Source organism: Microcebus murinus, chromosome 16 (assembly GCF_040939455.1).
Source record: "Microcebus murinus isolate Inina chromosome 16, M.murinus_Inina_mat1.0, whole genome shotgun sequence".
Classification (NCBI taxonomy): Eukaryota; Metazoa; Chordata; class Mammalia; order Primates; family Cheirogaleidae; genus Microcebus; species Microcebus murinus.
Window position 1 is genome coordinate 35574194 of NC_134119.1, and position 144179 is coordinate 35718372.

A 144179-nucleotide genomic window follows, 5' to 3' on the forward strand; every position below is an offset into this window, starting at 1 on the left:
GTGCGTGACAGCCCTGGGTGATGGCCTGCAGTTTTCTTTTTTTTCTTTCTTCTTCTTTTTTTGAGATAGACTCTCACTCTGTTGCCTGGGCTAGAGTGCCGTGGCGTCAGCCTAGCTCACAGCAACCTCAAACTCCTGGGCTCAAGCAGGATCTGAGTAGCTGGGACTACAGGCATGCACCACCATGCCCAGCTAATATTTTCTATATATTTTTAGTTGGCCAATCAATTTCTTTCTATTTATAGTAGAGACGGGGGTCTCGCTCTCGCTTAGGCTGGTTTCGAACTCCTGACCTTGGGCGATCCACCCGCCTTGGCCTCCCAGAGTGCTAGGATTACAAGCGTGAGCCACCGTGCGCTGCCCTGGCCTGCAGTTTTCAAGCGCTTACCGCGTGCAGGCACCGTGCTAAGAACGGTGCATGCATTATCTTATTCAACCCTCCCAACTGCATGACACAGGAAGCATTAACTCCGAGTGCGGCAGAGAAGGCAACTGAGGCTTTGGGAGGGTCTGCACGCTGTTGGAGGCCACACAGGTCTTAGGTGCTGCATTTGAACCTAGGCAGTCTGTCTCCGAGTCCAAGCTCTTAGCCATGAAGTTAGAAGTAGGGCCTGGGGCAGGTGAGAGGATGGGGCAGACGACCTCTCAGGAGCTCCGGGTTGGCAGGTGGGCAGGGGGATGGGAGAGCAGAAGAGGAGGCTGTCAGTGCCCTGTCCCTGTGTCCTCCCCGGATGGAGTCTTACTCTCTGTCCAGGGAGGCTGCCTCTCGGGCATGTGTTGGGCACGCAACATGTGCTGAGGTTTGTGTCTTGGGGAGGAGCCTTTGTCTGGAGAAGATGGGAGTGGGTGGATAAATACCCCAGCTCCCCAGCCTCCGTGCCCCTCTAGTGGGGCAGCTCCGAGGCGTGTTCTTCCTCATCTCCTAGAGGTTCCCAGTTGCCCACAGGGTCACCGGCCCACGAAGGGACCTGTGTTGGCTGTCTTCCCTCCCTGTCTCACTGTCCCACTCCTGGTGCCTTGCCTGGAACCACCTACCACATAATCCACTTGTTCTCAGGTCCTGGTCTCAGGGTTTTGCTTCTGGACGGGAGATCCTGGCCTAAGATGGGGTCCTATGGCCATCCTGCCCAAGCCCATGGTCAGCCTCACCTGCCCAGAAGACGGAAGCTAGAGGAGCTTAAGGAGAAAAGGGAGCACCGGAGAAAGTCTCCACACCTGCAGCCGTGCAGTCTGGCTCAGAGCAGTCCGTTTCAGCAGAGGTTCCCAGGCAAGGGCAGCACTTCTGGGAGGAATATGTGTCAGTGCATGTGTGTGCAAGCTGTATACACATATGTGTGTACACACACATACCCGCATCTGTGTGCACATGTGTGTTGTGTGTGCATGCAAGTTTGTGCGGGTGTATACACTATGCATGGACACTATGAACACACCGCACACCACGCACAGTTTCTGGGCACCAAGTAGGAATCAGTCTCACTTAGCCTTATGGCCCTGTGAACTCTTGATTCCTAAACATGACACTAAGAGGCCTCCTTGGGGACAAGGCTGTGCAGAAGGCAGGAGCGTTGGGGTGACTAAGGACACCATATGCGTGTGGTGTGTGCAGAGCAGTGCATTAGGATAAGCCCACGTGTGTTTGAATCCCAGCTCTGCCTCTGAGCGCTGTGTGACCCTGGGGAAGGTACTGCTCCTCTCTGGGCCTCGCCTGCCTCCGAGACTCTGCCCCTTTCAGTTCTACATCTTCCCTTACACGTGACTTCCTTGCCATGAACATCAGAAAGTTAGTCCCTTTGTTGGCATCCTCCACAAGGTCTGCAGACCAAGAATTGAGGAGATGGGTCCCTTTGACCCAAGTTTTGGGATGCTAGGAAGAGGGTCACATTCCTCAGCCTTGGTGCAAACATCAGCTTCCCTCTTTCCCTTCCTCAGGTCTCAGTTCCCCTAAATTCCTCTCCCTTGAGTAGAACAAGCAGTTTGGTGCCCACAGGTGTCACCAGCCCCATCACAGAGCTTAGCAGACCAAAGCTGGGCAAGGCTGTCCCCTGAGCCAGCTTCCTTAGAAACCTGCTGGGATAAATCCACTGGGCTTTCCAGTAACCTTTTATATAAACAGAGTGTTTAGTGTCTACAAAAGATGGAAAAACCCCTTGAGTAAAATAAACTCTCAGTTCTGTAGAGAGAGAGGTAGCTTTGCAAAGTGCTCTTCCGTTTGAATAGCTTGTTGAAAAGCAGGTTTCTCTGGTCCCCACAGAAATCTGGTAATACGAGTATGATTATTATAATTGTCCCATTAGCTAAGTCACCATTGAAAAATGAATAATGTGCCCATTTTACAGCTGAGAAACAGAGTCACAGGGATGTTATGTGTTTTGTCTTGTGAGTCAGAATGCTTTTTGTTATAAGTAACAAAAAAATTAAAATTGTCCTAACGAGGATAATTAGTTAGCTGGGACATTGAGAAGTCAGGGGGTCCTGGGCTTGGATGATTCAGAAGCCCAACTTCTTTTTTTTTTTAATTTCAGCATATTATGGGGGTACAAATGTTAAGGTTACGTATATTGCCCATGCCCCCACTACACACGCCCGACACTCGATAAATGTTATTCCTATATGTCCACTTTAGTGTTGATCCCTTAATACCAATTTGATGGTGAGTACATGTGGTGCTTGTTTTTCCATTCTTGAGATACTTCATTTCGTGGAATGGGTTCCAGCTCTATCCAGGAATATACAAGAGGTGCTATATCACCATTGTCTCTTAAAGCTGAATAGTACTCCATGGTATACAAATACCACATTTTATTAATCCACTCATGTATTGATGGGCACCTGGGTTGTTTCCACACCTTTGCAATTGTGAACTGTTCTGCTACAAACATTTGAGTGCAGGTGTCCCATTTGTAGAGTGTCATTTGATCTTTTGGGTAAATGCCCAGTAGTGGAATTGCTGGATCAAATGGTAGCTCTACTTGTATCTACCATTGTATCGCTTTAAGGTATCTCCATATTGCTTTCCACAGAGGCTGAACCAGTTTGCACTCCCACCTGCAGTGTAGGAGTGTTCCTCTCTCTCCGCATCCCCGCCAGCATTTATCATCTGGGGACTTCTCAGTGACTCAGGGTCCTTCTATCTTTCTTCAGGCCCTTCCCATGCCGAAAAGCTGTTTGCAGGTAGGGTTGATACTGTTTGTCGTTCGCGTGTCAGACCTTGTGCCAAAGCACTTTCACGTACCCACTTTATGGAGGGGGAGCTGAGACCCAGGGCAGTGACCCCTGGTGTCCCCGGCATGTGTGTTGGGTCTCCTCATCTGAATGCCAGGCCTCCTTCCCCTCCTCCGTGCAGCCCGGTGGAGTCAGAAGATGTCCCCTTGGGAAAAGTCACGCCACGGTTCTGAGCTGGTTCCCGGAAGATACTCTGTGGCTCTCTCCCTCTCTGTCCCCTTGTGCAGGGGTGGGACCACCTCGGTTCCAGCTACAAGAGGGGAGAGCGGGTAGGGCAGGGCCGGGGGGCATTTTAGGGCTGACGCACAGTGACTCTGCGAGCAAGGCCTGACTGAGCAGGGGTCTGGGAAGGGCACGGAGCCTCCTTGCCCTTCGCCCCCAATGGCGCCTATTCATAGGCTGCTTCAGGGAGTCAGGGAATCTTCCTAAGGGGCAGCAGGGGAAGCCTGGGGGTGAGCAGGCGGGCCTGCTGTGCTAGTTGAGGTGATGCTGGCTGCTGTAACATGGAAACCCTGACGCCTCAGGGACTCAGCATGATAAAGTTTAAGTCTTGCTCACGGAAAGCCCACTTGGTGGAGGGGTTGGGGTGGAGGAGTCCTGCTCCACAGAGCCATTCAGGGATCCAGGCTGAGGGAGACTCTGCCTTTAACATGTGTCTTCCAAGGTCATTCTGGATTTTGTGAGCCGGATTGGAGAGGACAGAGCGTGGGAGGGTTGGTGTGGGCCATGCTTGGGAGTGGTGCCCATCACCTCGCTCGTTCCACTGGCTGAAACTCACCTACCTGGAACCTCAAAGGGGAGTGGGGAGCCGTGTGCCCAGGAAGAAGAGGACTTGGATTGGGAGAGTCACAGCAGTCTCTGCCACACTCGACTTTGAATCTGGACCCTGCCACACACTACTTGGTGGGACTTTAACTTCCCCAACATGTCTGAGCCTCAGTTTCCTTGTTAAAGGAGAGAATGGTGATAATCTACCAGTTGGCAAGGTGGGGAGGGTGTCTTTTCTTTTTTCTTTTTTTTTTTTTTTTGAGACAGAGTCTTGCTTTGTTGCCTAGGCTAGAGTGAGTGCCGTGGCGTCAGCCTAGCTCACAGCAACCTCAAACTCCTGGGCTCAAGCGATCCTTCTGTCTCAGCCTCCCAAGTAGCTGGGACTACAGGCATGAGCCACCATGCCCGGCTAATTTTTTCTATATATATTAGTTGGCCAATTAGTTTCTTTCTATTTATAGTAGAGACGGGGTCTCGCTCTTGCTCAGGCTGGTTTCGAACTCCCGACCTCGAGCGATCCGCCCGCCTCGGCCTCCCAGAGAGCTAGGATTACAGGCGTGAGCCACCGCGCCCGGCCTCTTTTTTTTTTTTTTTAAGTCAGAGTCTCATTCTGTTGCCTGGGCTAGAGTGCCTTGGCATCAGCCTAGCTCACAGCAACCTCAAACTCCTGGGCTCAAGCGATCCTCCTGCCTCAGCCTCCTGAGTAGCTGGGACTACAGACATGTGCCACCATGCCCGGCTAACTTTTTCTATATATTTTTAGTTGGACAATTAATTTCTTTCTGTTTCTTTTAGTAGAGATGAGGTCTCACTCTTGCTCAGGCTGGTTTTGAACTCCTGACCTTGAACGATTTGCCTACCTCGGCCTCCTGGAGTGCTAGGATTACAGGCGTGAGCCACCGCGCCTGGCCTGGGGAGGGTGTTTTGAAGCTTCTCTTCAACACTGCCATGGAGTCGTGGTCCTCACCTGCAGTGTGCTCGCCTCTACTTACAATTGTCCATGTACGTGGCCAGATCTTTGATAATGACTCCTTCCCTGGAGTGTAGACTCCACCAGAACAAGGGCCATGCTACTGCGAATCAGGCTGCAACCTGAACAACTGGCCTGGAGCCTGGCGCTTAGTAGGCATTTAATAAATACATGTTGAGGGATGAATGTATGGATGAATTAAGATGAATGTATACATGCTAGGATTTATTCCTTTAAAAATTCTTCCTCCATAAATATTCCCACCTCTATGTTCCACCGTGGTGTGGAGAGGGGGAGGGCAGGGAGAGGGGAGAGAGGGTGAGGAGGAGGAGGAGCTCCTTCCTCCCAACCCTACTGGAGCTCTAACTATAAATAGCTCCGGCTGGAACCTGACTGCAGACTCCTGCAGCAAAGTCAGCATCTCCAGGACCTCTCATCCTAGATGGGGACCGGGAGCGCTTCCTCATTAATCACGGCTCTTTAATTAACAGCTCAGAGCCTGGAACAAAAGGTGCTTACTGGGAGAACGCCAGCGGGCCCTGAACTCTGGCCGCCTGTTTTTATTTGGAGGACCCGGCGCCTTGGGGAGCAGGCCTGGCCTGGCTCAGTGCTGAGCCCGGCAGGGGAAGGGGCGGGAGGGCGAGCAGCTGGCAGGCCGGCCGCCTGTCTCCGCCTCGGCCATCACCCCGCAGAGCTGACTCGACTCCGAGCAGGTTGCTGGCAGCTCTGTCCCCCTTGGCCGATGCTGATGGAATGGGTCTGGGATGGGGCCGGGCAGTGGAGTTGTCAGGTTCCCCAGGTGACCCTAATGTGCAGCACAGTTTGAAAACCACTGCTCTGGGGATGGCGAGCTTGGTGGAGGGCACTGAGATGAGACAAGAGCCTGGCTGTGTGACCCAGAGATGGACACTTACCCAGGGGATGGCTCAGGCCCGGCAGATCAAAGGCCCTGCTGCCTCCTCTCCTGCGGGTTGGTGGATGCAGCCAGAAGGGGACCTGCAGTTTCCTTCTCACCCAACACTCCTGAAGCTGCTCAGGGCAGTGATGCACCACAGAAGTGGGGCCTCGGGGCAGGGGCTGGGGTGGTGCCTGGAATGAAGGAGGAAGTACAGCCTGGCTGGGAGATGGTGGCTCTAGTGTTATCTCTTTGCCCCAAGTGCAGTAATTCTCCCTAATGGATCTCTAAGCTGCTTTTAAAACTTGTCTCGCCATTTCTGCTCCCGTACTCTGAGCACTGGGTCCCTACAACAGACCTGGGTCATTACAGAGTCCTGTTAGCATGGTGCTCTCTGAACGGCAGTGCCTTCTTCTATAACTGGGGACATCACACTTGACAAATTCCCAGAGTGTTTGCACGTGTGGGTATTCAGAAAATCCTTGCCTAAACCCTAAAGTCCAAATCAAGGATGCCAAAGAGTTTCCATTCCACATGCCAGCCCTCAGTCGATTGGCAGCAGCCACCTGAAAAGGAATTTGAGGCCAAACTGGGGCTCAGTAGAAAGGATGCTGGAGTTGATTAGTAATGCCTGTCAGGGGTGCAGGAGTGGGAAGTCATGGCATGAATGTCATGAATTTGCCATCCTTGGTCTAGATGTAAACTTTATGAAGTTAAAGACTGTGTCTTTCAAAAGTTTGCTTTTGTGTCCTCAGAGTTTAGTAGGGAGTCTTGTATGTATTAAGCACTCAAATGTTTGTGGAGGGAAGAAATTTGTCTGTTCATTTTTTTCTACTTACAATTCCCTGGACTTTTCCTAGTCCATCTTTTGCTGCATCTTTTCTTCCCCTGAGAAATTCTTTTCATGGAGTTTGGATTCTCATCTCCTTTCCTCAAGTGATGGTGTCAAAGTCCCTCAATTCTGGAAGGGGGCTGGTGTGCTTGCGTGAGTGTTGGTCAAGTGATCAGTCAATTACTCCAGTTTTCTAGCTGCTTTCCAATCTGGCCGCATGCACTCTGGCCATATGCTCTTCTTCTCCAAAACCAAAGAGGGCATCCAGGACTGTGGCCACCTGGCTGTGAGCCCTGCCTGGGGGCTGACTTTCTCCAAACTCTCAAGCAGGGGTTTGAGTACTAAGAGGTGATCCCTGGGAACAACCTAGGTATTTAGTACTTTTTCCAAAACAGTGTTTTCCCCAATCTACTTGAGAGCTTATTAAGTGTGCAGGTTCCCCGACCTCACCTAAGACTTAAAGAATCAGGTCCTCTGGGAGTGGAGAATGGGAACCTGTGAGTCCCAAATACCCAAGTGATTCCGATTCACTCTTTTCTTTTGAAAATTTCAAAATATTAAGGGGGTACCAATGGTTTTTGTTATGTGGAGCACTTTTGTAATGCTTGAGTCAGGGCTGTAAGTGTGCCTGTCACCCAAATAATGTTCATTGTGCCTGTTAGGTGGGTTTTTGCCCATCCCCTCCTCCCCCCTACCCCTTGCTTGATTTCCAATGACTTTTACTTCCTTCTGTGCACACGTGCGCTCATCGGTCAGTTCCAATTCATCAGAGAGTGCATGTAGTGTTAGGTTTTCCATTCTTGAGATACTTCGCTTAAGATCTTGAATCAACCTAATTCACTTTTGAGTTTGAATGTTCCTTAAGGTAGAACCTCATTTCAACCTCACTGCGCTGAACTTGCCTTTATCACCCTTGCCACAATTGGTGTCCTATTTGCTGCCTGTTTATCACGTGTCTTTCCCTCCAGACCGTAAAGTCCCCTAGTAGCAGGGGCCAAGCCTGTTTTATCCACACGATCAGGAAGGGTCCTGACAAGCAAGTGATGCCACACTTGAATTCCATTGTTTGAGTTTTGTAAAGGGATGACTTACAAGGGTATAGGCAGGTTTAGGGGAATCCACAAGGGAGGGTGCAGTACCCAGGGCTGGCAACGTCAGGAGCTGTGACTAACCCAGTGACTGAGGGCAGGAAGGGCGTGGTGCTGGAGCTGAGGCCTTTGGTAGCACCCACTGGCAGCCACTTGGAGGATAGCACGGATGACCCCACTATCCACCTGCCTTCTAATCTCCTTTTGGCTGAGCCCAGCTGGGAGTGAGAGGGGAGGGGAGCCCATTGATACATTTCATCAAGCCGTCCTCTTGGGGTGCAGAGCAGGGTGGGGAGGGTGCAAGTGGATCTAGGGGTGCTGACAGAGACCCCCACATTCACTGCTGCCTGCACAGAGCCTGGCATAGTGTCTGGCACATGGCCGGTGCTTGCGAAATGTTTGTTGAACTAGTGAATTTTGATTCTCTTTTGAAGACAGTGCCATCTGCTCCCAGTTCATTCTATTAACTTTCACATATTGCATTTTTGTGACCCCTCTCCACGGTTGCCTTTTGCTAAGTGTACTCAGAATAGTTTTGTCCCTGTAGAGTGTGTTATCTAGGTGTGGTGACTGACACAGAGCAGCAGGACTCTCCCCCTGTAATCTCTCCTAATACAGCCTGAGATCCCAGTAGATTTTTTTGGGAAAATGTCATGATGTCTTCTTGTTGTCAGGTGAAAGCCTTACATACTTGCATGAGCTGCTGGGTCTGTGAATTGAATTCTAGGATATAGATCTGCTTTGCACATTGTCTCACTGTTGATTATAGGATTTGACCTAAACCTAGATCAAAAATGGCAAATACCAAGCCTGCATACTATTATGCCAGTCATTATTCATCAATCAGGGCCACTCTTTTCTGTTGTACCTCTGAATCCTTCTCAACACAGTGCTTTAGGCAGTCACTATCAATCTGCTGGAGGTAGCATATGAAATAAAACCTATTGACCATTCTTGTTCTAGGTGTTCTTTGGATTTGAGAAATGAAGAATGCAAGTAGAAACACAACTATTTCAATGGGGAAAAAGTGTTTGTATTGTGTGCTAGCCACTGAGTACCTATCTAGTAGGGTCTTTGTGAGTGAACTACAGAGCACAGTGCCAGGCTCATGGTAAGTCCTCAAACTACTGTAGTTTAAAAGGATAACTGCACCTCCAACAAATAGAACTGCTCAAGCTCTTTGGCAGGAAAGGTAAGCCACGCCTGCGGGTCTTGCTGTACAGAACTGAACATTTCCAGGTGAGAGGAAGCCTGTAGCTCTCAGGGCAGCTGGACGCTCAGGATGCTGGAGCTAGAATGTAGATGGAAACTGAGGCAGAGCCCTCAGATGGGACCTGGAGTGAGTTGTGCAGCCAGAGACTAGGATCCTGAGGACGGCTCCAGGTACCAGCTTACTCCCTGAGTTCCAGCCTGCTCCGGACACCTGATATGCTTGCACAAGCTGCCAGAGGGGCTTCTGCCTCAGTTTCCCTGCCTGCATCCCAGCTTATTTGGGCTTTTTTGACTTTGCTTAGTAGGGTGGATTTTATTATTAAACCTTCCCTTGCTGGTCTGCATTCCATCCCTCCTCACTCGCCAAATTCCTACTTGTCATCTAGGCCAGCACTGACCAGTAGATGTGATGCCAGCCACAAATGTGAGTCACCTATGAATTTTAGAATGTTCTAGTAGTCATGTTTTAAAAAGTAAAAGAAACAGGTGGTATTAATTTACATAATACATTTTAGTTAATACAATATATTAAAAATCTTATTTCAACATGTATCAATATAAAAATTACTAAGGAGATATTTTGCATTCTTTTTTTTTATATTAAGGCTTTGAAATTAGTTAGGTATTTTACACATGCAGCTCATTTGACTTTGCATGAGCCACACTTCAGGTGCTCAATGGCCACATGTGGCTAGTGGCCACCAATTGGATAGCACAGGTTTATGTCTTAGGCACATTCTACGTTCTCAGGGCTGTCCCCAAGCCTGGACATATTTTCTCCCACCTTGGGATCATCTTATCAGAACAGTTATCATATTTTATTACTATTGATAGTTTACTATTTCTCTTCCCCTCTAGATAATAAGTTTCTTAAAAGGGCAAGGGGCAAACATGCTTCTTCTGTGCACTCCCTACCTGGCTTGCCTGGCACGTAGAGGGGCTCAGTAAGAACGTGTTGAATAAATCAATGGCCAGACCCCTCTGTGCTCCAGGGACTCCCACTACCTTTTTATTCTATGTTTCCACCCATCCCTGCCTCGGTTTCTCGGATCCCAGCACACCTCATGGCCTCCCCAGCCCCTCTGCTTGCTGTGTCCTGAGGCCCCTGACCGCCGGGACTGAGAGGGGGCGGCCCGGGGGGCCTGATGGACTCGGGCAGGGCCCTGGGGAGCCAGCGCAGGGCAGGGGCCGGCAGCGCTGCCCAGAGTGAGGGATGGCCTCGCCTGCGGGCCCGGGAGGCGCCACGCACACGCTTCCCGCCGATCGGTGCCAGCAAGCGTTCCAGGGACACTGCTAAATGCCGGCTGTAAATCTCGCTTAAAGGGCCATCAAGAGCGGCTTTTGGCTGCGAGCATCTTTGCCATTATTCTTTACTAGCCCTTTTAACGTAACTGGGAGCAGGGCAATATTTTGTTCATCTGTAGCTATTGGAAGGCAGCTCAGTGCAGTTTATCGGCTGAGATCTGGGCGGCAGGCTTGCTGTGGGAGATCGGGGGCCAGCTGCGGCAGCTCGGGGGCCTTTTGGGATGGGGTAGGGTAGGGTGGGGTCCAGGGTGGTTCTTTGCTGGGTCCCAGGGGCCGGGCCCTGCAGCCTGTGAGGATGAAGGCTGATTTCACCTCCTCCCCAGGGCCGGCCTCCGTGCTCCTAATTGGGGTGAGAGGCTGGATGCTTCCAGGGCTCCTGCTGACCCCTGGATCTCCGAGCAACCAGGGGCTGAGAGCAAGAGGCTCATGGCGGCGGCATGCTGGGCAGGCAGGCTCTGCCTTGAATCACTTGCTCTTTAAGCCTCAGCGGGAACAGCTTCTTCTCAGTCCCCATAGCTGGTCACAGTCCCTGATCCACTTCTTCCAGGGACCCTCCAGCCCTGGCCCCATCCTCAAACTGGCTATTGGATTGGAAAGCCCCCATCACGCTGCTTCCAGAGAAGCAGAGGCTCACAGCCCCTGTCTTGGGGGAGGCACCTTGTCCATCCTATCTGAACTAGTGGAGGTGCAGCCAAGGGTCCACGTGGTCACCCATGTGCCAGTGACTCTTCCTCACACATATGGGGCTTCTTAGTGACCCTTAGGCAGGGCTGACACATTGCCCACCTTGGGGGGAGGAACTATTCGCACCAACTTCTATGTGAACGGCACCTCCTGGATTTGTGCAGTGCACAGCTTGGGCAACCACGTGCAGCAGCTCTGCTCCCAGCCTCCAGCAGGTCTCCACTTTGGCATGATGCTGGATGTGGGGGTGAGGGGCCTGGCTGCGTGAGTCCCATAAGAGGGACACTCTGATACTCAGTCCACTGCTGTCCAATCCTGGACCAAGGCTTGGCAGACTACAGTTTTACTGGACTGCAGCCATGCCCATGTGTCAGTCATCTACTGTGTGTGACTGCCCTCAGACAGCAGAGCTGAGTAAAAAAGCCACCATTGACCATATAGCCTTCAAAGCCAGCATTATTTACTCTCTGACCTTTTAGGAAAAAGTTTGCCAATCCATGTTCTAGACAGTGGAGGGAGGAAAGGACGCGGCTTCTAAATGTGTACTTTCCTTGACATCTTTGGAGCCCTAGAGGGCTTCACGGATTGCTTTAATTAGGCAGGCCTGGGCATAGCTGCCTCTTTTCTTGCTGTCACTCACTTAGTGGAAGTTGGAGTGTCCACATGTCTCTGTTGCGTACCGCAGCTGACATCTGATCCAAGGACGTGTGGCCCCAGGCCCGATCCTGGGTGTGAGAGCCGTCATTGGAGAACTCCCCCTGCAAAGGTTTGTGCTGCCTGCTGAGTGTCAGGAACCAGGTGCTGTGGTTACAGGGACAAATAGGACAAAGGCCCACGGGCCTTGACCCGGAGGGTGTCAGGGGCTAGTAAGGGGGAGATATCTGTACACAGACAACGGGGAACCGGTGGGAAAAGTGTTACAAAACAGAGGTCTTAAGATGAACTCTTCCACGGAGGCTGGTTAGGGAGGAGGGGGACAAATGAATTGGGTCTTAAAGTAGGAATAGAAGTTTTCCAGGTATATGCGAGAGGATGGGCATGTTCCAAGCACGAGGTCTCAGTCCTGATGTGGTTTCAGTCCCTCTGAGGCTGAGTGTGGGAGCCTGGAAGACATCTAGGGAAGGTATTGCCCTGGGTCTCACGTCTCCTGTCCTTCACAGTCTCACAGATGTCGCTGCCCTGGACCTATGTACGATCACCTTTATCTCCATTTCTCTGTCCAGGAGCAGTCGTTATGTGGGTAGCAATTACACAGGCACACGTGTGCAGAGGTGTGCTGGAACACGCTCCCAGTGGCTTTGTTTCCCCACACATGCCCCGAAGGCTGGTTATTCACTTATCACATGGCCTTGCATCTGAGCACGGTTTCTGCCATTGGCTCTAGCAGCTCCTTCCTGGAAGTCAGGTCACCAGGAAACTTGTAATCTACCTAGGGAAGGAGTAGATGAACATGCGGCCATGAACATGCGGCCAGACAGATGGAGATGATAGATTTTAGGGCTGTTTCACTTATCCAGGGATCTAAATATGACCTTCTTTTCTACCTCGGTACATGAAAGCCTCAGGCATTTGGCTGGTGGTCCCATAATGGATAGAGTGATTATGCCCATAGAGTCTATTTATTGCATGTACTTCCTTAGTGTAGATTTTATTATGGGCAAATTTCTTGATATTTTCCATTATCATATAATAAATACAAAGAAAATTGTAATTTTATAATTATAATGATTATATTACAATATAATAACATATTATAATATAATAATATACATAGATATTTGTAATATGTAGTATAATAATATACATAGATATATGTAATATAATAAATACATAGAAAATTGACATAATAAACTGGGCATAGTAGGAAGAATACATGAAGACTTTGTACATGGCAAAGGAACAGTATACCTAATATATAAAAAGCTCCTGTAAATTAGTAAGAAAAAGATATATAGAAAAATTGCAAAGGATAAGGAGAGGTAATTTACAAAATAAATGTGAATGTCCTATACACATCAAAACATACTAAACTTCACAGATAACCCCCCAAAATGCAAATAAAAATAGATCATTTGTTACCCAGAGGATGGGTAGCGATTAAAAATTAAAGAGAATTGATTAACTTCAGGTTGTAGAGAAGTCGTGTCATGCACCATGGGGGTCAATGTAAATTCGTACATCTTTTCCGCAGGCACAGTGTGAGAAAGTTTATTTAAAATTTAAGGGTACACACTATTTAGGCTGGTGCTTCTATCTCCAGCCATTTATCCTAGGGTAACAATTAGACAAATGAGCAAAAGTACCATAGTCCCCCTTACCTGCAGGGGATATAGTCCAAGACCCCCAGTGGATGCTTAAAATTGTGGGTAGTACTGAACCTTGAGTGTACTATGACGTACTAACATACCTACGACAAAGTTTAATTTATAAATTAGGCAAAGTAAGAGGTTAACCACAATAATACAAAATAGGACAATTATAACAATATACTGTAACGAAAGTCATGTGAATGTGACCTCTTTCTTTCTCAAAATGTCTTATACTGTGTTCGCCCTTCTTCCTGTGATGACGTGAGATGACAAAATGCCGACGTGGTGAGATGAAGTGAGGTGAATGCCGCAGGCATCGTGACATAGCGTTAGGCTGCTACCGACCTTCTGATGATACGTCAGAGGAGGATCATGTGCTTTGGGTGGTCCTGGATCATTGAGCCGTGACAATTTTCCAGACTGTGGTTGACCACGAATAGCTAAAACCGAAAAGCAAACCCGTGGGTAACGGGGGGTCACTACACACTGTAATTCATCACAGCATCGTGGATAAGACAAAAAAATAGGAAATAACTTACATGTCCATTTATATGTGAATAGCTAAATAAATTCTGACAAAATGGTTGAAAAGGATGGTGGAGACATATGCTCAGCGGCACAGAAAGAGCACTTGGTACTGAGTGCAAGAACAAAGACAGGTGGTGCAATAGCATGATCTATCTGCAAAGTAATAGGTACTTCTGTGAGCGGGTGCACGTAATGAAAGGTCTGTGTGTTGATGGGTGGTTGTCTCTGAGTGATGGGACACTGAAGGGTTTTTGGTGTCTTTGCACCTTTCTGAAGGTATACAGTTTTCTACAACAGGCATGCATTATCTTTGTCAACTTAAAAATGAAAATTGCAGTGCCACGACACACTCTTGTTTGGTGTTGCTGGTTTGCCCATGATGAAATCAATGATAAGGAAGTACCTGAGTTAAAGAGAATCTGTGGACATACCCAGTCTGTCCCAGGGACCATTCAGCTGGTGGGACCACCAGCTGAATGCCCAAGGCTTCCATGTACCAAGATGGAGAAGGAAACCGTTTTCAGATCCCTAGGTGAATGAGACAGCAACCCACCTTTTTAAGAGAGGAACTTCTGTTCATCTCCGAGAAGAGATTGTATCCAGGCCTTTGAATGCACTGGGCTCAACTGTAACGGTCTATAACCGAGTAACCAGAGTGGAGCTTCTCCATCAGTGGGGTGTTTTGGCAGGAATTAAAGAGCTGGGCAAAGCAGTCCTGGCTGGAAGGTAGATCCTTAGGCAGACCACGATATTATCTTGGACATCATCGCTTAGATTAGACCAAAGGGGAGGCAGAGTTCACCTGTGACCCAGGGAGGCCTGAAACGAGGGACCGGGGGCTTGAGGACCCTGGGCTGTGACCACAGGAGAGGATTGATGGGCTGGACATCTTAACCCCTCTATGTCCTACTTGATCTTTTCCCTAACCAAAAAGGTAATAGTATCGATTAGAATGATGACGTTCTTCAGGTACAGAAACCATAGGTCCCTAATATTTCTAGGACTGCCCCATTTTCAAACATCATATCCCATTATCAGGCAGGTGTCCTGATTTTTGCTTCGGGAAATACAGCCCTTGCACCTTTAAATGTTTAATCTCCTCCAGCCGTGCTGAGAGAAAGGGAGGGGAAGAAAGTTGTTATTTAGGGGTGAGTGCGAGCGAGTGGTTGTGCAAAGGGCGGGAGGGTGGGGTGGATGCTGGGGGACCCCGAGATATTTTCTTTCTTGTCTGTTTTTTCCACCCTATTTCTTTTTCCTCCATGTCAACACCAAACAAGACAGGACTAAAATTAATGGGGAAAGCAGCAATTAGCAAATTAGGTTAGCGGCGTGTTGCCGAGAGGCCCGGCTGCCAGGTGCGGGGTCTCTGGCAGGATATTTATTAGGGCCTGTCAGAGAAGTGACACTTTGATAAATGGAGTTGGGTAATCAGCCCCTTACGACAGCAAGCATTGTGAGGCCTCAGCGTGTGCAACCGCCGAAGCCAACCTTTGTTATGATTTTTAAAAAATTTAACACGCATAAAAGTAACACAACAGCAATGCCCACGACCGCAGAGAGTAGCCTCGAACCCAAATCCTGATGTCTAGGGGAAATCGTGGGTCTTGAGTTTTGCCTTTGGAATGGGCAACTGGGAAAACACGGTCCAAAGCAACTGATGTGGAAAAGTCTCTCTGGGTTGTGAAGATGCCCTAGAGTTGGGATAAAAAGATAAAGGTGGGTTTTAAAGAGCAAGCAGCGAGAGCATCCTGTTTTCACAGGGCTAGTCTGCAGAGGGGACCATAGCGCAGCTGGAGTTGGGTGGGGGCAGAAGCTGGGAGCCCATGGAGGGTGGAGAGCCCTGTGCGACCTGCGCCTCCCAGGATGACTTGCCCAGGCTTGCTGCTGCGGGAATTCCTCCCCTTGGCACACAGAGGCAAGCCGGCTCTTCCTCTGCAATGACCGGTTTCCTCTGTTTACTAATCAGGCAGAGAGGAGTGCACACACCCTAGTGATGGGCTTTGGAGGAGGAGAGCCAGGTCCTCGGGCTGAGACGGGTCCCTGCCATTTCCACAAGCCCCGCCATGCCTGGCAGATCCCACTGCGGTCTTGGCTCTGTGTGGATAGGGCCAGCTGGAGAGCCACCGCCTCTGTTCCCTGGCTTCAGCTTGCTGCTTCAATGCCTGGGATCGCCTAACGTGCACCAAGTCATAGTCTCTCTCGTCTACACAGCGGCAGCCTGATTTCTCCGGCTCTGCTCATGCGGCAGTACTTAGACTCATCATCTGACTGACCCAGCTTCCTCCTCTTCATCATCCCCCTCCTGCAGAGGCTCAGTGAGCTGCAAACCCGACCCATCCCAGGCACGGCTCTGTGTGGGTGCCTGGGTCTCCGATAACCTCCAGCAGGTGTGTCCCCAAAGGCTGACTCAGGTCTCACCTTTCCCTAACAAAGTGGCCCTGAGCGAAAGTGGCAGTATGCGTGGTGCTAGGTCAGGATGGCAGTTTGGGTTGTGACTGGTTGTTCTAGGTATTGGCCACCAGTGTCTCCTGCCTGTCGCCTTGTCGTCCTGAGTCTCTGGACCTTCCTTGGAGCTGGATGCAGAGGCTGATCATGGAGTCAAGCCCCTTCCTGGTCTTCCCTGGGGCTCACTGTACCCCATCTCTGCAGAAGGACACAGGCTTTGGTGAAGCGTGTTGGATGACTGGGCTCTCATGCCGAGGGGAGGTAGTGAAGCCTGGTGCTCACATCCTTGCATCCCCAGATTTGGGATGATGGGCAGTGTAAACCACGTCCACACTTGCTTCCTAGCGCTTTGCTAATGTTCTGCCACACGTGGTTCCCGTCGCCATTGGTTTAGACGGGGTCAAGCCAGGGCAGACCTCGGGGCTGGACACGGGGCTCTGGGTGTGCTCTGCATAGCACAGAGGACTCTGGAGGATCCCTTCTCCCAACCCACGTTCCTATTTCTGGCAAAACAATCCTCTATTTTACAAGAAGGTCCACAATCCCAGAGCCTGTGCTCATGCAATGTATGCCTTGAACCTCAAACTGTGGCACTAGACTTACCCCTGTTGAATTTCTTCTGTTGGTCTGGTCCTCACCTTCCAGGCTGTTGAGCTAACATTTTGATTCTGCCAGATCAGTTATTTCTTAACCTTTGGAAGAGAAGAGCCCAGCTTCTAAGTCTCTCGGGTTATAAGGGAACGTGGCAGGAATGGGGACTGCCACCACCTCCAGAGACTTCTCCCATTCTCGAGCCCTCCCTACGTGAGGCTTTATCAGCAGCAATGAACATCAGTATCGTGAGAGTCATTTTCTAACAGACTCTTGTGTGCACTTTTCATTTGACCCTCCCAGTGCCTCTGGGTAGCCTCAGTGGGTTTCATTTAGGGCCTCCTTTTCAAAGACAAGAAAACTGGGACTATGAGATTTGCCCAGTGTCACTGCCGTAATAAGTAACAGAACTTGAACGATCCTAGGTCTTTTTTTTTTCCTTCAGTCATGCTATTATATCGGTTTTGTCTAAACTAAACTACCTTTTTTAATTCGTAATTTTTTGAAGAGCAGCACACAAATAGGGAAGGACACAGATCATACGTGTGCAGCTTGATGAGTTTGCATAAACCGAACACTCTGTGTTGCCAGCACCCAGATCAAGGAGCAGACCCGACAGCCCCTTTTGTGTCCCCTCCCTGTTTCTGCCCCCCACTAAGGCCCCCGCTGGTCTTGCCCCGTTTTGAACTTTATACAAATGGCGTCGCACAGCGCACACTCGTGCTCCTGGCTTCTTTCATTCATCATTACGTTTGCGAGGTTCACACGTGTCGTCGCAGGAAGTTGCACATCGTTGGTTCTCTTAGCTCTGTGGTGTTCCTCGGTGTGAGAACATCACAGCTTATTCTTCTGCGCATGGGCACTTGGGCAATTGTGCATACTGCTGCTGTGGACATTCCAGAACACGCCTTTGGGTGACCCTAGTGAATTTTTCTGCTGGGTATGTACCTAAGAGTGGAATTGCTGGGTTGTAGGGGTTGTGTATTGGACTTAGATCTTTGATTTTAAATGTTTTTTTTTTTAATTATATCCTCCCATTCACTTACTCATTAACATTTTCGGTTAACATTTAAAGGGCACATGCTCCTGTGTTGCTTGACTCTGAGCTGCTGCAGTAAGGTAGACCCCAGCTCCACACCTTATGTACAAGGCCCCACTCGCTTGGTGCTTCCTTCCTCTCACCTACATCTTCCCCCTTCCCACGCTCTCTGTGCTTCGGCCGCACGGGCCTGCTGTCCCTGTGCAGCCCTGCACGCGCACACCTTGGCCCTCAGCACCTGCCACTTCCTCTGCCTGGGAGGCTACGGCCCCAGGAATCCGCATGCCTCACTTCCCTGCCTTCTTCAGTCTTAGCCAACATGCTCCCCTCTCAGGCCTTCCCTGACCACCCTATTTAACGCTCTGACTTCCCTACTGGTCAGTCTAGCCTCTTGCCTCGGTTTCCCCCCCTGCACTCATTGCCAGGATCATGCTGTGTGCGTTACTGGGTCGTGTGCTGTCTGTCTGTGCCCCACGCCTCCTGCAGCCACCCGAGGACGTGGTTCTGCCTGCCGGTTTTATTTATGCTTCATCCTCGGTGCGAGCACAGAGCCTGCCCTTGGTGAGCGCTCAGTAAACACACGTCGAATGAATACTTGTCTAAAATACAGATATTATCGGTCGCAGGCATGGGCACCTCATCAAAAAAGAAATTGGAATAATTTCACCTGACATTCTCTGGGGATGGACAACAGATCTTGGTAATTGCTTCATTCCTTTTATATTAGTTGCCAACTGACCAGTTAATAAGAAGGGCTAGAATTCTTCTTGGGATGGAATCTGGCTGCTTCCTTTCCTCGGAAAGTCAATACGTTATTCATCTTCTGGCCTCTCTAACGTTCTCCTTGATTTCTCAGCTGTCCTTCGTGCGGGTCTGAGATGACATCATCGAGATCCTGAGGTCCCCTCCCGCCTCGTCTGCAGTATTGTTTCGGGCAGGGTTTTTGCACCATCATCAGCCTTTCCTGCGCACCTGCCAGGTGCAGAGCACTGTGCTGGCCCTTGAGGACACGCGGGCAGAAAGGACACTTTCTTTGCTTTGGAGCTTTCTCAGGAGTCACTGTGAGGAGAGAGATGTGTGGCTAAAGGGACAGTGGCTTGGTGAAGCTGTTTGTGGTGGGACCATGAGATTGGGTGGCCAGTGACACCAGTGGGCTGAGGCCGTGCCGGCAGGGGCATAGGCAGCTTGCACACCCCGCTGGGAGGTTTTCTTGCTGTGGATCATGCATTCAACAAATATTGAGTGAGCTTCTACATGTGCCGGGCACTGTGCTGTGCACCAGGGACACCGTGGCGATTTGGGCAGGCACAGACCCTATCCTCGTGGAGCTCATGGTCTAGTAGGGGTGTTAAACAAACAAGTAAACAAATGCATTAAAAGAATATTTTACTTGTTGTCAGTGGAAATACTCATGGTGATGAGATTCAAGGTGAGGTGAGAAGAATCATTTAGATTCAATGTCCTCATTTGTCAGAGAAGGCATCTCCAGAAGCCTCCAGGGAGCCAGCCATGGAGAACAAAGAAAGGTTATTCCAGGTACTGGCAGAAGCCCCAAGGTGGGAAGGGCTTGATGAGTTCTAGAAACTGAGAGGACACCGGTGTGCTGGGGTGGAGTGAGTGGGAAAGGGGGACAGGGGTCCCAGGGGAGGTGGGTGGGAAGGCAGTGCTCAGACCATGCAAGGCCTTGGTAGGGGATCAGAGGGCATCAGGCTTTCCGTGAAGAGTAATGGGAAGCATTTTGGGGCAATAGCATGGTTTTATTTCCATTTTACAAAGATCCTTTCAGATGGCTGCAAGAGGGAGGACAGATTGGAGAAAAGCTAGAGGAAAAGCAGGGAAGCTGATGAGGAGGCCACTGCAGTTGTCCTGGGAGGGATGGTGCTGCCTGGGGCATGGTGGAGGTGGATGAGGCCGAGAGCAGTGGCTGGATCTCAGGTGTGTTTGGGAGTTTGAGTCACCAGAACTTGTTGATGGATTGAGTGAAGTTAGGGAGGAAGCAGGAATGATTTCTAGTTTCCAGGTTGAGCAGAAGAAGGATTGTCATGCCATTTACAGGAAGAAGATGCTTATTCCAGGTGCACTTAGAAGTGAATAATGAGTTATCAACCTTCCAAATTATTACAGGTGTGACTGCATCCTCCCTATCTCCAGACTCCCGATAAGAGGGCTGTGCACCTCTATTCTGCAGCCCCAGAGCACCTAGGGCCTGCCAGGCCCTGTGTTGAGTGAACCTCTATCATTCCCAGGCTTTGCACAGATGCTGGGGTTTCAGAAATGAATCAAACAACCCTGCTTTTAAGAAGCCTATAGTCTTAAGATTTTCTGTATTTAAGATTGTGTCATCTGCAAACAGGTATAATTTTACTTCTTCCTTTCTAATTTGGATCTTTCATTTCTTTTTCTTGCCCAATTGCTCTGGCTAGGACTTCTAGTACTATGTTGAATAGAAGTGGTAAGAGGGGGCATCCTTGTCTTTCTCCTGATCTTAGAGGGAAAAAAACTTTCAATTTCTCACTGTTGTATAAGGTTAGTTGTGGGCTTGTTTTATATGGTCTTTATTATATTGAAGTAAATTACTTCTATACCTAGTTTGTTGAGAGTTTTTATCATGAAAGGGTATGAGTTTTGTCAAATGCTTTTTCTGCCTCTATTGAAACGACCATGTCATTTTAATGTGATATATCAAATTAATTGATTTACTTATGTTGAACCATCCCAGGGATAAATCCTACTTGGTTATGGTGTATGATCTTGCTAATGTGTTATTAAATTCAGTTTGCTAGTGGTTTGCTAAGCATTTTTGCATCTATATTGATCAGGGATATTGGACTATAGTTTTCTTTTCTTGTAGTATTCTCATCTGCTTTTGGTGTCAGGATAATGTTCTTATAAAATGAGTGTGTAGTTTTCAGTGTACAAGTCTCTCATGTCCTTGGTTAAGTTTATTCCTTAGTATTTTGTTCTTGTTGATACTATTGTAAATGGGTTCATTTTCTTAATTTCCTTTTCAGCTAGTTCATGGTTAGTGTATAGAATGTAACAGATTTTTGTATGTTGATTTTTTACCCTGCAACTTTAATTGAATTTGCTTTTGTTCTAACAGGTTTTTTTTTTTTTTGGAACTTTTAGAGTTTTCTACACATAAGTTCACGTCATCCATAAACAGAGATGATTTTATTTCACAGATGATGTGATCATATATGTGGAAAACTAAAATTTCCACAAAAAACCCTGTTAGAACCAATAAATGAATTCAACAAAGTTGCAGGGTACAAAATCAACATGCAAAAATCAGTGGCATTTCTATACACTAACAATGAACTATCTGAAGAGGAAATTAAAACAATCATATTTAGAACAGCATCAACAAATTTAAACAAGGAGGCGAAAGACTTGTACACTGAAAACTACAAAATATTGATAAAAAAATTAAGCAAGACATAAATAAATGGAAAGACTTCCCATGTTCACAAATTGGAAGACTTACTATTGTTAAAATGTCCATACTATTCAAGGTGATCTACAGATTCGATGCTATCCTCATCAAAGTCTCAATGGCATTTTTTTTTCAGATAGAAAAAAAAACAACAACACTATGTCCTCAACATAGGTTTCTCTGATATACGGTTGATAAGCTTTCTTCTGTAGGGGGCAGTGTGATGTAGTAGGCAGAACACATTGACTCTGGCTGGAGTCAGCTAGATCTACATTTGTATGCCTTGGCCACAACTTATTCACTATATAGCACCAAGCAAGTTTTATCACCTGTCTGAGCCTCAGTTTCTTCATCTGAGAATGATGAAATCACTGGCTTACATAGTCATGAGATTACATGAAATTGTGTCTGGCACATAACAGGCCCTCAATAAACATAGGTTGTGAATTATTATGGAAACTCTAGAGCTACAACTCAAAGCCACAAACATTAGGAAAAGCTTTATCCAGACTCTAGCAAGTCCTGGGCATGAGCATCATCCAGACCAGGGGTCTATACCTGGTCTACACCAGGGTGAGGAAGGAAGCTTTGAACCTTCTACAGCTAAAGGGGCCTTTTGGAGCACAGTTTTGGGGTTGCATATGGCAGGGAGGAGGTTAACATTGGGCAGGGTTCAGTGAGAACTTGGGTTATTAAAATATTATTACTATTATTATTATTATGGTACATGGGCTACATGGAGTGGGCAGATGATTTTGTCCCAGAAAACCATGGGATTTGGGCAGGTAGGATGCGTATTTCAGGCTTCAGCTATGACAGTTATCTCAAATCACAATAGAAACAAAGAGTTAAACTCTGCAGATTGGATTAAATTTTTACAACTTCCCACCCCCTATCACTACCATGACCACAACTGACATCCCTGTGACAGCAGCAACAACCTCTCCCTCTCTAAATAGAAGTTTTGTTCATTGCAAAATCATTGTTCATTGTTCATTGCAAAATGTTCATTGCATAATGTTTTGTTCATTGCAAAATCACCAATGCCTAGAGCAGGGCCTGGGATAAATATTAACTCTTTGTAATTAATATTACCATTGTCAGAAATATAAATAGTAGAAGCTAACATTTAAAAAATGCTTATGTGCATCATCTCATTTAATTTTCACAGCAATCTTATGATTTAGGGCAAGGGTTGACAAATTACAGCCCTCAGGCCAAATACAGCCTGTGGCTTATTTTCTAAGGTCTGCAAACTAACAATATTTTCTTCACATTTTTAAAGAGTTGTAAACAAAGCAAAACGATGAAGAAAATGACACAGAGAACATCTGCCCCACAATCCTAGAATGTTCATTATCTGACTCGTTGCTGAACACTGATGTAGAGTATTTGTCAGGGTAGGCGAGGTTTTGCTGCAGTAACAAACAACCCTCAACCTCAGTGGTTCAGCCTAACCAAGGTTCATCTCTTGCTGACTCAATGGCAGCTGTGGGTCTGTGCAACCCTCCAGGGCACTGATCTTCCAGGTGATCAGCCATCAGGCTATTTTCTTCTGCAGCTCTGCTATATTATAATAATACAAGGCCTCTCGGTTGTCGTGGCAGGGGAAGAGAGAGGTTGGAGATTCTCGTGAGGGTTTTATTGCCTCATCCATATGCGACACTTGTTACTTGCATGTGTATTTCATTAACCAGAACTGTCCCAGGGCCTCTGCCTAACTGCTTGGGGCTGAGAAACGTGATGGAGCAACTGGCATGAGATGAGGAATTGGGCTTCTGAGAGGTGAATGCCTGGCTTGAGCTTATACCACAAGGAAAAGGCAGGACAGAGACACCCATCCAGCAAGTACAATTTCCAAAGCCTGTGATCTTATCTATTATGTTCTCCCTTTCTTTTAAGCTCCTTGTCTGGGCAACAAGCCCCATTAAACATCTCGCTGCTTTGGAGTGGTTCAGACAGAATGTTCCCAGGGTTGCTGGCACATCTCCCAGAGAAGGGCTCCTAGCCCTGCACTGCCTCGCCCAGCCTCTGTCCTCCTGGCTCTGGCCCCGGTGGGGGTGAGAGATGCCTGAGTAAGTCACGACTCCATCGGCTCCTTGCAGTGATGAATGACACCCATCCATCCTGGGCCCTGCTGCTGGCCCAGCTCGTCCATCATGGCCGGGTGTTCTCAGGTGATGTATTAGTGCCTGAAGAATGGATTGCTTAACGCCCGATCTACTTGGAAAGGAAACTGAGCCAAAGAGTGGATTCAATCTAATTACCTGCTCACCCTGGCCAGGCCTGAGAGGTACTTTGGCAGCCCCTCCTGGGCTCCCTGCAGAAATATGACTTGCATTTCTCCAGCCACTAGGTCATTCCCAACTCATTGGTGATGAGCAGGGATTTATTTCAGGAGGGAAAGCTAGGCAGGTCAGGTGAATCTTCTGGGGACGAGTAAGGGGTGAACCAAACAATATTTGGGGTGAGTAATAACTGAGATGAATCAGACGTGTTGGGTCAGTCGACAGGTCAGTGGTCAACACAGTGAGCCCTATAGCCACGTAGACTTGGCTTTGTGTCTTATTTCTGTTGCTTACCCCTCTGTGTAACCTTGGGCGAGTCATTTAACTTCTCTGAACCTCAGTTTCATTTTCTATACAATGAAAATAATTGTTGTGAGAATTAAATGGGATAATAGATATAAAGTGTTGAGCATAGCAAGTTAGGTACATAGTAAATGATAATAATGATTATTATTATGAAAACTCTCAAAGACTTTTCTCTCTGATCTCTATCACTTAGGGGTTGCAATATTGCCAGAGAGATAGCAATGGATAATGATGGTTGCAAATTATTTGTTATTTCCCCACTAAGAGTTGGAATGACCAGCCTCATGTTTGCTTCAACCAAAAGAATATGGAAGAAATGGTGCTGTGCCCGTACTTCAAATAGAGTTCCTTCTACTTCCTTTCTGTTGGGAACACTTGCACTGGGGGAAGCCAGATAACACACAAGAAGTTCAATTACCCCGAGACTGCCATGCTGTGAGGAAGCCCAAGCTAGCTGCCTGGAGAGGCTGTGTGGGGAGAGATGCTCAGCCAGTCCTGTCTGTTCCAGCCATTCCCACTGAGGTTCCAGACCCATGAGGGAAGAGGTCATCTTGGATGTCCGGCTCAGTCGAGCCTTCAGATGAATGCAGTCCCAGCTGCCATGTGACTGCAACTGTGTGAGAGACCCCAAGTGAGACCTGCCCAGCTGAGCCCAGTCAACACACCAACACAGGAGAGACAATTATTATTACTTTAGGCTACTCAGTTTTGAGGTGGTTTATTATGCAGCAATATTAATAGATATCTGGAACAGGAGCCGGTCTGGAGAGTGAGTTTATTCAAATCAGTGATTTCTTTTCTTTTTAAATAAATGCTTAGTTTTTATCCTTACTTGTTTGTTTTTCCATCTGTAAATGACATTCTGTCAGTACAAACCAATGATTTCTGAATACCCACCGAATGTCAGGAACTATGCCAGGAAAATAAGCTGGGGGATTTTGGTCTTGAGGCCTAACATTGCTCTTTTCAAAGCTTAGGGCTCCCAGAGAAGGCCGCAGGAGAATGCTTTTAATAAAGTGGTGTGCTCTGTCGGCCTCAGAGAGGAATACACTGATTCTTCTGGATTATGGAACTTGAAATTTTTCTCCTTTTACCCAATTCTATTCCCTTACTTACTCTTAAGTAACCCATTCTTTTTTTTTTTTTTTTTTTACGGAGAACTTGCTGAGGAAAGTAACCCATTCTTATTTTATTTTTGTATCGAACATGTCATAGAACAAGAATTTTGTAAACAGTGTTTCTCAAACCATCTATGTAAGAGGATCTGTGTGTGTGTGTGTTTAAACCTGTTGCAGGCTGATACTTTCATAAAATACAATAAAAATGAGTTATTGGAAAAATGAAATGAAAAGACATATAAAATATAGGACTACTTTTTATTATTAGATTCAACGGACATAGTTAAATCTGTCAAATTGTTATTAAGATTTCTAAACATTTGCTCTCCATTTCGGTTCTCAGCTGTGACAGGTTCAGTAACCAGCTTGTGGACAGCAGCTGTCTGTGGACCACACTGTGAGTAGTGTTGCTATAGAACACACCTCACGTACCTCAGGAAATGCTACTATAGAGAAAAGGAAATGTAGAATTGGGGAAAGATGATTTTTTTTTTTTTTGAGGATGGAGACAGTTGAGTCTATTTTATACCTTGAGAGAGAGGAACCAGTGTTGTGGGAGAGGCTGCAGCTGCTGGGAGGTGGGTGGGCTGATGGAATGATGCTTTGGAAACATCACTGTAGATGGAATTCCAGGGACAGGAATGATGCTGGCCTCAACCAGGAGAAAGGACAAGGAGGTAAAAGCCATTCAGGAGAGCAAGGCCCCTCCCAGGAGGTCACTAAAACTGTCCACCTGCTCACTCCCTACCCCCGGCCTCTGCTTTCTTTTCTCCCTGCCCTATTCCAATGAGGACTTGCCATAGCGGCTTCCAATCCCCTTGGTCTGGTGACATGCAAGGACTCTCTTTTCTGGCTTTTGAAGCACCTTTTCCTACCAGCTTCTCAGCAATATATCCTCCTCCAACCACGGTGCCCCTGAAGCTTCAGTGAGAGTCGCTGTCTCCAGCAGCTCAAGCCCTGCAAAGCTTCTGCTGGCTGAGCAGCTACCGAAAGGAGGAATATGTGTGCATGTTCAGTGGGTGAGCCTAGAATTAGCCTCATTGTCACATAAACCCAGTTATGGATGTCTATTTTCTTTTTGTCTGTCCAGCTTCCATTGTTTTAAGAACCACCTATCCCTTTGTCTGTAAATATCTTGATCAGCCTATACGGCTTTTGGGAAGCTGACACCATTCCCACCCAGGGGTGGGCACATGACCCAGGCCAGGCCAATCAGAGTCTTTGCTGGGACTTTTTTTTTTTTTTTTTTTTTTTGAGACAGAGTCTCACTTTGTTGCCCAGGCTAGAGTGAGTGCCATGGCGTCAGCCTGGCTCACAGCAACCTCAATCTCCTGGGCTCAGCGATCCTACTGCCTCAGCCTCCCGAGTAGCTGGGACTACAGGCATGCGCCACCATGCCCGGCTAATTTTTTGTATATATATTTTTAGTTGGTCAATTAATTTCTTTCTATTTTTGGTAGAGACGGGGTCTCGCTCAGGCTGGTTTCGAACTCCTGACCTTGAGTGATCCGCCCGCCTCGGCCTCCCAAAGTGCTAGGATTACAGGCGTGAGCCACCGCGCCCGGCCTGCTGGGACTTTTGCTTGCTGTATCATGAAAGATGATATTGACTTTTTGGAAGATAGCTGTAAGGAGAGAACAGGTCTGGACAGGGCTGGGGCTGCCATTGGCCATCTCGGACACCTCTAGGAGAGGGCAGCCTGCCTGTAGACACAATCAAGAAGAGACAAGAAAAGTCAAGAGACTGAGAGGGAGGGATAAGAGGGATAAAGTTCTGACAACAGCATCACCTGGATTCTGCTGTGTGTCAGACCCGTTATACGCTTAGACTTTCCAGCTACATGAGCCAAAATGTTCCTTTCTTTTTTGTTTTTGCTTAAGCTGTTTTGAATTGTGTTTCTGTCACTCACAACCACAAGAGTTTGGATGAATCCACTCATAGTCCAGGGGTGGTAAATCCATGATATGTATTCCACCAGTTCCTGCCTCCTGTGCCCATGATGGGCATGCTAATGAATTACAACACTCTTTCTCACTGAGTCTAAACTTGACTTCAGAATTCTCAGCATAGGATTTCAGGCAGCTTCTCCCAACCACTCAGAGCATGCACGCGAGACGGAGGATACTTGTCATCCTCAGGGGAGCATTGGATGACTTAGGTTTCCGCCTTAGCTTCCTGATCTGATACCTGTTTATTACCTCTGTTCTTATCAGTAACTCTTTCCCCAGGACCCAGCTCCCAAGATCCAGGAGTTTCATTTCCACCCGGTTCTTAGATCCTGCTCCAAATATACTCAAGTTTTGGAGTCATGACTCTGCTGCCTATTTGATGGACCTAAAGTCACTTCTACCCATACACTCCTAACCCGGACCTCCATTCCCCAGGTAGTTTTGGACACAGCCTTTCTATGCATCTCTATATACTGGGGAAGCCGCTCTGCCAGTGAATCAATCTCATCCTGGGACTGTTTGGTCATGTTTCTTCCCTCTGCCCAGTCTGTGCCAGTGAATTTTTAACCATGGCTACTAGCAGCATCACATAGCGTAGACATACCACCAGGTGTTCCAACCTAAGGCTGACACTGTCTTTTTTCAATCTATTCTCTGCACTTAAGCCAGGGTGGTCTTTCCAAATGCAAACATGACCACATTACTCTCTGCTTGTAACTCTGCAAGGGCCTTGCATTGCACGTAGCTTATGTTCCATAAACACTGACTTCTTGCCACTGCTTTCAAGGAACTGCACAGTCTGGTGCAGCCCCGGTCAGCCCCTCCAGTCTCACGCTGGACAGACATCTCCTCACTGTTTGCAACAACACCATGTGAGCCTTTACTAGTTGCTGGAATGGCCCATGTTTTCTTCTGCCACAGGGCCTTTGCACATGCTGTTCCTATTGTCCTCTCCCCTTCATCTCTTTAATTTCTACTCATCCTCATGTATCAACTCAGCTGCCACTTTTGTGTAGAAGCCCTTAATTCATCTATGTTAATTTCTTCTATGTGGAACAATCTAACTATAATAAAAGAGCTAACAATATATAGCCTTTACTTTGCATCAAGCCCCGTTATAAGCACTTACGCAAATTGTTTCATTGAATCCTCACATCGATCCTATGAAGTCAGTACTATTATTGTCCCATTTCACAGATGAAGATCCCGAGGTGCGTGTTACATTACCACGTAGCTCTCCTTCATATCACTTCTTAGAGCTGGAATTTTATATTTATTTGTAATTTAAGAAAAAGTTTTCCCCCTGCCACTGAATGTGAGAACCGGGCAAAGAGACTGTATCTGTTTCAGCTCATCATCTTATCCTTGGTGCCTAGTGCAGGGCCTGACGCAGAGTTAGAGCTTAATAAACATTTTCACCCATACCTTTGGCAGCGCTGAGCCCCAGAGGTCTTCTCTGTCTTTGAAGGTCACCCTCCTAACCTCCAGGCCCCAGTAGCTGCCACTCGATTGTGTGGAGTTTTAGGGTGGGGCTGGAGTGTCTAAGACAGAGAGCGAAGCGCCATGATTTCTAGGCAGCCTTTTTGCTGGTGGCCAGGAAGCCACGCAAGATGACGAGGGCAACATGGACAGAGGTGCTGGGGTTAAAGACAAGGCTAAGTGGATGGCTGGGGCGGGGACAGACACTGAGCACAGCTGCTGGGTGAAGTCAGGGCCACCGCCGCCAAGCCCCAGTGACTGATGTCTCGGATGGCTAGAGCTGAGCTTTAATAGCAGCCTTGGTGGTGACAGTGATTGAACTCTCTGCCATGGAGCCCGCGCCTGGGCCAGGCAATAGGTGGGGGATGAGCAGCAAGTTGTAAGCATGACAGTGCACGTGTCCATGCTGTGTGTGTGTGCATGTTGTGAGTATGGGCCGAGTGCGTGTGTGTGGTTGTGTGTACATGCGTGAAACAGCTGTGATTTTATAAAGTTGTGTGTGGATTAGTTTGAGCCAAATGAAATTGCCCATAAAATAGCAATTTCATATGGTTCCACAAAACATGCTCACATATGAATGGCTGATACATCATGTGACTGGGTTACATATATGTGGATGTTGCATGAGTCACTGCATGTGGCACAAACCCAGTATGTGTGCAAGTGGGCATGAGCTATCTAAGGTGACTGTGCCTGTATGCACATGCGTGTGCATGTGGTGTGTGTGCACGTGGTGTGCGTGCATGTGGTGCGTGTGGATGTGATGTGTGCATGTGGTGCATGTGGTGTGTGTGCATGTGGTGTGCGTGCTGAGTGAGTGGACATGTGTCTTACAAGAATTGAATAAGGGGACACATACTCTCTAATGATTAAATGACCTTCATTTTAGCCCAGGGATCAAGTGTGTCCCTCAGAATATACTGGAAATCTCCATACCCCTGTCTTGTGAACGCAGGAGACAGGTCACTCCTGGGCTTCTCCACGCACCATCTTTGGCCAGACCTTGGACAATACATGCTGCCCCATCTCACAAAGCCCTTGTGTCCGCCCTTGCAGGGACAGTCCATCACTCCTATGGAAAGAACCCCACATAGTGAATATTATTTGCTTCTGGAAGATGAGGAGGAAACAGGCTGGCAGAAGTGAAGTAACTCTGGAATAGCACAAACAGGCATGGACACAATGAATAGGGTATAATTTGTGGAAATCCTGGCTCTAGCCTGCACTAGCTGTGTGGCTTTGGAAAACATTACTTAAATGATTTCCCACTGTGACTTTTACCTAGCACAATGCCTGACACAGCGTAGGCCTCTCTGCCATGGAGGTGGGTTTGTTGTAAGTATTTCCTTTTGTGCCAAAAACACTTATAAATGCCCGCTCTGGGAGTTATTTTTGCTCTTTGCCAATGTGTCTGGTTTTTAGTCTCTTAGACACAAGATGGGATTGAATTTCCCTGTCCCTTTGAGTTCAGGTGTGGCCATGTGGCTTCTTTTGGCCAATGAGATGAGAGCAAAGTGACTCGGACCATTCCCAGACGGAAGCTTTAAGAGCTAGTGCATGTTAGGCGCCATGTTTTCTCTCCCCTGCTTTGGCAAAGGGAATGATGGGGGTAGAGTCTCCCTCCGCCTGGGTCCTTGACTGAGGACCATGTGGAGTAGAGGACCATGTGGACCCCATAGGTCCCCAGGGGACCTATGATGGATGTGTTGTGTAGTAAGAGATGAAACTTTGTTGTTCCAACCCAGAGGATTTGGGGCTGTTTGTCACTGCGGCACAACCTGGCTCATCCTGCCAGATACATTTCACATGTGCTGGGTTCTTCCACCAATTTTGTCTTTAGATGTACCTGCGTGGTAAATACTTGTACTCATTTCAAAAAGGAAAAAAACCCGCCTGGGGCATGCTGGGTTTATTTTCAGTCAGGAAACAAGATCAGCCTTTTCAGTTGAAAAAATGGGACTTTTGGGACCTTTGCTGCAAAGTGGCCTGAGTGTTCCAGAAGGGTGACCCAGACTCAGAGACATTTCTGGAGAGTATTGGATGTGGGCAGAGAGAAGCCACACAGACTCTCCTACGTGGAGAAGAATCTGCACAGTATTTTATGACCCGATTCGGATAGCAAAGGAAGCCCCAAATAGGGGAGGGTGATAACAGAGATTTCAACTAGCTCCTGGTGGGAAATTCACCCAGCAACATGCAAAATGTGGAATAAGGTACCTTTCATTTTTTAGAATTATACAAGTTGATCATTGTGTAAAATTTTGAGAATTCAGAGATAAGAAAGATTAAAAAATTAAGATCATCTAATGTTTTGCTACCTAGAGATAGCGATCATTTGTATTCAACCTTTTAGACTTTCTTCATATATACTTTATTTTATTTTTTAATTTTTTAAGTTTTTTGAGACAGAGTCTCGCTTTGTTGCCCAGGCTAGAGTGTCATGGCGTCAGCCTAGCTCACGGCAACCTCAAACTCCTGGGCTCAAGCAGGATCTGAGTAGCTGGGACTACAGGCATGCACCACCATGCCCGGCTAATTTTTTCTATATATATTAGTTGGCCAATTAATTTCTTTCTATTTATAGTAGAGATGGGGTCTTGCTCTTGCTCAGGCTGGGTTTGAACTCCTGACCTTGAACAATCCACCCACCTCGGCCTCCCAGAGTGCTAGGATTACAGGTGTGAGCCACCACGCCCGGCCCATATATACTTTAAAACTGGTGATTACACTATATATATATTACTTTGTCTTTTATCCCATTTGCACATTGCAAATATCCTTCTGTTTTAAATGAATAGGGGTCCACATCATTATTCTAAATAGCTGCATAGTATTCCATCATATGGTGCCTTAATTTGTTTATTAGTATTTCTTAATAAGTCCAATACTTTTGGACTTTTAGGCTGTTTGTACTCTCTTGCTGTTATAAATAATACAGCGATGAAACTTCTTGGAAGATACATCTTCTGGCACTTGCCTAATTATTTCCTTAGAATAATTCTTTGAAGTAGGATTGCTCGTCAAAAGAAATGTACTTTTCAAGGGCTTTTGTTACATATTGCCAAATTGCTGTCCAGAAACACTGTATTAATTTGCAGTCCTACCTGTAATGCACAGGAATGTTCTTTTCTTGATTTCCACGTCAATACAGGGTATTGTCAATCTCTTAAATCTTTGCCAATTCTAGCAGTGAAAAATTGCACTTCATTGTTTCAATTTACATTTCTTTGATTCCTAGTGAGTTTAGACTATTTTTTTAAAGGTACATTGTTAGAATATCTTCTTGGTGATCCTGTTAGAATCCCAGGAAGCAGAGGAGGCAATTTGTTCACTCATTCATTCATTCATTCATTCATTCATTCAACAAATGTTTATTTGTACCCACTATGTGACAGACATAGTTTTAGGTGCTGAAGTGACAGCAGAGAATAAGACAGACACAGTCTATGTTCCAGAGACCACAGACAGCAGTGTGTATGTGTTTGTTTGTGGGGACTTGGAGCTTAACCCCAGGGACATTGAGTTGCTGAGGTCCCAGTGAAGTAAGGATAGAAAGCATGACTCAGCCATAGTCAGCACTAGCCAAGACATATTGGAGCCCGAGGCAAAAGGAAAAATCACTAGTACTAACCATATCTTTATTTGATCTTTATTTGATCAAATTTTGATCTTTTGTTCATTATGGATTTTTTGCATTACAATTTTAAAAAATAATGCATGATAATATTATTTATACTGATAGCAGAATTTTCTTGGTGTACCTTTAAATTCTATGCTTGAGATGAGTGCCTCACTCATCTTGCCCTAATCCTGGCCCTTCTGATATATTTCTAATTTCTAAAATTTCCATACACACACAGGGGAGATCCTGCAAGCTGAACTCCAGACTTACAAATAAATGCTGTTCTGACTACACAACCAGAAAGATTTCAAGTCAGTACAATAACTATTGTTTTGAGAAACTGCTCAGTGCCAGGCCCTCTGACAGGCCCTGGAGACATAAAGACACACACTCAGTCCCTGTTCTTGCGGGGATATTTAGAGGCACAAGTACGAAAATACCCTGTAATTGTCCATCAGCCACCTTTGCCCTTAGAAGCTCGGGGGCGGGGTAGTGATGCCAGCTTGTGCCCCCCTTGGTCTTTGGTGGAATGATTACCACATTCTCAAAGGTCTTGGAAAACTAAGTATTAATAATGTTAATCTAAACATAATTATAATAACTACGGACTGTTTAAGTCCCCCCTATATGCCAAGCATGGCACTAGGCACTGGTAACAGTAAAGTCCAACAGGGAAAACAGAAACCACTTTAAATATTTAAAGCAGAGGGGATTTAATTAGGGAGTTGATTACGCAGGTGATGGAAAAGCTGAGAAGCTAAACAGGAGAGGGTGAGGTGACCCAGAGTTTGTGCAATAGTGGGAAAAGCCACCACAATCCCCAGGGCTGGAGAGACAAAGGCAAAAGCGGGGGGTGGGGGTGTTATCAGAGTCTGGGGGCAGAAGTTGGAACCTTAATGTCCTGTTCCAGAGAAGCCTAAACCCCAGAGGAGATTCTGCTCTTGCTGGAGATGTTGCCTCAAGAGGGAAGAAGAAGGTGATGGGAAAATACCCACATTTTCCCTTATTCCTGCCTGTGAATTCCCACCAAGACCTCCCATGGCCCAGCCCTGCTGGAGACCAGCTGACCTTGCTACCAAGTCAAAGGTTGACTCTCTACGCTGGAGAGCAGAGCCCAGGAAGAGGGAGGGACAGATCAATAGCTAACGTGTCACAGAATAGCCCCCTGTGGCATGTAAACTGTCTTTTAAAATTCTCATTACCATCCTGAAGGCAAGCACTCTTGATTCCATTTTAAACATGACACGAGAAACCCAGAGGAGCTAAGAGATTTGCTACAAGGATACACACTGAGTGATCGGTGGAATTGGATTTGAGGCCAGGTTTGCTTGGGGCCCAGGTGACACCCTTCCCATACCATGTGCTTTCTGCCCACCCTGAATCCCATGGTCTCTAGTGTTATGTGGGTCTCCCAGTGCCCTTGCTTCACAGCTGCATGGCCACTTCATCTCCAATGACCTACATTTGCTCTTGTTCAGCCACCAGGGCCACCCTATTGCATGACTTTGTTGAATTTTACAGGAATGGTATTCCTGGAATTATGCAATGCAATGGGCCTGTTGAAAGCTACCAAAGCCCATAGACTGGACCTAGTCCTTACATCTTAACTCTTGGCCTCTGACAGCTTAGGTGCTAAGAGCTCATTCTTTGTTCTCCTTCTTCCTCTTTTCCATCTGTGTCATTGACTTGCCTTCCTGACCTTTCTCTGATCCCATTAATATTTACATTCCTATGCTTCTCAGTCTGCTAGCCCTTCCTGAATCTGCTCCCCTCCATGCCCAATTTAGGCTTCATGGTCCCACACCACTCCCGTGACCTTCATGCGACAACCCCTTGCCAGCCCTGCTCAACCTTTACTGTTCTTTGCTGGAGAAAACCCCACAACTGTGGGGGTTGAGCTCAGTACACATTCTTGATTTCTGCACCTGTTTAATGCTTTTGCATGGTCCCCTCTGCTCAGCTGTCAGATGAGAACTTCCTTGTCTCAACAGTAGCTACCTCTAACCTCATGGTCTCCCCTTGGATCCCAGGTTGCCGTTTTCTGGTAAGGGTCCTGGTGTCTACACTGATCTAAGCCAGTTGGGATGCCAGTGGGGTCTCCAGGAAGTAGTTAGACATGCAGAGGTGAGAGGACAGGGAAGAGCACAAGGCTTTGGGGTGTCTTCACACAGGTGATAGGGGTGGTGTGATTTCTTGAGGGGAAATGTCAGAGACATAGGCAGAAGGACTGAGACCAGAGTTGGCCATTTCCTTCTAGCACGTGTGAAATGTTCCATCTTCTTGAGGTTTCCATTTCTGAGCTCAATGGCTTCATAAGGGTTAACAAAAGCTCTCTCAGTCCTATGGCTCTGCCATTAATTACTCCAGTGACTGCAGACACTGCACAGAGCTGGGTCCTGGATGTTCCAGCTTCAGAGTGGGTTTCTTGCCAACCATGCATTATGAAGGGCTAATTGTGAGCCCCTTGCACCTGCTGGTTCCCCTTGTGGCTGAGACTCAGGAAGGGGAAGGGTTATTAATGAGTTTGTTGCTCATTATAATACAACAAAGGGGAAGTTGGCAAAGGGGTTGGTGGGCCAGGTGTGGTATCTGAGCAGGCTGGTTGGCATTTCTGGAAACATGACTTTACAGTCTCATCACCTGCCTTCTTCTTGGCTCGTGCTGTGACATCCAGTGATGAAAGAACTGTCATCCTGAGGGACACACGGAGTCCTTGTGAGCTCATGACCAGGGAAGCCACCTGGTTGGAGGGGTCGCTGAGCCAGCACTCTGTCCTGGCTGGGATGGGCTGAGCACTGGGTGTGCTGGGGACTTCAGCCCCAGGGTGGAGGCATGGCCCTTGCTGGGCCCTGGGTTACCTGGGCTTAATAGATACAGCTGAGAGATGGAGAGATGAAAGCCAGTGGAAGGCCACCAGAATGACAACCTCTTTCACCTTGAAGAAGTCTAGGTAATGTCCTATTTCTAGTACAGGTGCAGGGGTGGACTAGGGTAAGGCAAGCAAGGTGCCCAGGATGCGGGATCTAAGTAGGCCCTCATTCCCAGGCTTGTGCAAGTTCAGGATCAGCATGAAGAGTGAGTGCCTCCTTAAAGTTTGTGCCCTGAATGTCTTATCCTAGGCCAGGCCCTGCATGGGGGGGGGGGGTGTAGCTGTACCCTAAGGGCCTGATGGCAACTCCTCCTTGACATCCACCCTTAGGGTTTGGGGAAGGTCAGTGGGCATCTCCTCCTGGTTCTGGGCTCTCCAGGGGCTGGCCTGGGGGCTCTTCTGGAAGTCCATAGATACACGTGGAAGGGAGGTAAGAGAAGCCCTCTCGTGTGGTGGTGGAGAGTGCAGGCTCCTGGGTTAGAGCTTCTGCCTTCAAGTCTCAACTTGAATTTACCAGTATAGAGATCTTAGGCAGGATGCTTAATACCCTGGCATCTTAGTTTCCTGATCTGCAAGTAGCTTCTTCTGTTTCCTGAATATATCAATTTGTTTTCACCCGGAAAGCTGTCCTAGATTTTTGTACAATGCTTGCTTCCTATCATTCAAGTCTCAGGTCAATGTCAATTCCTTCAAAAGGCCTCCCCAGGCAACCCCACCAAAAGGAGCTGCTTAGCACTCCATGTCTTCATATTGTTCTATTAAATTATTGACTTCATAGCCATTATCACTCTCTGCAGTTATCTTTGTTTCCCTGATATCTGTCTTCACCATTAGAAAGTAATTTCCACAAAAGCAGAGATTTTGCCTGTCTGGTTTATTGCTGTATCTAGGGTGCTGAAACTGGGCCTGGAATAGGTAGTTTCTGAAAGAGCATAAATGAAGGAATGATTTAAAAATGGCACTTAACTCGCTGTGTTATTGGGAGGGGAGGATCCAACAGGAAATCAATCCCTGGAAAGAGTTTGGCACATACTAAGTTCTCATCCCCACGGAGGGTAAATGGCTCACCTACATTCACCAGCTAGCAAGTGGCAGCCCCATAACCTGAGGCCCAAAGACCATGTTATTACCTTCTATACATTATGACCTTCCAGGTGCTTTTCTGTTGAATCAGGAAAAGAAGCTGAGCCAAAAACTATAGCTTCTCTGGAAAAGAAGGTGTCCTAGGGAGAGGAGAGCAGGGACTTGTGCATCTAGGACCATCCTACAACTGTTGGTTAGAATGATTGGGTTGTTATAAATGGGAGAAATACTAAAAGTATTTAACAACTGACCGTCATGGGCTCATACTGGCTCCAGTCCATATCCCAATCCCAGAACCTGTGTGAACATTACCTTTCTGGGAAAAAAAAAGTCTTTGCAGATTTGATTAAGTTAAGGATCTTGAGATGAGATAATCCTGGGTTATCTTGGTAAGCCCTCGGGAAAGAAGGACAATCTGTAGGAAAGAAAGTCTCGGGCACTATTTTAAAATATCAAAGTGCTCATTTCGTTGAGCCTTCGCTCTTGGGTGGTGGAGACCCTTCCACCTTCCAGTGCTTGATTGGCAGTTCCCCAAATTGGGCAAGATCAGCCAGAGTCATGGAAGGAAACATGCCGTCCAGTTTGATTCCAGATTTGTTTCTGGCCACTGGGTGCTCCAGGGCAGAAAACCCTGCTGTCTAAAGCTCAGGATTGTGCCTGGCTTCAGTGGGTGAGTAGATAAATTGCCCGCTTAATGCTGAAAGACTATTCAGCGATGAAAATGAATGAGTTATTGATACAGGCAATAATTTGAATGAATCTCGAAAGCATCATGCTGAATGAAAGAAATCAGTCCCCAAAGTCTACATATTGCACTATTCCATTTATATGACATTCTCCCAAAGACAAAACATATCAGCATTTGCCAGGGGTTAGGGGGAAAAGGGGTTTGATTATACAAGGGAGTTTTTGGGGTGATGGAACTGTTCTTTATTCTGATTGTTATAAACATGAATCTATAAATGTGTTAAAATTCATAATATTGTACACCAAAAAAGAGTCAATATTGTTGTAAGATAAAAAATGATATTAAATGATGGTAAACATTCTGAAATTGATGTGGGTGCAAACTTAGGATGTTTGTTTTTTCTCTTTTTGTATGGAGTCTCCTTTCCCCATCCCATCTTTTAGTGACATCTTAGGCATATCTCAAGCTTTGTGTTTATTCCTTGTTATAAAAAAGCCCTGAATATTTTTTTTACAGAAATAGAAAAAACAATCCTAAAATTCATCTGGAACCAAACAAGAACTTGAATAGCCAAAGCAATCTTGAGTAAAAAGAACAAAGCTGGAGGCATCACACTGCCTGATTTCAAAATCTACTATAAAGTTATAGTAATCAAAACAGTATACTACTGCCAAAAACCAGATATGCAGACTAGTGGAACAGAGTAGAGAGCCCAGAAAAAATCCATGCATATACAGGTGAATGATCTTTGACAAGGGCACCAAGAATACACAATGGGGAAAAGATAATTTCTTCAATAGATAACATTGTGAAAAATGGATGTCCACATGTAAAAAAATGAAATTAGGTCCTTATCTTACACCATACACAATAACTAACTCAAAATGAATTAAAGACTTAGGCACAATACCTGAATCTATAAAACTTCTAGAAGAATATATAAGGAAAAATTTCCTTCACACAACAGTCTTGGCAATGATTTTTTTTTTGGATATGGCACTAAAAACACAGGCAACAAAGGAAAAAATAAACAGGTGGGACTACATTAAACTGAAAAGTTTCTGCCCAGCAAAGCAACAATCAACAAAATGAAAAGGCAACCTATGGAATGGGGGAAAATATTTACAAACCATATGTCTTTGCTTGTGTTGCTATAAAGGAATACTCGAGGCTGGCTAGTTTATAAAGAAAAGAGGTTTATGTGGCTCACCATTCCTCAGGCTGTACAAGAAGCATGGCATCAGCATCTACTTCTGGGGACAGCCTTTGGCTGTTCCCACTCATGGAGGAAGGTGAAGGGGAGCTGGTGTGTGCAGAGATCACATGGCAAAAGAGGAAGCAAGAGAGAGTGAAAGGAGAGGTGCCAGGCTCTTTGTAGCCCTCAGTTCTAGCAGGAACTTATAGAATGATCATCTTATACTATTAGCCTTTCTTCCAGTAGGATCCTTGGGTCCTGGGGTCTCACAATTCTATTTCCTTATAAACTGTGGTGACACATACTCTTGACAGCCATGAAGCTTGCCTGCTTTTGCTGCCACTTGGTGGCCTTGGTCACTAGCCCCTGCACCCTGGCTTGCTCAGCTTAGGCTGTTCTTAAATGCAGGACTATTTAAGAGGCTGAGCCTTCTATTATCAGTGCTCTTGGCTAGCAATGGCTATTTTCTCATAGTGATTACAACGCTCAGTAAGACAAATATGCCTTTGAACTCAGAATCAGTTCCTTTCTAATTTGGGACATGGCTGATATGGAATGGGTGGAGGTTTGGGGTTTCCATCCCAGAACCAAGATTCCAACCTTCTATCTTAAAGCATTTTCCATGAATGGAAACCATTGGTTGACTTTCTCTGGTAGCACAGATTTCTCAAAGTGAATTTGAGGATTAGGTACTTCTTCATTGTTCTGGCCACAATAATCAGGCAGTAGATTAAATGGGAATCACTTTACAACTAAAGCAAAATTAAGATCCAGAACACAAATCTCAAAGCTAGTTAAGAACTTCCTCCTAACTGGGAGAGAATAGATCAATTGCAAAACCACCCTATAGGTCATGACAGATTGTTCCCTGCCTATGACTGTATGCCATTTCAATAATCATTTAGTAATCATTTAGACTTTAGTAGGGAAGCCTTGAATGGAAGCATCATTCTGCATTAATGCCAAGGGGGATGAACCATGCAGAGGAGAAACATTATGTATTGCTATAAGTTTTCAGTAAAATGATTATCCTGGCCTTTCCTCACTGCCTTTCCCAACATATCTTTTGGGTGTAGATTTTTTTTTTTTTTTTTTGGTTTGAAACCTGCAATGCAATGGAGGCAGAATATTAATTATTTTTAATGATGATGGTTATGATTAAAGCAAACATTTGTGATATTACTACATGCCAATAACTTTAGATTGTATCACCTAATTGAATCATCACAACAACTCTGTTGTTACTATCACCATTACATGAAGAGATCAAGATTTGGAGCAGGTAAGTAAATTGTCCCAAGGTCACAAGGGTACATAAGGTAGCAAGTGGTGTGAACCTGGCTGGTTGGATTCCAGACTCCTGTTCTAGCCTCAGAAGGCTGTGCAGTGGCCTTGACTCCTCAGATTGCAGAGGCTAGCCTGTGGCCAATATCCATAACCTGAAGTTTCCCAACACCCTGGGTATTCTGGGTCTGCAGCTACTCTGGGGCCATGAACACAGAGCTGTATTTCAGGTGATAACATATTCAAAGGAAAGGTATCTCTTTACATCTCAGCTCATTATTTGAGGGTGTGAGGTCAAGCAGGTATGTACACAGTTAAGAGCCAGACAGGGTGTTGGTAAGACGACTTTGCTCAAGACAGATCAGCTGTTGTTGAAAGTGTTGGAGAAATCAGAATCTTTAACCATGGATCTGGCTATCATCTTGGTCAAGGAAGATAAATTTTCAGATTATAAAGGGTAAAGTTAACATTGATGAGACAGCTCCCAAAGGTAGAAGTTTATAGTTAGCTTAAAACTAGTTGACATATTTTTAGCAAGACGAGTGATCTCTGGGAAGCTGCAGACCCTTGAATTAAGGATTCCAATCTTCTGAATTCCTAGAGGAGGAGAGAGGTGTGGAAAGCCTAGAAACTGGCAAAAGATAACCATTTTTTTTTCCTTAAAGGGGAGGAAGGTGGATCAATCCTGGGAAGGAATCGTGTATGATTTATCAAGGGAAAGATTTGCAAACATCCTGAAGAGCACCAGGAACCAATATATTGACTCATTAAGAATAAGTTATAAGAGGATAGTCTCATTTCCTTTTTTAAGAGTATCACTAGGCTCTCAGAATAGGATAGTGATGTATCTGTTAGGAATTGCATTTGGCTCTGAATAACAGAAACCAAAAGAAGAGTGGTCTAAACAGTTGGATTTCTCTTTTCTCATGCAGTGAGTGGTCAAGGAGCAGGTGGGCTCTAGCGTTGGCTTCCGAGATGCACGGCTGTCAGTGGTAAGGTGTCTGTGATTGTCTCAACTTTTCCCTCATGGTTGCAAAACGGCTGCTCCAACTGCCACATCAAGTCATACTGCAGGCAGGAAGAGCAAAGAACAAAGGACCTGTGTCATCTGAGTTGGCCTCTTTTAATTGACTTTCCTGGAAGGGCCACCCAATTACTTCCATCTCATTGGAAGAGCTATTTCACATGGTCACTGCTATTTGCAAGGGAGGCTGAGAAATACAGTCAGTACCTTGGTGAATTTTCTCCCGATAGAGTCAGGGAGAATGGATGTGGGGTGGTAAACTCTGTCCCATGAAGCACATAATTGATCTGGGTTTCAACAAAATGTACAAAAAAAAAAAAAAATCTTCAGATATCCTTAGGCAGCAAACTGAGAATATAAACTGGGTTTTAGAGGATCCCAGTAGATTAATAACCAGTTTACCCACTGAGAGCAGATTAATGGGTGGATATCATTTTGCAGGGAGGTCTTTATTGGAATGCCTAAGGGCTCTATTTTAGCCCTGATCCTATTTAGCATTTTAAATTAATGATTTGGATAAAGAGATAGAAAAGCTACTGATGTGATTTGCTGATAAAATAAAGGTGAAGGAAAAAAATGTGTGAAGAGGCTGGCTGAGAGAATCAGCATCTAAAAAGATCTTGGCTGCCTGATTGGGGCTGAATTTTATAAGATGAATCAGCAGAATAGTGGAGGGTCTTGCAATGGGATGTGGAAGCAGTGGCCGAGTGCGGGATGGGGGTGGGGGCTCCGGTGCAGCGTGGCGGGTCTATGAGGTCTTGGGGCTTTTAGCTGACTCTTGACTTTGTATAACAATCAGGATGATGTGGACCTACAAGTCCATTTACCCGCAGGCCATGTTAATAGACACATCGAAAGAGCTGAGATTCAGGGTTGAAGATGAGAATTCAGTGGAAGGAGAGTGCTGGACCCAGAGACACCCCCGGGTGAAACATAAGCCTCCTGACTGCTCTCAAAACTCCGCAGATTTTTGGGAAGGGCGTTTGGTTTCTCATTTTATGAAGGAAGGAGGCCTGAGGAGATTAGAACCACACTGATCTATGGAAAACTGTAGGATGTGGAGACATCTGAGAGGCTGACAAAGGATGGAATAAGATGTCCTTGGAAGTGGTGAGTTGCCTGTCATTGGAAGTATTCAAGCTGGGGAGGGAAGCTATAGAAATGGTTTAAGCACTGGGTGGGCAAACGGACTAGTTGCACCATTATATAATTCTCTTTAGTTCATGAGGTTCTTTTCGATGACCCTTGGGGCCACATAGATCAGCGGAGGTACCGTCGTGGAGGTAGAGCAATCAAACAGATCCTTACAGGCAGAGGGTGCTGACAGTCGTAGCAGGTGTGAGCAAGCCCCTTTCATCACCCATGCCCGGAGCGGGGCATCAGGGGAGTCTGCCCGCAGGTGGCTGTAAGCGGGCAGTGCTTTGGATGGGTAGGAGCACAGGCGGGGCTTTGCAGGTGAGGGAGAGTGCACGCACCATCCTGGCATCTGCTGGGAACAGCAGGCTTCTCTGGGGGGCTGGAAGAGCGAGGCTAATGGTGAGGGCTGAGGCTCAGCAAATTTGGAGCTGCTACCAAATGCCACGCTGAGGCATTTTGACTTTGCTCTGTTGGCATCCAGGAACCACTGGAGGCTTACAAATAAAACAGGGACACAATCAGATATCGCTTCTAAAGATCCCCCCCTTGGGGTGCGGGGTTTGTGGACAGGACGGGGGTGAGGCTGGGGAGGGGGGCAGGAGACCAGCAGGACACGTGGGCTACTTCCTCTTTCTTTGCCACCATCAGGCTCTTCCCAGATTGGACGATCAGTGAAAAGATATTTGCTTCCCCATCTTTTTCCCTTTACCTTCAGGACCTCATTGGCTGGGGAGAGGAGCTCCGTACCTGCTTAGTAACCAGATGTGGGGTTCTCTTGGAGAGCCCAGGGTGGGGGTCAGCAGCTGAAGGCAGGGCTGGGAAATCACTCTTTGCTGCGTGTCAGCCGTGCGCCAGGCACCTTACACGAGGCATTCCCTTTGCATCTCCCCACAGCTCTGGGTGGTTACAGCTGTGCGTCCCAGTGTGGAAAATGAAGCTCAGACCAAGCCTACAGTCTCCCAGCTTGTAAGTGGCAGCGCTGGGATTCGTACCTGCATCTACCGACTCTCAGTCCAGTGCTCTCTGCTGTCCACTGGAGTCCCTGCGTTTGTGTCCCCACAGGGCTGCTGGGGAAGGCAGGCTGGAGTACCTAGAGCGGGGCAGACCGCATGTCTGGAGGGTCCAGCCCACCCCTGGTGAAGGCAGACAGGGCAGGGCCTGTCAGCTCGCTGGCAGTGCCCCTCTCCTGTCTTGGGCCTGTCTCCTGCACAGATTAACTGCTGCATGCCCGAGGTGTGATGCTTCCCCTTTCCCTCTTCCAGCGCCTGGGAGTGGGGGGCGGCGGGGAGAGCGGGAGAAGGGGGGGCGGTGCAGCCGTGCTCATCGGGAGCCCGCACCGGCACAGCTGGCAGCCTGCGCAGCGCCCTCATTGGAAAGCAATCCATCAGCGGCAGCGGCACTGCCATCCAGCCCAGCTGCCGAGCTGGCACCTTGGGGCCTGCTCAGGTGTGACAGGCCTCCCACTCGGGCCTCGGGGTGGGACCTGCATGTCCGCCTCCTGAAGGACTTGCAGCGGGTAGAGGGAGCCCTGCCTGACGGAGTCCTTCACTCCTGGGGAGCCTTGCGAAGAACCCCCGGCTGAGGTGTGGGTGCTGGAGGGGAAGGGAGACCTTTTGAACATAGCCCCTGTTTTCCCCACTGTCAGCTCCCAAGAGGAGCAAGGATCCCCAAGCCATGACCCTGCTCAGCATCCCCCAGTAGTTCCCCAGTGACTGGAGTGTCCCCCACATATTCCCAGCTGAGAAGAGGCTGGGAGGACCAGGCAGGGCTGGGGTGTGAATCTGTGTGGAAGGCGAGACTTAAGGGGGGCTGCTCACATTCAAAGGGCTCTCATTGTTCCTGCTCCCCAGATTTAGGTGGGATTAACTTGAACTTCTAGGTTTAGATCACTGTTTCTCGAACTTGGCCATGTGTTGAATTACCTATAGGTCTTTTAAAAATGCAGATTGCTGGCCCCAGTCTAAGGTCTTTTGATTCACTGGGCCTAGGTTGGAGTCCCAGCATCTGCATTACTAACATGTTCCCAGGGATGTCAATGCCACTGGTCCAGGGACCACACTTTGAGAGCCACTGGTTTAGAGAAAGGCCAATGCCCTCCTTAGACTCCTCAGGAATTTACAGAAACTTAAGCTTTCCTGGTTTCTTTAGGTTGTTAGTTCCTGCCTCATTTTCTGATTGTATCCCCAGGCTGCCTGGGTTCTTCTAGATGTAATATCAAGGACAAAGGCCAGTCCCTTCTGGGGTCTGTCCAGCCAACTTTGGTGAAGGCTGGAGTTGCAGGAGTGGGGTCTCCATGAGAGCAATACAGATGGCTGTGATTCCATTCAGACACCTGCTGCTTTAATTGTCCTTTGGCTACAAGTCCTTTGAGAGTATGACCTGAGATGACACATACAAAAGATCTGGCTTACAGAGGGTGCGTCTTCAAGGCTAGTTTTCCCCCGTCCTTCTCTGACTTATCAGTAGAGACAGGTTTGTCTGCAATTAAGCCCCAGGAGAAGCTGTGCAGAGAGGAGAGTCTTGGGAATAACCCGGCAGCTTTCCCCTCCTCTTACAGCCCACCACTGGCTGAGGATAAAAGAGACTTTCTCTCCTGGGTCCTTAACCCCACATGCCCCCAGAGGCAGAGCTGTCTTTGGCTGGATTTTGCTCCTTTCCTATTTTGTCAGTGCCAGGAGGTGGGCCACGGTGGGTCCCAGCTTGTCGACCTTCATAAAGACTGTAGGCTTCTCACACCGCTTTCTTTAGGCAAGATCCTCAACTTACCTTTCCCTCTTACTCCACCTCCTGGGGTTCATCACTCTGTCCAGAGCTGTCTACCAGCTGCTGGGTATCTTGCAATGGTGAAGAGATCCCCCGATTCTTCAGAGCCTTGAGAGGGAGGCAAGGACCTCAGATACCTCCTGGGGACCCAACTCACTGGAGGATGGGTGGATTTGGTTGGAAGCTTCACACTGAGTCCCAGTGATCTGTATAACCATACCCAGCAGATAGTGTTCCACCCTCTGTATCCCGCCTGTGATCACTCGCAAGCCTGTTTCCAGTACCACACACAGGCACTCATTCAAGCTTAGCTTTTGCCTTTCTGAACTCCTTAGATGAATCATTTACTCCTTTCCTTTACCCGAGCAGGTTGAATTCTGCAATTAGGGAAACAGCTCCGATTTCCTCCCGAGCAAACATAAGAAGGTACTTGAGCAGAAGGGACAATGATGTATTTTTTCCTAGAGTGTCTCTTCTTCTGTGCACTGTAGTCCCCCCTTATCTGTAGAGGACACATTTGAAGTCCCCCCCGTTGGACTTGAAACCTTGGAGAGTACTGAGCCCTTTATCCCTTTGGATTTGGATGTCGAGTGTGACTCGACACGGCTAGCATCGGTAGCAGCTCGTATGTCGAGCCACACTCGACACGTAGTTTCACCTCGGGGGGAAGGGGGATTTTTGTCTATTTTTCCAGTATATTTTCTTGTTTTTATTAGCATGAAAGGACAAGTAAAATGTAAGTGCAGAGACGGTACACTAACTTCCAGGGGTAGATTATTATCCACTAACTTAGAGCAACGTTTAGATGGAAAGCTCCATATAACCACACCTCACCCTAACAAAAAACGCAAAGATTGTGTTATTTGTTCTAACAGAAAAATCAAAGGAGGAAGAAGAGAGACGATTTATATTTGCAAAACATGTGAATGTAAACCAGGTCTTCATGTGGGGCAATGTTTCAAAAAATATCACATCATGAAAAATTATAGAGATTAAAATTACTCTTTGAATGTCAACTCAATAATTTGAATCAATAATTTGAAATGTAAAAAAAATCCAAATAAATAAGTTTGTATGAAAGGAAACTCCAGTTTTTTATTCTACTGCCACGCTTTGTAAAATCTAGGGTATTTAAAAAATTAAAACCCGAGTAGAATAAAGGAATCGAGAAAAAAGCAAGTGAGTGCAAAGGGTTAAATACTATGTTTTTCCCTATACATACATATCTATGATAAAGTTTAATTTATAAATTAGGCATAGTGAGAGATTAACAATAACTAATAATAGAACAATTGTAACAATGTACTGTAATAAAAATTGCATGAATGTGGACTCTCTCAAAAGATCTTATTATACTGTAGATCTCTGCAATCTCAGGGTAAGATTTTTTTCTTTCCTTATTGAGCCAATAATGTTCACTTTTTCACTTAAAGGAAACATTTTATGGCTTCCCTTTGGCTTATCTTGTGTTTGGGACCATTGCTAAGTAAAGTAAGGGTTACTCGAACACCAGCCCTGCAATACCACAGCAGCTGATCTGATAGCTGAGAGGGCTACTATGTGACTAACAGGAAGGGAGTCCGTACACTGTGGATACTCTGGACAAAGGGATGATTCATGTCCCAGGAGGGATGGAGCAGGACGGTGCCAGATTTCACCACATTACTCAGAATGCTGTGCAATTTAAAACTTATGAATTGTTTATTTCTGGGATTTTCCATTTAATATTCTTGAACCTCGGTTAACCACTGAATCTGTGGAGACTGAAAGATAATGGGGGACGACTATAAAGTAATCTTAACTCCCTGCTGCATCCCAAGCTTGCTTATGATCCCAACTAGGACTGCAACGATAGTTAACACCCAGTCCCCTTATATGCAATTGACTGGAGTGGTGGGTATCTTTGGCAGCTGGGTACCAGCCTCTGATGCTTTTTCCTGGCACCTCCAAGGGTGAGGGGTGTGAGTGAGGTCAACTGGTATAGACTGTAGCAAATACGGCCTTATGGTTAGCAAAGACATTATATATATTTTTTTGTATCAACAGGAATGATTTTGGTAAAAATAATATAATTCATATTTAAAACACGGGTGATTGAATCCATCACTTTTGCTTTCTGTAACCCTCTAAAGAAGGATGAGCCATAAGGCATGGAGTAGAAGGAGGAGGTCACATTGTGAGATGTGGACTTGATCCCCTACTATGGGGACAGGAGACAGAAGATTGGGGCTTTTGATGTCAACCCCAGGAACATGCGTCGGTATGCCCCAGGCTTGCCCTTTCTGCAGCCTTGGGAGACAATAGCCCCATCAACGTTTTCTGTGAATCTTGCCAGTTTATCTTTGCAGCAATGCATAACGTCAAACAAGGGGCCCCCACCAAGGTGCCTGCTGCTTGCTGCCAGGCACTCCTGATGACTTCAGCTAATTTCCGAGTCTGGAAACATTGTTGACAATGTGATTTCTGAAATGTGAAAGGCGTTATCTCATTGTGCCATCTGTGGCATGTCTGTCTGAGCCCAGGCTTCCGCTGCCACTCTGCCCCCTTACAGCACCTCTCACTGCTCCGTCATCATCTCCCACAGCTAATTGCTCCAAACTGACAAGGAGGATTTTTTCATTTAGAGATACAGGGAAATGGAACTTTCTTGCTGATGTTTCCAAGTCAAGCGTGCCTTTTGGAATTGTAATTGGATTGTGTGGTTGGGGAGGGGGAATGGGACCCTGTTTCAGCACTGGATTAGGGACAGCTCCCAGGAAAGAAGGAACCAGGTCTAGGGTGAAAGACTCTTCTGCCTCCAAGGCTGTGAGTTGGGAGGTGCTAAATTCTCTGCTGCTAGATGTGTGCAAATGGAGACTATTTTTTTATCCACTTGGAAAGCCCTAAATGGAGCCAAGCTTTGCATGGCTGCTCTCTTCCAGCTCAGGGAGTCTCCTGGAACCAGCTATATTTAGGGGCTATGTGAGGTAGTGGAGGATGATCAAAGGGTAATCAGTTTAGTAGTTGTCCACTCTGTGCCACAAATCACTTCAGCACTTCAATAGCTGAAAACAGCAAAAATAATTTATTTTCTTGAGCGTTTTTTTGTTGGTCATGAATTCAGACAGGGCACAGCTGGGATACCTTGTCTCTGCTCCAAGACGTCTGAGGCCTCAGCTTGGGAACTTGAGTCTGGGGGGCTAGAATCATCTAAAGGGTTGCATTCCACATGCATCCCACGTGCTCTTTTTATAATATGATGTTGACATTGTTCCATAAAGAAATGGGTCTGTGTTCCATCATCTAGAACTTGAGTGAAGCTTTCCAACTGCTTTAATCGAGAGAAAGTGGCAGAAATGATGCTGTGTGACTTCCAAGGCTAGCTCATACAAGGAAGCATGGAAGCTTCCTGGAGTGCTCACTCTCTCTGTCTCTCTCTGTTTCTCTCTTCACTTGTCCATGGTACTCACCACCATTTTGTGAGGAAGCCCAACTAGCTCATGCAGAAAGACCACTTGAAGGGAAATTAGGCCCCCACCTGAAAGCCAACATCGCCCATCAAACATGTGAATAGATTAGCTTTCAGAAAATCCTAGCTCCCAAGTCTTTGAGCCTTCCAGCTGAGACAAGTAGCTCCCACAGTGCACCTTTGGGATTCCTGATTAAAATCAACTCTGAGAGATAATAAATTATTATAATTATTTTCTGACACTAAATTTTGTTATGCAACCACAGTAACTGATATATCCCCAGACTCCACCAGTTTTCTCTATAATGTGCTGTCATAGATGCTGAGATGTTTCCTTCATAACATTCTTCAAGAGTCTGTAATTGTATATTTGCATGTTCCATTAATTTCCATCTGTTTCATTGGAATGTGAAATTTATGAGGGCAAGCACCATACCCATTTTGCTCACCAACACTCTTTCAGAGCCTGGCATAAAGTATGTGCTCAATAAATGTGGTAAACGAATAAATCAATGAATGATCTTTTCCCCCATATGCTCCATAGACACCTTGATCTCTTCATATACAAGCTCAAGTCATCATCTTTCTCTGCTGACGTGGTTCTCCTCCTGCACCTTGGTGAGGGTACTATTAGCTCTTCAGATGCTCAAACTACTAACTTAGCAATCATCTTGGTCTTTCCCTATGCTCCTTCTCACTCTTATAAAAGACTCCAAGCCTTGTCCATTCTGCCTCTCAATACTTTCTCATCCCACCCTGACCTGCCTTGGTTTAGTCCCTTATCATTTCTTCCCTGTATCAGGTCAGTAGACTCCTGACCAGTTCCCTTTCCTCCAACTCATCATCCAAATTGGCAGGTTGACCTTTCCACACTGCATGTCTGAGCCTGTCACTCTTTGGATGAAAGTTGTTCACTGATTCCACATTGTCCTTATAATAAAGTACAAAGTCCTTAGAGCTTCCTCAAATCATTTGTGGAGAGTGGTGTGATATATATGAAACAAAACCCCTTGCTGTGGCCTATAGTCCCTCAATGATCTGGCATGACATGGTCTCTTTCCTTTACCCCTCACTACTTACACCCCACAAAACACGTGCTCTAAACACATCAAGATCTTTAGGCTTATCCCAAATCACCTGTATTAATTTGGTTACAAATGTCAGAAATCCCACCTGTGCTAATTTAGGATTAATAAGAGCTCATTGGCTCATAGAACCTAAGGAAATTGTTGCGGGGAGGGCAGGCAGAGGAGAGTTCCCAGGAACAACTAGAACAAGTATGCATGCAGCTTCTTCTCTCTACCTATTCCACTGTGTCAGCTTCATGTTCTCTCACTGCAGAAGAGCTTTCTCTATGTTGTTTATCTGTTGCATAACAAACCATCTCAATCTTAGTGGTGTAAAACATCAAGCACTTATTATTTCTGTCTCTCGTGGCCCTGAGGGTTACCTTGGCATAGCCAGTTGGCTCATCCTGCAGTGGTTACAGTTTGCTTGATGATGGCTGCAGTTGAAGTCATCTTCCTTACTCACATACCTGGCACCTGGGCTGGGGATGAGATACCTGGGGCTCCTCCAATATCTCTTTCTCTCCCACCATGTGGTCTCTTTACATGGTCTCTCCAGTACAGCAGTTGTAGGGTAGCCAAAATTCTTGCATGGTGGCTCAGGCCTCTAAATGTTGGTGTCTCAAGAGAAAGTGGTAGAAAGTGCATAGTCTTTTATTAACAGAACACTGGAAGTCACTTCTGCCATGGTCTATTCATTAAGTTAGTAAAAAAGCCCTGCCCAGGTTTAAGAGGAGGGGCCACAGATCCATCTACTGGTGGGAGGAGCATCATGTTGAAAATTACCATGTTCTGCTACTAGAAATCTGATCTGTAACAATTCTGAGGTTTGTCATCTTACTCTTTCAGCACCACTTGGTCTTAAGTTAAAATCTTCAGGTGGGGATATTCAGGTGGGTCCATATTTTATCAGGTGACCAAAGCCCAATAAACTCTAAGAGAGTGGAGTCTTCTAGAAACATGGCAGCTCCCTTATGTGGATGAGTGTAGCAGTTTTTGGAATAGAAGTGGTGCCAGGTAGACAGTACAATGAATGATTTGTACATGGTTCCAAAAGCTGTGCTTAGCCCCTCCACACATTTGTTCAAGCTGTTCCTTTTTCTAGGAGCACCTTTTCTTCCTTCTTTCCATCCTATTCATTCTTCTTTGTCTTCCAACTCTCATCTCAGGAACCTCTTGTCCTCCAACTCTCATCTTTAGGAAGTCTTCTCTTCCTTAGGTGTTTCTTCCTCTCATTCCTCAAGGTCTCTATGCTTCCCTTCCTTCTAGCATTAATTACACTACCTCATAATCCACCTTCCCCCTTCCTTCATCTGTCTCCCTCACCCAGCCCTTTGCCTCTTTAGGGTAAAGTGTGGATTCCTAGTGCCTAGTTCAGGGTCTGGCAGTTCATAGGTGCTTGATAATCACTCTTGGAATGAGTGAATTAATCTGAGCGCTGAGGAAGCTGCCCCCAAAATGAACTACTCTGTTCCCTGGTGTGAGCAGATGGCCCAGCTGCTGTGTGCTGGGGCAGAAAGAGGCCAAATTTCCCCACAGCTGCCCAGGGGTGGAGCGTCTACAGGCTGTTCTGGGAATCCTAAGCCGGCCTGACAGATGGTGGGAGGGCTGAAGGCTCCCAGGTCCATAGGCTGCTGAGTGGCCACAGGGGGCATGGAAACATCTGGGAGAGGAGGTTGTTCTGGGGAAAGCATCCATGCCAGGTGTTGAGCTTCATGCAGATGCAACCACCGGTTCTGGGCTGGGGTTTCTGACATCTGCTTGTGTGAGGACTTGGGGTCAGAGGGCTGTGAGAGACAGCACTGAGAGTAGGCTTGACTGTTTGGATTAAGCCCCCCAAACCAGAGATTTAGAGGCCAGACAGACACAATAACAATTGGCCATTATGGAGTACTTACTATGTGCTAAGTACTATGTTACACTCCGTGTTGTGTATAGACTGCTTTCAACCCTGTGAGGTGGGAACTCGTATGATTTCTATTTTATAAAAGAGATCAAAGTTCAGAGAGGTAAAGTATTAGTAACTTATCCAAAGCCTCATACCTCATAAAGAGGAGAGCTGGGATTTGAATCCACGTGTCTGATTGTAAGTGCTAATCTCCACCCTCTGTACTCTGATTAGAAGGGCTCAGGCTCCCAGTGGGGGATGGAGGGCTGTGACTTCTCCAAATACAGATTGTGGGACAAATTTGGCTAAGACCTAGGGTCTATGCGTTTCCTGGTGATTTGGCCCAGTAGTCTTAACTCTGCTCCCCAAAGGAGACCTGAGTTAAGGATTTAGGTGCATGTTGGTTTTTTAAGGAGGTGACTCTAGGAAGCACAGTGAGACAGTGGGGATGTGAGACCAGGAAGGGAAGGCAGACAACTAAGGGTGTCTTAATGATCCTGGTGGGACAAGGGGCTCAATCTCTCCGAGGAACTGTGTAGAACACACCTTGTAATTGTCCCACAGATGGGGTGGGGGGAAGCTGGGTATTTGTCCACAATTCCAGTGCCTCGTTCATTGTGGACTGTTTCCAGGGACATGATCTCCCTGGCTCTTCCAGACTGATCCTTCCCACCCAGTGTGAGCAGAGCCTGATTCTGGGCAAGATGAAACACTCAGGCAGAGCGATGGGGGTGACTGAGGTAGGAATCCATTGGCAAGTACGGAATGTGTCTACTGAGGCTGCAGGTGACCTTTGAGGTTGCATTGAAATGAATGATGGGGCAAGGCACCAACAGTGTCAGCTACACTGGCCCTACCTGTTAAAGCCCCTGTGAATCTGTCATTCCCCCCCTGCCCCCTCAGGCATTTCTGGAAGCTTCCAGGGGGTGTCTTACATGTGCTGTCAAACAAGGTTGGTCAGTTGTTGCACCCTCCTCTGGGTGTTGCTGAGCACTGACATTTCCCTGGGCCCTACAAGGACAGCAGGTGCTGCCTCATTCTTTCTCTGAGTATTAGTGGGTCCATTGGACCCTTATTCCTAGGGAAGACCTGCTTCCTGCTGGGCATTTCCACTATACCTGCTACTGTCTATAGTTTTGTTTATTTTAAAACCATAATCCCCTCACCCCCCACCTCATGTAGAATGAAAACTTGAGGCCTCTTGAGAAGTTGGGGTGGGACATCTGAGAAACCGCCACCACCATGTTGTACTGGAAATACCCCAAACTCTGATTGGAAACCAGCAGGGGATTCCTCACCTTCCCTTCAGCCCCAGCACAATGGCCACAGGCACAGATGGTCCAGGAAGCTCCAAACCTAGCAAATTGGTTAGGACAATCCCCAGTACATTTACTTTGTACTTATCTTCAAAATGATGGCATTGGAAACAAAGTACAGGGGAAAGTCATTGGGGGTAGCCCATGCTCATTATGACGACTGATACTTAGGGGTTTACAGAATCATTCCTTCATTTATGTGATTGATATTGATTGAGTACCTGCCGTGTGCAAGACGCAATACTAATTGTTTCATTGCATGTCCAGTAAGTCAGGCAAGAGGTGAGACAAAGGGCCCTGATAGGACAGGAAAGTAGGGAGTTGGCCGGATAGAAAGGGCATTAAATTCTTGGCACCAAGGTTCCAAGGTGGCCCTCAGTGGTTATTGCCTCCTGGTAGTCATAGTCTGGTATTTGCACCATATGAGTCTACTGAATGGGGCTCATCTGTGTAATCAATGACATATTGTGAAAATGATAGAATGTGACTCCTGAGTTTAGATCAGGAAAGACATCATGGGTTCCATCTTGCTCTCTCTCGGATCACTTACTCTGGGGGAAGCCAGCTGCCACAGTGCGAGGACATTGAAGCAGTACAAACACGGATGCCATATAAGTGAGACAACTTGGAAGTGGGTTCTCTAGACCCAGTCCAGCCTTCAGTTGACTGCAGCCCTGGCCAACATTTGAATGCAACCTCATCAGAGACTCTGAGCTAGAACTGCTCATCTAAACCACTCCTGAATTCATGGCCCACAGAAACTATGTGAGATAATAAATATTGATTGTTGTGTTAAGCCACTATGTTTTGGGCTAATTCGTCATGTAGCGATAGTTGACTGATAGAGATTTTGGTATCCAGAAGTGGGCACTTCTTTGACCCACCTCTGGGAATCGCTTTGGAAATGGTTGCAAAAGATGAAAGGGCTTTGAGGAGCATGTTAGTGAAAACCCAGAGTGCCTTGAGAAAACTTAATGGAAGCCCTGGTGGCCTTGCAGGAGGATGTTGGTGAGGGATTAAAAGAAAATCAGGAAACAATGCTAAGAACTGAGGGAAGAGGATCCTTGCCATGTAGTGGCATGGCGTTCAGCAACACTGTTGCCCACAGTGATGTGAAAAGTAGAAAATGCACCCAACTGGGTGTTCTAGTTGAGGAGATTTCCAGGCAGAGTGTTGAAGGGGCCACCGATTCCTTTTTGCTCCTTTTAATCAAATGTGAGAGAAGAGAGACAAGCTAAAGGAAGAACTGTTAAATAAGAAGGAGCCAGGACTGGCTAGTTTTAAAAAATTTCAGCCTCTTCAGGCTGATGCTAAAGGCAAGCCTGGCAAGGATGCTAAAATTAAGGAATAGATCCCAGGCAAAGATAAAATTGCCTGAAGATGCTCTTCAGGGAAGGATGCTAAAATTAAGGAATAGATCCCAGGCAAAGATAAAATTTGAGAACTTCTAGGAAAACATAGTCTAAAGATGATGTTCAAGGTGTGGCTATAAAATCTGTTTAAAGACCTCAGGAATATCTAAAGTGGTGCCTCAGAGAACCATTTAGAAAATAAAAATGGCTAATAGGAAGCTTAAAGGTGTTGTCCCTTAGAAGTCTCAGCAGTAGCTCAAGATAGACAAGAGCTTATCTTGAAGAGATTTGTATTGTAAGTGTTGTCCTTTGTCTAATGAAATGAATGCCAATTAGTCTCATAGGAGAACCACATTTTTAATAAGAGAAATGTATTGGCAAAAACACTGCCTATTGGGACTGAAAGGAACAGAAGTGGTACAAAAAGAAAGGGGTCTTTCTTGCAGTCTACCTCTGCAAATGTCTCTTTCCAGCCCTGGCCTCTGGCCTCACTTGGGAGACTGTCTCTGTTCCAGGCCATGCATGAAGAATGTGCAGCTCCCCATCTTCCTGTGGGACTCGAGCTCCTCATCCTTAGTACCGATTTCTAGCTGCAGTGCCTGGTGAATCCTCGGCTTCAGCCACCATTAAAAATTATTAATATGAAAATTTCCTCCATTCCTAGTTAAGAGATTTTACTGGGAATATTATTTCTGAGCTCGAGCATGGAAATTTTAATACTTTAAAACACTTTATGTGCCATTTCTATGAGTTTGGAAAAGAAGGGTAGGTAATTCTGTGAACTGGAAAGCACTCCATTAATACTTAACTTGCCTTGTATCATTTAATCCTCATAATAACCTTGCAAGGTTACTCTTACTGTCTTCACTTTTAAAATGAGAAAACTCAGGCTCAAAGAGATTAAATGACTTGGCCAAAGTCATTCATCTAGTAAGTAGTAATAGATTTAGGATTCAATCCTAGGAAATATGACTCCAATCCCATGTCTTTAACCACTACCATACACTACAGAACTTCTCAGAGCCCTTAATATGCTGGCGGGTATTATGAATGTCCAAGAATGGTTGTGCATAATTTCCCAAATTGATCTTACTTACTCTATAACCTGTTAAGTTTCTTTTGCTACGAGGGTTCTAAAGATATACTTTGGGAAATATTTCAGGGATTGAGCAGGATATAAGCTGTGGAGAAGTTATTGACGTGGGCTGTGTAATAGTCAGCTTTTGGTAGGTAAGGCTGTGGTAACAAACAGCTCCTCAAATATCAGTGCCTTATTAAACAACAAAATTTTATTTCTCTTTAATGTTACATGTTAGCTGAGGCAATTTGGTTGCAGCTTTGCTCTATATTTCTTTCATTTTGGAACCCAGGGAGAATGAATGATCCTAATCTAGAACATGCTATTCTCATGACAAATGAAAGAGCAAAAGATCTGGTAGAAACTTGTGACACATCTTAACTTCTGCATGGACATGGCATATGTCACCTTTGCTCAGTTGCCATTGGTGAAAGCATGTCACATGGCCAAGCCCAAAGTCAATGGGATGGAAATGTATACTCCTTTTATAGGTAATAGAAGAGTAAATAATTCCAACAATAATATAGGCCGCCATGGAAAATGGAACCACTGGGAGCCCATTTTCAGAGGGGCGGGAAGTTGGAAGCTGTGTTATCAAGGTTTTAGGAAAAGCACCAGGAATGTGAAAGTGAGAGATAACAGAAGCATGTGGGCTGAGGGTATTTATGGTTTCATGTGGCCTCATACATCAGTAACAGAGTCCACCCAGCCTGGGGCACGATGATGGAGGACTGTGGGGGTCCCTGGGTATCCCCTCTGATACCAGCACCTCTCCCCACCCCCAGCTAAAGACGTGTTGCTGGCTTGCTCATTCTCATATGCCTTACACATTCAAAGAGCTCTTCCAACCAGTTTTTGGAATATTTTTATATTTGTTCATTTACTTTCCTTCCCCCTTTCAATTGCTCCCTAATCAGCAGCTGATGATGCTCACCCTGTAACCTGAATGTGATGTCATCTTTGGTACCATTCGAGAAATAGCACTTAGCAGTTGTTAAGTAGGGGAGTCCATTTTTAGAACACTGCCTGCTTATCTTCTCCCTCTTTACAAAGGTGATTAAGATTTATTTTTACTTGGATGAAAACAGCCTTCATTGATTTCTGCTCCACACAGAGATGGGAGGACACCAGCATTAGTCGGGGAGGAGGTTAACCCTTTTCCTACTGCCACTGAGGCGGGCTACAGCATAGCCTCTGGGGCATGTGCTAATACAGTGGGAAAACGGAGTCCACACTGGCTTGTTTTGTACAGAGGCAGCAAACCCCGAAATCAGATGATGTGACCTCTGTGTGCTCAGTATGGAAGTGATGTGGGGGATCCCAGCTCTTGGGAAGCTTTTCCTGGATGACTACCAGGGCGGAGTGTGACTTACTACAAAGTAGCTCGTCCTGCGGGCCTTCCATTCTCTCAGTCTGGGATCCCCACTTCCTCCCTCTCCTGCCCTCTGCACCATGGTGCCTCTGCATTCTGTGTCTTTGTCTCACAGCAGACACGTCCACATTTTTAGATGTTACAGGAGCACCGCACTTTCCAGTGCCAAATATGAGTTTCCTATTGCCGCTGTAACAGGTGTGCAGAACCCAGTTCTTTGCCCTTTCCAGCTTTCACAGGCTGTCCATGTTCTGCGGCTCGTGGACCCTCCCATCTTCAAGTCCAGCAAGTCTTTCTCATGATGCCATCTCTCTAGTTCTGATGCTTTTGCCATTCTCTCCCCATTTGGGGACGCTTGTGATTAAATTGGGTCCATCTAGATAATCCAGGATAATCTCCTTCTCTTAAAGTCAGCTGATTAGCACCTTTAATTACACCTGCAACCTTAATTCTCCATTTGCCGTGTAAACTAACACATTCACAGGTTCTGAGGGTTAGGACGTGGATATCTTTGGGAGGCTATTATTCTGCCAACCACAATACCTAAATCTTTTGCCCTTGTCAACTATGCAAATGGAGATTTTTTTTTGTCTGCTTGGAGATCCTTAGGGGTCAGGGACATAAGAGAAATATGTAGTGTACCACACAGACAATTTCAAATTAATCTTATGATACTTATTCTAAAGAGTTCTTTGACCACTGCAACAGTGTGAATTTTCTCCGGCTACATTCTCCTTGGAGTTCCCAGCCTCCTATTTAGATGGATGGTTAATACTTCCATGTCCTGATTCAGTTCTCCCCATCCCTAATGTTTTCAAAAACTTCACAATCTTTCTGTTCCTTTATACAGAACATCTTGTACTCTGGAGTCTCTATCCCCATATTCAGCTCTGAGACTACCTCCACACACTAATCCTGTCTTCACTGTTGTTTTTAAACTATTGCATTAGATATTATTTATCTTGGTTACTGGGGTTTTTTTTGTTTTTGTTTTTTTTTTTTTTTTGGTGTCCTTTTAAATTTTGTACTGAAGGTGAGTGCTTCACTCTGGTCTGGGCCCTTCACTCCTCCACCTGCCACACTCCTGTCCCCATCACACCTGTCATAGGCAGCCTCTGGCAACGGGTTTTTGTGTATTATTCAACAAGTATATGTCTGTGTTAGATATCAGTTTTAAACAAATATAAGCTTACTATTCTCTGTTCCACAAATGGCTTTTGTCTTCACTCAGTGTCTTAAAATCTCTTCCAAAGGTTGACATATAGATTGACTTCATACTTTATAACACGGCTCAGCATCCTTACTTTCTGATATCTTCCTGATAGTTTGTAATGAAGCTGTACTTCTTCTATAGGAGTAAAAGTAGAACATTTAAAATAGTAGAATAAATAATAGAACATTTAAAATAGTAGTATAAATAATAGAACATTTAAAATAGCGGTAGAAAGAATAGTCACAGTATTTGCTGAGATGTTACTTAGTGGCAGCATTAAGTAAGTCTTTTATGCATTATTTTATTTAATCTCCTTGGTAACCACGTGGGACAGGGAGTCATTATTGTACTTTACTGACGAGGAAACTGAGGCTTAGATGAATTGAGCAACTTGGCTCCTTATGTCACATCTGCTATGTGGTAGAGCCAGAATTTGAATGCAGATTTATCTTCCTTCAAAGACTGTTCTTTTAGCCATGACTTCTTAATGTTTCTAAGTATTTATCAAGGCCTATTTTTTAAAAGACCCAGTAAAAGCCACTGAGTCACCTAGTGATGAGAATGACCAGAGCCTTGTGTGAAGTTAAATGATGATAAAATTTAACAACCATAGAGGACAGAGTTATAAGAAATTCCATGGGGACTGTACCCATTGGGTGCGAATTTACGATGTGCCAAAAGTAGCATCACTATTATGGCCAGGAAGCAATATCAAGGTTTAGCACTGGGCCAGGAAAAAGGACGGGGAATCACTGTTCCTGTAGCTGTGCCATGGTGGCTGGGCTCAGAGGAGTTTCTAGTCTTGGGTGTGTATTCCAGAATTGCAGAACTTTAAGGCTAGTGTTGAACTTTGGCCACAAATCCAGGTGATCTTTCTCTCTCTCTCCTTTCTGTTAAATTTTCTTTTAAAGCCCTCATTGTCCTTTCTTTTGGTGCAGATTGGCAGACCATCCCCATCAACTGGAAGATGTTCTAATAATGTTGAATCACCTTCCTAGGCTCACATTCCGAATTTCAATCCCTTTCTTCCCAGAAGGATTTTTGGTTCCTTGGTAGATTGATTCATGTCTCCTCACCACGATGTTTCTGCACTCGTAGGAGCACTGGGAAAAGTACTTTTGTCAGGTGAGGAGAATCCCTGTTACACCTTTCTCCAGGCTAAAGTATCTCCTCTGACCTAATTTGCATAATTTAGGGGGTACCCAAGGAAGTTCCCAGCACTAAAAAGGCAGAGAGCTGCAGAGTGCGTGGCTGGTCCACTTTGCAGAGCAGAGTCCTCAGCTACTCTTGTGAGAGAATTAAAGTGTTACTGCCTTACCAAGTACCCTCTTGTACCTGAATCGACTCTGTGTGTCTCTATGGAATGATCTTTCATCACTCACCCTGTTGATGGCCATGAAGTTGCCCCTGGGATCTTGGACACAGCCTAGAGCCCATTTTACACCCATGTGAATAAGTAGAGTGAATTTTATTCAATCAATACAAGTTTTCACTAAGTCCAAGTATCCTGGGGAAGCCATAGGGAAGAGGCGAGCTTGGAAAATGGGCAGGATTTTGGAAAGAGGGGGATTATAAGGGCCTTGAAAAGGAGGAATGCCATAAATAGAGGCATGAGTATGAGAGTAGAAAGGACTCCAGTTCTCAGGCAGGTGATGAATCTGGGAGTGGGGGCCTGCTGCTGTCTCTATGGCCTCAGTAGGGGACACTGTTGTGCCCTGTCCAGTGTCAGATAAAAGACAAGTCTGGGTTTTTAAGTAAGAAGAGACTTTGTTCAGCTACTGATTTATGAGTCAAAAAATGGGAATTTGGAGAGTCTTTCTTTGCCTGGCCTTGTCACAGGTAAACATGGGGGTCCTCTAGGTGTCTTTTCTAAGACAGGTGGGGAGGAGGGGCCTTTGCAATGAGCTGTTTTCTGCACAAAAGGTTTGAGGGGACTTTTTTTTTAACCTTCACAGTTTTCCAAGATTGCGGGGCTCAGATAAAGTTCAATATTGTCACCAGATTCTGATGGAACCTTTTTGCCAGCTCTGTGTGCCCAGCTTTTTGTGGGCTTTGCTGCTGACTTCTTACTCCTGTGACCTCTTCAACCCCTTCAGAGAATTGCCCTTGGGCACAGGAGCCCATAGGGGTGGAGGTGGGGGTTCTGTCACAGCCAGAAGTGCCTGGGAGTCTGTCCTCTGCCCCCCACTTTGACCCATGGCTCATGATGACTGGTGCGTGAGTACAGCAGCCCAGCCTGAAGCTGGACACAGTATAGGGAGTGACTCGGCTCCAGAGCTCCCTGCTGGGCCGGGGTGGGGCTGAGCCTTCCCCCGAAATTGCACCTTCGTTCAGCTTCTTTCCCTTTTCTATCATTGTACCTTCATTTAATCATTGGACCCCAACTCCCTCACTGGTTTCCTTTTGGAGCACTTCCTTAACAGGCCCCCTGCACTCACGTCCCTAGCTCAGGCAGGCACTGCTCCTGGGAGAAGCTGACGGAAGACAGCCTCGGTTTTCCCACCTGTAGAGTGAAGGCCGTGGGGTAGACTGTCGCTTTTACAGCTTTGCTTCCACTCAGATCCCGTTCCCTGCACATGAAGCTCTATGAGGACGTCCAGAGGGTCAAACAGATAGAGGGGGCTGCTGAAGCCAGTGCGGGCAGAGGCCCTGCATCCCCTCCCCACCACGCCAGCTGCCTTCTCAACTTTGGTAGCAGCTCTGAACTGCCTTGTGGATGTTGTGTCTCCACCCTACCTTGCTGGGGTCCCCTGGGTGCAGGGGGAAAGCTCTGGCCTGGAGGGTAATACCGTCCAGCTCAGGCTCCATGAGCTCCCTGGCATCAAGTGATGGTGACTGCTGCCACAGGCTTCAGGCTGGGAGTGGCCGTGAGGGCTCCTGCACCCGGGGCGCTCCTGACGGGGTTGCCAGTGTCCTCACTGGGCCCTGTTTTCCCACCAGCAGTGTCCTCCCCAAGGCAATGCTTCTGGCCAATCCTATGGCCCCATAGTCTGCCCTGAGACCTCAGGTTTGCAAGGAGGTTCCCACGGACTGGAACACTACAGAGCTCCTGGTTACTGCTTTAAATCTGTGCTCATGGATTTAACTCCTGGAGATCCAAAGACAAGCAACTGTGGGATGGAACTTCAGAAGCTGGCTTCCTAGGAGTGAATTGGGTGTAGACACACTCAGTGGATTTTCTTCTCCTCTTCCTGTCAAAGATAATGGCAGCAACGTTACTGATCCCTTTAACATTACTGAAGTCCTATTAGGTACCAGGCATTGTGCTAAAAACCTTCAACTTTCACAACAGCGCTGGGAAGTAGGTTCTATTCTTATTCCCATTTTACAGATGAAGACACTGAGGCTTAACAGTCTGTGCAAGACCACTCAGCTAACGCGTTGGAGCCGGGTTGTAAACCCAGGCAGTCTGACGCCAGACCGTTACCTCCTCCCAGTAGGCACGCTCTGATGCCTCCTGTGACACACGGAGAAGATGGCCTGCGTGCACACGCGTTTGTGTGTGTGTGTGCATGCACACTGCATGCAAGACTGGGAGGCAGGGGAGTTAGAGCACGAGTAGGAAGGAGAGAGGAAATATGATCTTGCTGCGTGTGGGCACTATGACTCCAGTCAGGCAAAGCGCTGGTCTGTTCTAGCTCATTTTTATGTTTTTATTTAGAAGCTTCAATACCAGAGCCAATGGCAGAAAATGTGCAGTAAAACGCGGAGGGGCCGCTGGGTAATGGCCCCCGTAAAGTGTTAATTGCCTATTGAGACTGCAGACGTCGTCGATGCTCCGGGATCCGAGCTATTGACAGGCCCTTATTTATTTCAGGCCCACAAAGCGCGCTCCTCCCCCGAACAGGCTTCCAATCAGTCACGCTTCCCTGGGCCCGCCAAGAAGCGCCAGTCGATAAGTCTGTTCGCTGCCTTAACCCTTTGAAGCTGGCGCTGTGGTCTGCGGGTCTGGCTTATCCAGGCGCCTCATCCCAAGGAACCTCCACGCACAAGGGTCTTGGACGAATGTCTCCGTGGATCAAGTGCTGACTCTGTGCTGGGCTCCCAGCCGGGTGCTTCCCGTGTGCTACGTCTGATCCTTACCACGTGGAGAGGTGGGCAGGGCCCATCTGTGGGGACAGCCCAGGCTCAGAGAGCTTGAGTGGGTGGCTTGTTACTGTGATTACATTGCAGACCACTATGGGCTAAATTGTGTTCCTCCAAATTCCTATGTTGAAGCTCTAACTCCTGGCTCCTCAAAATGTAACTCTGTTTGGAGACAGGGCTTTTAAAGGGGTGATGAAGTTAAGATGAGGTCTTAAGGTGAGGGTGAGTCCTAATCCATTTTGACTGGCATTCCTTAAAAGAAGAGGGAATTTGGACACAGATATGTACAGAGGGGAGACCCACTTGAAGACTCAGGGGAAGGCACCCATCTGCAAGCCAAGGGGAGAGGCCTCAGAAGATACCAACCCTGCTGATACCTTGACCTTGAACTTCAAGCCTCCAGAATTGTGAGAAAGTAAATTTCCATTGCTTAGGCCTCCCAGTCTGTGTCATTTTGTTATAGCAGAACTAGCAGACTGATATACACGCCTGTGACACGCATGTGACCACTCTAGGTGTGGAGACTCTTTTCTTTGGACTCGAAGCTCCAGCTAGGATGGGAAGCAGGAAGTGGGCAATATTACCTCTTTGCGATAGGCTTGCTCCTAGATTGGGTCTTAAAAGGGCTTATGTCTATATGCTAGGAAGAAAGGGGGAGCCAGACTGGGGATTTGGGATTTTCAGTGCAAAAAGAAATCCCTGACTTTTCTAAGCAGAGACATTAACACAATCAGATTTCCCTTTTTAGAAGAAAAGGCTACTCTGGCTCCTGTGCATGGAGATTGGGTGGTAGGACGCAAGGATGAAGCAAGGAGAACCCTGAGGAGGCTGCCCCACTCCGGGCAAGAGAGGAAAGTGGCTTGGCTGAGAGTGGCAGAAAGGAAAGAGGTGGACATAGCATTTGAAATACGTTTCGGAGATGGAATGGACAGGAACTTGAGGATGGAATTGGACGTGAGAGGGACGGAGTTGACAGGGAGGATGCTCTGGCTTCTGGCTCGAGCCATTGCAGGAGCTAATTAGGAGGAGGGAAGAGAGAGCGAGAAGTTGACTGGGCAGCAGGTGTTGGTTTGCTGTAAGTGGGCTGTCTGATGGAACGTAAGGTCCAAGAGAGGGCAAATTTCTTGACTGAAAGTTGTATGAATCTACTCATTCCTCTTCCCATGCCTCATGCACACATATGATTTTTGTATGAACTGGTAATAATGTAGTTTTCCTTTCTACATCAGAACCAGACTATTTTATGTCAAGGGCATGATTTTGCTAGTCCTCTTCACTTAAAGCCCTGAAGCTAGCCCTGCCCTTCCCTGTGGTTGCCTTTTGCCATTTCCATTTGACCTTGTAACTTCTAGATAAGGTCTATCTTTTTATTGTGTAGTAAAATATCTATAACATAAAATTTACCATTTTAACCCTTTTAAAGCCTACAATTCAGCAACATCAAGTACATTCACAATGTTGTACTGCCATCATCACTATCTAGATCCAGAAATTTTTAGCCACCCCCAAAAGAAACCCTGTACCCAGTAAGCAGTCACTCCCCACTCCCCCACCCAAGCCCCTTGCTCCTGGCAAGCACTAATCTGTTTTCTGTCTCTGTGGATTTGCCTACTCAGGGCATTTCATATAAATGGAACCATACAGTATGTGACGTCTGTGCCTGGCTTCTTACACTTTGCATACTGCTTTAAAGGCTCATCAACATCTAGCACCCGCTGATACAAGTTGTAGCACGCACCAGCACTTCATACCTTTTTTTATGGCTGAGTAATATTTCATTGTATGCATAGACCACATTGTGTTTATCCATCCATCAGTTTTTGAACATTTGGGTTGTTTTTACCTTTTGGCTGTTGTTGAATAGAGCTGCTATGCACATTTGTGGACAAATTTTTGTCTGAACACCCGGTTTCAATTCTTTGGGATTTATACCTAGGAGTGTAATGGTGTTTAGCCTCATATATGTAATGTCTGGTGGACATTTCCATCTGGATATCACACAGGTATCTCAAACTCAGCGTGTCTGAAGCCAGACACACCAACTTCCTCCCTTCTCCTCGTAATAGCTCCATTTCCTGTTTCTGTCTCAGCAAATGACACCACCATCTCATCAGCCATTGGCAGGCCATCATCTTTGGCCTCTCAAGGATGGGCCTATTATTTAAGTGTGACCATGGGCAAGCTACCATTCTCTCTATACCCTGGCTTCGTGTCTAGAAAGTGGGAGGCAATCTCACTGGGAGTGAGTGTGCAGATGAAATGAGATGACTATTTATCTCCACCAGTACCTCTGTCTCTCATCTTAGCAGAGTGTCTGGGATGCACCATGAGCACAACATATATCATTATCAACATGGGATTTTTTTCGGTAGGGTGTGTTAGCATCCCATGGAACTGGTTTTTCACGGAACACAAAGGAAATGGTGAACTGTAGCAATCATTTGCAAATGCGTTCTTGCAACTGGCAGCATCAGCAGTACATCAGTTCTATGGATTCAGAATATTGAGGGGTAAAGCCCCGGAATCGGCACAATTAACAAATGCCCCAGGTGATGTGGGTGCTCAGCCAAGTTTGGAAACCACTGCATTCAGCTAATTACATTCTTTTGTTAGTAAATGCCTTAGAAACATTGGTAATGTCAATCAAACCTGCATTTCACCATTTTCCTCCCTACATCCAACAAGAGCATCAACCCATGAACCTCTCACTACTTCTGTTCAACTTGGGCAGCCTTCTCTGTCTATCCCCCATCGGTGTTGTCCTTTATCACACTGTGTCTTTGCTATCAGGACTGAAAGCATCTGGATGTTAAATTAAAAATCACTTAGACAAACCACTGGCCATTATGTTGGGCGCTGTGTGACTCACCTTGTACTGTCCTTTGGAAAGTGTGGCTGGTCCTGCCCAGGCATGGGTCTTACTGTGCAGGGCATAGGTTCAGAAAGCCTTAGTGATGGAGGGAGACGTTAACTAGTGTTTTGTGTACAAATGAGCTTGGAGAATACAGAGTTAAGCAAAAGGACTCAACTTCCTTCTCTGCAGAACTTCTCAGCGCCTTGAACATAGGTAACGGGCACTGGATATCCTAAAGTGCAAATGAACTACGACTGCAAGTGACCCAGACTGGACAAAGAGAGAGGCCTCCTAAGGGGCAGAGTTTCTGGGTGGTTAGTGTCAGACATTCTGATCTGTTCCATCAGGGGCAGGAGCAGAGCTTTGGGGAAGCCTTCCTTAGGAGCTGTGCTGAAGAAGGGATCTACAGGGGAAAGTGGGCGTGTGAAGGGGGGTGAGGGTGTTGGACATCAAGATCCATCCATTGATCCATTTGGATCAATATCTGTCAATATCTTTATGTCCCAACGATCTGGCTCCTGCTCTGGCTCTGAAAAGAAGCAGTTTGGTTGCTGATGTTCTGGAGCACTGTCGGACCATCCAGTGACCTGGACACTGGGCCTGCCCCCATGGCACCCACCGCCACTGCCACATATGTGTCTCAGCTGCACCACTCATAGTGCCAAATTGTATGCACATCGGTTGTTTCTATCTTGAGCTACTCCAAGGCAGGTCCTGTGCCTTCTTCTTCTCTCTACCCCACCTCCTAGCAGAGCACCAGGCACACACGTTATGTTGCTCAGAGTCTGTCAGTTTCATCAAGCCACTGGGATGGTCTGTTTTGCAGGAAAGGGGGAGAGAGGAAGCAGGCAAGGAAGGAAGAGAGCCTGAGAGGCAAGGCGGCTGGGAGGACTCGGGACAGGGCTCTAAGCCCCTGGGGCTGCACAGCCCACTTCTCTGCAGATCGCCACCACTAGAGAGCACAGCACACCTAGGAACCGGGTCTGCCGAGTGCCTGGCACTGGCCCAGCCCAGCTCTGTTCGGCTCCCCCCACCTCTCCTGGCAACACCACCACGGGAAGGGGAAGAGGGGATTTGGATGAGGCTCAGCTCTGCCTGAGACACTTTGCAATCTTAGCCCTAATTAAAACACCACAGACGGTTTGAACCTTGCATTAAAATTTGATGAGGAATTGATCAGCCAAGCAAACAGGAAATTTAGCTGTGAGTGAAGGTAATGTTTGCTCAAATGTGTAATGAGGCCCACGGGGAATATTTGTGGGGACCTCAGTTATGTCTGGAGCTGCTCCTGCTCTTCAATTTCATCTTCCCTGTTTGCCTCCCCCTCCTCAAGGAAAAATATCTCAGTATGCTTCCAGCGGGAACAGGCAGCACTGGAAAAATTTGGGTTTGATAAGAATTTCCTTTGAAAATCCCAGGAAATCTGAAATTCTCAACAGTGTACTGGAAATATAGCATAGGAAGGAGCCAGGCTTGGCTGGGGGTCCCGGCTCTGACATTTGCCAGTTGGTGTTCTTGGTTTGCAGTCATCGATGTAATGATTAGTCATTGAAAATCTACTATGTGCCAGCCACAGGCCAGACCCTGGGCATAGGCTGGTGTGCAAAATAATCTGGGCTCCTGACTCGATGGGTGTACAGTTGATTAAGAGAGGCCATGGGCCTTGATTTCCCCATCTGTAGAATGGGGATATTGGGATATTTGTATGTTATCACGTGGGGTTGCTGGATGAATTACATGAGAAAATGTACACAAAGTACAGAGGACGGGGCCTGCATATATGTGTCAAATGAAGGTTCCTCTGTGTCCTTCCTTCCCAGAACCTGCATCTGAAGTCTGCGCAAAGCTTTTAACCTGTTCATCGTATATGTCTCTGAAAGTGACCCGACTTGATACTCACTCACTTTTGTGTTCAGCACTGGTGGGTGTCACTGAGGCCAAGGGTAAAGCACGTCATAATGTTTACCAGCATTGGAATTGGATCAGAAGGTCTCTCAGGAAGATCAAATAGCAAGCATCCTTGGGTTATCTGGGATGAGGAGGCTCTGATTTGAGAATGTTGCTCCAAAGATTTGGAATAAATACTAGAAGCTTAAAACTTCCTTTAGATGTGCCCATGATAGCTCAACTGGGAGACTAGAGGAATCTGGGGTGATTTTCCTTCCTCTCAGGCTTTCATGAGGACTCTTCATCGTCCTCATCCCATCCAATGCCCCTCCTCCATCGACATGACATTTCTACTCATGTCTACCCTGTCACCACCCACTCCCTTCATTGCCACCAGCATCGTTAATATCACTGCCATCATCTTTGTCACAAAATATCCCCATTGTTGGTTTGGTAGCTGCAACCAGATCTTACTGGCCTTTCTTCTATCCATGGGCTTATAAATATGTTGATTGCATTCACTAAATTGATAGGATGACCCCCTTTCCTTGGTTCTGAGATGCATGCTCCCCTACTTTATGTTTTAATGTCTTTGCATTCAGAATGTGCCCCACAAAAATACCAAAGGACAATTTCCAACCCTAGGTAGAAGAGTGAGTTGGGATAGTGTTGTCATTGCTTTAACATTCTCTTGGGATAGATGGTTGGATTTTCAAAGACAGAAGAGCCTGGATGACCAAATACTATGTCCTGGAGAACTACCACTCATAGGTACCTAAGATCTAACTAAGCAGTGACTGGTTTTCAAGTGTTCGAGTTCTGCTAATATGGAATTCCACTGAGAGAAAAGCAAAAGCTTGAGTTTAACCAGATAGGAAATGGAAACAAATCCCTGGTATTTTTCAATATGTTCAGATGATAATGTCACCCCTAAAATTCCTAAAATAGCTAGGATATGGAGCTTAGAATTAGAGGAAACCACATGTCACCCTGATGCTAAGCATAACTGCTCATGGCCAGAAAGGATTCACTCAGAAGCCCTATTAAGCACCGAATATCATTTTCTATTATCTTGTTACTATGCACTGGATATTTTTCATTTAATTATAAATGTCTGTTGTGATCTCTGGAAAAGCTATGCATTTATATATATTTTATATCTTGTCATCTAATAAGATACAACAAATGCTATTATTAGTTTTTCAGATTCTTGTATTACTTATGTTTTCTAAATTTATAATAATAACATTTGCAAATTATACCTATTTGGACTCTTTATTTTTAATAGTTAACCACTTATTTTTGTCTCTTATTGTATTGACTAGAATTTCCCAAAGGATCAGTGTCTTCATATTTTCTAATATTTATTGAATCAATTTCGGTCATTGTAACATTGTGATTTTTCTAGAAAATTACCTATTGTGTTTTATCAAGACTATTGGTATATAGCTGTGCAGCATTTTTTATAGTAATTTAAAAATCTCCCTCATATCTACTTTCACATACCTTTATTCATTCTGAAATTTGCATAACGCAAATACTCTCATGAGTATTAGGGTCTCATTAAGAAAAATTCTTGTATTTTGAAGGCTCCCAGTTTCCATCTAACTGGCTCCATGTATAGTTCTCCTTATTTCTTGCTGCCAAGACTGACCAGGGTGGAATATGTCATCCTATTAATTTTATGATCCCACTTCCTGGGGTAACCACAAGAAACGCTTTGGAATACAAAACATCAATCCTTTTTCTATGCACATAAAATATGCATAAATATAATTTCATTTTTACACAGTGGGAGCATATGATACATTGTTTTGGAACCTGTTTTTTAATTTGTCTTCCAAAGTATATTCTTTAATGACTTCATGATATTCCACACTATGGAAGAACCATATGCTATTTACTCACGTTGCTGTTGTTTCAGAGTCAGGTTGATATGTACTTTGTTTGCCACCATAAGTGATATTATGATGAACATTTTTGTAAATAAATATTTGTTCACATTTTCAATTATTGCCTTAGGATGAAATCCTTAAGTGGATATGAATAATTTTCAACATCCTCGATACAGATTGCCAAGTTACCCTTTAGGAATTTGTATTAATTTATACTCCCACCTGCAATATATGAGTGCCTAGCTTGCTTAGCTGTCACCAATATTGAGTTTTCTTTAATCTTCGCAAATTTAATAGATTACAAACGAAATCATATTGCTGTCTTAATTTACGTTTCTTTGATTATTGGTAGGAAGGACCTTTAAAATTTTCTTTCTTTATTTGTCATTGATAGTTCTTCTTCTTCTCCTTCTCCTTCTTTTTCTAACAGAGTCTTGCTATGCTGCCCAGGCTGGCATGCAGTGGCTATTCACAGGCATGATAATAAGGCACTATAGCCTTGACCTTGTGGGGTCAAGTGATCCTCCTGCCTCAGCTCCCGAGAAGCTGGGATTACATTATAGGTGCACAACACCCATGCCCGGTGAACTTTCTTATGTGAACTTTCTCTGTCTGTTCTTGGATCGTGTTTCCCCATATCAGCATTTGTCTTCCTGCTGCTCTTAAGAGTGATCTTATCCATAAGAAAACCTTAAGGATATTAACTCTTCATCACATTTATTGGAAATATTTTTCTCAGTTTCTTGTCTGATTTTTAATTTTTATAGTTTAGATCTTTCAATATTTTTTGAGATTTATGTCTCTACATTTATTCTTAGTGAATTCTGTCGTCACATCAATATCGATTTCAGGGTTGTGCTGCAGATTGAATTTAGAGCCTTTCGGTGGGATTTGGCACAGAGCTCCTTATCTAACCTCGATTGCAGACCAGGCCTCCTTTATGGGAAGAGGGCATCCTCTTTGAATGAGACCACAGTTTTGAATGAGACCACAGGGAAGCAGGAAAAAGGAGCAGCCATAGGAGACGGTTTGCTGTCCAGCTCGGACAGTCCTCCGGCTCGGCCTGGAGATCTTGTGGTGGCATGTGTCAGAGTCACAGCATTTTTTTCCCTGTCCTTCTGAGCTTACATTTCTTCCTTTAATGCAAATCTTCAGTTTATTTAAGATTTAATTCAGTGCATATGTGAGATGAGGCTCTAACAACACGTACCAGACACTTACATTTTATGTAAGAAATACATACGTGCATAACATAACACAAATACAGACAGGTCATCTCCTGAAGCCTCTCGATTGCCTAATGAGGTAGGTAGTAATATAATTTATAGAATAGAAACTGAATTTCAAGGGAGCCAGACAATCTACCCAAGAACTCTGCCTTTGGCATTGACCCAGAATGCTCTGCTGTGGCTGGTCTGTCGGTTGCAGTTGCAGGAAAGAGCTGGAAAGCTCCAAACACCCACCTATTTGACTGCAGGAAGGCCAGTCTCTTCCATGCTTCTGCCTTCCAGATAGCTTGAGGGATTTCTAGAGAAGCTTCTGCATGTTCATAGGTCAGTCCTATTGCCATTCTCTCTTCTGCCAGCCAAACTGGCACGATTAAGCCATGCCCTGCCTTGTTTTATCTCCCTGAGGGTGCTACCAGCAACGCCATCCCCAAGAGGAGCTGCTTCATGTGTGGACTCTATAACGCTGGGTTCATGCACCCAGCTCCGATGTGATCGTCACTCTTGCAGAGGGAAAGGACTTTGCTGTGATACAGGAGCCTCACCTGGATGCTTTGGTTCACTGCACTGGGACTTTGTAATCCAGGGGCTCTGTTGGAGCCATCTCCTTGTTCCTAGTGGTTTCAAGGTGCATCCCCTTTAGCTACCCAGGTGATAATTGTTCCAGGAGGTGAGAGGGACAAAGAACATCTCCTCCTGTTGGTTTGTGATCACTCGGTGGATGTCTCATTGCAAAACTGTCTGGGTTGCAAAAATATTTCACAGTTTTTATTCTTAGATTTAGACCTTTTCCAGTGATCTTTTACCCTCCCAGCCTCCCTATTTCCTTATTCCTCCACCCCCAAACTGACTCCTACTCAAGTGCTCATATATTGCAAATAACAATTAAGGTTCCAGGTTACAAACAATAGACATCAACATTTTACTAACTTTAGGCATAGGAAAATCTGTTGGAAGGATATTTGGGACCTCAGAATTGGAGAGATTGGGGAACAGGCTAAGTCAAAGCTATGCAGGTATACAAGTCAGGAAGCCCAGCAACCTTCTTATGGCAAGAAGGGTTTGGCTGGGACCCACATGCTCTGCAGTAATGAGTGGGCTCTCGCCTTTTCCTTCCATCTCTTCCCTCTTCCCTGAGATTTAAGGCCCTCAGGGAGGATGTCAGCCTTTCACCTTCTGCACGAGCCCACCCTACTTTTGACTATACAGGGCTGCAAGGAGGAGGATCATTTCTCTTTGGCTTCCCAAATGTGAAGTGACTACCTCTAATCACCCTCTCACCAAGAATGTGCATAATGGAAAGAGGCAGTTCCCTCAAAGGAAATCAGAAAGGAATCATGGGCCCTGGGCAGGTGCTGCACTGATGAAGGGGAAGGCTGGATGTAGTCTCGTCCATCCACATGGAACCAAATTCCCTCCATCCATTAGGCCTTTGAGGCTGTGTTGGCCTCTTTGCAGCCTCTGTTCCTTCTCAGCACCTGCTCTCCACCCCATGGCTCCTCCCTGCCATCTGGCTGTGCTCCTAGTCACCTTGGTCCATGAGACACATTTTCATATCCTTGACCCTCAAAGAGAGTTCGAATTCTGCTCTCTGTTTTGTTGGAGGGTTGGGTCTTAGTTCACATCCTCCTGAGATGAGGACTTGCATGCAAGCTTTTTTGTTTATCTGATGGTTTGATTCCAGAAAACAGGAAAGTGAGGAAAGTAGGGAAGAGAAGGAAGAGAAGCCAAACAAGTGGAATGTTGGTGGGTGTCAGGTTATAGCTATAGGCAACGGGGGCTCAATCCTGCTGGTGACCTGCTGGGAGACCCCAATGTCTTATCTGTTTTCCAATTCCAGTGGGCTCTGCCTACTCCACCTTGTCCTCTTTTATTACTTTGTGTCAAGATCACTGTCAGAAATCAAAGTCATAAATGGGCAATTTTAAAAGTTTGCCTTCACACATATTATTGGGGTCACACATATTTCATGCACTTTTTACTCAGGTCTTTAATTTCTGCCAGATGAATATGTTGCTATAAAATCAGCCTCTAAATATAATAATAATCATAACAATTGCTGAAAAATGTGATAGTTATATTGATGAAGAATTGTTTTTAGCCACATAGTAATATAAAAATACTTATTGATTTCTGTCAATTGTTATTATCTTACTGTGTGTCTTTTACTAGCCCTAGGGCTGTGGTTAATTGTCAGGGTTAGTAGTGAGGAGTCTTTAGATAGATTTGGGAGGTTTGCCTGAGCCCTGGCGATGGGTAGGGCACAGATGACTAATGTGAATGCTTTTCAGTTTTGTGCTCTCTACAAATGAGCTATGGGATCTCGACAGGAACTGCACAACATGTTTCTGTCAGTGAGAAATTGTTTGACTTGCACTGGTATTTTTGGATGACTGTTTTCCCACAGCCGACATGCCTTTACCTTTCGCTTTGCCAGCCTTTGCTGATTGCCACGCAACCAAAAAACTCTTGCACCACTAGAACACTCCAGTAGAGAGCAGTCAGCATCGTGGCTCGGCTAATTGGTTGGGCAATAGATGATTTTCCACCAAGAATTACCACCATGGTTTTGTTCCACTTCTCAGCAAAGATTTAAGAGGCAGTGGTTTAGAGACTTCTCCAAGGCATTGTAACTTTGACAAGATATACCAGGGTAATTGACTAGTTTGCACTTGGTATTATCATAAATAATTAAAACAAAGCTATGCTTATCAAAACAAATGCACCGAGCAGCGTGCCTGTTTTGCTGAATCCCATGTTCAAAGGGATTAGAAAGATTTAGAAATTAACCAAATCTGTCTTTTAGACACTGCCCCCAAATAAGTGACTGCATATTGATCTACATCCTGGAGGAAATGACATTGTAAACGGCCACGGCCTAATGAAACATGGCAGGGAAGCAAGGCAGCAAAGCGGAGTTAGAATTCTGACCCTCCACTTATAAATGTGCCCCCAGGTAAGCTTTTCGCTTGGGTTTCTGCTACCCCACTGATGAGATGGGATAAAAATACCCATCCTTCAGGAGGACCGTAAAGGTGAAATGAAAGAATGTATGAGCAAACACTTTGTAAATTCAATAATGGTATGTAGATGTTACATGCTTTTGTTGCTAAATATGATATATAGACCACTTCTCCCTACCCACTTCCTGGTTTCTCTCGGAGGCTGGGATTCTCAGCATCAGCACTACTGACATTTGGAGCCGAGTAACTCTGCTGTGGGGGGCTGTCATGTGCATTTCAGGGTGTTTAGTGGCATCCCTGGTCCTCACCCACTAGATCCCAGTAACAACCTCCTGATTATGATGACCAAAAATATTCCTGGACATTGTCATATGTCCCAGGGGGGCAAAATAGACCCTGGTTGAAGTCTATTATGCTAAGTGCAGAAAAATTGCTGAACAATTCCTTGAAATTCTTTGGACCTTGCTTCTTTACAAGTTGGTGGCATCCCTGCATGTTAAAATGCTTTGCCAAGGCTCTGTGTTGGGGTGTTAGACACGTGTGCAGCTTCATAATCAAGGGCCACTTACAGTCTTCTCTGCTTTTGCTCACATTTATGGCTCATGTGGAAACATTCACTGAGGAAGCCTTCTAAGGGTTTCAGGCACAGAGGTGGCTAAATCAATCTGCAGTCTGTGCAGAGTGTCACAGCATGCCTGGTTGAAAAGTCAAGCAGTCGGTTAGTCATTTGCTTGGTGTGTTAATATAATGACAGTCATCTGGTTGGGCTGATTTTGTCATTTAACTGATGGAGACTGTCTACTGCTTAACCAACCAGCCTAACCTGGCTCCCTGGTGGCACAGATGAAGCATGTCAGAAATCCCATCGCTTCAGTAGTGGGACTATGGAAATGAACCTCACAGTGGGGCTGAGGGTCACACTTGCAAGACAACGGAGGATTTCTAAACTTGGGTGCATGGGCTAAACTGGTCTGTTCATGACATGATGTTGGTCAGTCATTGAGGCAAATGCAAGCACATTTTACCATTTACAAAGCATTTTCAGATCTACAGTCTTCCTGGAAGTGCTTCTTCCTCTCTTGTCTACCTGGAGAACTCCTATTCATCCTCCAAGAGCCCTCTCAGATATAACCTGCCCTGACTGCACCTTCCTCTCCCCTAATACAGAGTTGGTTGCTCTATGCTCTGTGCTTTTACAATAGCATACTCCTCCTACTGGTCTGTGAATTTACCAGGCAAAGGAGATTGCCCTGCTGGTCTTTGTGTCCAAGGAATTTGCCATTATACCCTGCCTTGTGCACACACACAGGAACATGGCTGGTTTATTAGACAGCTTACTTTAATTCTTACCATGACTCTGTATGGTATATAAAAAAATGAAGACTTAGAGAAATCTACTCACTTGCCCCAAGTCTCCCAGCGGCCATGAGATGTGAAGGACACAAACCCACTTGCCTGCATGGTCACTTCTTTCCTCTGCACCAACCTCTGCAGAACTGACCATCAGTTCATGGGGTGGCTGGTGGAATGTGGAGCAATCTCAGACACTTGGTGTCTCTTTTGTTTTTCCAGTTAAGTTGGAGTCTTTTAGGTGCTGATTTTAGTTTTGTACAGGACACAGTGATTAGATCCAGTTTTAGCTGCTGTAAAGGATGGTGTGATACAACTTTGTGACTAAGAGCTCAGTTTCTGGCATCAGAAAGACCTGGATTTGAATCCTAGCCCTTCCACTCATTAGTTGTGTGGCTTTACGTGGGTTACTTAACCAATTTGTGCCTCAGTTTCTTCATCTGTAAAATGGGAATTGTAACAGTATCTATCTCATGAGGTTATTTTTAAGGATTACATGAAATAACCGATGTAAAAGATTTTTAGCACATTGCAAGTCATATAGTAATCACCAAATAATTGCTAGTTTTTAATAACATTTTTCTTTCTACTTCTCAATCATAGTATATTCTATTATATCTTGATGTGTTGGGTCCTTCCTTCCTTCTACAAAGTTTGTTGCATGTCTTCCCTGGGACGTGTCAATGTCAAAAATAATCCTTAAAATGATGACACCCAACTGCATGATTAATATCATTTCTTGAGTGCCTGGTTCATTTGAGGCATCATCATTGATCAAAATCCATAATCAATGACATGCATTATTTCATTGAGTCCTTAACACAATCGTATCAGGTAGACCTCGTTCTTTCCGTGTTACAGAGGAGAATACTGAGACTCAGAGAGACAGGATGATTAATGGGGGGCGGGGGGAGGCGTTTAGGGGAAGCCTGGATTGTGACTGGGGAGGAGGCAGAGGAGTCTAGCAGCACGTTGAGCCTTGGTGTTCTCCTGACCATGTGGCCTGTAAGGAGAAGAAAGAAAGCCACCCCCATGGGCGCCAGTAGTTGTGATTTTCTTGACACTGTTTTAGCTGTTTTAGGACAAGGACGAGATACTCTTCCCAACTGACCCTTGAGGGAAGACGGGAATTCTTGAGGGTCTGTGCTCCAAGGTCAAGGGGCCTAGGTCCGCAGGGTGTGGCAGGGCCCTGCCCACCAATTCCTTCTGGGAAGTGGGCAGGCAATCCTGAGGGACAAGGAAATTCAGAAGCCACCAGAGGGTGCAGAATCCTTCTGTGCCTTCTTGATCTACCAGAGAATTGATTGCTAATTAACAAAGCCCAGAGCCAGACTGACTGTCCATGCTGCCAAAGCTTGAGCAAAAAGTAGATTCTGTCATCTACAAGAGACCACCCACTACATAAATAAGGCAGAAACCCATATCAGGTGTTGGCTATGTGCAACTTCCTGACCCAACTTCATGCTCCCTCTGAATAACTCTCAGAGTAGGAATATTTTGTTCTCTTTGCACAGGTTCAATAGTATATGCATTCGTGCATCAAGTATAGTTTCAGCTAATGTATGTGCCAGGCATGTGCTGGGTGTTGGGATACGACGTTGAACAAGACAGCTGGGGATGGGGTGGGTTTGGGCTTAGAGAGGTGAGGTCACTTGCCAAGGTCACACAGGTACATAGGCAGCGTAGCTGGGATGTACCCTCCAGCGTCTGAGCTCTCCCTCACCACGCAGCGGTGGCAGCCTGGCTGAACTTCCTGCACTTTCTCCACCGAAGTCCCCACGTGCAGACACCAGCAGAGTCTTTGGAGGCTGAGTGACAAGCTTGAGACTGCTTGGGAGGTTCAGGCAAGCGATGACCTTAATTCAGCTTTTCTGGTGCTGGTGGAGGTGTTCCTGGTTCTTGGCTTAGCAAAGGCACAAAGACCAATTTCCACTTGTTTCAAGAGAGGTCACTGCACACCTGATTTTAAAAATGTCTTTCGAGTTTCTGCCACTGCCAGTGAATGCTCAGCTGACAAATAGCCCCAGTGCTGGACAAGGACAGTGAGTCCCTGGTCCTCCACTGTAGGCCACTGGCAGGATGACAAACAGGCATGTCTCAGCTTGTCCTATGTGGTCTTCTTTCTCTGGTGAATCACTTAAACCAGGACCTTTCCTACTTCGCTGTGCATAAATCACCTGGGATCTTGCTCAAATGCAGATTCCGATGCAGCTGGTCTGAGATGGGGAGCCTACGAACAAGCTCTCAGGTGACACCCATGCTGCTTGTTCTTGGACCACACTTTGCGTTGCAGGGATTTAGGCCGATATTTCCAAACTGGTGTCTGTCGAACTCTAGTGTTCGGCAAGATGTTTGTTTGACCATGTTCAATAAGTTTGGGAAATGTTAGGTTAAACAAAGTTCGATGAGCTTTTTCACCGTAGGTCTTCTCAGAACCTTTAATATGTTGATGTGCATCTGTCTGTCCAAGGCTCGGATAGAATGTGCAGTCGCCCACATTTATTTTACCAGGAAACCCGACCCGCTCCCAAGAGTAGCTGTTCACGAGAGTTCTTTGGAACACACAGCGCAGACATCACTGCTCTGGGCACCCTCATTCTGGAAGCTTTTTCTCCCCATACCCATATATTTTCTTCCATGCTTCATCTTCCTCCAGCCTCTGCATATGTTTCCTTTCTTAGCCCGGAGATAATTCATTAAAGCAACTCTCCCGCTCTCTGCCTCCTCTTCTCAAACACCTTTCCACCTCCTAACACCCTGACTAAAAAACACCATCAATATTTCATAAACTCACAGTGACAAATTTATTTTAATGTGGTCCACCGAGAGCCAGAGATTGATTGGTCCCTCAGAAGCATGACACGTTTCAAAGCAGGATATTCATGGTGCGTTTTAGTGCCTGCATTAGTCAGAGAGGAGCGGAGCCTGGATTTATCATCGTTATGACTTTCTCGGTGTCTATTCTCTTTCTAGCCACTGGCAGCAGCTCTCTGAATGCTCCCTATTGATTGGCTTTGTGTCTTTCAAATGTGCTGGCTGGGGAGGTTGGTGGGGGGTGGGTCTTGGGTTTCCATCAAATTGAGCCCAGCTTGCTGGAGTTTCTGTGTGTTGGAAGCTTGTGTTTGAGTGACGCCAACTCTAATTCGCTTGGTTTTCACTCATGAGGGCTTTGGAGGGAAGGGGCTGAGCTTTGATGCTGGAAAGGTATTAGTGATTGGTAAATGGGACGTGGGACAGATAGGCATGGGCACTCTTCTGCCAGCCGTCCCTTTGCATGCCTGCCACCCCCCCTCCCCCGGGGGAGGTCATACCAGGATCGCAACATCCGGGGTCCTGAGGCTTGATGATTTCATGAGCTTTACTCTCCACCTTTAGGGACAAGTACAGTGCAGGGTCAAGAGTGTTTTCAAGTTTAGGAAATCTCCTCCTCCACAGATTAAATAATAATCATTCTAATGACAGGGAACATTTCTTGAGCACTTGCAATGTGCCCAGTATATTGGGATGTGTATTACAGACATTAGTTCTTCTCCTAACAATCCCTTACAGGAGTAAGGGATTATTATTAAATATTATTATTTCCATTTTACAGATGAGGAAACTGAGGCCTAGAGAGTTAAGCACCTGGCCCAAGGCCATGCAGCTGGTATATGGTTCAATAAAAACTAAAGCCCAGGTGCAGCTGACTTTAGATGCTGCCTCTCAGCCACTGGGCTTCCCTGCCTTCTAGGTGAAGCAGCCCAGGAAACCCACTGTGGCCTATTCGATAGGCCAGATTCAATGTATCCTTACGTATTCATTCTTACTGATTCAGAAGGCAAGGCCTTTCTTCAACAATACTCTGGGGCTACTTTGACTTTCCACCTGTTTTTCAGGGTGTAAATAAGCTATTGTTCTTTTAAATTACCCCAGTTTCTCATTCATTTGGATCTCCCCCAATTAATATGCACTAATAAGACCCTATCATATTGCTACACCGCCAGCAGTTGCATTAAGTCATCTGTGGCATGCCTGCCTTTAGCACACATTTCTTCAGTGGCCCCCTGGGGACAGGCCCTGCCCAAAAGGAGTTTATCTTCTAGCAAAAGAGACTGGCACATACCTACCCCGCCGCGCACAGAGGCAGACTGCAATAAGATCGAGGGTTACCCTGTCACTGGAGAGTTGAGCCCAGGGCTGTTAACTCTCACTGGGGTGTATCTCGGAACTTATTCTGGTCAAGTATCAATGGTGCTGGGCCTAGAAAGGTGAAAAAAGTTTTAAGAAGCAGAGGTGGGTCTGAGGACACTGCATTCAGGGAACTGTCAAACAGAGACACAGTGGAATGGAAATATGTACGTCAGGGACATATGACTCGAATAACTGGAAAATTGGAGAGAAACCCTTTGAGTTCATCTTTCCTTGTATGGGTAAACACAATAGCACGGTCTCTCCCCCCCGTATGGATACAGATGCATTAAGCAAAATGACTGTGAAACAAGTCCTAGCTCTTCTTGGCTTCCATTAGAAAGTCGAAGATATATATCTGTGGGAGGGAGAGAAATCCCCAGGCAGATTGAACTGAAGCATATTTACGAGAAAGGAGTTGAGGCAGCAGGCAGTTAATCCTGGCGTCTGTAGACAGCGGCCGTCTCTGCTCAGTAGGGTGGGTGGGTCTCTACTTAGCAGTCACCTTCCCATTGAATCATTTTTGGATTTTGCCAACTCTAGCAACCCCGAAGCAAGGCCACCCTGTTGCCCTGGACAATAGAGTTTCTTTCATATTCGGGGAACCTTTGACTTCCTATTTTCAGGGCCAAGACTTTAGCTTCTCCTTTTGCCAGGACATAATAGAAGCACATTGTCCTGAAAGTCAGCTCACTGGGGCTCCTGATTCCTGAGAATGTTTTTCATTCTTTTTCTTTTGGGAGAAAGGAATGAAGATCAAGGATATCAGCCCCTGTCTGGGGGTTACTGTAAAACCCAATCATGACCATTTCTAGGAGAGTTTCTTGGGTGGTCTGCAGATGAGTTGCATTATAATCACCTGGGATATTTATACAAGATTTCTAACCCAAGAACAATGGAGTTCAAATCTCTGGGTGTGGGGCCCAGAAATCTGTATTAAACAAACCAACAAATCAACAGACTCATCAGAGGTTCTAACTTACAGGAATGCCACATGTGGTTGGGCAGTTTTGCCCTGTAGGGCACTGAGGGTACCATTTACATCATAGTCAATGAGGCTAGTGCCCTCTAGATTTATGCAGTGCAAAACCTGTGCAACAGTTCATGGCAGCTTTACACCACAGAATTACTGTGGTGAGATATTCTGGTATTGGCATATATCAAGTCTAAACTCTAATTTATTCTGCCCCATCCACTATAGGGCAGGTCAGAGATCCCTGGGGCCCCAAGGTAGAGCTTCTGCTAAGGCTTGGCACAAGACTCGTTCTTCAAAGGAAGTTCTAGTTACAGTCTTCATCTGTAATAAATTGTCAGGTAGATTTGGGAATTTTGGAAATATAGTTGATTACCCAAGAAAATGTTTTTGCTAGCTATTTATTTATTTATAATTCCCAGACAGTTTATAATCTCAGGTTGATTAGCTGTGTGATCTTGAGCAAACTGCCATCTAATTCTCTCAGCTGTAAAATGTGTATATGTGTGTGGGGGAGGAGAAGATTACCTACAACCTTGATACATTATTGTGCAAATGAAATTGTGCTAATACTTATCAAATACTGTTGCCCAGGGCCTGACACATATTAGGTATGTAGTAAATGCTACTTCCACCCTTTTTTCCCTTTGCCTAGCATTTCTGTTAATTGGATTTTATTGTATACACCCTGACTCACAGAGTGGTCTCCAGGACCACACTCTATAGTTATAGTTGGTCTCTGATGGATAACCTTCCAAGACTTCAGTTCCTAGAAATTTTGGATTTCATTTTAACATAGCATTAGACACATGTATAGCTATGGGCAAAGCATTTCAGATTATTATTAAAATTGCAATTCTCCCAGAAGTGACCACTGACCTCCCCAGCCATGTGGAGCTTCCGGGTGTTTTGGTGGCTTCAGGTGCTGCTGATTCACCTTGCAGGTCCCTTCCTGCTCTGAGCTCTCTGGCATCCTGACTCCGAGTCACTGCTGGACTTGATGCTGGAATTTATCAGCTCATGGATTCGCATCTGACTATGTATCTCCGAAACTGCTGATAGGCCAGGATTCCTCAAGGCCAAGTTTGGCAGTGCTGCCCAATTATCTCCCGAGGAAGTGGATGTAGCTTAGCTAGAAGCAACTGTGATGCAACGGAGTCTGCAGTGCTGGAAGACCAGTGCCTGCATCGTGACCCATCGCTTCCTGGCCATGTGATCTTGGATACGTTGTTAAAACTTCCTGGGCCTTGGTGTTTTCATCTGTGAAATGGGGATAACCATTCTCACCTCATGGGCGGATGGAGAGAATGCAATGGGCTAACGAGTGCAGAATGACTAGCGCAGTGACCAGTATGGCTATTCCTTTATTCAAAATCTCGAGAGACGACACTGGGTCAGGATGTGCTAAACACAGGGACTATGACGGTAAGCAAGGCCCACAGGCTGCCATTCTCAGATCACAGAGGTAACTCTGGGAGCCTGAAAACAAAGAAGACAACACATAAGTATAGTCTAGAGAGTAACAGGTGCCAGGAGAGAAATCGGGGCTGCTTTAGTTAGGCTTATCAGGGAAAGCTTCTGGGAGGAGGTGGCATTTGATCTGAGATCTGAATGATGGGAATATGGGAGAAAGACAGGCACAAAGCAAGGGCTGGACATTTCGGACGGAGGGCACAGAGTGTGCAGTGGCCCTGAGGCAGGGACAAGTGTGATGTATTGGAGGAACTGAAGGAACACCAGTGTGGCCGGAACACAGAAAGAGAGAAGAAGAGACACAGGAAACGGAAGCCAGGGAATCCGGCAAGGGGTTTCTACTCATTCTTAGTGCAGCTGGAAGTAGGCTTGGAGAGAACGCTACTTTTTCTCTCCCCTTCTACAAACTCAGCTGCTTGTATCAATTAAAGATGTTTTCAGCTGCAGGTAACAGGCAATATAACTTGTCTTAAATAAACAAGGTGTGATTTCCTCACGTAACAACATGTGCAGAGGTATAAAGATGCTGGTATTGGTTCTGCAGCTCGGCAATGTCATGTCTCTGGACTGGCCCCCCTGTGATTCTCTTGGCTCCCCTCATGGTCACAAAATAGCTGCCGTGGCTGTAAGCATCATACCTTCCCACCATGTTTGGGGCAGGAAGTAGTGGGCAGTATGGGAGCAGGCAGTTTCTCTTCAAGTGCTTCTTTTTCGTCGGAAGGTCAGAGAAAACTTTTGTTCCAGCGAATTCCTCTGTGTCATACTGGTCAGAGTGGAGGGATATCCCGGGGTACAAGGATTTCCACCTGATACCTGAACAAGGTTGGAGTTTGGCTGGGAGGAAAGAAGTGTGGGGTAGGTAACCATAGTGACTGCCATACCCCCCATATTCTCATCTACTTCCATGAGTGAAGGCTACACAATCAAACAATTTGTTTTTTTGCATTACTCTTAATGGACAACAATTTTAAATTTTGAGTCCAACTAGGGTCAGCAGCTCTCAGGGAGGTTTTCAGTCTTCTTGGAAGCTTCTCTCCGATTTTCTCTTTTTCCCTCTGGCACCGAACAGGCTCCTCGTCTCTGCTGCTCTTTAGCAAGTTGAAGGTACAGGATTTAATTAAAATCAAAACTTGACATAAGTGTTTTTAATTGTAATAGAGAAACGCTGCCTGTTTTATAAAGGTGACAGTTTGCAAACACAAGTGCGAACGCCTTCCTACCTCACTTGTCGGCGGCCCCGTCACGGAGTGGCAGAGTGGTGCGCGGAGATAGATCTGGTGTGAATGACTTGTTCCAGCGGCGAAGGATGCAACCTGAATTCCCCCTACGGAGTGCCAGCGACACCTGTCATCAGTCCACGTAGCTAACGAGATCCAAGGGGCCCTGGTACCACAGTGTCACCCCAGCCTTCAGGATCGCCTGGAAGAAAGGTGCAGTTCCGTCTCATCTTGGCCAACTGGGCCATCCGGGACACACGGCAGAAGCCAGACTGTCTCCCCCTCAGGACTGAGTCTAGCTGTGAAGCAAACTGTTGGGTCTGTCCCTGGGATGTTCCCCACCATCCGTGTTTCCAAAGGCCAATCAGCTGGCTGGGGATTGCAATATTTTTGCATTCTTCTGGATGCTGGGCCAGTATAGACTCAGCCATGGTATACTGTTGGGGCCAACTGGATCCTCTGGAACAAAGATTGTGTTTCTCTCAATCTTGTTTTCCAGAGAGATGTCTAGAGTGTAGAAATTTGGGACGTGTTCAACTGCAGGGAGCAGACACCGATTCAAATCAGTCCGGGTGGAAAGAGGATTTGCTGGAGCCATCGGGGACGCTGGCAGAGCCACCCGCAGAAACCAGAGGGGGCTTCTCTCAGAGCCCTGCTGGACTCCTGCTTCCTCTGCTAGGCTCCCGGATTCTGCTGCCCTTGGGATTTCCTCCTCAGTTCCCAGGGCTCACTCTAGCTTCTACTCTACCCCGCCTTGCTGTTCAATTGCTCATTCATTTATTCATTCATTCATTCATTCATTCAACGATTTGGTAATTCATCAAATAATCACAGAAGTTTGTGTACAACTACAAATGGAGATGACTCCATTGAAGGGAAGGATTATGGTGTTCTACAGCCTCTGCCTCAGCCTCTGTCATGGTTCCTGCAATTCTGGGTGGATAATCTGATTGGTCCAGCCTGGAACCCCTGGTTCAATCAGCAATTGCCGAGCGGGGAGGCTTGCAGAGGGCCAGGCCTACTGCACAGAGCATGTTGTCCAAACGTGGGAAAGGCTGGGAGGAAATGCTGGACATCTCATCTACAGAAAGAGCTACAGACTAGACGTCCACAGAGTTACCTTTGATGGCCTCCAACCCACTCTAGGCTTTGGTTCTTAGCAAAAAGCATCACTAATTATACGGCCGAACAGGCTCAGGGGTTTGCATCCTAGACGTTCAGTTGGATTCTGACCAGCTGCACATGCCCAGCCTGACTCGCTGGACAGAGAGAATTCTGGGTTCCAAGTGCCATGTGTGGGCAGGTGTCCAGCTGCAGACAGGCCTCTACTGATGTCCAGGCCACAGACCGAGTGGCTGTATTGAAAGGGATATCGAGTCTTTGATTTTCTAAGGTCCTTTCTTCAGTGAAATGGAACGATGGTGTGGGAGCCCCAGCATGGGACTGGCCGTAACGGGCAGGGAAACCAGAAATAGCAGTTCAGCTTCCCCAGTGTTTCCGGCCAAGGCTTTGAGTATAAACTTAGTGGCTTGGTGAGAGCAGGTGTGAGGGGATCTCCCACTGGCCCGTTCGCTCAGCTTTGATGGCGGATGGACCACACCTGGCCCGATCCCAGGCACGGAGGGTCATGAGAAGGAGCCCACAGCGCCGCCCTCCTTGAAGGAGTTAGGTGACAGTGAGAGGTAGGCCTCCAGGCTAGGCCCACAGGGGGGAAGACAAGAGCTCCTGCTTCCAGGGCTGGCTGAAGCTGGGCCTTGCAGGAGGGCTGTGCGGATGGAGAGGGCATGGAGCAAACATTCAGGGTCTCCCACAGCCCCCGCATGAGTCCTCACTCTGCTCCAACCACTTCTGTCCTCTGTAGCCAGGAAAAGGAGGGCGTCCTTGTTCCACATGTTTCTCCCCATCGTGCTACCAGCTGATAGTCTGTGGCCGTATTTCATAAGAGTTGCTACAAGGGAAACTTAGCCTGTAAGTCAAGCACTTTAGTTCTCCGGGCATGAAAAACAACACTCTTTATCTCTGGCCGTGGCTGGCTTTGTGAGCTGTGTCTAACGGCCTCGTGAGGAGATATACCATGGCCCTGTCACAGTGGTCCCTGCGATCCTGTTTGCGGGAGGCCATCTGCACAGAGGCGCAGACGGGGCCGAGCGGGAGACCTGGCCTGCGATGTGTTTGCCCTGAGACAAATGTCATTTAAAAAAATTCCATTCGACATTAGACAAAGCAAAATAAAAAACAGAAAACAATAGCAAACCCAAACGAAAACTCCAATAAGGATTTTTGGAGGTGTTACTGGATTTGGGGGAGCATTAAATGAAACGCTGTGTAGAAAGAACTTAGCATAGGGCTTGGCCTTTGGTAAGGGCTCAATCAATATTATTATCAGTTGTTCTTCTTGTTATAATTATAATAATTTTGCTAAATATTTTAGGCACAATGCCACTATTCTTACCAGCCCATGTCAATATAAATCTATGTTGCTGGCATCTGCCTTGGTCTAATTTTTGTTTGTTTGTTTGTTTTACGTAGTAGCCCAGGACTCCTTTAGGACTGGAGGGCTCACCTGCCCCCTCTGGGGGGCCTTTGGGGCCTGCTCCTATAGGAGGTGTCTGGGATCTGCACCCCAGTGTAGAATAACACCGGAGGAAAACTTTGGCCTGCCTGCCTCTCACCCACGCTGTTATCCCCAGCTTAAGTGCCAGCTCTCCCTGAGCAGCACCCTCTTTCCCCTTCAATCCACATTTTAAAAGCCCCCATGTTTGGAATGTTGTATTCGCCAAAGAGGGCAGCAACGATATTTCCCACCCCACACACTCTTTTCACAATGTGACTTTGTCACTCTTCCCAGAGGGAGGTGTGATCCGTGTCTTCTCTTCTTGAACTTGGGTGGAAATTTGCGACTGCCTTGGCCGACAGAATAGTGCAGAAGTGACGCTGTGTGGCTTCTGCCGATGGGTCATAAAAATGCCACCCAGCTTCCGTCTCGCTCTCCTGGGATGCTTGCTCTTGAACCAGCCACCATGCTGAGAGGGAGCCCGAATTAACTCATGTGGAGAGGCCACATGGAGAAGTCACATGGACTGCTCCAGCTGGGGTCCAACCCGGCAGCCAGCACCGGCTGCCAATCACGTGAATGAAACGCTTCCAGATGAGGGGTCGGCGAATGTTTTCTGTACAGGGTTAGATAGTAAATAATTTTGGCTTTGCAGGCCGTATAGTTTCTATTGCGACTCCTTAACTCTGCCACTAGTGCAAAAAAGAGCTATAGACAAGATATAAACAGACGGGCGTGGTTGAATTCGGCTCACAGACAGTAGTAGCTTTGCCGCCCTATGTTCTAGGTGACTCTTACCCCGGCCGTCAAGTCACTCTCCTTCTGGCCATCGCAGCTGAGCTCCTGCCTGAATTCCTGACCCACAGACAACATGAGCTGCTCTCTGCTGTGACATTTGGGGTTGGTTTGTCCATAGCAGTGGCACCTGGTCAGTGCATATCTACGTTGTTTTACAATTATCTGTTCCTGTCTCTCCTTCAAGCTTCTGAGCTCCTCAGAGGCAGGTACTGGATCCTTCTCCCCTTCCTCCTCCTCTTCCTCCTCTGCAGATCCAGTGCCAGAGTGCTGGGTGTGGTGCCAGACACTTTACATGAATCGTCATCGTTGGTCTCAACTGTTATTCCATCTCCGTCTTACAGACACAGTGGGTCTCTCTGAGGTCAGTGAGGTGCCCAGCGTCACTCAGAGCCATGCCCCCAGGTTCCAGGCCCAGGATCTTAACTACGAGGCCATCTATCCCCAGTGTTCATGGCATAAAGTAGGAGAAGGGAGGCTGGGGAGCCTCCACCCAATTGAAAGAGATCTGAGTCCAGAGGCCACGCATGTCCCGTCCCAACTCTGCTCCGGTGCCTTGCAGGGTTCCTGGGGCAGGATGCTGGCACAGCAATGTCTGGTTGGGTGAATGAGTGAGGGAGTGACCGGCACATACTAATTCTCCCATTTGGGTAGTGTCAGATTCAGCGACAGACTTTCGGAAAAGTCTGTATTGTACATGGTCTAAAACTTGGTGCACATTTTAGTACACACGTGTACATCACAGATCTGCATTCAGAAAGTCTGAATTATTGCCAAGACATAATTATTGGTTATATTTTCATGTGTGTAGTTTTCTCTTGCCTTTGAATATAGTCGCTGGAATTAGGCTAACCAAGATTTCCTGATTATTTTAATCAACAAATAGGAATGATTTGTAAATGAGCATATCAATTGTGTTTAAGTAACTGGTGCTTCTGAAATACTTGAGGGGAGATTCAGAGAGGTGCTGTCTTGGGTGGTTTTAATCATCTTCCCCCTGAGTCTTGCCACTAGAACTTTCTATCAAACCTCTTCTTCACGGATGAAGCACAGATCTCTGGAGTCCAGCCCCAGCCTCTCCGTCAGCCCTGCCCTGGCTGAGGGCTGGGAGGGACACATCTCAGATTATCTGGAGTGAGAGTTTCTACCTCACTAGAAAGTGGGGAGTCCAAGTGCTGTCCTGGGAATTCTGCTGGAAAATTATTTTTGGAGACTCTTTGCAGTAGGCTGTGTGTGCATCCTTACAGAGAATATTTGTGTAGGATTCTGCCAAGTATCTTGGGGGAGGGTCTCTGCAAATGTGGGGTCAGTGAGCACTGAATTTATAGGTTGTGTTTTTTTTGTTGTTGTTGTTACTACTGGGAGATTTATTTTGAGCTGTATACTCAATGGAAAGCTGGCTTGTGGTTACCACTTTTCTGGACTTTTCCCCCACTCCTGACCTGCTCAGTGCTGAGTAACTTTTAATTCAGGTCTCCTGGGGGTGGTGGGTGGGGAGGGTGGCAGAGGGGAGAGTTTGCTTCATGTTTTCATATAGAGTGTAGACATTTGGGGTCTCGATGAGATTGAGGAGGGTCTTCTAATAAACTCACAACTTGGGTAGACTTCCAGCTTTGTCTTCTGTCTCCTACATTCTGTGAGACTATGAAAATGGAAGCTCAAATTGTCCAGGTTTGGCAAATATCCTCAGGACAAAAGTCCCTTTAGGCATGTTACACCTCTCAGGGGTCCAGGCTTCACTTAGCTTTTGTCCTGATAATTCCTTTAGGCTCTTTCGTGGTTTTAGGAAGATTTACAAAATGTATTTGACCAATTTTTTTTTTTTTTTTTTTTTTTTTTTTTGAGACAGAGTCTCGCTTTGTTGCCCAGGCTAGAGTGAGTGCCGTGGCGTCAGCCTAGCTCACAGCAACCTCAAACTCCTGGGCTCGAGTGATCCTTCTGCCTCAGCCTCCCAAGTAGCTGGGACTACAGGCATGCGCCACCATGCCCGGCTAATTTTTTCTATATATATCAGTTGGCCAATTAATTTCTTTCTATTTATAGTAGAGACGGGGTCTCGCTCTTGCTCAGGCTGGTTTTGAACTCCTGACCTTGAGCAATCCGCCCGCCTCGGCCTCCCAAGAGCTAGGATTACAGGCGTGAGCCACAGCGCCCGGCCCCAATTTTTTTAAAGTTATTTTTATCAGGGAGGCTAATTTCAATACCTAGCCTGCCACATTACAGGAGATGAGTTTCTGTCCCAAGGATTTTCCAAGGCTCCTCTCCCAGCTGAGCACTGAGCAGGACCCATGACTTAGAGAGGATTCCGGCGTGCGAGGGATAGTGGGGTCTCTAAACCCTACCTCACCCACCACTTTGGACCTTAGTCTGCAGGTGACCCATTTACATGAAACCAAGGAGGGACTCAGTAATCACTCAGTTCATGGTCATGGTTACTGTTGTTGTTGTAAGGCTGGTGCATGAGGCTGAGTCGTGTCTTATGGAGCGTGTGTGACTGTGCATGCGCGTGAGTGTGCATGTGTAAGTGCGTGCAACTCTGTGTGTGTGCCTGCCTGTGTGAATCACATGCACAGGTGTCGGTGTGCATGCATGTGTATGTGTGCATGTATGTGCGCACAGTGTGACTGTGTGTGTGTCTGCTCACATAGAACCACGCACTCTCAGGGTGGGTGGCTGCCTTGGGCCCTGTCAGGAGGATGGGCTGGGGGGAGTCAGGGCCCCTGGAGAGGAGGTCCCTGAAACCACCATATTCCTTTCCCGGGGCCACAGGGCCCCCAGCTTGCACAGGCACTCCAGCCCCAGTTCTCAGCAATGTGCCTTGCAGAGGGTCGAATTCTATCTTGTACAACCTGCCTTATTAAAATATATATTGTGCCTTTATGAATTTTTAATGTGAAGCACTTAGTGCGGAGTCTGTAGTCCCCTCAATTGAGCAGCATGAAGGAGGCTGGTTGGGGACATGAAGCCTCTCAGCAGAGGTTGCAGTGAGGAGGGGCTGCTGGGGTTTGGGACAGAAGATCCCCCTAGATGGAGGGGGGAGGAGGGAGGTCCCTCCAGATAGAGTGAGGAGAGGGGAGGAGGTGGTACCCTAGATGGAGGGGGAAGGAGCTGGTTCGCTCACATGGAGGGGGAGAGGGGTAGGATGTGGTCTCCCTAGACAGGGGGAGGAGGCGGGGGAGGTGGTTCCCACAGACAGAGGGAGGAGGGAGGGTGTTCCCGCAGAGAGGGCAGGCGGTTCCCACAGGACATGGGGAGTGGGTGGTTAAGATCCATCAAGGCTGCAGGGTCTGTTCCAGGTGCTGCTCTTGCAAAGAGGTTGCCTATAAAAGGGCAGAATCCTTGTATTTTACTGGCATCTGGTCAGGCTGGTGGGAGGAGGTAGAACTGCCCTGTGAGGCTTGGCACATGGTGGGACCAGAGTGGCTCTTCTTGGAGCCGAATGCCCGTGGCTTCTCTAACTCAGGTTGCAGACTGGCTCCGCTTGCTGGCCTGCCCACAAGCCGTCCTTGGAGAGTCATCCCCACCAGCCACTGGTGGTGCCCATGACTCTGTCTGCCCCGCTGGCCGTAGCCACTGGGCCAAGGGGCACCTGCCAAAGTCTGCTCATCCATGATCAGGTGAGGAGACCCATCAGATCCTCTTAGGACTTGGATTTGGGGACATAGAGACAGGAGTTAGTGGGTGGCAGGCCTCTGAGCTAGAAGTTCATGCACACTTGGGACTGGCGTTGGCATCCTGACAGCCTCATTTGATTGGATTATTGATGGCAGGTGGGGGGGGTGGGCAAAAATCATACAGTGGAAGAAGCCAGTCTGAAGTAGGGGGCAAAGCAGACTTCAGGGAAAATTGGAGATCAAAGGACAGAAGACGGATGGAGAAAGAGAAGAAGGGAGATGGATTTCCTTCCTCCCTTAACTGCAGCAGATTTGAACGCATTTGAAGCCCTCCCAGAGCTGAGCTTCTGGCCTGGATGTCTTGGGCACCCAGTCTTTGCCGAAGAAGGCACAGAAAAGATGTTTTTCCATTGGATTTTCACTGTAGTCCTGCACTGTGTTCCTGTTTTATGGCTGAGGAAACTGAGGCTCTGATTGGTCATGGATGCTCAGGGGCACACAACTGGGAGGACCACACTGGCCGGGGGACACTGTGGTCCCATCTCCCGGAGTCTTCACACTTGTTGTCCCTCTGCCTGAAACACTCTTTCCCGATGTCCACACGGGGAGGGCTCTTTCTGAGCTTCAGGTCTCGGCTCAGTGTCACCTCCTTGAAAAAGTACCCCCGACCTCCCTGTCTAATGTGGCCCCGTTATTCTATGACTGCGCCGTTGGGCTTGCTGTGTGCTTGTGCATAGCTTTTGTCTGCACTGCGTTTATCACAGTTTGCGATTGTTTTGCTGATGCAACGACTGGATGGTTCACACTTGTCTTCAAGACTATAAGCTCCATGAAGAGAGGACTGGCCTGCATTTTCCCTGGGAGCCACCAGCCTATAGCTGAGAGCTTGGCATGCAGACAGTGCTCAATAGATATTTGTTGGGTGCGTGCTGGGGTCCCCGCTTTACCTAGGAAGAGATAGCAGCCTGGAGGGTTAAGAAACTTGCCCAGAGCCATGGAGAAAACAAGTAGCTGGGGCAGGGGTTGACCTGGCGTCTGGTCTGACTGCAGAGTCCACCTGTTCTTTGTTGCACTACCGTGTTTCCCCGAAAATAAGACCTACCCATAAAATAAGCCCTAGCAGGATTTCTAAGCATTTGCGCAATAGAAGGCAGACCCCGAAAATAAGACGTAGTGATGGGCGTGGCTACGCAGTGTATCTGTACAACTCATGCATTTTGTGGCTGAGTGGTAAAGAAGATGAGCAGCCCTTCTCATCTGCCCCATGAGAGCTCTATTGCTCGACATGAGAGATTGGGGCCAACAGTTCTAAAGGAAATAGAGTCACAAGAAATTCAGGATGGAATTCAGGGTTTGGAGAATTATGATGATGTTTCAGAAGAAGACAATTTAACTGTATTTGAATAAATGTAGATTGTTGTACTGTACTTAGAAAAAAATAACACGTCCCCTGAAAATAAGCCCTAGGGTGTCTTCTTGAGGAAAAGTGAATATAAGACCCTGTCTTATTTTCAGGGAAACACAGTATGAAATTCACACTATGAAATTTGCATGTTTGTTTGCTCCTTTGTGAAAAGCACCTTTTCTCTGGGCAGGCAGAAAAAGCTGCCTCCCGCTGGCCGCTGCTGTCCATCCCGACGGGAGCCACAGTGGTCAGGACGTTCGGAGGTTCAAGACCGGCCCTGCACTGGCTTGCTGTGGGAACTTAGGTCGGTCAGTTTCCTGTGTGCGTCTCCTCCCCTCCAGCCCTGTGGCTGAGGCCCTGGCGTGCCCTGTGCCGAGTGAAGACAGAGGGACGGTGCCAGGAGTGTCCAGGAGCATGTGGGTTTCAAATGCTCTTGTCCCCCCTGCCATATTCCATTGTCACAGCTGCCATGGTTCCTTGATTTTGAAGGTGAGTTTGAGCATCTGAGGGCAAGGGGAGAGGGATGCCCAGGGTCAAAGGTGAAGCAGAGCAGATGACAGGTCACTGCTGGCCACCTGCACTCAGTGCCTGTCTCTCTGGGAGGGGGCTGGGGGGATACTTATGCTCCTGGAGGTAAGAAGCTGGGCACTGGAGGGGGGTTGGGGCCTGGGGGGTGGGAGGCTCTGTTGTCCTGGTTCACCGGGCTGGAAGCCAGTGGAGGGACCGACACTCAAGGCTGGGGCACGAGGGGTGTCCGACTGCCCTGTGCCTGCCCCCCAAGGCCGAGGGGGGCACTGGGGCCGCCCCTGCGCTCTGACTCCCTGAACCCTGGCTCAGCTCTGGTGGAGGAGGCCCCTGGGAGGGGGAACGGGGGGCCACCAAAGAGGAGGTGGACGGAAAGCCATCCTGCTGTGCCTCCCCGAAGCAGCTCGAGCACACGCAATTATAAGACAGTGGGCAGATGACAGAGTTAGTTAATGTAACAAGCCCTTTAAGCATTTAGCCACATTCGAGTGTTTAATCAGCTGTGTAAAGTGCAATATCTATCTTTCAATTTTATGCCATTAGGGGAGACAAGATTTTGATTAGGTACTTAATCTGTGCACGGAAAAAAACAGGCCCACAGCAAGCCCACGGTGGGGAGGGAAAGGGACATTGGATGGGGGATTCGATAAAGGGGAAAGACAGAAATTTAACATAAAAGAGAATTAGTGCGGCTCCTTTCAATTTAGTGCCCAGGCTTTATGGCCTAATCAATTAGAGGCCTGGCCGGGGCTGCTGGGAAGCCACTCGGCCAGGCTGGAGGCTCGGCCATATTAATTCCCTTCATTACGTGGGGGTCAGGCCGAGGGCTGTGCGGGGGCTCTGCGAGGAGTGGGTCACTTCTCGGGCACTGGCTTAGGAAGCAGGGGAAGGAGGTCGAAGGGTGTCAGGCTGGATAGGAGGGGTCCTGGGGCCTCCAGGAAGGCTGGGCACCCAGGAGCTTGGGGCTGGGAGGGATCTGGGAGGGTGCAAGCCCGCGAGGTGGTGTAGAGTGGTGCATTAGCCCTTCAGGTGTGGAGTATGACACCATTGTTTTGACCTATTGGCTGTGTGATCTTGGAGGAGGTGCTTGGCCTCTCTGTGCTGCAGTTTCCTGCAGAAGCACAATTGTGGCTGCCCCAGAGGGTTGCCGTGAGGACAAAAAGAGAAAGTGGCGTGCAAAGGGCTTACTGAGCATAGCGTGTGGCATAGAGTGGATGTTTACTTAATGTTAGGGGCTGTTATTTTTGTTCCTAATATCGTTGTATGTGTCCCCAAACGTAACACTTAGCTAACCATCTCCACTTCCTTTATATACCAGGCTCTGTGCTAGGTGTTCCTGCTAGTAACTAGAATCAGCTATTCTAACTTAAACAGTTGTTTTTCCAGGTTAGTGCTATTGCCTGTGACTCACGAATGAGGAAACTGAGGCACAGTGAGGTGAACAGCCTGCCCGATGTCAGGCAGCATTGGAGGCTCCAGAACCAGCACTTTCCTCTCCTGTGGTGCTCACTCCCTGAGGACGTGGCAGAGTTAGGTGGGACTGAACTCCACGAAGGCTGAGGTCGCTGGAAAGGTGGCGTGCCTCAATGTACCGAAGGGCCCTAGATCTTAACAAGCCACAATCCAGTCACTGAGAAAATTCTAGAAGAGATGCTGAAGCCCGTGCCAGTGATTGTTGCAGAATTATGGGGACCTGAAGTCTCAGGGAATGAGTTGACAGCCTACACGTTTTCTGAAAGAAGCCATGGCCCGGGATAGACAGAAAAAGTAAAGGAAGAAGGCTGCTTGGGGTACGTCGGAAAGGAGCAATGGCCCTCACACTTGTGGCCTCCTCTTTGGCTCCATAATGTCCCCAGAGGAACCTGGGCAGGACCTCGGGGTCCAGAGAGCTCAGTTTGAAAACCCTGGAGCCGGGCGTGAGCTGGATGTGGAGTTTCTAGTGGTGACGTTCTAGAAGGATTGTTAAAGAGAGGCCCTTAGGGAAGTGGGGACCACTGGGACCGGCAGACCTGTCAGTTTAAGGGGATTTTCTTCTTCTGCAGACAAGGGAAGGAGGGAGGGAGCCAGTGAAGATTTATTTGACATCTACTGGCTGACTTGTCTCTTGGTGGCTGTGGGACTCTTGGCCAGTTACTCACCGTCTCTGCCAGTTTCTTTAGTTGTAGCCTGGTGTGGTTCAGGCTGGTTGTGAGGATCCGATAAGCTGATATATGTAAAGTGCCAAGAACTGTGCATGACACCGAGTGGGCATTTGATAAGTATTAGATACTGTTATTAATGGCTATTATCTCAGCACTTCCTAAGTGTCAGGTCCAGTGCTGGGAACTTTACACACAGCACTGTCCCATGTCACCCTGTGACATCTGTGTGGGTCATTGGTATGGCGCCAATCACACAGGTGGAAATTGAAGTTCAGAGAGATTAAGCGACCTGTCCGATGTCCCACAGCTGGCGTGTGGTAGGGATGAGACCCTTTCCTTGACCTCTGATTGCTTCTAAAGGCCTCCTGCCACTCAGTGCTGCCTTGGCAGGAAACCGTGTGGCCACAGGGAAACTCAATTCTAGTAGAGAATTCAGGAAATTGTTTAGTCAACATGTATTTGTTGAGCACCTACTCTATGCCACATACTACAAGCCCTATGAAGGCACGAATCACACCGATTGCTGTCACTGCCACTGAGTAACCACTTCATATATGCTTGTATAATGAATGAATGAGTGAGTGAATGAATGAATTGCAGACTGTGCGTAGTCCTCAGTATCCTTGGGAAGAGGGTGGAGAAATGTGAATGGCATGGTTTCCCGTTAGGTGGGGTGGGAGGCAACACGGTAGAGCGCACAGAGAAATGACAAACTCTCGGCTGGAACCCTGGACCACCTTCTTGCGGTGGGATGAGAGATGTAACCTCTCTCAGCCACTCTCTTGTGTTCCGCAGAGGTAGGACAAAAACCCTGCTCTTCCTGCCTTTCCCCTGGGTCAAGATGATCAAGGGGCATTTCTTAGCTCAGTGTCTAGCAGGATAGATGCTCAATGAATGTTGCTTCCCATCCATCATTCATTTTGTTCTCAAATGATCAAGGAATCAGTGAACCCATACTTTGTATCAGCCAGGAAGGTGTCTTCTAATGAGTTGTCTTTAGGGTCTGTCCTTGATATGTGTTGACATTTTCAGAAATATGTCCAGTATGGATGAGACAGTGGTCCCATCACCACCCCCAGAGCACCCTGCACTTCTTCACAGCACGATCCTTGGCCTTAAATACTGTGCAATGCTTGTTTTTTCCTACTAGAGTAGATTGCCACTAGGATAGGGAGTCAATCTTGCTCACTGTAGCATAATAGGTGCTCAGCACATGTTTGGTCAAATGACTAAATAAATGGATGGATGAGTGACAGAGGTGGCCTTGCAGTTCCATTATGGATGTGACACAGATGGGCAGGATACAGTTTATTATGTGATAGCACCAGACTTGAGAAGCTCTCTTCAAATGGTAGCATGGGGCTTTCAAAATAAAATTTGACAAAAAACCGTCAGCCGCTGCTCATGGATCCTGAATACCAGCTATACAAACTGGCTTGGGAGAGAAAGACCACCTTGTTGTTCTCAATTCTGTAGTCGTTTGGAGCAGAGGTCAGCAATGTTTTCTATAAATGGCCAGACGGTAAGCATTTTAGCCTTTGAGGACCCTACAGTGTCTGTTGCAACTACTCAACTCTACCATTGGAATATGGAAGCAGCCATAGATAACATCTAAGCTTCCAATAAAACTTTATTTACAAAAACAGGCGACCAGCAGATTTGACTCGTGGGTGGTTGTGTGCTGATTCTTGATTTAGCTGGTACAGCTGCAGGGAGTAATCTTTCTTCGTGTCCACCTTAATTAACGTTGGTGCTCAGCAGCTGTGCACCCATTTTACAGAGAATAATACTGAGTGGCAGATAGGGTCTGCTGCAGAGCCAGACTCAGCACTTTGTTGCTCCAGACATGGCCAAAAATATCAGCTGCCACTTATGCAACATATTATATGGCACATACGTGTCACACGGCATTGCCTGGAGCATCCTCAACAAGTCAGAGAGGTCGGTCCTCTTAGTCTCCCTCACTTTACAGGTGAATACACCTTGGCTTCTGCAGGTGAAGTGACTGACATAATGTTTATTTATTTGCAGAGGTATTAGGCATCCACTCTAGTCCAGATGCTTTTTTGCAGTTGGGGATACAGTAAACTCCTGACCTCAACATGCTTATGTTCTACTCGGGGAAGGTGGACAATAAATGAGCTAAACAACAAACAAGCTAAGTGAGCTAAACAATACAAGATGTTGGAGGGGATAAGGGCATATCAGCCAGGACAGGCATGGCTGAAAACAAGGGTCAGAAAACTGTGGCCCATGGGCCAAATCAAGTTTTACTGGAGCACGGTGGAGCCCATCTGTTTCTGTACTGTCCGTGCCGGCTTTCGTGCTCCAGCAGCAGAGTGGACTAGTTGAAACAGGAACTGTCTGGTTTGTAAAGCCAGAAAGAGTTTGTGACCCTTGGCTTAAAGCAGCCAAGGTTTAATTCTTGCCTATGCTTCGTGTCCCCCTGGGTTGGTCCAAGAGCACAGTTTATCACTCAGGGACCCAGGCCAGGGGACACCCACCATCCTGAACGTCTGTAAGGCAAAGGAAGATTCTGGAGAGTCTCATATGGGTAATTAGATGTCTGGCCCAGAAGTGATATGTGTCACTTCCACTCAGGATGTATTGGCCCCACCCAACAGAAAGAGATGGGCTTGGAGGGTGAACATTGCCATGGGCTTGGAGGGTGAAGAGCTGGAAATATGGGTGGAGTTGATCTGATGACCAACGTGCTGTGGGAAATAAACAACCAGATAAGTTGATAAGTGACAGGGGCTTATCAATTTTAACTAATGCCACCAGGAAGGGCCTGGATGGGATTGGGCTGGGTTTGAGCCCAAGCCTATCCCCATGGAAGGAATGTCCTCTTAGCCTCTGTGCTGTGCTACCCCACACTCCAGGACCCATGAAAAGGGGGTGTCAGGAGGTCATCGGGCAGCCAAATGCTGGGGAGAGCACTCCTTCCTGAACTCCTGCCAAGGGTCCTACTGGCCTTGCCCTCAGCCATCTCGCTCCAGCCATGGGGTTTCCGTCTCTCCCAGGTCACAACCCCACAGTGGCCATAGCCGGGCAGCTTTGCTGGCTTGTCCTGGGAGGACCGGGCCGGGGGAGGAGGGCGGGAGGCCGTCTCTGCGAGGCTGGGACTCCGTGAGGCACTACATTAACGTTATTAATAACCCTCTCAGCCTTTATTGAAAAGATGCTCTCCGTGTCTGAATTTGCCACTATGGCAACCCATTTATTAAGGCTGTAAGAGCTGGATTCGCTTCAGACCGTATTTATTACCATGATTTGCAGAGGGAAGGCTCTGATCCGGGACTGGGGCAACTGGGGGAGAGGGTGTGTTGCCGCCCCGGGGGTGGGGGGGAAGGCTGGGCTCACCTCACTAGGAGGTCAGCGGGGTGCAATATCCATGTCTCCCAGTTAGATCAGGACCCACATTGCAGGTGGGGAGTTTGGGGTCGACACAGTGGCGATCCCTTGTCTCAGTGCACACACGAGGACAGCAAGACTCGAAGGAACCAAGTGAGTCCCCAGGGCCACAGAGCTTGTGGCTGAGCAGGGGGCTGCGGTGGCCCTAGGAGTCAGGGGTTCGTTTTTCTATAAAAATATGATCTAGTGTTCTTTCCTTCTCTCTCTTCCCCCCTTTTCCCTCATAGTATATGATAAACTTAGCATCAGAAAATAAAAACACCCGCAGGGATGGCAGCACCTTTGCCAGCTGATGCAATCAGCAGCGGGTTGCAGATTTCTGTCCCTCCACCTGTTTGAATGCCCACAACATTCCCATCGAGGTGTTATCACCATGCTTGTTTTACAGATGAGGCACCTGAGTCTGGAGAGGTTAGGTAACTTGTCTAAAGTCACACAGCACATAAGTGGCAGAGCTGGGACTCTAAGGCACTTTTGTCTATCCCAATGTGTGGTCTTATCCGATGTCACGTCACCTCCTTTTCTTCTTTGCCCCCTTTTCTGACCCTGGAGGAGTGGCAGGCTCAGGCACCTGGACACCTTCTCCAACAACTATTCCTTTGTCTCTCTCGCCTCCCCTCCTCTGGGATGGTGTCGATGTGTGTGCCCTTGGCATCCGGTTGGGGTTTGCATTGGTTTGCCCTGGCTGCCGAAACAAAGTCCCGCTGACCGGGTGGCTTACACAGCAGACATTTCTCATCATTCTGGAGGCCACACGCTCCAGATCAAGGTGTCAGCAGGGTTGGTTTCTTCTGAGGCCTCTCCCCACGGCTTCCAGGCGGCTGCCTTCTCCCCGTGTCTTTGCATGTTTTTCTGTCTGTGCGTGTCTACGTCCTCATTTCCTCTTCTTATAAGGCCGTCAGTCAGATTGCAATAGGGTCCACCCCAGTGACTTCATTGAGCTTTAATTACTTTTGCAAAGATGCTATTTCCAAATACAGTCACATTCTTAGGTGCTGGGGGTTGGGATTTCAACATAGGAATTTTGGGGGGACACAGTTCAATCCATACAGGATTCAAAGCCAACTTCCTGGCCTACTAAATCCACTGGGGCTAGCCTAGAATGTCCCCGTGGTTCTGCAGTGGGGCTCACGGGCAGCTGGTTCCTGTCTTCACCCAGAGCTGTCCATTCCCCAGGCTTCCTCACCAGGGAGCCCAGGTCACACTGGTTCCACCTCAAAACTGTCCCCTCCTCTCAAAAGGATGTGAACCCTCTAGGATTCCTAAGGCCTTCTCTTCCACTTCCAGGCCCTGGGCACACATGCCCCCATAGCTGTTCCTTCACAGCCTCTTGCTGTTGCCCATTGAAGATTTGCTTCTAGCTACAGCTGGTAGGAGCTCCAGGCCCGGGGGCCTCCTGTTTCTCTAGCATGGGTTTTGTTTCTCATCTCTGCCACCTCCCCATGGCTGGCCATGTCCTTCCTTGCCTCCCTCCCTCCCTCTTTCCTTTCCTTTCCTTTCCTTTCCACTTCCCTTTCTCTCTTTCTCCCTCCTTCTTTTCCTTTCTTTCTCCTTCTCCTCCTCACCCCATCCCCATTCTCTGTGCACCTGCTCCGTGTTGGGCACGGCGTGAGATGCTTGGGATTCCATGGCGACCCCAAACCAAATGTTTCACATGAACACAGATGCAGAACTGGAGTCTCCCTGAGGTAGGCCCTGTTCTTATGCAACTTCAGACCAGAACAGAGAAAAGTAACTAAAAACTCTTGCAAATAAAAGCATGTCAATTTGCATCTTGGGGAGTGGCAAGGAACAGAAACTATGAAGACTCATCCCTGCCAGGGAGGCCAGCAGGGGAGGACGAGCCGAGCTCTGGAGGAAAGGAGCTGACTGGGTGAGATGACAGCAGGGCAGAGGTCACACGCACAAGGTGAAAGATTGAGTCTGCGCAAAGAAGGTGCAGAAGGATAAAGCTCCATGCATTTGGAGGGACAGTGTAGTTAGAACAATGACAGCAATGAGCAATGTGCGAGATGAAGCTGGCAGAGGCCGGATGAAGGGAAGCTTTGTCAAGAAGTCTGGTTGTTTAGCCTAAGTGACAGTGGGGCCGTGGAAGGGTACAGAGAATGGGGCGGGAGTGTGCAAAAGGATCAGATTGGTGAGGACAGGAGATCTCTCCAGCTGCTGGGAGAAAATTCGGGGGGTGGTGCATGGGAATGTATGTGTGTGGTTGGGAGATGCTGGGATATGTTAACAGATGTCCTTCCCCCTGAGCTTCCCTGCACCTTGTCCTTATTCTCCAGCAGAAGTTGTCACTTGTAGGACCAGAGAACAAAGATATCAAATCGTTGTTTTTAATTTTTTTTAATTTTGAATTAATTTTACACTCATGCTGGGGTTGCAAAAATAATATGGAGAATTCCCATTCTCCCAGCTTCCCCAGCATCCCGTGTGATGACGTCTTTAATAACAAGAGTGCAAGGACCCAAACCAGGAAATCGATGTTGCTATGGTATAGCACCATGAACTAAACTAACAGACCTCACTGCACCAGTCGATGTGTAATTGCCTGTGTGTGTGGTTCTAGCAGGGAGGCAGGTGTGACGATTCTGTCCCTTTGACACACTCAGCTGGCTGGGGCTCTCCGGTGGGTTTCCTTCCTCCGCTCTCTCCCCTGGCTCTTCACTCTGCCAAGCCACAGCTGCCACATCTGCTCACAGTCCAGTCCGGCTATGCCCTGCAGGCCTCAGTGCCCCCACCCTTGCCGATGGCGTAAAGCGTAGCCTCTCAGGGCACCCTCCATACCCCCCGCCATGGCCCACAGCCCACCTGACCACCCGTCTTCCTGGTACCCCCCTTCCCGGCTTGACTGTGCACTTCGCTGCCCAACCTTACTTTACTGCCGGCGTCTGTGTTCATCTGCGTCCTGCGTCTGCAAAACTCCCCTTCTCCGAGTCTACACGCACGGATTCTACTTAGCCTTCAAGGCCTCAGCACGGCCCTCCACACTCTGTTGTGTCTCCTGTCATCATGCAACCTCATTCAGGTTTTAGCTCAGCTCAGGGGTCCTCGAACTTTCTAAACAGGGGGCCAGTTCACTGTCCCTCAGACCGTTGGAGGGCCGGACTATAGTTTTTAAAAAAAAACTATGAACAAATTCCTATGCCACTGCTCATATCTTATTTTGAAGTAAAAAAAAAAAAAAAAAAAAAAAAAAAACCAAACGGGCAAAAACACCCGCACGTGGCCCGAGGGCCGTAGTTCGAGGACGCCTGGCTCAGATGTTCCCTCCTTAGGGAAGTCTTCCCACCCCAAATCCACTCTCTCCTCTGTTTATTTTCTTGTTAGCACTTTCAGTCTTTGAATCATTCCTCTGCTTGACTTGCTTCCTGCCCTGCCCACCGGCGTGTGCGCTGCGGGAGGCCGGGCCCAGTCCGTCCTCGCCTCTGCTGTCACCCCCGCCCCGGGAGTGGGGACTCAGCGCATATCTGCAGACAGACTGATTGACACATGAGTGATAGTGGTTATGCTCAGTTAAAATAATAATAATAATAATCATAGTAACATTCTATGGCTGGGATAGACTCACTTTCCTCTGAACTCTGCAGCTCGGTGTCTCGGCTTTTGACGTGCATTCCTCCAAACCATGGCTCTCGGTGACATTTGGGTAAGTCTGTCTTCATGCAGATGGAGAGTCCCTGGACAGGGCGGGTCTTATCCATCTTCAGATCTCCTGCAGCCCATGGCCCAGGCCTTGGCACATGGAAAACTGTCATGGTGAATGTTCTGAAGGAACAAGTGTTTGAATACATGAGAAAGAGCAGCCGTCATTGCTTCTGTTTTGCAGCTGAGGTGACAGTCCCGTGCAGTGCCCGGGCCCCCGCCAGCAGCAGAGCTGGGCAGAGGGGCCAGGCTTCGTCCCACCCTCTTTCCCCACGCCCTCGGCACGCTCCTGGCCTCTCTGTCTCCTGCTCTCTGGGCTCTTAAGACAATAAGTACAATAAAGCTCTCTCCAGTGTATCCTGCTTACCCGCTCTTATCAGAATAGAGGAGAACTGAAAGGGCTTTCAAAAGAGCCATCTGTTAGTTTTCATAAAGACGTTATCTGCTTCCCATCACAGGGTTTTTGCTGTCTCTGACATGTGTCTGCCCTCCCTCCGCCGTCTGAGCGAGCGAGCGTGCACGAGGCCTCTCTGCTCTCCTGTCTGCACGTGGCTGCTGGAGGTGGCTGCAGACGGAGTATTTATCTCAAAGTGAAGAGATCTGACTTATAAGCAAGCCCGATATTAAATGTATAAATAATGCATCCTGTGGCATTATTTATAATGCAATAACATCCCTATAATGTAATAAAAGCATGCAGGTTCCCAGTGCTTTTCTTAACCCCTTGATGTCTTGGGAGATGCTTTGGCCATACCAGCTTCCTCTGTCCCTCAGGAACTCTGGGGGTAGGTGGCATGCGCCAAGCCCTGGCTGGGCCCTGGCTCCTGCATACACAGCTGAAACCTCTTGGCGACCAGCTATGTGATAAGCTCTGTCCCAGTATCTGGGGTAGTGATTTCCAAACTTTGCTGTGAGTCAGAATGCAGATTTCCTGTCTCCAATCTACTGATTGGAAATCTAGAAGCACGGGGAGAGGACATGTGGGTGTTTAACGAGCTCCACTGGGAGATTCGCACATAAGTGAGGACTCTTGGGTCAGTCCTGACTTGTGGTGGGATAGACTCACGAGCCTCTCCAGCTCCTCACTCTGGGACTGTGAATCAAATCCATCTTGCTAGGACCCCGCTGGCCTCATGACTCAGTTCCAGCTCTTGCTCCTCTGCCTAGGACCGACGTCCCGCCGGCTACCAAATGCCAACTGTGTGTCTGGACCCCGCCACCTGCTGGCAGAGCTCACTGATGCCAGTTGGTGCCTCCCTGGTCATCTGGGTCTTGCTCCAGTATCCCCTTCTTATCAGGTGGCAGAAAACTCTGGATCGACAGAGGAAGCCCGTGCCTGATGCCCTGCAAGTTCCTGGTCTCCAGCCTGGCCTGGGACCCCAGAGCTTCCCAGAAATCTGCCTCTCTCTTTTGGGCTTTCTCTCCCATTCTCCAACGTGCCTGTCTTGGTTGTATCCAGTGTCTTCAAATGTCGACTGTCTTTCCTCTCTTACAAGGAAAGGACAACTTTATGTACTGGGTCACTGAAAAAATGGAATCTGTCAACGGTATGGGTACTTTGAGCTTTCTGTTCCCCATCCTGGCTGCCCACCTTCAAGTGTGTCTCTGCCTGAATCCATCCTGTCTGTCTTGCTTCCCACCATAATAGAGGAGGCTTATTGCCCCCCACATTAGGCTGATCCCCTGCTTGTGCTTTGGACCCCAATCCTGCAGCCTCCCCAGGTAACCCTCTCCATAAACCATCTCTACTTCTTCTCCCAAGTCTTCAGACTCTTTCCTTACCATTTTCCAGCAGCTTTGGAACTTCATCACTCTCTCTCTCTCAGCCAGCATCATTTGGCCCAGCACCACTTTCAGCCGCTGCCCTTTCTCTCTCCCATCTTAAACCATATTTCGTACTGTAATAATAGTGGTGTGTATTTATTGACTCTTGTCAATACAGGGACAATCTATAGTGGATGCGCTAACTCACGTAGTATTTGGTAAGTTAACTCCTAATTAAGGCATAGAGAGACCAGGTGACTTACCCAGGTGTACACACTGGTGTAGGATTTGATCCCAGGCAGTTTGGTTTCAAAGCAAATGTCTACACTTGCCTACAAGCTTTCTCACCTTCAGTTACTCCCCCACGATTTGATTCCTACTCTCACACCAGCAAAGACCTCCATATGGTTACAGTCAACGCAAAATTCTGGGACCTAGTTTCACCTGGTGGAGCACCAGATAGTACTGACCTCTCCATCCATTTCTGGACTCTCCCTTTTTTTTTTTTTTTTTTTTTTTTATTCCTGGGGCTTCACACTCTCCTTGCTCTACTTGTTTTCCTTTTACCTCTCTGGTCACTTCACATTTGCAGGCTTTTCTTTCTCAACCCAAGTCCTTACATTTTGGGGTGCTCTGGGGTTCCATTCTTTGCCTTTTGTCCACCCTGTGCATCGCCCCAGTCTTCATTTACCAGCTGTTTTCTAAGAGCCTCCAAGTCTTGGCTCTGATCACTCGACCAAAGGTCCATTTGTTTGCCTGATATCTCAAAACAAACATTTCTCCAACTTAACCCTTATGTGCCTGTCAAGGCTCTTGTTCTTCTAATTTCTATCTCAGCCGATGACTACCGAGGGCCTGCCTGGCTGCCCGAGCTGAAATTTGCAGACATTTGTGACTCTTCTGTCTTATCCACTTGAGCTAATCAATTATCAAGTTCTCTCCATTCTTCCTACTCTCAGCTCCATCCACGTTCACACCTTCCTGACCCTGTGCAGGTCTCGCTCCTGTCTCCCCTTGCTTTATTGCCACTGGTTTCTAACTGGTCTCCCGATTCCAGTCTTCTGGTCCCCTTTCAATTGTATCCTTTAAAAAATTAATTATAAACCATTTCAAATATACAGAGAATTATAGAAAATGATAGAACAGACACCTATTTATTTTATTTACTTATTTATTTATTTTATTTATTTTATTTTATTTGTTTTATTTACCTGGATTCAGCAAACATTAGTATTTTGCCATATTTAGATTAATTAGTTGGAAAAATAAAATGCAACAGATACAGTTAAAGAAAAGGGGCACCCCATTCTTTTCTTGCCTATTTTTCCACCCCAGAGGGAATTATCAACTGAAGCTGGTGTATACTCTTTTTTTCCCATGTTTTGAACATTTATATGTAAATATGTATCCATTTGTTTTTTTGAATATTTAAAATTTACTTAAATTACATCATATCACATGTGTGATTCTGAAAAAAATTAATGAATATTATATCTTGAGAATTGTACTTGTTGATGCGTAGATATTCATTCATTTGAGCTGTTATGCTGAACTGCAGCTGTACTCTGTACTTCCCTTATCCATTTTCCTATCCTTGGTTGCATCCAGGCTTTCTTATAAAAAGTGCTCAGAGAGATATGTGAACCCCATGCTTATTGCAGTACTCTTTACAATAGCCAAGATGTGGAGTCAACCGAGGTGTCCATTAGCAGGTAGATAAAGATAAAGATAATGTGGTATATATGAACAATGGAATATTATTCAGCTGTAGAAAGAATGAAATCTTGTCATTCATGACTATGTGGATGAACCTGGAGGACATTATGTTAAGTGAAATAAGTCAAGAACAGAAAGATAAATACTGCGTGTTCTCATTCATATGTGGAGGCTAAAAATATTGAGCTTACAGAAGTAGAGAGTCGAACTGTAGTTACTAGAGGCTGGGAAGTATGGGGGAGGGGAGAAAAGGGAGAGTTTGGTTAATGGATATATTAATAAAATTACAGTTAAATAGGAGGAATAAGTTCTAGTGTTCTATAGCACTGTAAGGTGACTATAGTTAAAAATAACATATATTTTCAAATAGTCAGAAGAAAGGATTTTGAATGTTTCTAACACAGAGAAATGATAAATGTTTGAGGTTATGGACATGCTGATTACCATGATTTGATCATTGCAGATTGTATACATGCATTGAACTATCACTCCGTACCCCATAAATATGTACAATTATTATGTATCAATTAAAAAAAGTTAAGGAACAAGTAAGCATTATGTGCCTTGGGAAAAAATGTATCAAAAAGTCATCTAAGACACAAGGATACACATAGAGAATTTAAATGAAGTTGCTACATGAAATGTGAAAATAAAATGCTGCAGTGTGCATTCTTATTCATGAATTCTTATAAATTTATGTGTTTTTCTCCCCTCCAAGGTTCAAATCTAAAATGAGATTATTTGAGCATTATGGTGTGAGCCTCTGTTTTAGTCTGTTCATGCTACTATAAGGTATAACACAGACTGGGTGACTTATAAACAACAGAAATTTATTTCCCAGAGTTCTGGAGTCTGGAAAGTCCAAGGTCAAGGTGCCAACAGATTTGGGTCTAGGGTCCACTTCTTCAGAAACAGTCTTCTTCTCACTCTAACTTCACTTGGTGGAAGGGCTGTGGGGTCTCTCTTTGGTCTCTTTTATAAGGGCACTAATCCTGTTTATGAGGGCTTCACCTTCATAACCTAATCACTCCCCAAAGGCCCCACCTCTCTTACCATCACTTTGGGGGTAAGGATTTCAACATATGACTTTTAGAGGGACATACACGTTAAGATCATAGTTGCATCTTCACCAGACTGCCAAGTTTGTTCGCAGAGTGGTCGGTCAATTTATATATCTACTAAGAGTTTATCAGAATTTCCATTTTTTTTTACATTTTCACTGAAATTCATAAATACTTAAATATGAAAAATGAGACGTGGTGCATCATTGCTTTTGTTTGTGTTTCCCTGATTAGTAATAATTTTGAAATGTTTTCTGTAAATTTCTGGTTCCTATCTCTTGCACATTTTTATATTGTTTGTTTGTTTTTAAAAATTAATTTTAAGGGTTCTTTATATACTCTGGAGACCAATCCTTTGTGGCAATGTGATTCCCTTTAACTTATTTATGATATTATGTATCCTTCCAGAGTTTTTAATTTTAATGTAGAAAAATGTATCCATTTTTCCCATTTTGGTTTGTGCTTCTGGTCTTGTTTAAAAATCTCACTCTCTTGATGTCATGAAATTGTTTTATTATATTTTCTTCTGAAAGTTTTACAGGTTTTTTCCCTACACTTAGGTTCTTTAATTTATCTGAAAATTCATGTAAGTGGTGTGTATATGGGGTTTAATTTTATTTTAACTTTCATATAGATAGCCAGTTGTATGACACCATTTATTAACTAAGCCATTTCTCAACTGATCATTAATTCCAACTCTGTCATATACCAATTACTTTAGGCATGGATAAACTTCTGAATTTTTTGTTCTTTTCATTTGGTTTGTTTATCCTTATGCCAGTGCTACATTTTTTAGTTGCCACAGCTTTATAATGACTCCTTTTAAAAAATTGCGAAATAATTAACATACCATAAATTTGATCCTTTCAAAGTACGATATTTGAATTTTTTTTTTTTGAGACAGAGTCTCACTCTGTTGCTCCAGCTGGAGTGCCGTGGCATCAGCCTAGCTCACAGCAACCTCAAACTCCTGGGCTCAAGCAATCCTCCTGCCTCAGCCTCCTGAGTAGCTGGGACTACAGGCATGCCCAGCTTATATGTGTATATATATATATATATTAGTTGTCCAGCTAATTTCTTTCTATTTTTTTTAGTAGAAATGGGGTCTTGCTCTTGCTCAGGCTGTTCTCGAACTCCTAACCTTGAGTGATCCTCCTGCCTCGGCCTCCCAGAATGCTAGGATTACAGGCGCTATTTGAATTTTTTTTTTTTTTTGGTATATTTACAGAGTTGTGCAACCATCACCCCCATCAACTTTAGAAACTTTAATCCAAAATAAATCACAAACTCTTTAACTATCACACCAAACTTCTCATCCTCCTCTGCCCTGGGCAACCACTAATCTATTTTCTGTCTTTATAGATTTGCCTATTCTTTATATTTAATACACTCGATGTAATGTTTTCAAGGTTCTTTCATTTGTAGCATGTAACACTACTATATTGCTTTTTATGGCTGAATAATATTCCATTGAATGGCTATCTCACAATTTGCTTATACATTCATTAGTTAATGGACATTTGGGGTTTTCTACTTTTTGGCTATTAGTAATACTACTGTGAATTTTTGTGTACAAGTTTTTTATGAACATATATTTTTAATTTTCTTGGCTATATAATTGAGAGTGGAGTTGCTGGATCATATGGTAACTGTTTAACATTTCGAGGCACTGCTACACTGTTTTTCAAAGTGTCTGCACCATGTTACATTCCCACCAGTAATGTATGAAGATTCTAATTTTTTCACATCCTTACCAATACTTGTTAATTTTCATTTTTTTGTTATAACCATCCTCATAGCTGTGAAGTGGTATTTCCTTGTGGTTTTGACTTGCATTTCCCTGCTGACTATTGATGTACACCTTTGCATGTGCTTATTGGATGTTCTATATCTTTTTGGGAACAATCTCTTTTCATATCCTTTGCCCATTTTTAATCTGGGCCTGTTATGGTTGAGTTGTAAGAATAATTTCCCTTTATATCTCACAAAATATTGTCCCTCTCAGTTATCGTTCTCTTCCTTCTTGTTTCTCCTCCCCCTTCTTCAAAATTGTGATGGCTGTCCTTTGCTCTTTATTCGTTTTTATGAATTTTAGGATCAATTTTTTTATATGCCACAAATTTTATTTTGTCAGATTTTCATTGAGTTTAGAAAAATAGATTGCTGTGGCAGAGAATTGTCACCTTCAGATTATTGTCTTTCTATCTATGAACATGGTATATCTCACCATTTGTTTGAGTCTTCTTTATTTCATGTTCCAACCAACTTCAGCTGCACTCCCTCATGGAGAAACTCACTGCTCTTCAGTAGTGCAGATGGCCTTCCGCAGCCCTTTTCCTTAGGGTTGAAGTGCTGGGTCAGTTTTCCAGCAATCCCATTCTTTTTATGTTGGTTTGCAAGTTGCTTTTCCTTCTCATGTGCTCTCAAACGCCTTTGCATTCAGATTTTAGCCCTTTAGGAAACTCCAGGAGCATTTCAACCCCTGAACTCGGAAGAGGATGAATAAGCAGCAGCATCTTTCTCCCAATATGCTAAATTTTTAATGGAAAGGCTTGGATTGAAGCTTAATAGATAGAAACTGATGGAATGAATTTTGATTTCAAAGAGTCTTAACATACCTTGAAAGATACTAACCTGTACACAAATGATTATGTAACTGGTTCTAGGTAAGTCAAAGGTTTTGTGAAATATTTTGGTGTTGATAAAAAAAGCTGCTTCTTAAAAGGTAACCTCTTAAAAGGTGCTCCTGTGTTATAGGGAAGGGTAAGAAGTCATTGTTGAGAAGATCTCTGGGAAGAGGGGCTAGAGTGGGATTTTCTGTCATGAAGACATAAAATGGGGAGCTAACTACTGGCTTTGGGAAAGGTTGTAACTAGAAAAAGTATGTCCTCACAAAGTCCATACTTCTTAGTATGTAGAACTTCAAGGCTACTAGAGAGAGGATGAACAACTACTCAAATAGGCAACGGGGCATCAGAGAAGGAGCAAAATTGTTGACTTTTCAGGCTTTGAGAATTTCTTTGACTGAATACAATGGGTAGGGCAGGAGTCAGCTGGGCAGAAAGGGCCCAGTAGGATGGGGTGGAGAGGGGAGAGCCTGGACTTGTGGCCAGGACCTAGAATGTGTGACAAGGACTGGTTTTGGACATGCCACTTGAGATGAGACTGGGGCCCCTCCTGCCCCATCCTCAGATGAACTTGCACTGGAAATGACTGCACTGACTGCTCCCTGCACCCCCGAGGAGGAGGCTGTGTCCGAAGCCTTCTGTTTCTGGGTTGTTCCACCTTGCTGCCTCTAGGTGGTGCACCTGAGTCCCAGCTGCTGCCGCCTGTGAAAAGAACAGGGTTGACTAAGTAGAAGAACTGGGAGCTTTCAAAGAGCAGAGATCCTGGGGCAGCTAGGACATCCTCAGAACAGGTGCAGGGGAGCTCAAGTGAGGGTTTAATAATAATTACGAAGACCTAATTCCAAAGGGGCAATGAGATCATATCAGTTACAGTGATAATACAGAGGGTTGAGCATTATAATAGATAATAATTAGTTAATGTTTCACTCAGCACATATTTACTGAATGTCTACTGCATGTCAGCAACTGTTCTAGTGCTTGGCATACATATAGCAGTCAACAAAGCAAAGCCCCTGCCTGCAGTCTGGTGGGAGAAGGGGGATAGGCACTAAGCAAACAAAGGACAGAGGAAGACAAGAGGAGGAATTAGTAGTATGCTAGATATACTAGGGGTGGTTTCCCATAGCAGGGCTTTGCAAGATGAGATAGGACCCTGCTTTGCAATCCAGCTGGTGGGGCAGAAACAGAAAAGAGAGTGCATTGGGGTTGAGGAAAAATGTGTTTCCAGTCCCAGAGGCCCCAGCCAGGTGAAGGATGGACTCAGGAAACCCATCTGGGAGTCACTGTATGTTGCTGAATGTGAAGTGCAGGGGTATGAGGCTGCAGAGGTATTGAGGGCCAGGTCACGGTTGGGCAAGCTATAGGGTTTGAGCTTCACACAGTCGTGGCAGGAAAGCAGGGGGTATTTTCTATGAGCAGATTTGCTGGCAGCGTCTTGGGAGATGGGAAATAGATTGGAGTCGGGGAGACCCGTGGGGAAGGTGTGGGCAGCTGTCCAGGAGCTGTCAGGGAAGGGGGCAGAGCCTGAACTAGCACAGAGTTGCTGGAGATGAAGGCAGGGAGGTGGGTGTGACTGAACTTGGAGACTGATTGATCGTGAGGGTGGGGAGTACAGGGGGAAGTCAACCTCAATGCCCCGGCCCCAGCCCGGTGTCTGTCCACATTGCCTGAGATGGTTCCCTTAGCCCCATGTGGTGTCTTCCTGACCCCAAAGCCATTTTTATTACTGTCAAGTATGTAGAGTAACCAGAACTGAACTAATAAAGTGCAGCAGTTCTGCTTTAATGAGCAGAAAAGAGTAATTTGTAATTAGCATATACATTATTTGTATATAATGAGTGCTTCCAAAGTCCTTGTGGGAGTTGTTTGTCTTCCTAAGTATTTAAAACCCCACCTCCTCCCAACCATCTTGTTTATGCTGTTTATTTGCACTATCTGTTCCTAAAAATACATACAAGTACATGTACACACATTTGCACATTCATTCACCTCCAGCCATGTGCACATTGTCTGCAGCCAGAGAGGCACACAGGAACTTGCAGCCACCCTCGTTCACTTGTTCATAATTGTAACCTCATGCTTGAGTGCACCAACACAGGTACATAAACACTCAGCCTATGCATAAGTACATCATGTACGTGAACACATGTTTGTGTACCTGTTCTCTCGTGTACACGTGCCCAGGAAGTACAGGTACACAGAATGGGCACACTCATAAGAAGTCCACAGGAGCAAACTTGCATCCGTGAGTCTGCCCAAGCACAAACATGCGCATACACACTGGTCTGCAGGCACATATGTCCATACAGGTACATACAAGCTGGGAGGGATTGGAGATTCAGTTGGTCCATCACTCCTCAAGTACTGATGATATCCTTTATCACTGCGGTCTTATCCAAAGATTTGAGGTTTTGGAGACTTTGCCTTCTTGTTCAAAGCATTTTGTCTTTGTGTAGATCAGCTACTGTTAGGTAATGTGACCTCCCTGTTAGGCTGCTGGCTAGCCGGGCTTATGAATGACCTGCAGAATAATGGTCCTGTGTATACCATAGCACTAGGCCTAGATGAGTATCCAAGAGGGGGACTTCTGCCTCCTTGGGGCCATGTCTCTGCCTGGGCAATAAGCAGTAAACAGTCCTAGTTAGAACTATGTTTTTTGGGCCTCCCAGGGGAAAAGCTTTGTGTGGTGATGAGGAAGACTGAAAACAAACATGTTCTGAACATTAATTATGCACCAACGCTTTTCATCTGTATTACCATATGGAATCTTTCTGTAGCATTTTTGAGGTCAGAATTATTATCTATGTTTTGCAGACGTGGAAACAGAAGCTCAAAGAAATGCAAGCATTTGCTCATGGCTGCACACAGATGGGCTCGAACCCACTTGAGTCTCTTGTGTTGTTTAATCTCTTCTCCTTAGCTCATCACCTTTTGCCCTGCTGGCTCCCCCAAACACAGGGTCTGCTGGGGCACATGTGAGACGATGACAGAGCTGGCAATGGTCCTTGGTGCCTCTGAACTCCCGTGAGGCCTTCCCTTGGGGGCTGAAGAGCAAAGCTGAGATGCCCCATTCACCCAAAAGCCAGAGAAGGTCTTTCCTGTGGAAACTAAGACGCGCCTTTTCTGAGCTTGATGTTTGCTTTCGACATAACTAGAGATGCATCTGGTAAAGTCCTTCTTTCTCTGAGGACGTCACCTCACGTCTTCCCTGGGTGCTTTGCTCCTGACAGCAAGAAAATTGGGCTTGTAGCAATTGACATCAAGGTATATACCCAAGTGATCAGGAAAAGGACCAGGCTTCCTTCATCATGTTAGAAATGTCATATTGCCTAAAATTTTTAACTTGCATGGTTGGTCACCTGCCGTTCACCGGCCTTTTACTATCTGCCAAGCATTGTGCTTGGACCTGGGGACAGGAAAAGTTGAAGGCAATATTAGGCCACTTTGGCTTACATTATTGGAAACATTTTTTTTAAGACAAAAAAGTAATAAAAATCTTTTTACAATTATTCTTTCATTTTAGCTTTAAAACGCCTATGAAGAAAGTAATGATGATAACGATGATAGTGACAACAGTAGATATTTATTAGTTACTCTCAACCAGGTCCCACAATGGTCTCAATGTGCTAAGCACGTCACATGCAAGAGTCTGTTCCATCTCGCAACAACCCCCTGAAGTTCTAGTCCTACAGTGCGATATTACTGCTCCTGTTTTGCTGTTGAAAACTGAAGGATCAGTGAGGAGGAGTGACAGAGGCAGCATCTGCAGGGAGGATCGGGCCTCCTTACTCTGGGGACTGATGTCGTGCCTTGGTGCTGTTCCGGTCAGAGACTGCACACGGGTGGGCACAGTAGAGTTCCGTGGCTGGCAGCTACACGCCTGGTGTGCACTCCAAGTCTCTGTGGCCCTACACCTGTCACGGGCAATGGTTTCCAGCAAAGTCATCTGTCTGAGTGTCTGACTTCCGTCCTGGAAATAGGAAACGGGGTCCACGCCTGCCTCGATGGTACTGCTTCGTTTTATAGTATTTGCTAATTTTCATGGTGGAAATACTTAGACCATGCATGGCTCATTTCAAGCTACCAACTGTTTAACAATTGGGAGAGAAGGAGAGAGGAAGACAGAGAGAGAGAGAAGAATATTTAACAGTTGCATATTTAACAATTGGCTTTCTGGCTCCAGCCCACTGCTGGGCCCAAGACCCTAGCAATTAACCTTTTGCTACTCCTGGGCTCCAAGGAGGCCGGGCCGTGGGAACAGAGCAGGAGGGGGATATTTCGAGGCGGTTTCTCCATTGCCTCAGCCTGGACGAGGCTGATGCTGTTTTACTTCTTCCTTTGCCTCCCTTGGGGAGCAAACAAAGAGTGGATCCCAGAAAGGCCAGGGCCTCTAATCTCTCAGTGAAAGACTCTGAAAGGAGAGGAAGGTAGCTGGGTCTACCACAGAGAGCTGGCAAGGCTGGGTCTCAGGAGGCCAGGGCCGGGGGCTCGGTGAGCAGAGCGTGGAGCAGAGCCGCGGCCGGGAGGAAACGGCTGGCGGAAGGCCTCGGGGACCCTCTATCCTGCCTCCGTCACTCCCACACAGATTAACGAGCCCCAGGACGCCCTCGGTGTTGGCCAGCCGTGCTCGGGGCCTCCCCAAAATAGACAGGACGCCTGGTGCCTCTCGCCGCGGTCCCAGCTATTGTCTTTATGAGCCTCGTGGGTTCAGGGATCACATCCTAACGCTTCCCCTTCGTGCTTAATCACCGTCGTGATGGATGGACGCTCGCACCGACAGCCGCGGGTGGGGCGCCGCGCGGACTCTGAGCAGCGAGGCCCCGTCGCGTGCAGGTGGGGCGCTGGGGCGCTGCCGCGTCTGTGGCTGCGAACGGGGGAACGGGGCCATTGCCGGGCTTTTGCAAGGACTCAGGTGTCCTTTCTTGGCCGAGGCTGGTCTAGCGGGCACCAGACTGGGAGTTGGTGCCCTGGGGGGGGGGGGCAGTGTAGGGCCGGCGTCAGCCACTAGGGGGCAGGCCCCGACAGCAGGTGGGCCAGGTGAAACCTGCCAGCTCAAAGCAACCGCGGGAAGACCGATTGCCAAGGTGGGCTGTTCTGGGTCTTGTGGTTCCCTTTAGGGTCCAGTCAGCCGCAGTGAGTCAGGGCCAGGGCAGTGTAGGACGTGAGGGCAGTGGAGCCGGGGCGCCGTCTGTTCTGTGGGTTCCCTTTGCCGTCTTCGCGTGGTGGGATACGATGAGCTGCATCAGCCTCTGGACAGGGATGCACGATGGCTCCTGCTGTGCAAGATGTCAGGGGCAGGAAGAACACCACGCACAGAGAAGGACAGGGCTGGGATGGAGTCAGGAGCTGGCGGCTGCAGCCCAGGCACAGTAAGCCAGCCCCAGGAACCCTGCCTTGAGGCTGTACAAGCCCCTGAAGGGCCCTTCCTGGTCTGTATCGTTTTGTGCCGCATTGTGCCTGCCCGGACAGGCCAGCTTCCTGTTACCCAGCAATGCTGGGCTGTTTTTCAGCTTCTCCGAAGAAATCCCTGCCCTTTCTGCTCCTGGCTCTGCATTTTGCCTTGGTTGGTTCTGGCAGCTTGGGGGCCTTCTGAGCCTGTCGTCTGCCCAGGATGGAGCTTTCCAAGGGTATGTTAGAGAGCTGATGCTGAAGGCTGGAGGAGCTTGGGATTCACACTGAGGAAAGAAGACTGGTCCACCCACCCACTCCTGGGAGGCCTGGTAGACACAGGGCCTGGGGCAATCCATGCCTTCATCCATTCTTCCATCCATCCATCTATCATCCATTCAGCCATCACCCATCCATCCACTTTCCATCCATCCATTAATCTATTCTATCATATATGCCATTGAAACTTGCTCTGTGCCAGACCCTGTTTTCACTCCCGAGAATATAGCAGTTAACCAAGTCTCTGACTCATGAGAACTACGTTTGAATGGCCACATCTCCACGACAAGCCAGATTACTCATTATGACATAAGGATGGGAATAGATGGGGCTGCTTTTAGTCTATTGAGGCAGCAAACTCCTTACACCTCTTGCCCTAATCATGTACAGATACATTTAACATATTTATGAATGTGCCCCAAAATGTGTATACCTGCATATGCTCACACTGCATCCCTTGGATAGCAACATATCCTCATGGTCATTTGTGCACATGTACCTAAACACAGGAATGTACAACTGCCTAAACATGTGAATGCATTTGTACATAGATTCACGTATGCACACATACACACTTACATGGGTGCACAAGGCATTTGCACATATCTGTGTACATATCCAGGAACACACAGGTGTACACACAAGCATGTGCACACTCACTCACCCAGATACACTTGCAGGTGTACATAACTACATACAAATATGTACACTTGTGTGCAGTTTGGCTCTGTATGCATAGGAGATACACGTGCCCACATATGCACCTATCCATGCACACAAGTCATATTCACATGAGCCTGCACCTGTGCACACATGTGCATGTCAATAGCCCCGCTGACTTTGACCTTTTCCCCAAAGCCCCCCATATTCTACCACCTCGCCATCCTATCCTGGGGAATTATCCATATCTCTGACAAGAGAATGGGTTACTAATGCAGCCACAGAGCTGTTTTGACACTTTTGATGAATAACATTCAATACTATTAATTGGAACAATTGCTTTTCATTTAACTAAATCACGAGAATTGCTAAACTAAATTGAAACGGAATGTAATTTTGCCTCGCACTGCTTTAATATGGGCCTCTAAATGTCTTCTCCCTGAAGGATTAGTAACTTAATCACCCAGCAGTGATAACTGCTTCCCCGGCTCAGCTGGGAGGCTTCCTGCCCAGCAGCAGCCTGGCTGGGAACGGGCTGGGGCCCAGGGCAGCGCCTCCCGCCCCAGTTTCCTCTCCCTGCATTATTCAGTGCAGGTAACACGCTGCTCTCCCCTCTCCAGCAGGAGACAGTCTCCATGCCCCTTGGCCCTGCCCCTCTGTCTGCACTCCAGCGTGGGGTCTGCCACCACGGAGCCTGCCTGCGGACTCTGCCTGGACTCTGTTTCTGAGCTTTTCTGAACCTTGTTGAGCCCTTTGTCCTGAGAATTGAGAGTACTGGCCCTGGGATCCTGGGGCCACTTAGACCCTGAGGATAGCCCAGAGCCTGGCCTAGCTTCCAGAGAGGCAGGTTGACATGGGCCAGAAGCCGTCTCTGCCCTGCCTGGGGGAGCAAACAAGGCCCCAGCAGGTGGGCTGATATGGGGTGACCAACTGTCCCAGTTTGCCTGGGACTAAGGGGTTTCTAGGAGTTAAAATTGGACAGTCCTTGGCAAATCAGTACAGCCAATCACCCTAGCTGTGATGTCATGTGTGCCCTCAGCTAGAAATCATGTTTAACATTTATTGAGTGCTTACTGTATGCTAGGTACTTGACATACATTATTTCATTTACATTCTGAAACCATTTTATGGGGGTATATTCTACTAGCACATTAACTTTACAAATGAGAAAACTACACTGTCCACACCCTTGAGTTTCCCATTGACTTAATAGGTCCGGACATAAAGGAGCCAGTTGTTCATGGGATCCCAGAGTCAATCAACAACCCACCCTTCAGTGCTTCCATTCAATAAAATCCATATGCATTGACTGAACACCGAGGCTGTGCGGGGCCCCGAGGCTGCCCTCAAGGTTTCAACCTCCCGCTGAGCCGGGTGAGTAGCTGAGGTGGAGTTTCCCCAAGTGTGGACCCTGGGCCAGCTCCACCGGCATCATCTGGGGACGTGTTAAAAAAGTGAATTCTGGGGTCCACTGCAAGCCCTACTGGATCAGATATTCTGGGGCTGGGGCCCGGGAACGTGTGTTTTCATGAGGTCCCCGTTTCACTCTGAGGGGCACGAAGGTGTGAGACCAGGACACAGCTGTCCTCTGAGGGGGCCTGCTAAGGCCATGGAAGCACAGAGGTGGGAGGGGACACCCTGATGGGAGTGAGGTCCCTGACCATGAACTCTTCCTGCCCCCCCAGGCTTGGGAAGGGGGAGCCATGGCTGCGGCTTGTCCCCCTGATGCCTTTGGCCCAGGAGACAAAGGTGCCTTTTCCTCCGGGTGGCGGAGGGGCTGCTGGAGAGGGTGCTGGGCTGAGTTTCCATCTTCATCCACCACCTCACACCACCTGTATGCCAGGCTCGGGCAAACCCCGTGGTGGGCCAGGGAGTATTTGAGAGGAGGACAGACCACACCTGTCCTCCCCCGGGGGTCTGGCTCCTGGGATGCCGGACAGGCAACCACGGTGAGTCCTCCCTCTGCACCGACCCTCGCCAGACCCCAGGCTCAGCGGCCCTTTCAATGAAACAGGCGGTGGTGAAGACCAAAGCCCATGGGAGAAGCAGGGTGAAAGTACTGTCAGAGTGAAAGTATGCAGATGGCATGCCATGGACTGGCGGAGACAGCCCGCCCTGAGCCAGCGCTGGAGAAAATAGAGCCGGTGGTCGATAGCCACTCAGCGTGCAGGTCCTTCTAGGGCACTGTCCTCCTGCCAAAGACAAGTCAGCCAGACATGGATGCACAAGTCAAACCAGCCACTGGGCATGGCCAAGGAGTGAGGGAAGGCTCCTGGCCCCAGTCGCCCTGGCCAGCCCCACACAACCAGCCCCTACTCCTCCCTCTCCCTGGGGCCTCTCAGGCTGCCCTCCCAGGGCCAGCTGCGTCCTTCCCATCCACAGCCTTCCCAAGGCCTCCCCACCTCTGGATCTTGGCCTCCAGCATCCCCTGTGTTTTGTCTTATGCTGGCCACCTGGGACACTGCCTTCATTGTTCTTGGGGCATTGATGGGGCGATGTCCCATCTATATGCCTCTCTTTCCCCGAAGGTGACTTCCTGGGGGGTAGGGGGTACTCGGGTCTCTTCTTCTGCTCCCCTTCTCTCCCCCAGACTGGGAGATTTTTATAGTAAGGCAAAGTCTCTCCCTGTCTCTGAACCAGTTCTCCATTCCTATTTCTGCCACCACAAATTTGGGACAAGGTACAGGAAAAGAGAGAGCGTGCCCAAGTCCAGTGCCAGGGGTCCCTAGACCTGCTTTGCTGGCACTTTCTGTGGCCTGGGCACCCACAGCTGTGGTAGGTCACCCTAGAGTCACTATCTATCCTAGAGCCCCAAACAACACTCTGGGCCTCTCATTCCCCAACACCGTGAAAGTGAGTGCACCTGCTTGCCCACCCGTGTACACACACAGCAAGGGAGCTCATGAAAACTCACGACTCCCACCGAGGATGTCTGTGGGCAGCTGGACACGTGCCCCCATCCAAGTCCCCTTGGAGCCTCACACCTGCTTCAGTTGTCTCCATGGCAAGGGTGCCCCAACTCTCATCTTTCCTGGCCCAAAGTTGGATAAAGACCCAGGCCCACATCCTCTTTGGTAGGCTGGTAAGAGAGATCTGAAAGGTAAAGAAGATTGATGTTAAAACATGAAGAAGTCGTGGTCCCAGGAGAAGGAATTTCTCAGTCGGGCTGTGGATGCGGCTCTGGCTAGCTGAAGTTAGAAATGTGCACTTTCTAAGTCAGACCATTCTGAGAGTCTTCTATTTGCTTTCATTTTCCTTATTGATTGCCTTTAACGTTTGATCCCTATCTTCCACCCTTATCCTTCTCCAGAAATTTCCTTCTCTGGGGTCATCACTGTTTTCTGGTTCCCCAAACCAGGTAAACTCAGATGCCATCTGCCCGGGGTGCTACGACCTCCGATGCCATGAGATGCTGCTTTTCTGCCTCTTCCCACCTCTCCTTCCCTGCCTGGGTGGGCTCTGCTTCTTTCACGCTGACGTGGCTCAAGGATGCTCTTCCATGTTTCTTGACCTCTCTCCACTTCTCCTGGTTCACCTCACCTGCCCCCTCCCTCTCTGCACACAGCTCCCACATCCCAATTCTTGCTTCTCTGAAGGACCTTTTGGAGCGGAGAGCTCTGCGGACCTACCCTCCAGCGTCCTCAGCTGCCTGGAGCCATTTCAAATGCAGCCCTGCCAGTACCTCAAACCCAACATGCCGCAGACTAAACCCGATGTCTTCCTTCTCAAGCCATCCGTAGCTTCCTGCCTTACTCGTTTTTGCTAAAAGGTTTCACCCAGACTTGAACATTAGGAGTTATTTTTTTTATCTCTATTTTCTTCTTTTCCAGAAATCTGATTGGTGAGTTCCAGAATTTCCCCACTGTTTCCTTTCCTCTCCTGTCTGCCCCCCCTGTGGCCTGGAGCCTCCCTACCTCAAACACTTGCCCTGCCCACGTCTCCTTCCCACGGGTCAATTTCTATTCCATTCATCCAGCACGTGCTGCCGCCAAATCTCTCTCTTAAAAGGCAAGGGCTGAAATCTTACTCATCTCTGCTCTCTCTGAAGTCTCAGGGTAGGGCCTGGCATGTGAGAGCTTATCAAGTTTCTGGTGAAGGGAGGTGAGTGAGAATCCCCCAGGTATTAATCAGAGGTCTGTAAACTTTTTTTGTAAAGGGCCTACATATTTAGGCTCTGCAGGGCTCTGTCACAACTCTTCCATTCTGTCACTGTGGCACAAAAGCAGTCATGGACAATAGGTAAACAAATGCGCATGGCTGTGTTCTAACAAAACTTCATTACAAACGGGTGGTGGGTGAGGTATGCAGTAGGGTGCTGATCACAATGTGGTGACTCTTTTATGGGGGTCATTGGAAGTCTTTCATGTGGGACTTTCCCCCAAAGACGTGGGATCTTCTGCATAGAACCACACGATTTAAGGAAATGTTTTGTGCACGTAGTTTTTACCCTAAGAAATAGTTGGTCAGGCTTGAGAGTCAGTTTATGTTGTTCCAGGACACGTGGAACTTCTTGGTTTCTAGGGAGATGAATCTCATTAAAAAAAAGTCTTTTATCTTTCTTTGGCTTTTGAGAATTCTTCCATCAACATCCCTTACCTGGTTTTCCCGTCTTTCAGTGCTGCGGGCCTGGCTCTCTGGCCCGGCAGGAGGACCCGGCCTGCAGCGGCGTGCAGAGTGGCAGCTTTGCTCGGCCCCTGCCCCCTCCCTGAAGCCCGAGTGAGTGTCCCCAGCCAGCCCCTGGCAGAACTGGCACATTGCTTATAGGCCCGCCTGCCCATCCTTCATGAATTTTTATTAAACAAAACTGTAAGCAGATTGATTTTGTCCTCTTTTATTGCATTTTTATTTAATTCCCTTCCATGGTGGAGGCTCCATCATGTTACCGCAGAGTAAATCACTCCAGGGCATCAGGCCAGAACCGTGGAGAAGGGCAGGATCTGGCTTCCCAAGAGCACATTTACCGCATAAGAACCTTTATTAGCGGAGAGTCATTGATTTTTTTTTTTTCAGGTCATAGCCCCTTCGCCATCCTTTAAATAAGAGAGAATCGCAAAGTTATAGTGGAAGAGAGACTCCGTGAGGCCAGGGTCATGGGGCACTGGCTTGCGTCCAGGTCTGATAGCATCTGCACCACCCATAGCCTCTGCTCAGCACCTGCTGTGTGCTGTGTGTGGCCACGTGCAAAGCTGGGGGAAGTCGTTTGGGTACAGCATTGGGTGGTAGGTATGGATGTATGGGAAGATTAAGTCCAGGAACAAGGTAGTTTAATTTATTACTATTATTATTTTAATTAGAGCTGGTTACAGTTTAGCCTCAGAACTTTATTTAAAAAATAATCAGACCCCCCATTTCCATGAACTTTGAGGTGCCATTCGCACCCTCTGGCCTCAAGGTGCGCTACTTGAAGGTGTTTGAACCGAAGCTGAACTACAGCGACCATGATGTCATCAAATGGGTGCGCTACATTGGCCGCAGTGGCATTTATGAAACCCGCTGCTAGCTGCCTGTGGCAGCTAGCCCACTTCCCCACACCTTCCGCACGTTTGGATACCATCCCCTTCTCCACACCCCCGCCACCACACAGCAGTGTCTCCCCCTTGCTTTGCTGCCTTCCCTTTGCACTAGCCTGAGTCTAGATCTGAACCAACCACTTTGCGAGCGGGACTGATGGAGCAGGCCCCGGGCTCCCTGGGCAGGGTAGTTCTGGGGCTCCTGCTCTTCCATCCATCTGTCCTGGCCAAGTGTCAGGCTCTGAGTTCTGTGACCAAAGCCAGGTGGGCCCCTTTTCCTTCCCACCCCTGTGGCCATACCTCGAGAGTGGGAGGGTTGGCTGCCCCTCACCTCAGAGCTCCCCCAAAGGCCAGTAACAGATCCCCAGCCCTCAATCTCTGCTTTGGGATAGTGTGAGCTTCATTTTGTACATGTGTGGTTTTGTCCAGTTCCAAACCCAATAAACTCTGTAGAGCGGAGTTGTTGGCTGATGATGTGGGAGTTACATGGGAGGGGAACTGATAGGTCTGCTCTTCCTAAGATTTTCTATTCTGAATACTTTCAAGGCTCTTGTCCTAATTGTTAGGCCCCTCCTGGACTATCCAGCTCTTATTGTCAAGGGTTGTTGGCCCAGGTCTACTGACTTACCTAAAAGGAAAACAGCCTCAAGGGCAAGCAGCCCCACTAGCCCCAGTTACCCTGAGGGTAGATTCTTCTTTCCTTAACTTTTTTTTTTTTTTTAAGAGAGGTGGTCTTGTATCCCTAGGCTCAGTTTATCCTCCTGGCTCAGCCTCCCAAGTAGCTTGGACTACTGGCACTCACCACCACTCTTAATTCCATCCTTTTTCCTTTTACCCAGGTTTCCCAAACTTGGGTGGGTGGGCGGTACAAAGAAAAAATTTTTTTCCTAGGCCTCTTCCAAAACAACTCCCTTTGATACCTCCACCTCTCCAGATAATTGTGTAGTGAGTTAGTCCCTGAAGGACATGATGCATAAAGCAGATTTTTCCCTCACCAGTTTTCCCTTGCTTAGTTTCAACTTTCTCACACTTAAAAAAAATCTGTTAAAAGCCTGATGTGGTGGCACATACCTGAGGCAGGAGGATTTGAGGCTGCAGTGAGCTATGATTGTGCCACTGCACTCCAGCCTAAGCAGCTAAGTGAGACCTCACCTCTATTTTATATTTTATTTTTTAATTTTTTTTAACTTTGATTTCTTCAACTCTTTATTTTTTTCAATGAGTTGTAATCTTTTTGTTGGAGAGACCTCAACTCTAAAAACAAACTAGAAAATTTCAAATATAAACAGAAGTAGAATAATCATGTCCTATCATCCAACTTCACCTATGATCGACTCATGGCCAATTTCTTAATATCATCCAGTCTGTGTTCACTTAACCCAGGTGTCCCATAAAATTTTCACAACTTCCCTCTGGATCCAAAAAGGGTCCACTGTAGTTGGTTAATCCTTCTTAAGTCTTACAATCCATATGTTTCACCTCAGCTCTTGCAATTTTGTTGAAGAAAGTGGACTTCTGTAGTTTCCCCATCAGAATTTGCCTGTTACATCCCCATGATGTCACTTAACATGTTCCTCTTTGCCTGTGTTTCCTGTAAAATAAATACCCAGATTGATTCCTCACAATGGCAATGTTTGATCCAAAAGAATAAATGGATAATGATGTAATTTTAGGTGCCACTTTTAGAGCCAGGTTGGATAATATTCAGGTTAAATATAAAGTAGTGTCATTTTGGGTAAATTCTTAACTTCCACCTGAGGGAATTGGTAAAGGAAATAGGCTTTTACTGTCATTTACTGACATTCAGGGTGCAAAGAAGTCTGCTTTGAGTGTAGGTAGGGAATAAATACCAGTGAATTTATAAAAAAAAAAAAATAAATAAAAAATAATCAAGGCTGTGATAGCTATCATCCAAATCTCCTCCTTGGGTAGCTCCTACTTTTACATTCCAGATAAAGGACTTGGGAGTTTATTCTTAGGAACTGGGGAGCCATGGAAGGTGTTGGAAAATGGCATTAATAGGCTACTAAACACTGTCTTTGTCACAAGGGGATTCATCCGGCAGCAGAACATAAACTGAATCTGAGGAGAGTTCGGGGGTGGGCTTGGGAGGGCATCAGTTCAGAGGGTCCTGCCATGGTCTAGCAAGGAGGCAGCCAGACCCAAAGCGAGGTAAGAACTGGTAGAAATGGCACGGTGGGGAGCGATCAAACAAGAAGGGAGCAGTTGGAGGTGACTGTGAGGTTCTGTCAACTGAGGAAAAGAGTTAAAGGGATGACTAGGTTTGAGCAAAGACAGTGGAGAGCTGTGTTTCGTATGTGCTTTTTTAAAAATTAAAAGAAATATATATATATATATATATATATATATATATACTTGTTATTGCAAATGTAATCCAGACACATTGCAGAAAATTTGAAAAATGGAGACAAGCATAATACAAAGAATAAAAATGGTCTTTAATCCCACCACTACAGTTTGCTCCAGTAATAGGATATTACAATGTATTTCATTCTAGGTAGATAAATAAGTAGATGGATCATGCTACTAAATGATCTTCAAAAATATGATTCTTACTGGCTGCACAGTACACCAAAATTGATTTCACTGTCCACCTATTGTTGGACTTTAACTTGATTTATAGGTTCTACATACTATAAATAATGCTGTGGTGAACATCTTGCTATATGCATCCTTGTCTGCATCTTTGATAGATTTCTAAAGTAAAACTATTGAGTGAAGGGCTACAATCCTTCAAGGTTCTTAATTCATGTTGTCAAATGCTCACTCACTGGGCACTTACTGATAGGGTGTATGGGTGTGTTCATTGCATAGCACATTTACCAATACTAGGATTATTTTGAGTTTTTTTTTTAACCTTTTCCAATTTCATAGTAAAAAAAGCAGGACATGCCATTATTTCATAAATTATTTGCTTTTTTGATTACTAATACTTTAATATTAATAATAATTTGGGGTGTGTTTATTGGCCACTTTTTAGTTCTTTCCTTGTGAAAAATATATCTTTTGTTCATATTTCTATTGAACGAAATCTATTTTTCATGTTTATAACAACTTTTTATAGTGAGGCTATTAAAGCCTTGTCTATTATATATGTTGCAGATTTTTTTTGCATTTCTCATTTACCTTTCAAAATTTTATATGTTTTTTTTTGACGAGTAGAAGTTTTGAAATTTTATGTAGCCATTTCTATCAATCTTCTCCTTTTTGATTCTTTACATTTCCGTTATACTTTGAAAATCTTTCCCAGAACAAGATCAAATAAACATTTGCCTATGGCTTCTTTTAATTCTTTGTGATTTTATGTCCTTCATTTATCTCCTTATTAGAAGCATCAGACTGTGGTGATCATGAATACAGGCTCTGGAATTATATGGACTTGAATTTGGATCCTGGTTCTCCTACTTACTAGCTGTGTGACCTTAGATAAGCTGCCTAACCTCTCTGAAACTCATTTTGTCAAACCTGAAATGGGGTTGGGAATTGCAGGAGCTGATGCATGCAAAGTGTCTAGTACATTACTTGGCCGATAGCAGACACTTAATGTTGAATGTTGTCATGTTAGATCTCTGTTAAGTATGCACAATTTCGATCACCATGAAGGCAAGAGACCATGACCTATTTATCTCCATAGTGCATGTCTAATTGAGCACGTCTTAAAATTTTCAGTATTTGTTGAATGAATGAATCTATGAAATGAGATTAACAGATTGCATTTTGTAAGTAGTAAAGGCAAAAGGATGCCTGCTTCTGAGAATCCACTTGAAGATCTTGAACTCATTTAGAAATAACTAGAATGGTGAAATGTGGGTCTAGAATGTGGAGAAAAGCCACCCACCCAAACAAACAAAAAACCAAGAGAACATTGTTCTTTCATTAGCTACAGCTCACCACTCAGGGATGTGGGTCTGGTCAGTCACTTCTGACCCCTGACCTCTGGCCCTGACCCAGGCCTACAGGCCATTGCCCCATTCTCTTGAGTCTGTATGTAGAGAGATTTTAAGAGCTGATATGGCCCTTTGAGGTCTTTTGATTGGCTCAACTTCCAGCATTTGTGTTTTATTTGTCATACACTCTTTTTTTTTTTTTTTTAAAGGAATGTGGTACTGGAAGCCCGATATGTAAAAACAGACCTAGGTAGAGAAGCTATGATTGAAAGATGGCATCAGGAGGTCATACTCCCTCTATTGGGGGCTTTGTAGATGGTGTTCTTTCTGACTGAAAGGAAATTCCATCCTCCCCATCCCAATTACCTAGTTAAATATGACTTTTTCTTAAGGTCCAACCTGAAGTCATCCATCTTCCAGGAAGCCCTCCCTGACTTTTCTCTGACTACGTCAATTTTCCTTTCTGTATACTCATAGCCCTGTGCACTTCTATTTGGTAACATACACCTCCGTTGTACATTTACATCTATGAATATTCATTTCCTCTTATTAGACTATGAGCAAAATAGGGGAAAGGCTAGGATGGGTTTGTTCACTGTTATATCCCTGGTGCCAACCCCAGGCATGGCACACCGTTGGTGCTCATTTATATTTGACACCTTAGTGGAAGTGCATCTGATCCAAACCCTCCCTTTTCCAGATGGAACAAATATTACTACATCCATGACATGCTAGAGACTCTTCAGGTACCAGCAACGCACTGATGAAGGAGACAGATGCATTCCCCGTCTTGGAAGAGCATGCGTCTAGTTAGGATGGCAGACAACAGAGGAGTCATTCATTCTGATGGTGATAAATGCATTTTACACATTGGATTTCCATGTAAGATTTCACTGGAAGATAAAGTTCCCTTATTGAAAACTGATTGGCAAGTTTGTAGGCCAGCACATTTTGTAGGTGATGATGTCAGCGGCTAAGAGTGGTGCTTGGAATCCTGTCCTGGTGGTTCATTCAGGGAGGCAGAGTGTCTGGGAGGCCCAACCGTCTTGTCAGATTGTAGCTTTCATCACCCTCTGCTGAGTGCTAGACAGTGAGTCAGCACCTCCCCAAGTTGCCAACTTGTGCGCCTACCTGGGTCTGCTTCGATAAATAGCTAAGTTCCTTGTGAGTCCGTCAGAACCAAGTTGTCGGAATCAGCTGCCACATGCCCCTTCTATCTTATATCTAGAGGAAAGAAAGCCCCTTCGGTAACTGTCCAGGGTGCTTGGAAGAAAACCCAAACTCTTCCCTGTGATCTATGGACTTGTGCTGATCTGGGTCCCTTCTCCCTGCCCATCTTCATTTTGTTCCACACCCTCTCATGTGGCAGACGTCAATCTTGGGTCCTGTTTGAATTTTCCCAGTTGCAAATCGGGGAGGCATTAACTGGTGCATGTTGCAGTTAGAACTGGAGCTAGAGGGCCAATGGGGTCTAGACAGCAGCACTTTCCTCTCTCCAGCTACCTCTTCTAGAAATTGCTGGGCTAGTGCTTGCATCTTGGCCAGCTCTGGTGCCAGCTCTGGCTGGGCCACCCTGGAACCCACTTGCATGGGCTGCTGAGTGCAGGAGAACCCCCGGGTCCTACCTCCTTTGCTGTGCCAGGCTGCCGGTGCCAGCTGAGGAGGAGGCCCCCTCCTGTCTCTGCTTGTTTCCCTTGATTGTTATGTAATGTTCGGCAGCAGGAGGTAAATTCCTCTCCAATTTCCAGGCCCGTTACAGCGCATGAACCCCACCATGGGGAGCCACAGTGATTGAGCTCAGCAGCCAGGTCCCATGCTGAGTGTCATAAATCAGGCCTATTACCAGCTCCTCCTGGCAGACACCACAGCCAAGAACCTGCCCACTCTGCTTGCCCGAGACCCAGCTGCCTCTGCACACAGTTAAACCACGGCTGACACATCCACTGGGAATTTGGGGGCTCTGCGTGACACCCTGGCTGGGGGTTGTGAAGAATCTTGTTCTGCAGGGGCAGGGGATTATAAGCCCTTGCCAAAGCATCTCAGATCTGGGATCTTGCAGCCTCATGTAGGAGGGCGTGCTCACCTGCGACCTGGATTTCCTGGTGTGGTGGCCGTTTGCATGCCCCGTTGTACACGTCTACGTCTACGGGACCTGTTAAAAGCACACATGTCCTAGGTCCTTCCCCAGAGATGCTGGTGTGGCAGGTCTTTGTTGGAACACGGGATTCAGCATTGTTACAAGTTCCCAGGTGATTCTGATGCAGGCGGTTGCTGGACCACCCTTTGGAAAGCGCTGCTTTGAGACCAGCTGTATCCCTAAAGTGATGCTTGTGAAATGAATGCCCATAAATCGCATCCTTCTTTTCCATTTCCGTCTATCACTGCTCTGGAGACGTGTTTCCCTGGGGAAGAGGATGTGGGCTTCAAAAATCAATGGCCATCACACTGAAGAATGAAGCAAGCCGTTGACTATGACATATTTAAAGGGCAATAATAATGCCAACAGCTGGGGGGAAACCCCCTAGTAGGATGTCCTGCTGGCACTTACAGTGCTACAGGGTCTCATTTCTCATTGGCTGTATCTGCAGGACCAGGGGGACCCCATTCTCTCGTTAGCCTGGGTGAGCACTGCTTTATGCAGTTTGTCCCCATGCAATTGTTAGTAGTTTCCTCTTCAACTCTTGAAAGTCCCAGTTTGGATGACAAATGGTTACTCTATCAATAACCCACAGGAATGCTCCCTTGAGACTTCTAATTTTCTTGCAACGGAATCTGCCCTGTGGGTCTCTGGAGGATTTTGTTGAATGGATCCTTACTCTGGCTGTCCCCATGTCTGCTCTATCCTCCTCTCACAGACTCTGGTCTTGACTCCATGGGGCCCAGATGAGACTCATGAACTGAAGGTCATTCACGTGCAACTGGGTTAGTTACTTAGGACTTGCCCAGCCTTGCTGGAAAGGATAGACTGGGCCACCCAGATTTCTCTCTTAGCAATTAAGAAATGGAAAACAGTTATTGAATTAGCTAGCTATGGAGGCTGAACTAAACAGTCCACAGCAACCAGGACCTGGGGTGGCTGCCTTGGTTGATTTGCATAGTGAAGTTGAAGAGGATCAGAGCCAAGAACAAGTGGAATGAGCTGGGCTTGGGGCTGGACATGGGGACTTCGTCCATGCAGGGCCTGCTTTGCTTGGGGTTTTGTTTCCTCTGGATCTGGGCTTTGGGGACACTGAGGGATGTCTTCACACACTGACGAATGGGTACTGGGACTCCCCGGATTTACTGGACTGTTATAGTGCAATAATATCTGACATTGATGGTCATGAAGATAATAATAATACTACCAATGAGGGTAGCAATAATGATAACTCAGAGGTAAGAACTTGCCATATGCCAGGAATAGTCTTAAGCCCTTAACCTGTAAGCTATCATGTGATTCTTACAACAGCTCCACGAGGTAAGTACTGTTATCATCCTCATATCATAGGGGAAGAATCTGAGATCCAGGGAGATCAACAGATTCTCCCAAGTTCATCTGGCCAGTAGGTATTGAAGTCTGAGTTCATGTTTAGCCAGTCGGACCCAAACGTGCCACGCTGTGCTAAAATCAGCCAATAGGCACACACACGTGTGTACAAACAGACCCTGGAGACGCACGACTCTTGAGTCAAGCCCTCCTTATTCTTATTCTCCTTAAGCAAACGTCTCAATCTATCTTTGGCTCAATTTTCTTACCTGAAAAGTGGGTTTCAGTTATTTCTAACTCACCTGGTTGTTGGGAGGATTAAACAGGGCAATTTAGGTAAAACCTCTGGCATACAGAGTCACTCAATAAACATGTCTTCATTCCTCCACCTCCTCTTTTCATGTCTGAGAAGGCATCTGGCATCTGAGCTCATGTAGAGGTAGGCATTGGCGCTTTGTCTGGGGCTTTCTATTCCCGTACAGAGAGCAAATTTCACCTTCAGGGAGGCAGTCCAAACTCTGGATGGCAGCATCGGAATTCTGCACACTCTCGGCCCTCCAGTGGACCATGTGAGGAGAACACAGCCCCCAGACTCCCCCTTAGTGATGAGGGTGATCTAGTCACTGGCTGGATGCAGAGAGTCCAGGTCCTAGGGGCGACAGAGAAACCAGGAAAGTCCCAGAGGGCCAACAGCTCCAGCGCTCCCAAGGCTGAGTGCTGAGGATCTCAGGAGGCCTCGTCCCTGAGCTGAGCACGGCCCTCCCCTCTGCTTTCTTTCCCTCCTCCCAGCTCCTTCTCATGTTTACTCTCTTTCTTCACGTCTGCCTTTTTCACCCTATTGCTCTTCCCCCTCCTTTCCCTGTGTCCCTTTCTCCTTTCTGTCTTCCATCGTTTGCATTTCTCCTCTGCTCCCCGCTCCTCCATATTGCCATCTTTGCTCAGCTTCCCCATCCCTCCTGACCACCAGCCAGCCTTTGTCCTACCAATTACTGGGCAGTTCCATCCCCAGGCACCTCTGATTTGGCCACTGCCTCTAACGGCTTTGATGGTCCTTGGAACAATAGGAGCCCCACCCAGAACAAGGTTCCTATCTTGGACAATCATGTTGCCTCCTTGGGATTTTAGTTTCAACTTCTGTAAAATGGGAAGAGGGCTAGTGCTGCACCAAATCAGATTCTCCCACTTGGCTTTATTCCTGGGGACTGTGCATCTTCCACACAGTGGCGAACTGTAGAGCGGTAAGAATGAACAATTTACAGCTACATCCACAAACGGGGGGTTGAGCAAAAGATGCCCAGACACAAGAGTCCGTGCTGGATGATTACTTTCGTATGAAGTTAGAGAAACAGCCAAGATGCATCTATGGTGTCAGCAGTCAGAACAGTGGTTTACCCTTGGGGGAGTAGTGACAGGGAGGGGCTTTTCTGGGATGCTAGTCATGCTCCATTTCTTGACCCAGGTATTGGTTCTATGGGTGTGTTCACTTTGTGAAAATTCATCAAAGTATTCACTTCTGATTTATACAGTTTTCCATATGCATTGTAGGGACAGACAACTTATTAAATTCTTTGAAACAGACCAAAATATTACTAGGTGTTTTTAATAGAAGGTGTCTAACTTACCTGTTGTGTAATAAAGAAATTGGCTGAACTTTGTTCCTTGTTCCAGGAAGAGAGCCTCTAAACCCCTGGAATTTCTCAACTGTTAGGAGTGTCTTTGTGATTCATGGTTGGCATCTTGGAACACACCTGAGATTATGCTAATAAGATGGCCACTGGTGGGCCCTAGGTTGTTGCAGGATGAGAGCCAGAAAGACCAACCATGTGACCAAAGGGTGCAGCTCTTAGCCACTTGGTATCAGCCTGACCTCCAGCGAGTAGAGGAGGGCTTGAGATTGGATTTCAGTCACATGACCTATGATGCATTCGGTCTATAAGGAAACCTCAGTAAAAACTCTGGATACCAGAGCTCAGGTGAGCTTCCCTGGTTGGTGCTACACATTGACGTGCCAGGAAGGTGACATGATCTAAGCTCCTGGAGGTTTTGTGCTTGGAACCCTCTGAGACTGGGCCCTGTGGGTCTTTTCTTTTGGCTGGTCCTGACTTATATCCTCTATAACAAAGTTGTAATCACAAGTGTAGCATTTGGCTGAGTTCTGTGAGCTATTGGAGTGAATGGCTGAATCTGAGGGAGTAGTGGGAACCTCTGCATTGGTAGCTAGTTGGTGGGAAGCGTGTGTAGCCTGGGGACCCTCAGGCTCATGGCTGGTGTCTTAAGTGAGGACAGTCTTGTGGGAGACTATGCCCTTAACCTGTGAAATTCGACCTAATTCCAAATACTTAGAGTCAGAATTGCATTGTGGCACCCTTCTGGGTGATCTGATTCTATGAGGGCTCAGTGCTTTTTAGGGTCTTTGAGCTGCTTTATTCCTCTGTAAGCTGTGGTTAGCTGGTAGTAGTGCAAATGGTACTTGCCCATATTCATGTAAATTTTCTCTGGTGGTGGAGGGACAGCTGATCCCTCTCCAGTGTCCTCAAAACCAGTTCTGTATCTATTTGTAAATTTGTTTCAGCATGAACTGAACCTACTATAAGAGTGTGATACTTTGAGTTCTCGTTTGAATCCATTGTAACAACTTACTGGTTCTCTAGTTAATGAGTTAAATAAAATTTTTAGCACATCGTCATTTTGTATTTGCATGAGAGTCATGATTAATTTTCTTTTAAAATTTACTCTTTATCCTATGTTGTGTGTCAATAAAAATTTTTAGAAACGCATTTTCCCAGGCCCTATGTGAGCTATACTGATTCATTCTCTCTCGAATTGGGGCTATAGGAATCGGCATTTTAACAAGTTTCCCCAGTGATTCTGATACCATTACTCATGGCTTAGTACTTGAGACTCTACGCTAGGTAACTGCCAAGGCCCCTGGTGGCTTTGCCATGCCAGGATTTGACAGCAGATTTGAAACCCCACGGTAATCATTTGGCACTATCTGTCTTCTTCCTGTTTGGGGTTCTCATTCATGAAGGAGATGCTGGCCAGGATTTGCAAAGAAAAGAAAAGATCAAACCCTTTCTAAGGGGGTGTTTGGAAAGCCTTCTAGCCAACACTTGCTCTCATTCTGTTCTGTAGTCCAACAAGGGAGGCTAACAAGAACCCAGGCAGTGCCGGGCCAAGGGTTAGGCCGATGCAGACGGAAGCTGGAGTGCTCCGCCTTGGTGCTGTGGCACTTTCCCATGAAGTTGCAGCCTCAGTTTTGCAATGGAATTATTATTTTTTTTTATCTTGCTTCCTTCAATGCCTAATGCAAACAGCAATCCTCAGAAAAGCAACATTTATTAAATCAGGAGGATTACAATATCAATGGGAAGTTATCATGCAATAACCTTCTATTGATTTGTGTATTGCCAGTAATGAAATCAACTGGAATATTATTTATTAAACATATTGATTAGCAAAAAATAATTTGCAGGGATGGAAGCCTGACTCTGCAGGGGATCACACTGAGCTCTCTGTGTGTACGTACGTACAATTTTTCCCTTTTACTGGGAGAAGAGCCGTAGTGAGAATCTCACCTAACACAGAACCGGCCCCGAGATGCAGAGTCTGCAGACTGTTCTCCTGGGCCCGGGTGTTCATGCAATCTGCCAGGGAAGGCCCAGCATAGGCTGCCGTTGCTTGTCCACCAAAGATTGCGTGAACTGTGGACTGGGTAGAGTGGTTCCTCACTCCTGCTTATCCCAGAGACAGAAGGTTGGAATGGCGAACTCAAGGGTGGCTGGGAGGTGGTAGAAAGCATAGAGGAGCACTGTCTGGGTTTAGGTTCTCCCAAAGTCAGATACTGAGACAAGGATTTGGGTGTGGGTAGTTTTTTGGGAAGTGGTCCCGGAAAGCGCAGTGAATGAGAAGGGGACAGGGTAGGGGAGAGCCATCAGTGTGCTACTGACTGGTGTCACTCTGGGCAACGGGGGCTCAGTTCTGCTGGGGACCCTCTGGGAGTATGTCTGACACAGGTCAGAAATGCGCAAAGGGGCAAAGAAGCTGGGGCACGTGCCACTCGCTCCTGCCTCTCACTGGCTGAGGACTGCTCCTGTCTGAACTCCCTCGAGTCTCTCTCTAAGACTCTCACACGTGCCTGCTGAGCTTGTCACTCAGGCACCGTGTAGCCTCAGGTGGAAAGATACAGGTGCTTGAAGTAGGAGCCTTCTTGGTGGATGGAACGGCCCAGTGCAACTGCAGGATCTCAGAGGGTGCTAAGGGGACATGGGAGGTGCCTGGACAACATGGCCACAGACACCTCAAGCAGCAGTCTCGGGGAAGGTCCTTTTGCAGCTGTCTATGACTTTAACTCCTGCCTCTCAGGTTGCCTGTGACCTGGAGTCGTTTCTCTCTCTTGGACAGAATCTGGAATTTTCACAGGTGAATCCAAGTGCAAAAACAAACAAACAAACAAACAAACAAACAAACAAACAAACAAAACTGAGTGCTTACTTAGTGCAGTTCATCTCATTCTTCCTTTAAATAGCCCTGCAGGTGAAGGAACTATTATCCCTATTTTGTAGATGGGGAAACCAGAACACAAGCACATGCAGGGTAGGGGACGAGAGATCTGATTCCAAATTACATGAATTACCTGGGAGCTGGGGACAGATTGCCCAGTGTGGTATCGTGGCTTCCTTCCTGCTAGTTCTGTGACCTTGCATAAAGAACTGAACCTCTCTGATCCCCAGTTTCCTCACCTGCTACCTGCTACAGGGACAATAGCCCCTGCCGCATAGACAATCACAAGGCTTAAATGACATGATGGCACTGGCTAATGACACGGTGATTTTAATTAAATTCAACGCACATATCATCCTCATTACCTTTCCCTGGACTCCGTGGTCTTTGAACAATGGCTGCTGTGTTGTACCCGACCTGTTTGCTCTCTGACTCATTCCTTGTCCTTCCCCACCCTGTTCTGTGTCATGGACGAGCTGACACCTGCAGGCTGCCTTTTCCAGACTCTCCCATCCACTTGCTTCCGGTTGGACTTGGCCAATAGGAGACACTGGCGGGACATTGGAGGGCGGGTAGGAGAGGGGGCCCGGGCACTTCTCCCCCTTTGTGTCTTGGCAGCAGCTGCACTTCCCTGGGGGCTCCTGTTTTAATTGGGCACTTTCTGTCCAATGACTCCTGGGCTCCAGTAACCCCACCCCCTCAGGGCAGTGGTGGCTTCCCGCTGTCGTCAATCTCTAGGTTGGCTCCCCAATTGGTTTCTCAGCCCTTCCATCAGAATATAGCCAATTTCCTTCAATAAACTCTTCTGCCTTAAATACTCCTGTTTAAACTCTGACTGATAGGAACATCTTCAGCATAATAGTGTCATTTCCATCTCTGAAACAACCTTGCAGTTCTGCCACTGAAGCCCTTGCATTATACACAAACTTTGGACAGGGCAGAGGTGGGGAAAAAATAGAATTGAGGTGATTGAGGAAAAAATATCCCTAACACCTACTGAGCACATGCAACATGCTCTCTCTGCTATTTACAACTTATTTCAGGCTTGGCTTACATCATCTTTACAATATAAAACCATAAAATTGGCATTATTGTTCCCATTTTATAGATGGAAAAACAAGATGCCCAAGAAAAGTCACTTTTGTTTTTGTTGCCATGGTTGGATAGAACTTGAAGAGAGAAGCTGGGAGGGTTTGCCTGGATCATTTCAGGGCTCTAGCGTCCTTCTGTTATGCTGCATGACACCATCGAAGAGGACTGCCCTTGGAGCTTTGTGTCCATTCCCTGCTGCCGTATCACTACAGTATTTTAACCCAGATTGGAAATGTTAAGTAAAGAACTGGGAAATAGATGAATGAAAGAAGAACCAAGCTCTTCATAAGAATAAGAGTCTTTTTCCGAAAACCTCTGAGTTAAAACAGAGCTGTGTCTTCAGAATTAGAGCACAACTGGACGGTTGGTTGGTTGATCATCTTCCTTCTGGGGGGTGTTGTATTTTAGTTGTGAACAAGTGTAAATTGTGTGCATGCGAGTGAGTAGGACTGGGGGGAAGCATGGATGCTGAGTATGTCAAGTCTGTTTATGTGTGACTTGTCTGTGTGCCTGTGCGTGTGCATGCATGCCTCTGTGTGTGTCTGTATGTTTGCCTGTGTCTGTGTCTTTGTACATGGACCTGTGTGTGAATGTGTGTGTGCCTGTGCGTGTGCATGCATGCCTCTGTGTGTGTCTGTATGTTTGCCTGTGTCCGTGTCTTTGTACATGGATCTGTGTATGCCTCTGTGTGTGCATGCATGCCTCTGTGTGTGTCTGTATGTTTGCCTGTGTCTGTGTGTCTCTATACATGGATCTCTGTGTGTGTGTGTGTGAGTGTGATGGTAAACTCCAAGAAGGCAGGGGCCCTGTGCTTAGCATAGTCACTGGTACAGAGTGAGCACTCACTGATTATTTGTTAAGTGAATAAACGAATATGTGTGAGTGTGTGTGCACGTCCATATGTGAGTGTAGGTGTTTGGGTTCTGAGAGTGGGGGTACAGATGCATGAGTGAGCATGGGGGCTTCCATCTGATCACACGCTAGGTTTCTGTAAGTCTAGAGCTTGGCCGTGCAGAGACAGTGAGTTTTCTTGAACTCCTCTGACCCCCAGGTTTGCCCCTAGCCCCTGGCTTGGGGCTCCCCCTGCCTGGGGAGCTGCCCTTCCCGCCAGCCTGGAGCCAGCCCCTGTTTGGACCTTTGCTCCTGTGTGTCTTCCGGAGGACACAGATGGCAGGAGCAGAGAATCGGAAGCACTTGGCAATGAAGCAGCAATTCACTCGGCAATCCCTCCGCATTCATCGCAACAATGCCGGCTCTGATGGGCTCCGGCGCTGAAAGCGGCTTTCCACGTGCAATCGCAGGCGTCCCGCACCGTGTGGTCCTCATCACGTCCGCTTATTGTCAAGAGCTGCTGAGAATTCTCCCACTCGGGGTGAGGGAACCACTTGTTTTAGCAACTGATTTCCGAAGCCTCCCCTGGGTTGGGGCTTCTGTGAGGCTCCCGGTGATGTGTTATTGTTCCCGGTTTGTGTTTGGGACGCTCGTGCGCTCTGCTGAAGTATGTAAATTGCCATAATGCAAGGAAATGAGATATAAAAATAACTGCGGGGCGGCGAACACCGGAGGAGCTCCAAGTCGGCACAGCCTTCCCCAGCGCCGGCGTTGGGCCGAGGAGCCTCTCCTGCCGGCAGCGCTGGGGAAGGAGGCCTGAGATGCCCTGGAGGAGGGCTCCCCGGGACGTGCTGACGGCTGCCCACCCTCCTGCAGCTGCTCCACTGGACAGGGCGGGCGGGGCCCCTCCTCGGGAAGGCAGGGCGGCTGGGCGTGGATGGACTGGCTCTGTCTTTCGCAGCTGTGCTATGTCAGCTGGTCCACAGAATTACACGCTTTGCTCTCCCTGGGGGGAATCCGCCGCCCCTGACTGTTGAGGTGTCCACACACTCTCGAGGCAAATTCACATTGGTTGCTGGCCCACGGCCTGCTCATCCTGGTGGCTTTGCTCACCATTCGGAGCGCCCACCTTCTTGGAGGCTGGTGCCCAGAGCTGAGCCCGTAGAGGTGGGTTGTGCCAGCCAGATGCGGAGGTGAGCACAGAACTCCCACCTTCTGAACTTTATGTTTCTACTACTGATGTTAAGAACATTCATATTGTGAATGCTGTCTTCTGGACATCAGATCACAGTGTTCAGCGAGACTGAATCTATGTTCAGCCCAAGTTTCAACGTGCCCTATGTGTGTATTTTAAGTTCACAGGGGCTGCTGCCAGACAGCGTCTGCCCCATCCTGTGCTTCTGCACATGATTTTGCGACCCTAGCACAGGACCTGGCAAATGTCCTGTCAAATGTTACTTCATTAGTCTGACCCTTTATCCCTAAGTGATATTATATCTCTTGCATCCTAGTTCGCTCATTTCCTCTTGGCTTCACTTCTGTAGTTTATATTTTCATCCAAATCATTGTAATAAAATGCAGGATAGGATAACGTCAACCATAGTGATTGGAGACTGACCGACAGACTTTGCCACTTGTCTGCTAGACAATGAGCTGCTTGTTAAGGCCTGTCATAGACACTCCCAACATTTCTACTTCCCTTATGATCAACTGATATTCATACATGTGGCACAAATTGCCCAAATATGCACAAATAGAATGCACTAGTTGCAGAACTGATACCCAAGGCCCATGCTTAGTCCAAGAAAATTTGTCACTCCTTAATAGGAGCATGCCCTGCCTTCCAACAACGGCTATTGGGAAATATGGTCTGAAAATGTTTCGCAGGGTGTGGCAGAATCACTGCTTGGTGACAGGATAGTGCCCAGAGTTTCTTAGGTCACACTGGGCTGTATGATGGGCTGATCACACTCCCATGATCCTCACATCCCCATTTTTGCAGATAGTGATGGCGTGGTCCCCTGTATCTGTGGCCCCTCCGCTGAAACATTTCTTCACAGACCCACCTGCCTGAGTGTCCTGCCTGGCCTGTTCTATCCTGAGCAGGACAGAAAAGCAGAGGGTCATGGGTCACACCAGTGCCAGGAGGTTCCCATGAACACCTCCTGGACTGCTCATTAGCATATTAATGCACAGCTTCTCTACTGAGAAGTGAACGAAGTTAGGGCTTGTTTAATTGGAAATCTAAAGGACAGCACCTGCCACGGCCTACCCAGAATTTATGCACATCGTCTTGATGAGCTTGGAGGGAATGGATGATTCACGACGGAACTGCCTGCCTCCTAATTTATTACCCATCATTTACATGTCGCTAAAGTCAATTGGCACATGCGGAAGGTCATACTCAACTGGAATCACCCTCACTAAATCTCTGGGGGCCTGGTCTTCTAGTCAGCTTGTGCTCAGATCATAGGCTCCAGGCTTCTATGACCAGACGAAATGACAAAGACCTGGGCCAAAGAGTCTCAGCAAGGACAATGTCCAACCCCAGGAGCTGTGGCCTCCTGGTTGACAGTGTATACTTGGAAGACTTTAGACTCTGGGGCATGGTTTAGGAATGTAAGGTCTGGAGTAAATAGTTTAATTCCTAGCCCTGTAACTTTGGGGAAGCCACCTAACCTTTCCTAGCTTTGGTTTTTCTCATCTACAAAATGACAATAATAACAGGACCAACCTCATAGGGTTGTGAAAATTAAAATGAGATACATTATTTAGGACAGGGGCAAGTATATGGTGGTGCTTGGTCATTGTTGTGTATGAGACTTTAGAGCATAGTAGTTAAGTGGTGCATTTATGGAATCAAGATTTTTTGTGTTCAAATCCTGGTTCTGCCATTCAATAGCTGCATGGCCCATGGCAATGCACTTACAGTCTCTGAGTCTCACTGTTTTCATAAGTAATCTAGATGTGACAGTAGATAATAATGCCTCTGATGCTCAGGCTTATGGTAAGCTTGAGTGCAAGGGGGTGATGTAGGTAGAGCACTTGGCATGTGGCCCTGCTGTGCTTTAAAGGTTAGCCATGTGGATGAAGGTTGTGGCAAATCTCGATATGGACTTAGCCCCAGTCTGAGCAGATCTTGTTTTGCAGCTTGTCATGCAGGAACTGCAAGCTGGCCTGTTGGCTTGGTCCTTGTGCATTTACAAATTTTATTTTTTTTATATTTTAGTTTTAATTGACAAGTAATCATTGTATGTTTTCACGAGGTACAATGTGATGTTTTGATACATGTGTACACTGTGGAATAAATGACATTAGCCACATTTCTCGTCAACAGGATCAAAGATCCCTTGTCCTTTCTTGACATGCTTTCAGCAATATCTATGGCCCTCGTTGTTTACTTCTTTGGATTTTCTCCATTTTTCCTCTTTGAAGTTCCCTTCTCAGGATCTACCTTTAGCCCACAAACATACCAACTCTCCCTTGACTAAGGAATTGGGGTTTTCTTCCCTCCATGACTCTTTCCATGGTGGAGGCTGCACTGACACCCATGGTCAGGCTTCACCCCCACCTGTGTCCAGGACCTGGGGTCGGTCGGTTGAAGTAGCAGCCAGTGGCTTCTGCTCATAGCATGGAGCTCTCTGGTAACCCTGGGCAGAGCCTTAGTGACCAGCCGCCCTGAGCACTGGGCGACAGGTCCCCAGCTGAATTAGCAGCCAGCCTCAGGCACACACGGAATGGACCTGCTCAGGAAACATCGTGAGCATAATGAAGGTGATGAATAGGGATGCAAAAATTGGATGTTTTCTTCCTCTTTCCTTCCTTCTCTTAAAGAGAGTTAATAAGTGCTGCTTTTTATTTTGAGGTAAAACATATATAATCAGCATTTTCCATATCAAAATGTTATTTGCAACATTTGAACAAAATCTCAGTGGGTTGATATCTTTTGGAGAAGTTGGTTGACTTATTTCCAGTGAAGTTTCCAGAGTCTCCTTTTAGAAAACCCCACAAATTACTCACGATGCATCTTATCATCAATCATAATAGCTAACATGTGTTGAGTGGCCTTTCTGTGTCAAGTCCGGGACTCGATGCTAGACATACCCATCCCCTTCCAACTTCATGAAGGCCCATGACACAGGTATTTATACTGTGGTAATTGCTCCTGCTGTCCCAACACACAACCTGTGAAATCTCAGTGGCTTACCACGGTAAAGTTTTATTTCTCACTCCTGCTCAGTTTGATGGGGCTGGGTGGCCCTCGTCTGTGTTGTAGTAACACCATCTGGAACACGTAGCCCCCAAGGTCACTATGACAGAGGAAGGGAAGACACAACGCTTTCACTGGGTGTGTTTAGGAGTCAGGCCTGGGAGTTGCTGACGTCACTCCCACCCACATCCCATTGACGAGAGCTCAGTCCACCGTCCAGCCCAACTGCAAAGGGGGTGGGGAAAGGTAGAAGACCACGTGGACATTTGGTGGCCTCTAGTGCTATCTGCTGCATGCTGTTTTTATTTAATTAGCAAAAAACAAGAGGTTCATAAAGTTAAAAAGTTGCTGTGAGTCACACAGAGGATAAGAGGAATAGCTAGCAATTGGAGTCGGCTCTCCTGAACTCAAAGTGTGTGCTCTATAGCAGGGCTCAGCAGACTAGAGCTTATGGGCCAAATATGGCTCACTGTCCCTTTTTATAAATAAAGTTTTATTGGAACACAGCCATGCACACTCATTGTGTATTCATGGCTGCTTTTGTGTTACAACAGCAGTGTGGAGAAATTGTGGCAGAGACCATGTGGACCACAAAGTCTAAGATATTTACCATCTGGCCCTTTGCAGAAAAAAGTTTACTAACCCCTGCTTTATGCATATCACATATATGCATAAAAATCATATTTATATAAAAATATAATATAGATATAGTCCATTTTCCATCTCTCTGATCCCATTGGCAGGAAACTGAGAAATTGGATATTCTGACTTCGGGCTTCATCTGGGGCTGCTCCTAAGTGGACCAGACTCCTGTCTCTGCGTTTTCTCTGCCTTGAGGTCCTTTCAGTCAGTTATTACGTGGAAAAATAGGCTAGACCTGGGTTTGCAAGTTGTTGGCTAGAGGGGCTGTTCTAGCTGGTGTACTTGCTTTGTTTGAAGGGCAGAGTATACATGTGTATATGTGCGTGTGTGTGCATTTTAATTGAATTGAAGTGCCTTTGGATGGGTGTGCCACAGTAACCACCATTCCCTACTGCCTCACACCTCAATGCTTCATTCATTTGTATTTTTTGACTCATTCTTAAAGGCTGGACTCTGCAGGGCAGTTCTTGATGATGGTCACTTGTGTGGCTACACTCGGTGGATGGGATGGTTGGGGCTGGCTCAGCGGAGACAGCAGAGACTCCGTGGCTTTCTCTCCATGGAGTCCCAGAGCTCTGAGTGCAAAAGCGGAAGCTGCTCGGTGTCATGGAGGCTTGGAATTGTCACAGTGTCATTTCCACTGTGAGGTGTGGCTCGCTGGGGGGCCCCTTAAAGTAGCAGCTGCCAAAAGAACCAGTGCTCCCGAAACTTCCATGTGCAACATATGCCTTGGGGATCGTGTTAAACAGAAGGTTCTGATTAAGTAGGTCTGGGCTGGGGCCAGAGAACCTGCAATTCCAACAGGCTCCTGTGTGTGCTGTTGTGTCTGGTTTGTGGACCACACTGAGAATCAAGAGGCTAGAGGATTTTATTATTCGTGATTCACAGAACACACCTTGAGAAACAGTGCCATGTTGTAACTACCGGTTTATGTGTTTATTTCTTCATCCAGAGATTCTTAAACCTCTTTAAATTATAGACTCCATAACACAGAGAGTTTCGCAGTGATTATAGAGAGTTTACAGCCTTCCCACTGCCTGCCAGGAAGCCTTCTATGGGCCCCTCTAGGTAAAGAATCCCTACCCTTGACCAGAAACTCCTCAGTCTGTGTTATTATTTGGCCATGACAAACAGTAGGAACTTAATATATGTTTGCTAAAAATAAATGGATAGACGAATGATTGGCTACACAGCTGATATACATAGTTATGTTATATGTATAATTTCTCTCGATTTGACTTTGAGAGAAGGGCCTTATTCCTAATTGCCCACTGGAGTTGATCTGACCTTAACCCCTCTCACGTCCCTGGCAAACTGGGAGTGAAGGTTAGGTGATCAGCTGTCCAGTTTGCCTGGGAATAAGGGCTTTGCTGGACACAGGGCACTCGGTGCTAAATCTGGGACAGTCCCAGGTAAACTGGGATGAAGGTGAAGATAAATGGACCCCCAGCTCCCCTAAGATCCGGGCACCAAGGACACTGACTCTTGCCCTCGTGGCCACATTTTCTGCCACATCAGCACTGTTCCTACATTTCAAAAGCCCATCTGTGCCCGCAAAGGAGTGACTTCCTGTGTGCATGGGCGGCCCTGGGAGGCTGGGTCTCCGAGAGCCCGTTTTGGATTATAAGCCTTTGAAGACATCTGCAGGGAGGGGATAATTCATTCCAGGAAAACGTCTCTCTTTGCCATGCAAACCAGAGACCAGGAATGGAAATGAGATTTCTAATTACATGGGGCATTTTCAGAGCCACCTGCTGGCTCTGGCATCTCGCTGAGTTGCTTCAATGTAGAGGTGCTGGGAGCGGGCCTGGCCTCTGAGGTCGGGCTGCTGGGGGGCGTCCTGGGTCAGGGCAGGAGCTGCTGCCTTCAAAGTCCTCTTGTGGCTGCATCCAGCCGGGCCCGCAGGGAACGGATGCCAGGAAAGGGCTGCTCTGAGCTTAGCAGTGACGCCCTCCCGCTGCTCAGAAAGTCCCGGACTCAGAACCTGTCTTCTATTTTGTCTCTCGATGTTCACAAGCTCCTGATCTGTGTGGGTCTCCTTAGCACTGGGCTGGGGTGGGGGTAGGGTGCCCGTGTTGACAATTGAGGGGCATACTGGAAGCACCTGCTCCCACTCCCTTCCTGGCAGACTCACTCAGGCTGTACATTCAGACAGACCCAGCTTCAAATTTCAGCTCCCCTGGATCTTGGGTTGGGTTTCCCAGAAGGAGATGCTTATTTGGGATCAATACTTGTGAAAGGCAGAAGGGACAGCAGGATGGGGAAGAAGGAAAAGTCAAATCGGGGTGCAGGTTCAACAAAGGCTGGGGCACCCCAGAAGAGAGCTCTGGAACAAATATTGGTCATCAGAGTTGTCCTGGGGTAAGCTCCGATAGACTTTCATAATCTTGCCTTGCTCAGTCACTGGCTTTGCTAAAACACACGTGACTTCAGGGGAGGTGGCCCAGTGCACCTAAGACAGATACCGAAGGGGCTGATCGCTGGAGTCTGTCTCTTGGCCGAACCCCCTGCAGGTGGGCAGTGAGCAATAACTGGAAGTGGTTCTGGGCAGCACATCTTGGTGGCCACCATACTGTTTGACCTTAGGAATGTAATTTACTTTTTTGAGCCTCAGTTTTCAAGTACATAAAAGGGTTGATTGTCATAAATATCCAACAGTGTTTTTTCAAAAGAACTTTTTCCTAATAAAACATTTCAAACATATATAAAACTTATACAAAAGAAACAAGCTTAGCATCATCAACTTCCACATACCAAACACCCAGCTTCACCAATTACCGGCTCCTGGTAACTCTTGTTCCAACTCTACCCCACTATGACTACCGGATTGTTAGGAATTGTCTGAACCTCAGATTCAGAAATGCTGTGTTTCATCCGTAGCATTTTAGATGCATCTCTAAAATATAAGGGCTTCAAAAAACCCAAATATAACCACAATATGCTTAGATGTTTTGGGCGGATTAAATGATCTATTTCTAAATGGAGCATTTATCGCAGCATTTGGCACATGATGGGGATTTAGAAATGTTAGCCGTGTCAGAATACATCTTCTTTGGAAATGGCACATGGGATAAGGGAAAAGGAGGCTTAATTGTATTTAGAGTAAGGTGGCAAATATTTGACATGGACACTACCTTCTTACATCCTCTGCCCATAGCAGACATCGCTGTTCAATCATGGAGCTAGTCTGCAGCACGGTATTCCGGGCAGCCACCGCCCGTCAATTGGGTTTGCATGTGAGGTTAAACCAACTTGTCCACAATGTCCCTATGGCCTGATGTGCCATTTTCATCTGGACTGGTGGCTGAACACAGAACCAGCCTTGCTGCCTCCAGAACAGCTGACAACTGCCACCCAGGTTGTACCCTTCAGGGTCTGGGCTGGGTCATAGTGATTTTGTCCATCACGTGCTTAAAAACGCCTTTCTGCCATATCCAAGGTGGGTAGGGGGACTGCGTAGCCTTTACTCAGGGAACATTGGTGAGAAGAAACAGACCCCAGAGCCTGTGTAAGCCTGGCATCCTTCTTTGCTTTATTCTACTTCTTCCACGTCTGTTCTGGTTTTTCCTTGGGCTTCCTTCCCAGACAGTTATAGACTTGTTCTTCTCCACCTTCAGCCTCGCCCACTGCGCTGCACTCCCTCTAGATAGCCCAGGTGTGTCTCCAGTAGAGGAAATTGTTGGGCTAAGAGGAGCCAGAGGTGTTGGTGTGTACGTGTGGGTGTGTGAAATAACCCTGAACATGACTCCACAGTTTGTACAGCGCTGTTAGTTGTCATCATGGGTATTTTACACTGAGACCCAAGGAGCTCCTGATATTTTCCTCGCTGTTAAACCCTGTAGATGAGCAGGTCAAAGGTGCAGACGGGGAGCCCTGACTCTGGGTGGCATCGATGCTTCATGGCCTGAGGTGTCCTTTAAACTAAGGAACGCTTTCTTTAAATGAAACCTTATATTAAGGCCCATTGTCCAAAATTTTGGTTGAATTGAGGTGGGGGAGCATGATGTTCTGTTTACCATTAGTGTGTAGCAGGGGCAAAGGGAAGGTTGGTTTGTGGACTTTGGGGAACCCAATTTAAACACTATGATATTATACATGTAGACACAGGGTACAATTTTACTAGTCCTGAGCATAATTCTACTCTTGGGAGTTTTGACAGAACGTCTGGGAATCACTGCTTAGGAGATACTATAATTTCAAGCCTACATTTTCTACCGTATAAAAATGTGGGGCTTACTACTTGTTGGGAGCAGCTATTGGGGTGAATTGTGCTGGTGCCTGGGGTCAGGCCTGAGCCAATCTGACACCTGCCAGGACTGCCCCTCTGCCCTGCCCTCGTCACACCTGGCTTGAGCCAAGAGCAGGATGAAGGCAAGGGGAGTCCGGGCCCTGGTTGCCCTGAACAGAGGGTTTCACCCAAATGAGGCTGATAATGATTGCGGTGCCAGCAGCAACCGCAAATCTTGAATATCTGCTCTCTCTGTGTTAAGCACGATGCTGAACACACTAACCATTTGATCCCCACAACAACCCTAGGTAAGTATTTTTATCTCACTTTCACAAACTCGGGGATGCTCAAGGCTGACAGCTGACAAGTGATTGAGCAGGGATTCAGCTCGAGGCCTCTCCAACTGTAGTTCTCATGTTCTCACTCACTCGTCCACCCTGATTCTTTAGCCACATGCTTCCACATAATCCTATGACAGCCTTGGAAATGGAGATCTTTCCCTCCATGCGCTCGAGGTCCTGCCCACCCAGGAAGAGGATGCTCCTGAACACAGGGGCATCTAGTGCTAAATCATGAGCTTTGCTGAGTCTTGGTGGTGGGGGCAGTGCAATGAGCAGGATATGCTGCTTCTGAGAAAATCACCTTCATGTGAAGGCTCTGGCTCACTCACCAAAGGCAAGTGAGAACAACCTCTTTCTGGAAGCAGAAGTAACTTCTGTTCTTCCATTTTTATTTATGTGGAAACAGTTGTATTTATTTATTTTGGCAAAAACATGTGGATCAAGAGGAAGTTTTGTTTGTTTCTCTGTTTTTATAGACTAATGATATGGTCAGTCCTCTGGCAAGATTGGGCAAGGGAAAAAAAGAAAGAAGGAAGAAATGAAAGTGTTGAACATGAAAGAGGTATAGAGCTACAGCTATTAAATAAAAAGGATTATAAATAAGAAAATAGTAAAAGCAATATTATGGCAATCAATTTGAAAACAGATAAAATGCACAATTTTGTCAGAAATTTTAAATGACTAAAATGATGTCCCGAAGAAATAGAAAGTATGAATAAATTCATAGTCATTAAATAAATTGTACCAGTAATAAAAAATATGTTTCCACAAAAGCATTATGCACTGATAGTTTTATCAAATCTCCATTAAACAGATATTTCAGAGAATACAGATAGGTGGCCAGTTCTCCAACTTATTCAAGGACGTCAATTAACCTTGGTAACAAAATGAGCAAGGGCAATAAAATAGAAGAATCAGAGGTCAATGTCAGTTTTGAATATAGATGAGGAAAACTTGCATAAAATATTAATCAACCAATGCAGCAAAATGAAAGCAACAGCAATAACCAGAACAATAAAACCACTCCACTATGAAGTACAGTTAATCCTAGGAATTCAAGGATGGTTTGACATTGGAAAAATAAATTAATGTAATTCGTACTATTTTCAGACTAAAGAATAAAAACCATATGCTCATTAAAATAGATGCAGGAAAAGCATCAGAGATATCTGGTTTCTAGATGGTGTAATGAAGATATTCCCATACTCTTCTCGTCCTTTTCGAAGCAGCCCAAAGCAATACATACAGCAATAAGCAGAAATAAAAACTCTATCTTTAGTGAAACTAGGAGACATCTTTAATCTTGAATCATACAAGGTTGACAAAATGTATACTGAGACACAGTGAGTAACTTTGCAAAGTGGAGAAGGGCCACCTAGGTGCCTGAGGAAGGCAGATACAGCTGAAAAACCAGCAGGATTACTATACATATTTATAGAATCATACATACACAGTATTTTTTTTTCCTAATGAGAATATGTTCATATATAGTAGAGGGATAAAAACATGGATGAGAAAGTAACACTCCAACTTCAGGATATTAGTAACTTTGGAGGCATAAAAAGAGGAAAGAGATATGGTAATGGAATGGGCAGTTTCTAATTTTTATTCTATCTGGAATATTTCATTTCTTTTTCTTCCCAAGCTTTATTGAAGTGTGATTGCCAGATTAAAATTGCATATATATAAGATGTACAACATGATGTTTTGATATATGTATACATTGTAAAGTGATCATTATGCTTAAGCTTATAACATATCTATCATCTCTCATACTTAGCTTTTTTTTTCTTTTTGTAGTGAGAACATTGAAGACCTTTTCTCTTAGCAAATTTCAAGTATATAATGCAGTATGATTAACTATTACACCATGCTGTACATTCAGTCTCTAGAACTTATCCATCTTATAACTGAAATTTTGTACCCTTTGACCAAGATCTCATTTCCCGCCTTCCCAGCCCCTGGTAACCATTCTTCTACTCTCTGTTTCTATGAGGTCGACTTTTTAAGACTCCACATATAAGTGAGAGCATGCAGTATTTGTTTTTCTGTGTCTAGCTTGCTTCACTTAGCATAATGTCCTTCAGGTTCATCCATGTGATCCAGCAATCCCATTTCCAAGTGTAAACACAAAGGAAATAAGATCACTACCTCAAAGAGATAGCTGGCCTCCAGTGTTCATTGCAGCATTATTCACAGTAGCTGTGATACGGAAACCACCCTAAGTGGCCATTGATGGATAAAAACTTTTTGAAGCCAATAAGACAAAACAGTATTTGCTAAATCTGGGTGTAGATATGTAGTTTTGTTATATTATTCCTTGCACTTATCTAGTACTTGAAACATTTTATAATTAAAAAGCCAAATTAATTAACCTTAAAATAGCACATGTCCATGGTAAAAATTCAACAATATGGAAAGCACAAAGTTGAAAATAAAAATTTCCTGAATTTCTACTACCGATAGATAACCTATATGGCCATATACATCATTATGCCATTTAACAGACATACTATATTTTGTGACATGCACAACTCAATAATAAGCAGTTGGAATATAGTAATAATTACATACGACTTAGTGGTTAAGGGTTTAGGTTCTGGAATCAAACTGCCTGGATTCGAAATATATTTTCATTACTTCCTAGATTTGATTCCTCTTTGATCTTCAGTTTTTCCATCTATTAATACAAAATAGATGTAACGATAGTATTTATTATTATTAATATATAAATTCAATAAAGTACATAGCACGTCTAACACCTACTAAGAACGCAATATAAGATAGTTATTATTATTTCCTTGCTGACTCATTCCACCTTAAGGCATAGTGCAGATATTTGGGAAAAAAGTGGAGCTTTTACTAGTGTCTGAGCAGGAGAGTGTCACAGGTCAGAATGAAAAGGT